A 122,593-nucleotide genomic window follows, 5' to 3' on the forward strand; every position below is an offset into this window, starting at 1 on the left:
TGGGATTTTTAGGTTCTATAAAAATAGATAGTTTCTTTCACACAATGAATCTAGGAAGAACTAATATGTAAATCCATTGTCATACATTGCAATAGTTGATGATTGATATTGATCCTTTTACCATAAAATACATGCGAGTTACATTCTCGGGGCAATGTAAGCAATATTTGTGGATAGATTAGGAAGTGGTTCTTCTCATAACATTTAATCAATACTATATCTTTCATTGATAGGCTAAGATATAGAGAGGAGGTTTTGAATGCATCCCCATAGAAGTAGTCAATATGGAATAAATATGATATTTGTTGGCATAAATAGATACCATATTTGAATAGGATGGATTGATACAAAAGGTGGGTTGATAAATACAGGTCAACCTCATCTAGATCTATGGGTATAGATGTGATCAAGTGAATATAAGAACTATGCTTTCTAAGAGTCTAATTACATTCATTTGCATAAGCAAACTCTAATTATGCTGGTTGAAAATCAATATCCCATACATGATGCATTGTGTTGAATAAGGAATGTGTAAATATGCAAAATGAACAACTATCCCTGCATATGATTTATGTTTTTAGTATAGTAAGATAATTATGCATGCTAGTTATGAATGTTTGCTGAATCATACAACCCTTTAAAATTTGGATCTCAATTAAAATCCCCTTTTTGTAGATTTTAAAGCATGTTCCTAAGATTATGTGAAAAGGTCGTACAATTGATAACTTACATTAAGTATATTAGGGATACATATTTTATGGTTGATATTTAGACCCAATTACGATATGTCTCATATCCAAACTAAATTCATGCCAAATTGTATTTAGCATGACCCTTGGATTATGAACCTAGATTCTATGTATTTATGTTACTAAACTTCATATAGTTGACATAGACCCTAAGTTTTCTTCATGTTGGATTATGTTAGGCTCAAGATTTAACTCTATTATTAGGCTACTGCTTAAGTCACATCAGATGTGAATTTTATTTGCATAAAATTGAGGGCTCAAATCGAATTTTGCCATGACCTATGTACTATTCACCAGATTTTGCCATAAATATTTATTTATTCATATTAGTTAAATAATCAAACCAAATTATACCATGATCTATGAATTATGTGGCAAGTCTCATGATGAATTATTAATTTATTCATATCCAATCTGAGAACTCAAACCAAATTATGCCATAAGTTATGAATTATGCACCATGGTCCCATGATAAATACATTCCTTTATTCATTAAATATTTGAAAGATGTGCAATTTTTGTTTGACCTAACCAAATTCAAGATTACTTCATATTGGATTCAATAGTTAGGCTAAGTGCATTTCCTAATTTCACATAGCACAATCCCTAGTTATAAATTAGGATTCTATGAATTAAAATATACATTTTCGTATCCAGTTTGAATATACGTTAACATTAAACCTACCAAACTTCATGTTAGATTAGGTCAATTCTATTCTGATCTCAATTCAATTCCAATTCAAGTCTCAATCTAGACTTAGTTCCAATTTTTATGACCCTTGGATTATGTCCAGGGTTTTATAATAAATTGTTCATTTAGTAAATGTTTCATAGATGTGCTTTTGACTTGAACATTAGGTTAGCATTTAAACCTAATATAGTTTATCTTTAATCTTAATCTAATCATGCCAGCATATATGGAGGAACGTGCAATATAAAATTTGGGAACTGATTTAATATAAAATCAAGATTTATGATGAATTATTTATTTATTAAGTATTTCATGTGGGTATCTTATATTTAACTTGAATGTAAGTTTGGTATTATTAAACCTAGTATAGTTTGAGTCAAACTCAAGTTCACGTCTGATCCTAGATTTATGTTGACACCAATTTCAAATTTAACATGAGTCGCACATTACAAACTCAGATATTATGAATTAAAAATACAAACTTTTATGTTTGATTTAAATATAGGTTAAGATTAAACATGTTATATTTCACTTCAGACTTAAACTTAATCTAGGTCAAACTTGAGCCTCAAGTTAAACTTGATTCCATTTCTATAGGTCACAATTCTTTGATTACGCACCAAGGTCCTGTATGTAGGGAAATGAACTGCCTCTCAATCACAGCACCTAGGGCGTCCCCTTGTTGACTGAGGCGTGGATCACTAGTTTTTTGATGGTGAAGAAGAACAAGAGCCAAGCAGAGATAGACTCTTCTTACTTATGGTCGAACACCAGTCCTAATCATGTTAGGACTTCTCCCTTTATGTCGTGCGGCTGATGGGTGGTTCAAGTCCTTGGATGTGAAGGACTTCTCCTTTGATGGCTGTGTGCCCTAGGGTTCATGGAGATGGCGGTTTACGTGCATAAGAGGAAGAGAAGAAAAATAGAATTGTTAGGAAGAAAGGAGTATCATCTGATTTCATTCCACTATACACAAAATACATGAGTGTATATATACATAGTCAATCATGACTCAAATCCAAAAAAACTCTCCTAGGCTAAACCACATGAGAAAGCACTCAATCCAAGCCCATGTACACCTATGACTTGTATGCTCTCTCTTCCTTTGAGCCTAAACCTAGATCAATGATGGTTAGCCCCCTCAAGACCCAAATTAACTAAGCCTCAAGCAAGTGGAAGACCAATTCTTGTCTCCATCTAAAACTGGCGCAGGCCTCGGGTCGACCCTATAATAGCATGAGTCGATTCCAACTCTGCAGTTGTCGACCCCTAATTTGCAAGGGTCGACCCTTGATCTGCAGGGGTCGACTCCAGATCTGCAGGGGTCGACTCTTCTACTATTTTCACGGCTGTTCCTTGCATTTCCTACTTTGGATGCGCCACATTTGTGTCCGTACTGCAATTAGTTATTTATTAAATATTTGAGAAAATTATAGTTTCACCCTCTCAAATTTGGGTGGTTCCTACACACACTAACTCAACTTAAAAAATTTCAAAGGATCCTTCAAGTTTCCAAAGTGGTCCTGCCTTTTATCTCGATTAACAGAATGATGGCACAGGACATCACATGATAGCATAAAGTTATTGTTTGGCCAAAATACCCTCAGTTGTTTTACTCAGGCATCATCCATGCCTAGTACTATCAATTAATTAATGATAATCAACAAAAGTCATTCGTACATTAATTAATTATATTATCTATTAGTAATTAATTAGTTCGACTCATCAGTTCCTCTAGCTCGAATCCCCAACTTCACCCCTCAAAGAATTCCATCTTCTCCTCCTTTCACTCCCTATTTTTCCTTCTCCTACTTCTTTGTTTCTTTTCACTGTCTCATCCTTTTTCCCCCATTCCCGTCTACTTTGTTTTATTCTCTCTTATCATCGATGAAGGAGCACCACTGTTACTGTCAACACCGCACTGGCGGCAAGCACCACTACCATCCATCTCCAAGTTTCCCAAGTTTCCCTCTACTATTCTCATGATCCACCCCTCCTACCATCCAAGTTTGGATCACTCCTCACCATCGGTTTTAAGAAATGCCAAGTTATAGGATTGCCGCAAAGGTCAAGATCAATTCTTGATGGAAGAGGATGGAGGGAAGGAGGAGAAGTGCCCTAGAATCTCCTCGATGAAGTGGTTGTGAGAGACACTGAGATCCGAGAGGCCAGCAATGTCGGCTAGAGATATCTGTGATATTGCCAGTTGGGAGGTTGTTCTCAAGATAGAGGGTGAGGAGGCCAGGGAAGCGAAGGCTGATATCAGGCTAGATGCTGCTGGAGAGGAGGTTGTAAGTAAGGTCAAGGCTCATTATCATATGTTTCTGTTCTTTCAGATTCAGATGCATAGATGCCTGATTGTTCAGGACTTAGGGAGTGCGCTAGATTTTCTGTTGATTTCTTCAGTTATTGGCATTTTAGATAGACTAGTTAGAGTATTTGATTTATGTTGACATTTGGTATTTTAAAACTTTGGAAGATTGCTTTGAATAATATAATGATTGAAAAAAATCAAAAATTTGTCATTGTTTTGATGTGATCTGCAGTCTTGCATGCATGTATGGTCCGCCATGCAGGCGTGCAGCGTTTGTCGTGCTTCGGGCTCAGAGCGAGACAAATTTGATGGTATCAGAGCTTAGGTTTAAGATTATTAGAGATCGTAGTTGAAATAGTCATATGGACATTAACTTTTAGGATCCTTAGGATTCGTCAGAAAGTTTTTAGAGATGGGTAGACATTAGGCAATGAGACGAAGGTCTTTATTTGATTTTGTTATTAATAAATTCGTATTATCGTATCTGAATTTTTTAAGATGCTTATTGAAATCAGAATGTTAGCTAACTGTGCTCGTAGCCAATGTATGAATAAACTTGTTGCCCAGATATGCAACCCAAGAGGGGGGTGAATTGGATTTTTAAATTTTTTCTACCTAGAATGCAGCGGATAAACTATAATGTCAACTTGAAAGTATAGTGTGCTTTAAGCAATGAATGAATAATGGCAGAGATTAAGGTGCAATAGTGAAAAGGAAAAAAGCACACACATAGACATGAAGATTTTATAGTGGTTCAGTATAACCCACACCTACATTCACTCTCCAAGACACTTGAAAATTTTACTATAACCACCCAGATTACAATATGGTTGTTTTTCGAGCTCACAATCCAACTCGTTGTTTTCTCGAGATCACAACGAACTCATTCGATTTTCACAGGATCACCAACCACAACTTTAACCCGTTTGTTTTTCGGATTCACAAACAACTCAGTCGGTTTTTACTGGCTCACCAATCAAAATCTTACACTATTGTTTTTTGGGTTCCCAAACAACCTAGTCGGTTTTCATAGGCTCACTAACCAAAACCTTTCAACCTTGTTAAATCTCCTGATTCAACAACTTCCAATTAAGGTTTTGGAAGAACCTTTCACAGTTTCAGAGCAAATATAACTGTTACAACAGAAATAAAGCTATGTGACAAATGCTACAACAAGGTAATAGAGCTTCAAAATAAATGTAACAATAAAAGTAGAATTGAAGCTTTAATGTTGGTCGTTGGCTGCAGCTGAAGGTCTTGAATGAACAGTAGCAACTTCTTTGTTGAATACTTCAACTAGTTTTCCCACAATGTAGTTTTTCCTAGAAGGCTCTTATGTGAGGATTTTTTTTTTGAAGCTTGGATTTTGGGTGATATGATATTCTCACTTGATTCTCTCCTTCATCTTCTTTTTCTCTTGGTGTTACTTTGAATTTATAGACTGTAAGCTTCTCAGAAAATACTGAATACCCGCACACCAAGAAACTATATGTTGTTCACCCAGAAGAAATACTGTTGAAAATAGCCGTTGGAGTTGTCAGGATGCCATGGGTCGACTCACCAAATTTAGAGGTCGTCCCGCGTACAAAGGGAGGCGGCTCACTAAGTATAGGAGTCGGTTCTTTCTTTTAATCCATACAATGTTCCTGCGTTTGCCTCTATGTATATGTATTCTCAGCATGGCTATGATCTGTTCTGTTTTGTTCTGGCCCCGCCAATGGGGATTATACGTTGGACCTATCGACTTGTAATCTGTGAGGAACCGGTTTCGACACCACGCCACCGGTGATTAGAATAGTGGTTTCTGGACACCGTTTCCACCGGTGACTAACAATAATGGTTTCTGGCACTCTGTGCAACCCATGCCACTAGGTTACGTGGCCGTAGCCTATCATGTTGAGATTCTGGTATCATAGTTTTTGGAAAAATGATAATAAATTTTGAAAACAGTAAAATGATGTTATTTATGATTTATTTCAGTCATTATCCTGTGTTTTGAACTGACATACTCTGACCCCACTTTGGGGTATTTTGTTGCTTACTGGGCTAGTGTAGCTCATTATTTTATTTTCTCTATTTTTCAGATCCAGAAGCTTGATCGCACGGGATTGGGGAGTGCTTTAGTTTTTTCGATGATTTTTCAATTATTGGCATTTTAGTTAGATTAGTTTGGACATTTTGAATTATGTTACCAAATGTTATTTTGGAACTCTGTAAGACTGCTTTTGACCAACTTAAATAATTATGTCATCTTTAAATATGTGTGATTGCTTTGATATGATCTGCTGCCTTGCACGCCTGTGCAGTCCGCCGTATGGGCGTGTGGCGTCTGCCGCGCCTCGGGCTCGGGGCATGACAGATTTGGTGGTATCAGAGCTCAGGTTTCAGATTCCTAGGAATTGTATTTGACGACTCGTCAATGTCGGAAGTTGATTCATGTAAATATTGGGTCGGCTCTTCAAACGCAAGAGTCGCCTCATTCCTTTAGTGCTCATAAGTTACTTGTGCTCTCCCAAAGGTCGACTCAATAATGTTGGGGGTCAGCTTATGTATAACTTGAGTCGCCTCCTCAAATATGAGAGTCGGCTCATGTAGTTGGTCTCAGGAGGTGATTCTTTTCTATTTTTCTTGAACTACACAAAGGTCGACTCAATTTCTGTATGAGTCGACTCATTAAGTTTTTCACAGATTTTTTAGAGAGCTTTGATTTTATTCTTCTTGCTTCTTGGAGGTTGTAAGTGCAATTTTTTGTCTTGAGATCTAACCCTTCACATTTAAGCCAACATCGTTAGGGTACACATTTAACTTAATTGCTTTTGTAATAATCAAAATCCATTATTTAGGATTAACAATCTTCCCCTTTTTAATGATGACAAAACTATTGAGTCTAAAAGAATTTAACAATTGTTTTTAGAGCATTTTTGCAATATAGTTCAGAGCAAAAAGGATATTTAGAAAGTTCAGAATATTCAATAAAATTTAGTATGAGATCACTTTTTACAATATAATTCAAAGCACAAAAATATTCAGAATATGTGCAGTAAAGATTCTTAAAACTTTCAATATATGAGTTCTGTATGTTTATGAGAAAATCTCCCCCTTTATATATGAAAGTTATTCCTAGGTTCTTCGGTGTTTAGCATGCTGATTTTTTTTTTTTTTTGAAAACCATGGCTGAACCTGATCGGGTTGCCTACGTACCCCATCACAAGGGGAATCAAGCCACACGTAGTTCTTTTAAAGTTTCAAAAATACAGCGAAAAATGAATCAAATAATTTAATTCATGCATGCTTACAAGATCAAATCTAGAAATCAACACATTAAGAACACATAGGATTATGCCGGAATCGTTTAAACAATTATGCTAAAACTTTTATGCATGATTAACTATTAGATCTGAAACTTAAGAACTCTATTCCAATTAAAAATCGACTTGGAATCATCTACTTGAATTGATAAGAAAATTAAGATTCAATTCATTTTGAATTATAGTACCTAGCGTATATGAGGGTTTTGAATGTATCCATTAACTCAAGGGTAACTCTAGATGGATGTGCTCGAGGTAAAAAAAAAAGGGAGACTATTACTAAAAGGATAAAATAGTTAATGAGTTTATAGTGTTTTGAATAGATTCTCTAAGTCCAGTAGATTTACAAGATTCTGAAATATTTGCAGTATTGCAAATGAAAATATTTTGCTTATTTGAGGAATTGATCTCAATGTAAAATCATAAAGCTTTTATCTTAGTAAAATTTTCTGTAAATCTTTAAAACAGATTATCAGATTTTTATGAAAAAATATTATAAATAAAGGCCATGAATTGATCATGAATTTTGTATCACCATAGGAGAAATGCTAGTGGAATTTCAAGAAAGGCCTCAATGAGTTTAATCTAGAAGATAAGATTCAAGAAGGTTGAATGTGCTCATGAGTAAGTTAATCTGGAATCTTTTAATTCATCAGAGCATACAATGAATATTTTTAAAAGCAAGATCAATATCAACTTGTATAATGGAATTGGCAAGAAAATCTAGAGTTGGCTTAGTTTGAATTGGATCTAGAATAAGATTACTTGATCATACAATGGTGCAAATATGGCAATTATCTTGAGGGTTAACCATGATCTAGTATGCTTGAAAAGTAAGAATAAAGTATTTGCTTGGATTTTATTATAAAAAAAGAGAAGAATATCTGGATCATTAAAGAATTTTGGAGAATATTGATCAGAGTTGTGCAGCAAAAGTATGGTGGACTGAGTCATTTTAAACTGGATAGAAATATTGATTGTGTTTTGTTATATGATGGAAGACTAGATTTTTCAATAAAGAAAGCTTTTGGTAATAAGAAAGGTGAATATATTGATTCTCAGGTTAATCATGATATGACTATGTTATTTTCTTCTATAGATTCTTCTATCATTGGCTATGCTAAGGAAAAAAAATAAAAAAAATGAACATATCATGACTAGGGTTAGTTAATTATTGACCAAATATGGTCTAATTTGTTAAGTATTTGAATAAACCATGCATTATTCGCTCCCACTTTATGATTTATGAGTTTAAGTTAAAAGCTTTGTGACATATTGAATCACGGTATCAATACTTTGCCTTCTCAGACTTGCTCTTGTGATTTGATGCTAATAATTTTTGAGATAGATCATTTCCGTCTAATGCATCATACATGTTTAATTTGTTAAACACATTCCTAGCAATATGATAATTTGACTATAATTAAGGTTGGTTATTACCTCTTATGGATCAACACCCTACCATAATAAGTGTATGAGATCTATTTCATTTCAAGTTCTACCCCAAATACAATTAATTTTATCGATCTTGTTGTGAATCGAGCCCAATCCGATCTTGAGTGAACCTGCATCAAGATGATGCTTTCAATATTAGATTTTAGTTAGTCACTTATCTAGTGCTAATCTTACTAGTTTATATAAAATTTTTGATAACTGATCCAAAGTTGTCTATCATACTGATTTTGATCAAGAAAAATGAGATCTTAGATTTATGTTACTCAATGGGTCGAGCATATATAAATTTGGAAGGCCTAGATCTCTTAAATTTCGAGAATGAAATTTTCTTAAGTGGGGAAGAATATAAGAAGAGACCCTAGTCTCTGACTTACCTTTAATTGAGTAAATCGAGACCTCCCCTGATGGTTGACCCCGAACCATATAGATTGAGCCCAAGACCAAGGATCAGACTAAGTCCAAACTCGAGCCAAGATTTTCTATCCTCCTCCTTTTTTTCTTTCTCTAGATAGGCTCACGGATCCTAGTATAAGCCCTATTCTTTTTTGTAACTCAAATCTAAGTTGACCCAGTTTGGAAATTCCGAACCACCTCGGTAGCCAAGCGGTAGGTCAGCCATTACTTCAGCCCCAGCTAGATTTGGCCACTTTCGATCTTCGCCTCTAACTTGTTGAATCCTTCTTGCTCAGACCGAACTGATCTGGGGCATGAGACCGTAGTATTTAATTTTGACTTCTGAAATTATGTTAAAATTAATAATATTTTAATAATATTAAACAGGTGTATATCACATGTTTGCCTGAAGTGGAATTTAAAGCGAAAAGAGGTAAGTAACTTAATACTTCACAAAGTGTATTTTCCAAAGTATATGGTAAAGTAATTATTAGTGAATTTAATTTTTGATATATGTTTTGTAATTAGTTAAAAGGGTTAGACATGTTAATAATCATTTAAAAATTATGTTATATGTTATGAAATCTGAAAAATATGACTAGATGAATTATGAAAAATCTATTTTGTATACATATATGTATTCTTAGCATGGCTATGATCTGGCCCCGCCAATGGAGATTATTCATTGGCCCTATCAACTTATAATAGTGAGGAACCAATTTCAACACCGCGCCACCGGTGATTAGAATAGTGATTTTTGGACACCGTTGCCACTAGTGGTAAATAATAGTAGTTTTAGCACTTTGTGCGACCAATGCCACTGGGTTACATGGTTGTAGCCTATTGATGTTGAGATTCTGATATAAGAGTTTTTTTTGAAAATATTTAATAAATTTAAAAAAATATATGTTTATTTGTGATTTATTTTTCAGCCATTAATTTGTGCTTTGATTAAAAATCTGGCATATTTTGACCCCATTCTTGGGTATTATGTTGCTTACTGGGCTAATGTAGCTCATTATCATATATTTTTGTTTTTTCATATCCAGATGCATAGACGTCTGATCGCTCGGAACTTGGAGAGTACACTAGATTTTCTAATGATTTCTTTGGTTATTGGTATTTTAAATAGACTAGTTGGAGTATTTGATTTATGTTGACATATAATATTTGAAACTTGAAAGATTGCTTTGAATAATTATTGATTAAAAAAAATCAGAAATTTGTCATTGCTTTAATATGATCTGCAGTCTTGCACGCAAGTATGGTCCGTCGTGCGGGCGTGCGGCGTCTATCGTGCTTCGAGCTTGGCGTATGACATAAGATGACTCGAAATACTTTAAATATCAATTAGCAAAACTAATAAGAAAAAGGAGAACTTGGATCGAAGGCGTACTAGGCACTATCCAAGAATGTTTTTGCCGCTCTTGTGCAAGGTAGATGGCTCTGATGCTTCTAAGATACAGTAGAATCCCGGCTCAACCCAGGTCCTTCCTGCACGGCAGAGCACACGGAGAGATTCGTCACTACAAAAAAAAGAAGCAAAGCCGACTCTTAAAATGCCGACGCTATGGAAAAGCGTCGGCAAAGTTGGCCTCCTCTTGTACTTTTGCCAACGCTTACTATAAGCGTCGGCAATTTATAGGAATTAACGATGCTTTTAAGCGTCATCGTAGTCCATATTTCCAACTCACGCTTGAAAGCGTGGGAACTGGTTATAGGGCGACGCTATTACGCGTCATTGTTCTTCCAGACCTACAACGACGGTTATAAGCGTCGGGAAAATACAACACTTTTAAGCGTCGACAATAAACGTCGCTTATAAGCGTCGTCGAATGCGAGCACACCACCCTAACCAGCGACCGAACCCGATCGAGCCCTTATTTCTCCTCTCCGGCGCTGCTCGAGCTTCCGTGTTGCTCCTCTCCGGCGCTGCCCTAGGTTCCATCTTGCTCCTCTCCGGTCCTATCATCACTTCCGTCTTGCTCCTCTCCGGTGCCGGCCGTCCGACTCCAACCCCTTCTCCTCCTCCCTCCTCTCCGGCGCCGACCGAACCGACCCCAACCCCTCCGCTCGAGGTATTTTCTCTTCCTCCCTCCACTCCCTTCTTCTCGCTTGTTCTCCTCCTTCTCCGCCTCTTTCTGCAAGGCTTCCGTGTTGCCGACCGACCGACCCCAACACCCCCTTGGGCCTATGAGAGGAAAACAAAGGGAAGCTGGTGAAGCGCCCCTGGATTCGGTTCTTCATACCATATCTAGAAAAAAAATTCCATAATGGAAAAGAAAGAAAAGAAAAGGGGATTCCTCTCTAGGGTTTCAAGTTGGGACCGGTAGCAGCCTTTAATTTTAGGGTTTTTTGGGCCACCGGTAAGGGTATCGTTTGCTCTCACTCCGCTGCTCCCCGCATTCCCATACCCAATCTCACCTCTTATTCTTTCACCCCTTCTTCCTCCCTTTCTTTCAATCTTCGCAGGGTTTTAGTGGATCGATCCAGAGGTGTCACCAGTGGCTCGATTCAAAGCTCGCGAGCCGTTGTCTTCTCTGATCTCAGGTATGCACTTCTTTCTTATAATTTTTGTCACGGTATCTATATAACCTGCAGCCTTCTAGCTCATCATTGCAGCACAAAAATCAATTTGACAGCACATATTTAATGCTTGAAACAAAACATTGGCAGGAAATTGAAGTGGTATGTCTCCGGGCATATGATACTTTCCATGCGCCTGAAATGAATACTCCACAATTTTTATCCTTATATACAAATGCTGAATTTGCTTCTGATTTCCATGCAGAAGTGCTTATAAATACTGTACTTCATATTTGTTTCTGATTTCCACATAGAAACAGAAATGTGAAGTTTTTGGAAGTGTGCAAAGGTTTTTTCCATATGGAATTTCCTGAAATAATTCCAGTTATAAAAGAGATATTATTGTGACTACATCAGTGAAAATGTGCTATTACTCTAAATTAGCAAATAGATCCATCATGTTTTCCCATTTACTGATACAAGCTCTTCCAGTTATTTTGACATATAGAACTATAAATCTATAGTTTTCCCCAGTTACTCTCATCTTCACTGCCTTAGTAAATATTGTACTTTTTCTTTGCCCATGGTGTTTTTTTTGAGAGGACAGTGTTTTGTACATTGACAGAATTATACCATATGCTTTCATATAGGTATTAAACCAGTTCTTGCACTTTGAGATATCATATGAGTCCTAATTTTGTTTATATTTTTTTTATAAACTGCAGTTCAATCGGTATTCTAATAGAATGGACAAAAGTTGGATAAAATAAGTTGAGATTCCAGTGCCGAATATTTGGATGGAGTTCAGAATTTCATTAAGTTTGCTTTGAGAAAACTAATATGAACGGGAAGATTTATTGTCCATGTCAAAAATGTGTAAACGGTTCTGCTCTTGATCCAAAAATTGTTGAAGAACATTTGGTGTGGAATGGTTTTTCTAAAGGGTTATACTGAATGGGTTCTTCATGGAGAGTTCATACCTTCATGTAACCAACCCTCCTATCTAGAACACCACCTTCAATTTTGGAACTAGTGACACGGAACAAAATTCTGTAGAAGAAGATGATATAAGGGGCTTACTTAGAGATGCCTCTTGGACATAGTATTTAGAACTGTAGGAAAAGATGAGCGTACAGTTAATGATCAGTCCATGCATTGTTGATGAATCTATACATTCTGATGGACACAGCTCGTTATGATAACTTGGTGAAAGATTGTGATAAAGAACTGTATTCGGGTTGTAAGAATGTTACGAAGATTTCTTTTCTTCTGCATTTCATTTCATTTGAAATTATTTGAATGGGTGGTCCAGCAAGTCTTTTACTATGCTTCTTCAATTATTTAAAAGGATGCATTTCCGGAAGGTGTTACTTTGCCAACATCTTCATATGAAGCCAAAAAACTAATAAAAGAGTTGGGACCTGGGTACGAGAAGATACACAGTTGTCCGAATGACTGCATTTTATATCGCGGGTAAATATCAACCAAGAGTCGTGCCGAATATGTGGAACTTCACGATGGAAAAAACATAAAGAAGATGAGAATGATTCGGTGACTGAAGTGGATGCTTCACCGATTAAGAAAAAACTGGCTAAAATTTTGAGGTATTTTTCTCTTATACCAAGATTGAAAAGGATGTTTGCATCACTGAAGATGGCTTCCTCGGATGAGATGGCATGACGAAGGCCGTACAAAGGATGGGAATGTTACGACACCCAGCGGATTTAGTCCGCATGGAAAGCATTTGATGATAGGCATCCCGAATTTGCTTCTGATGTTCGGAGTGTTAGGCTTGGTTTAGCTACTGATGGGTTTAATCCATTCCGAACGATGAGCTCAACATACAGCACTTGGCCGGTTGTTTTGAATTCCATATAATTTGCCGCCATGGATGCGTATGAAACAGTCCTCAGTAATTCTGTCAATGGTTATTCCAGGTGACAAGGGCCCAGGTAATGATATTGATGTTTTTCTACAGCCTCTAATAGAGAAATTTGAAACAAATATGGGAGGGTATTGATGCATTTGATGCTTTTGCTGGCCAAAATTTCAAATTGCGTGCAGCTCTTATTTGACTATCAATGATTTTCCTGCATATGCTAATTTATCTGGTTGGAGCACTAAGGGGCGTATTGCATGTCCTTCTTGTGAAGATTCAACCCATTCATTATTGGTTAAAACATGGAGAAAGTTCTGTTATATGGGCCATCGTCGGTGTTAGAAGCAAACCAACCCATTTTGATTTCAGAAAGACTTGTTTGATGGTACCATAGAGTTACGATCTGCCCCTATTCCACCAACTGGAACTGAAGTCTTCAGACAAATGCATGGCACCAATTATATACCGGGTAAGGTCTCCAAATGTTCAAAGAAGAGGGGAAGGAGCATGTTGGCAGCACAATGAATGAAGGATTAATAGCAGAGGTTGCTGAGGATGTTGACAACTTTTTTGAGAATGAAGACAACGTATATATTCAGGAAAATGATGATGACTCAATGGCAGCATCTACACAGAAACAACTATGGAAAAAAAAGAGCATTTTCTTTGATTTACCTTATTGGGAGTATAATCTCTTCGACATAACCTTGATGTGATGCATATAGAGAAGAACATTTGTGATAATTTGATTGGAACATTGCTAAATCTTGATGGAAAGACCAAAGATAACTTGAAAGCGCTTCTTGATTTGAAAGATATGGGCATAAGACAAGAGCTTCATCCGACAGAGCTTGCCAATGATAAATTATATACACCTCCTGCATGTTTACAATGTCTACTCAAGAAAAGATCTTTTTCTAACAGTTCTGAAAAATATGAAGGTTTCTGATGGGTACTCATCGAATATTTCATGATGCGTAAATCTCAAAGAGCATAAACTTTCAAATCTTAAAAAGTCACGATTGTCACATTTTGATGCAAGATATCTTTCCATTGGCTTTAAGATCGTCAACACTGAAACAAGTTTTCACAATTGTTTCTCAATTGTCATCATTCTTTAAGGCATTATGTTCCAAAGTTCTTGATCCTAAGGAGCTTGATCAATTGGAGTCTAATATTACACTTACACTATGCCATATGGAAAAGATCTTTCCTCCTGGATTTTTTACTATTATGGTTCATCTACTCATTCACTTAGCGGCGGAAGCTAAACTCGGTGGACCGGTTCACTACCGATGGATGTATCCTATTGAGAGGTGATTTTAATAAACTCTAATGGCCATATTTAATCAGTTTGATTGTGATATTTATTTTAAAAATTTATTGTTGCAGGTTTTTTATGCGCTTAAAAGATTATGTACGCAATCGAGCCTATCCCGAGGGATCGATTGCTGAAGGATATATTGCTGAGGAGTGTTAACATTTTGTTCGAGATATCTTAAAGGTGTTGAAACGGTTTTCAATCGACCTCCAAGAAAAATTGTGATATCATAGAGAATGCAGATGTTTACAAGTTCTCATCTGGTGGAAGAGTTTTGGAAAAAGTTGAAAGTGTTGTTCTTGACCAGAAATCGTTGGCACAGCACATCGCTATGTCTTACTTCATAGTGATATAATATCCGAGTCTCGTAGGTTAGTACAGTTAATTGAATCTAAATTTACTGTCATGTCAGGAGAATGTAATATTGGTATTTAATTAAAGATAACCTTGATCGTGCAGAGAATTTTTAATAGCTCAGCGAAGTCTCAACCATAACATTTCCTACACCAAGGATTGAGCAACGATGGTTGGTTGATTATTTCCAGAATGGCTTTTCAAACAGGTTAGATGTCTAATATATTAAGCTTTTTTTTAAAATTTTTATAGAGAAAATTAATCATTACTTCCATAATTTTTTTTAGGTACCAGTGATGATGGAGAGGAATTGTTCTGAGGAGTTAATAGTCATTGCTCGAGGTCCGAATAATATTGTCAACAGATATGATGGGTTCATTATAAATGGTTTTAAATTTCATACTAAAGAGCGTGAGAAATTTAGAAAAACCCAAAATAGTGGAGTTATGGTTGAGGCGGACGGAAAAAATTATTATGGTGCTCTAACATATTTATGAGCTGGATTATTATGGAAATTTTAAGGTAGTATTATTTCGATGTGATTGGGTGGATATAAACTCACCTAGAGGTTTGAGGCAAGACATAAATGGATTCACACTTGTAAATTTTTCAAGGTTGATACATACTGGTGTGTTATTGAAAGATGATCCATTTGTTTCATCTCAAGCTCGACAAGTATTTTTTGTGCAAGACTCAAAAGATAAAAATTGGTCTCTGTTATTAAAACGAAACCTAGGGACTTGTATGATATTGGAAAAAAGTTGGAAGAGGAGGACGATGATACTTATACTCAGTGTATGCCTTATAATGTTGTGCCAACTGATGAAGTAAATGCGCCAACGAGTTTGATTAGGATGGATGTTGAATGAGAATGTAGTTTCATAATGGTAAGTAAAATTTATGAAGCATATGTTAAATGAGTTATTATATTCTCTTTTATTAGCCCTTTATTTAGTATAAATTTATCATTTAACCAAATATTGATTCTTTTTTGTGCATACCAGGTAACAATATGCCCCGAGGGAGACGATTTAGAGATGTGGAGTTCCAGCATTCTCAGGTGGGATCTACTTCTGAGCAGTCCCTGCAGTCCCAGCAGCCATGTGAGCACCAGCAGCACGAGTCAGGATCTCAGCGCGAGCCTCCTGCTGATTGTCCGGAGGATGAGCTCCGGATCCAGGGTAATTCGATTTAAAGTTCATATTTTATGTTCATATTTGTCTTCAACTTTTTAAGACATTTTATTTAATTTGAATAGATGGACAAGGGACAGTGAGGACGAGACGGGGACCCACTCAAGCAAAGGATGTGTGGAAGCTTCCTCCGGTGAGAAGATCATCATCCGATGCAACGAATTGGGGCAGCCCATCAATAGAGCTGGAAGTCTACTATCAAGCTTTTTAGGATCGGTTGCACGCAAGGGTCAGCTGTGTCCGCTCAACTATACGAAGTGGAATGACATGCTTCCTTCGTATAAGGTTGAGCTTCTTAGACTTATACAGGTAATGAATTGAATTTTTCTTTTTAATTCGACACCTCCTGTATGTTAATTTGCTTAGTACCATAATTTTATTTTAGAGGTTTAATATTATTATAACATTCTGTATCTTGTTGTAGGGTAAGTTTGTACTCCCTCCAGAGAGCCATGATTGGGTGCTAAAGTCCCTCAACCGCAAATGGAAAGAATATAAAGCAAAATTGAAGACGGACTTCAAGCGCAGGGTATGACAGAGGAGGAGGTTGCTCGTGTGACTCCTCCTGATGTATACCCTCAGCAGTGGAGGGAGCTTGTTCACTACTGGTTTTCTGAAGAGGACAGGTCACGTATATTGTTTCAATATCTTTATTATCTTTATTATTAATATAGATTGCAAATATATACATTGAATCATATTATACTGTGTGCTTTTATTTTGGCAGACATATTCTAATATTGGTAGAGCTGCACGAGCATCTCAAGCAGTTCCTCATACTTCAGGCTCGAAGAGTTATGCGAGACGTAGAAATGAATTCGTAAGTTCTTTTGAAACTATTTGAAACTCTACTAACATATAGCACGTATCATGATATATAGTTTGTCAATATACTTTCCGTATGTGTAGATAGTAGAGCATGGAAGGGAGCCTGGTGAGGTAGAGTTTTATAAGATGACCCACACTCACCGAGATGGCAGCTTTGTCCGGGACGAGTCGAGAGATATAGTTGTATGTATTCATTTTTTATTTGATCATAATTTTTTTATTAATTTTACTTCTTTTAAATTATTAATGTGACTGTTTATTTTTTGAGAGAGATATAGGAAAGAGCTACAAATCTTATTTCAGAGCGCGTCGGGGAGTCATCATCATCCGACGCGGCCAGTCGCGTCGAGGCTCAGGTCTATGCGAATTGATGGGCCCAGAACGTTATGCGTGTGAGGTTACGGTATCGGAGTTACCCCCACTCAGCTGTCTGCAGTGAGCCGATATACCCAAGATGCCAGACAAGGTACTAGCACGGTAGAGGTTTGTAGTTTGAAGACAGAGATGGACACAGATAAAGCAGTCATATGAGACAAGGATAGAGGAGATGAGGCAGAGTCATATGACTGATATGGCGGAGTTGAAGCAGAGCCAAGAGTTGAAGATACAATCTTTGCAGGATCAGCTTGACCATATTTCATCTTTTTTGCCAGAGATTGCTCCTCCGGTACATAACTAAATATATTTGAATATTTTATATAATTATAATGGTATTCTTGTATGAGCGTGATGATTTTCGTATTTTTAGTTTTTAAAGTATTTTTTTTTCTTGTAACGTTGCTGATACTTCATCTACTCGTAGAGATGATGATGCCCGTCGACTCTTGATACATCGTAGATTGTGTACTTAGGAATTTGAGATGGATGTTTTAGAATGTTTTGAAGTACAATGTAATCAAATATGATAATATGAATATTTTGAAAGATACTTTCTTGATGATGATGTTGTTTGTTCAAAAGGATCTGACACCACTCTGGTCTTTAGATTTGAAGGGGATGGTGAATGGAGCAGTTGAGACGTGCAAAGAGAGCTTTCATAGGTTTGATACTTACCTCCAATTTCTCAAACCCAAAAATCTCTGAAATTTTATCCACAAGCTTGTGGATGGGCATTTGGGATGAACATCTTTGACTTGAAGGAATGGAAGAAGCGAAATATCACTGGAATATATCATTATGGCAAGACTTGGTAAGAAAAAAATGGTTGTTGTTATTTTCTGTTCGGTAGATTTCCTATATGACTTCTATATTGATTACAATAACAATTGCCTAAATCTATCACATGTTCAATTCTATATATAGTATACCAGATATTTTATCTTTGTATAATATCTATATGTGTATGTTCAATTCTATATATATTATAGCAATAGATGAACCCACTGCTTGGTTTCTGGGCAGAATTCAATTCCTCGGACTTTGTTTGCATGGTATTTGGGAAGTGAAATATATTCTGCTAGTTGATGGATGTGTTGCTAGGTGATGGGTCATGGGGATGAGTGCTGATTGTTATGAAGAAAGTTGTCATTTTTGTTAGCTACAGCACAGTGTTGGAAACACTGATTTGATGATTCATGAACTCCATGCTTTTTTTCCTGAGACTCTGTATTCTTTCTGGTGTGTCATATAGTTCCTTTTTTTCGGGGGTGTATGTGTGGGGGTTGTTGCACTACTACAAAAGTCCTCTTCAAAATTAGTTCATGTTTCAGAAGTTTAAAGCTTTGAGAGTCCGCAAGTCTGCTGTGTGAGTTGCATTGCAGGTGGTGGTAAGCAGGCATGACTACATGGCTACTCCTAGAAAGTTATCAGTGGAGTTTTTAATCTATTTGCAATCATGCTTTCTTGGCTGTATCACTCTTTCAAAATTCTCTACCATCATGTCTTGAACAAATGGCATGTTGGCTTTATTCATGCCGGGCATATGCTCATGCCTAAGGGCCTGTTTGTATGTGTGAAGAATTGTTCCTTGGAGAGGCATAAAAGAGAATCTGAAGGGGTTTGGGAAGTCTGTTGATCTCCATATATCATAAAGGGTGGGGGACGAGTCATGGAAGAAGTTGAAGGGATTTGGTGATTTCCGTTAAAATGGGAATTGGGGGATTGGTGGACTTCCTGACCCTTCCAGCTTATCTTCTATGCCTGTTCAGATACAGGTTCTCACTTGCAGTACATCTTGTCTCATTGTGTCTGTATTTACATGAGGAAATTTCTCGATCCAATATTTTTTCAAGCCCATAATTTTTTGCTTGTTCGGTTAACCTATACGCTGTCTAAATTACTGGATATTTGAGCAAGATTTCTGTTTGCCAGGAGGGTAGGAGAAGCTTCAGTGTGTGCATAAGAGCATTGTGAGGGTGAACTCTGAGAGGGTATTTGCCTCTCTGGTAGCCATGTTAGCAAAAGTTTGAACGGTCTCCAGCAATAAGAGTAGTAGAGAGTAGGTTCTTAACTGGTAGATTCTCTTGATGAAGGGTGGATGTGAAGCTGACAGCAAGGAATTCTGTGCATATAATCAATCAATTGCAGCTGTTCCTAGTCCCATTGCTTCATGTATGGGGTTTTGGTAGGTTTGATACTTAACGACGCTTTATTGCGTCGGTCAAGTAGCATACGCCGACGCTTTTAAGCGTCGGCATAGTCCAACCCAACCTACGGTGGGAAGCGTCGGTTCAAGTACGCCGACGCTTTTAAGCGTCGGGTTCCTATAACATGAACGTTTAAAAGCGTCGGCATAGATCGACGACGCTTTTTCGACACGTCGGGTTAAACCCGACCCACGCCCACCTGCCCGACGTCTGACCCATGCTTTGCGGTGCGTGGGCTGGAAATTCGCCGATGCTTAAAAGCGTCGGGAGAGACCATAAAAAGTGCCGGAAGATATCCTTTCTTTTGTAGTGCGTATAAAGTGCCTGGACCATGACTTTTATATAGATGTCGATTGCACAAAGCGCATCCAAGAACGGCCCAAAGGCCCACATATCCAACTAGATCTACTAGTTAAGGAAGTATTATACAACTTATATTGCATTGAATCTTCCAATATGGAGCTACATGTTTTAATTAACAAGTTCAAATACAAAGCTTTAATAGTTGAACTTTTCAAACAAAAATAAAGAATTCAAAATAAATATCATATAGCAATAACAATATTAAATTATAATATATCTAGAATGAAAATGAAAAAAATTGAATCGAAATGGTAGAGAAATCCAAAAACCTGGCAGCATGTTTGAGAAATAAAAGTTCCTACACTTGTCCAGGTGTTAGAGAGGGAAGGAGTTGGACGTGGGGTTTTGATTCCGCATGTCACAGGAGAAAGGGAAATCAATGAACTTTCTTTCACGTTTCATAAAGAAAGAAAGCTGTGACTTCAAGCATGGGTGAATCTGAAGCTGTTAAGAGACGGGAAGCAAATCTTATTCCTAATATGACGCTGTTTTTGGCTAAGGGACGTTTTCTTCATGAAATTGGTTTGAGTTTGAGAAGAAGACATAGATTGGAATTACGAGAGCAGGATATATAAATTTTTCATATAGACAAGGATATGAAGATTTCAAGTTCATGCAATGCAACTACGTACGTGTTACATATATATCCAGTTTAAGTTTACGTTGATCCTTCTGAACTTCTAATTTCATCATGGGATTATTTTAATCCATCATATATGCTTTATTTTTTGCATGCTTTCCGAAGATAAGAACATGTTTGGGAAAAGAAGGAGGGGGGGGGGGTATGTGTGGTGTTGGGGGTGAGGGATTTCCTCAGCCCAGTTGTAACGGGAGTTTTTGATGATGGGATCAGAGCACTAAAACTGAAAGCATGACATGGATGATGAGTGGGTAGCAGAAGAATTTCAATGGCCGAATGAGACCAGGATTGAGATTACTACATTCAGAAGCATTTTAAGAAAATGATGTAAGAAATCCAATGAGATTAAAACTCATGATGTGTTATGATGCACAGAAATGGAAGCATGAGTGGCTTAATGATTGATTTTTAAGATTTTGTTGAACTCTAGAATTTTGAACAAGCTTAGGCCTATCCAGATTGTACATAAATATTCTTGTTAGCCAAATGAAATTGCCTTGGAGCCTTGTTTTACGTGAAAAAAAGTGGGGGTAACGGCTCTTATGTTTGTTTAAGATTCTCCGGCAAGATGGAGTGCCATCCGAAGAGCTGAACAGACAAATCTTAGCTCGTATGGTTTGGAGTGTGACACATATTTTTCTTAGTCCAAACTTATCCTTGGGAAAATGTGGCCACTATTTAGTGATAAGAAGATGCAAAGTTGCTGAAAGTGAGTGAAGAAAACACTAGAAAGATTTGAAGCATATACTATACAAGTGGACGTAGACCAAGTTATGATTTGTACAGCAGAACACAGGGACCAATTCACATCAACATCTGGAAACAAAAGTTTTGGTGGGCATCAGCATTGGCCAGTGACTTCTTATCCTCCCCTTTTTTTTCTGTTGCTGAGCCAAGGATTCCAACTGTATCTGAAACCAAGCACGCCGGATCTAATATCATACCTATCCTCCAAACTTGCAATCGCTGTCCTCAGAAATGCCCACGTCAGTTCGGTTGCTCGGTCATTTACCTTCTCAATAGTCAGTCACAGAAACCCATGTCAAAAATTAGCATGATATATAAACCTTCAATAAAGCTATGGCCAAAAGCTCAAAATTTAGAAGAACAGCAGGCAGTCCCCAGCAACTAGTATCTGATGCCTCATATTACATTATGTATACATAATGGACTCCTCTACAATGGCAATTATTTAATTATTATTTTTTGTTAATATAACAGCCCTTATAATAAGAGAAATAGTGGCTAGATGATATGTAATATATTCACTGTTTGTCAGAAAAATATAATATTTTTTGAATTCAAATCTTCATAAAAGTTAAGAGCACTACAAAAAATTATGGTTTTGCCGACTCTTCCCCGCCGACGCTATCAAAAAGCGTCGGCGAAAACCGAGCAGAGTCGAAACTCGACGACGCTTTGTTTTAGCGTCGGGTGAAATTTAGATACGACGACGCTTTAAAGCGTCGTCGCAGGCCAAAAGGGGCCCAACTCCCCCGATCCCTCCTTCACCCAGCCGCTCCCCCGATCTTAGAGACGACGACGTTTTAAAGCGTCGTCGGAGGTCCCTCCTTCTTCACCCAGCCGCTCCCCCGATCCCTCCTTTTTCTGCCGCTCCATCCGCCCACCCCACCATCCGCCGTTCTTCTTTAATCCCACACCGGAGACCCCACCCGTTCTCCCCTAATTTCTTTTAATCCGCCGCCGCCTGGGCTTCGAAGCAGGGGCACTCGAGGGCTCCTCCGGATCGCCGTCTGAACCAGCCCAGCCACCACACGGCTCCATCGAGGGCTGATCACCCGGCTGTAGTTGAACCACTCGAGGAGGACTGCGAGAACGAAGACGACGATGAGCGCAAGGGCGTATATGCCGCCCCTATCGCCCGGCCAACCGGAGAAGAGGATCTGGGCGTTCTTGCCCCAGGAGAAAGTCATGTGCATGTCGTCCATCCCGTGTCCCATGTCGCCCATGCCTTGTCCCATATCGCCCATGGGCGCCATACCATGATGTCCCATGTCGCCCATGCCGTCGTCCATGGCGGAAGATTTTGCCAGGGCTATACGAGGAAGGGTTTCGCCGTCGTCCATGGCGGCCATGGCCTGGTTCCCCTCTTTCTGTTTTATTTTTTTTTTAAAAAAACAGGTTGCTAACGCCGACGCTTATATAAGCGTCGGTGTTGAGTATTTTCCCGACGCTTTCATTAGCGTCGGGAAAGTCCTGTTTTTGCCGACGCTAAGAGAAAGCGTCGGCAAAAACCGGACCCACGCCCACCTGCCCGACGTTTGACCCACGCTTTGCGAAGCATGGGCTGGAAATTCGCCGACGCTTATAAGCGTCGGTAGAGACAAAAAAGCGTCGGGAGTTCTTCCCTTCTTTTGTAGTGGAGTATTGCATATATATGACAAAGGGTGACATAATCAATAATGTTGTTTGCTTTTATTTAATGCACGTTATTTATTTATAGTGGATGAAATATCTGTCATAACGTCTATTATTTTCTTACCAAATAAATTCAGGTTAATACTGGTCTGGACAAAAAAATGGCTATTGTTTTCATTATTATGGTAAAGAACCACTCCAAGAGAGTGTTCCTTGTAGGAGGTACCTGCCTGATCCAGCTGCAGGTGGAGCGGCCACTCTTGGAAAAGAAAATATAGTGAAGAAAGGCCACATAATGATTGGCGGATTGTGGTAATTCCATTGGAGGGGATTGCATCAAAGATTTAAAACATGATATATGATGTTTTATAGGTGGTGATATCAAAGCTCTTGCTGGCCAACAGTTAGTAAACATCATCTTTAATATTTGAAACTTCTGTCCACTATAAAAAAAAGAATAATAATTGACCGCTTTTTAATACATAGTACCGCTCTTATAAGCATCCGCAATATAAACTTCGTAATTTTACGTTGCCGATGCCACCAAATTGCCGTTATGCTTTTAAGCTACTCCTACAGTTTATTATCTACCAACTATTATTTGGCGGGGCCGATTGAAAACAGATGCCGTTAATCGTGAAAGTTGTCATTTTGGTCCCTATACAACAAGTGATCTATCCTCTATTTCAGGTGATGAAGAGATGGATCAATGGATATTGACCTTTGTTGTCTTTCTCAGAGAACCCAAATTATTTCAGAGAATATAATGTATTCGCTAGCTCAGAAGCAGTTTATATATAATAAACATCTTACCCCTCACTAGTGGTAATGCAAGAATCTTAATGTCAATGCAAACTTTGCTTTTGCATATACTTTCCAGGGTCATAACAGAAGGAAGCTTAATTTACAGGTATCCTCTGCAGGATGCTTGCCATGGACGTTAGAGCTTAGTTTTCGCATATTGTCTTTTTGTTTTTCTATTTATTTCCTCCATTTTATTGCTTTCTCATCCCTTCTTGATTTTACCATATTGAGTTAGGCCAACTTAACTTATTTTTTCTGAAAAAAGAAAGAAATGAGCTCTGGATTTGAGTGAGTAGTCCAGTAAATCATGTCATCACAATGCCTCATTCACAGGGATCATTAGATTTGGATCCATGACTACCCTTTAGAAAATATAAGAGTAGCCTTGTTTTGGAATGTCAGAAGGCCTCTGAACTGTCTAGATACAAGAAAAAAAAATGAAATGAATTGAAAGAAAGGAATCAAGCATAATCCAAAGTTTTTGGGAGATTTGTCGGCATGAAGTTGATCGAGAGCCAGTGGTAGAGAATATTTGCTACCCCTAAGGTTCCTTGTTCCTGTCTCTTTTGAGAAAGTGCAGGTTCTAAACAGTCCAAAATAGTCGGTCAGGATCCAATCACTACCTTGTATTCTAATAGTATCGATAGACATGATTGGAAGATCGGAACTTTAGCGTTCATAGCCCAAACTAGAGAGAATCAGAACTTAAGTCGAAATGGAGAAGCATGTGGTGTTGCAAGGAGGGGGAAAGCAAGGAGATGCTGATATACGGGAACTCGATGGGTGAACATCTATGCCATGATATGTATAACTTGTGTTTGCAAAGTGCAAATAAGTATTCTTAAATTTATTATTGTATTTTTTTAACACAGAAATAATGCTATTTAAACGTAAAATAAACATAAAATATGTTGATAATTCATATGCTTACCATATGGCTTTCACTCATAATGTGGAAAAATAAAATAATAGCTTCATCAACTTGAATAAAGAAAAGTTGAGAATCTCTAAAGGGGAAAGACAAGTATTTACTCAAGTCAAGAATAAAAATGATAACTAAAGTGCTGGAGCATTCTCCTCAGGGAGTACACGGCATGGGTGTCACAATTTTTGGAGAAAGAAACAGCTTGTTTATAATATAATAACAACCCAAAACCTCATCCAAAATGGCTAATCGGAAGATATTATCTAGGTTCCTTGATCCTATATAAGTACTGATCAAGATCTACCCAGCGAATAATCAATGCGGGACTAAACACAAGCTCGCACGGATCTTCACATACTCCCTGTTCAAATTCATTTTAAATCTAATCATAAACACCACGATCGGCTCATAGTTTAAGCCCAATGGATCCGTGCTGCAGTGTTCCCCTAGTCCACAATAGATTAATGGATCGGGTTCGCTCTGATACATCCTCGTCAGACTAGGGTTCAAATCTATTTAATTCTAATCATAAACACCACGATTGGCCTGTGGTCAGCCCTAACGGATTCGTTGCTGCAGTGTTTCCTAGTCCACATGGTTATGGGCCAGGTCCGCTCTGATACCATTTGTAACAACCCAAGACCTCACCCAAAATAGCTAGCCGGAAGGTATTATCTGAGTTTTTTGATCCTGTATAAGTACTCAAGATTTATCCAGCGAATAATCGATGTGGGATTAAACACACACCTGCATAGTTCTCACAGTTCGCCCCGGACCGTAATAAGTCTGAATTCCTGATTTACTCTACTTTTATCTCTGTCGTCAATGCCACCAAAGTAAATTTAAGAAGCGGGTGGGGGTTCCCAAAGACTAGAATACTCAAGGTGCTACACAAAGGGTGGTTCTATATACACCCCCCCTATTGCTCAGGACACCCCCCAAAAATTAAAAAAAATTAAATACTCTCTACACCCCCCCATCTTGCTAAGGACACCCTAAAAAATTAAAAATTCCTAAATTACCCCCCACCCTCCCCACGCCCCTCACCCTAACTTGCTCTCTACAACCCCCAAACCCCCCCCCACCCCGCTCTTCCCCTCCAAAACAACCCGCCGGCTTCTCCCTTCCGCCCAAAAAACCTCGCCTCAAGCACCTCACCGGCGGCCAAACCCCTCCGTCTCCCTTTGAACTGTTCCGCCCAAAGCACCTCGCCAACGCCCAAAACCCCCCCGTTCCCCTTCTCCCTCTCGTTGCCGGCATTCTCCCGATCTCCGACCACCTCGTCGGCTTCTCCCGGAACCACCTCCCGGCCATCTCCCGAGCAACGAGCACCTCGCCGGCGCCTCCACGACCACCTCGAGGTAGCTCCCCCCCCCCCGCCTCCCCAAATCGTTCGGCACTGGTTCTTTGAACCAGTGCCTTCGGTTCGGCCCCATGGGGCCGACCCGCTGCAATTGGGTCGGCCCCATGGGGCCGACCAAAATACATTGGTTCGGCCCCATGGGGCCGACCCAATGTATCTTGGTCCCCATGGGGCCGAATCCAAATTTTTTTTTTTTCTGTTGCTAGACTAAGGATTATTTTTATTCCCAAATTTAGCCTAGATCACGTCCTTAGGGTGAATTGGATACCCAACATCAAGGACAAGTTTTTTATTACTAGATTAGATAGTAATTTGAGAAGTAGGGATAATTTAGAATCATTATCATATAGCATTAACATGGTGCATCCAAATATGATGATCTTGTTACCTTCATCGATGTCATTCTTGATCTTGGAATGATTATCTCATATCAAATGCTCTATCAAATAATAAAACCACAACATTAGTTAACGAACAAAAACTAAAAACAAAAACTAAGAACTGCGGCATAGTTTTAGGTAAAGTCTATTATTGAGTTATGTCTTGAGTTTACGAGTCGTATACCTTTTGAATTATCATTTATGTATGCAATTGAAGTAACATTGAATTATTTATCACAAAACCCAATCATGTAGATTCCAAGAAGTAACTTGTTTCTTTTTTGGCTTGTTTTATCATTTATCATTTATGTATGCAATTGAATTATTTTCTTTGATATAGCCTAACATTGAATTTCTATATTTTCAGACATGGATCCCGGTCCCTCCAGAGTTAGACCTACGGCGTCAGCTAGGAGACGTCGTGCTAGGATTGCTTCTCCCGAGCCTGCTCATATGCCATCGCCCTCTCCTGAGTCAGAGCATGATGATATGCCCGCTAGGGGCGAAGACGATGAGTCCGTTGGACCATGTCCAGGAGGTCCAGAGGATGAGTCCGTCCTGATCAGTTTCAGGACGCATATAGCAGCTTCCATCTGGAGGCAACAGGTATTGTTTATTTGTTATAGCATTATATTTTGTTTATTGATGTTTTATAAAGTAGTAGTAATTATACATTTATATTACAGGAACGGGCTCCACTAAAGTGCATGAACCATACTGCCAAGGTTGGTGAATGGAAGTGGTGGTCTTCAAACCAACCAAATACCAGGTTCAAAGCACTATTGAGGCAGTCGGGCCTCATAGAGTTAGTACAGTGCTCTTATCGATTCACCGATAAGATTCTGATTTCGGGCTTCGTAGAGAGATGGCAGCCCGAGACGAACACCTTCCATATACCATTTGGCGAGATCACTATCTGCACGTTGGATGATGTATCCGCCATTTTAGGGATTCCTGTCGCAGGTGCCTCAGTAGCAGTTTCTCCTGAGAGAATGAGTGATCGGGATGCTGAGGAGCTACTTGTGGAGTTGTTGGGGGTGTCAGCTGGAGACGCGCGTCAGGAGGTACTGTCATCGCGCGGTCAGTCTGTGAGGATGGAGTGGCTGAGGACTCAGTTTCACTCTGTATCTGATAGAGACAGCCAGCAGAGGATAGAGTGTGCAGCACGAGCCTATTTGTTATTTTTGTTAGGCTGCACACTCTTTGCTGATAAGAGTGGGACCAGGGTGCCTATAGCGTATCTGTGTTTACTGCGGGATCTGGATAGGGTGAGCACATATGCCTGGGGTACAGCTGCCTTAGCATATTTGTATCGGCAGTTGGGGATTGCGTCGAGGTCATCAGTGAGACAGATCAGTGGTTATATGACGCTTCTGCAGGCATGAATTTATGAGCATTTTCCAGCACTCAGTCCTCACCCGTCGCTTGAGTATACTGATGCCAGTCCCCGCGTGCACCGCTGGATGCCCGGTACTCCATCCCGTACCACGATGGACCATTTAGTGGTTCTACGTGAGTCATTGGACCTTTTGAGCATCGATGAGGTACGTATCATATTACCATTTGCTTGTGTTTGTCAGTACTTTTAATATGCGATATAGTATAAAACTGAAATGGACCTTTTGTTTTGCAGGTTATTTGGGATCCCCATCATCGGCTTCGGGGAGATCGCCCATATGTTGATATCGCATTTTTTAGTGGCTCCATCAAGTGCCTTGATATCGTAGAATCCTATCATCCAGAAAGGGTTCTTAGACAGTTTGGTCGTATTCAGACCATCCCTCGAGCGCCACTAGCCCCTACGCGAGCCAACAGAGGTTCCACAGCAGGCTCGTACCGGATACATTACTCCTATATGGATCAGCTTTGGGAGCGGTGGGAGGACCACGTGCTGAGCCAGGCGAGCAGGAGCCACCCAGTTACCCGGCCATCAGACAGCGTACCGGGATACATGGAGTGGTATCTCCGTATCACGCACGTTGCAGTTCAGCCTCCTCATCTGCGCTCGAGTACTCATTCTGGAGCTAGGGGAGGTCATGATGATGCTGACATGCACCGGCGGCGTATTGCAGATGCACTCGGTATCAGTACCGACATTGTACGGATGGGTCCCGCAGAGGCTACGTCACTAGGTGCCGGGCACCTATTTCATGCTATTTGTCAGATGCATCAGTTACTTCTGGGTGATGAGCCTGGCCCGAGTACAGCACCCTCTCATTCGGATCCAGCACCCTCTCATTCGGACGTACAGCAGTACACGCGTCGACGACGGCGTCATAGGGATTGATGATGGAGCCTTTATTTTGATTATGTAGCTTCGACTTTTTTTTTTTGTGTAATTTGAAACTGTTGATATTAATGAAAAATATATATTTTTGGTACATTTACGTGTAATCTTTGTAAAGCCTGGCCCGTTCTATTTTACACAAATATAACAGTGCACATAACAATCAATCTAACAATGCGAAGACAGATATTTTTTGATTTATATTGATGATGGAGTTTCACAGTACATGACTCTAAGAGCCCAAAAAAATTTACAACTTTCAAAAATTGTACATATATAAACAATCAATCTAACTCTACTGTCTCGCTAATTATAACATTAGGTAAGATGCTCTCTTTGAACTGTTGAATCCGGGCTTCATATGAATTTTCCCATCCGGTAGCACAAGGAAGATGATATTTTCGCCAGTTGGTCGCTACTGGCGGAACGGGATGTCCCGGCAACAAGAACACCTTCAAAATTAGACATAAGAAAATATTAATAGCTACAAAATTATAAATAAGCAAAATTAAATAAGCAAATTAAATATTCGCAAGTGTTGTGAACGTAGTACCTCAACAAAATGATTTCCATTTACGAATCCGATAGCGATATCTTTGCGGGATAGAAGAGGTACTGGCACAGAACGGAGAGGTAGGAAGGTCAGACATTGTTGCAACGAGAGATGGTATAGCGATATCTTCGCCTCCCAGCTTCACGACACCAATTACACAAGTCCTCTCTACTCTTGAAGATCTATACATTAAACAATTTATGTAAGTACACAGTTGTAAAAATAGCTCGCTAAACTAATACAAAATTGCACAATACATTATAATACCTCGTAAGTTGTAAATTCGCTTGTGTAATCCAGTACAAATTCTGATCCAATTATACTCGATTCGATTGTAGCATAGCCCTACATATAAAATAATTTATCACCAAGAATTAATGAATCAGAGGATCTGTTCGGCACAAAATTCAGCACGGTACGCGATTTGGCACCAGAAGCCTTCTGTTCGGCTGCACAGTGCCGAACAGAAGGCTTCTGTTCGGCTGCACAGAGCCGGACAGAACCCTTCTGTTCGGCTGAACAGTGCCGGACAAAAGTCTTCTGTTCGGCACTGTGCAGCCGAACAGAAGGCTTCTGTTCGGTTGAGGGTTGCCGAACAGAAGGCTTCTGTTCGGCTGAACCTTCTGTTCGGCATTGTTCAGCCGAACAGAAGCCTTTTGTTCGGCGATCCAGTGCCGAACGGAGCACGAACCGTGAAAAAAAAAAAATTTCGAAACAAGGTGGAACACGTACCTTTGCGGCCGATTCTTCGTCCCAAATCACTAGTTGCTTGTCCATGCTTCGAATGGGGCTTAAATCTCCTTCAAAGATCGCCTAAACGATGTAAATGGATCGAGGGTTTAAGGGGGGTTTGAGGGGTGTTTTTTTTTTTTTTCTTTTCAAAACGAAACGGAGGAGGAGGAAGGGGGGTGTACTGAGAAAATTTCAAGGGCAATATGGTAATTACACTAAAGGTTAGTTTGGGTTTTTTTTTTTTGGTTTTTGGGGGGTGTCCTTAGCAATAGGGGGGTGTATATAGAACCCCCCTACACAAACCAAGTGGAAGCTCGAGACGTCGCTGACCGATCGAGGCAACGATACAGCTGGTGTCTCACCGGATGTCGCACTTTATCAAACGCCCCTGCTGGCTCCGGTCGCTGTAGATTTTCCCCCTTTCAACGCCTTCTTCCCGTCCTACTCGGTCCTGCTCGCCGGTCCCACGCCCGCCCGCTTTGGATCCTCCATAGGATTGGTCCGTTCAAAGGAGTCTGGTTTGGACTTCGCAGTTAAAAAAACAGTGCGTGTGCGTGAGATCGATCCGGATACCGCGAAAGCCGGATCGAAGGCTTCTCAGACGGCGGCGATGATGTGCTCGCAGGTGCAGTGTTGCGTCTTATGGGGCACTCCGCTTACCAGAGCCATCCCAACTCTCCGGCGTCGCAGGTTACTCCTTCGAATTCTTGATACCTTTCATGTCTATTATATCTCGTCTTCGTCTATCTTATATGCGTCTTCTTTCTTTATTGCTTGCCTTTATTTTGTTTGGGTATTGTGAGGTCATTCGTTATCATAACTCTTTCTTCATTGCTTTCTTTCTCTTTCTATTTAGATTTTTTTTTTCTATGTTAGAAGTCTCCTGGGTTGTGTCTTTTTCTTTCTTTTTCTTTTTTGGATTTCAAATTTATTGATCTTACGAGGCCGTGCCATGGATTTTTCATCAATGTAAACACGGAAGGTGAATGTTTCATGGCAAACCTGAGCGCAGACTATGCGATTATTGAACTCGCAAACGCAGCATCTTTGATTCGAGGTGCAGAAAAATACAATGTGAAGGAAAAATGTCTCCAGTGATCGTTCAACTGCTAAATTTACATGCTCGGAATGAATTACCAGGAAATGAATCAATAGACAGAGATGAGGAAAGCTTGGAGGTGAGCTGATAAGACCTAGCTAACTTTACCCCACCAGAAATAAAGATAATATAGGAAAAAACCTCTTTCTTTCTACTTTTATAGTCAGAAGCCCGTGAAGCTTTGATCCAAGAATTCTGAGGTAGGGACTGAGAATGGTTGGCTGAGAGTTCTGAGAAAAGAAAGAATTCTTTCTTTCTTTTTTCTCTTTTTTTCCCCTTCCACCCACCCACCCCCCACTTTTCCCTCCAGGTTGATCCTCAAATAAAGCTTTGAGAGAGAGCTCCAGTTCCTGGACAGTGTCCTCCTCCTCCAGGTTGATCCTCAAATAAAGCTTTGAGAGAGAGATCCAGTGCCTGGACAGTGGCCTCCTCCACCTCTGTCCCACCGCGCCCTGCCCCCGCAAAAAAAAAAAAAAAGAAAAGAAAAAAAAGGGGTTCAAAAATCAGTTATAGTATTATGGTTGGTTGAACATGTAATTAATTGCTTTTGCTAGAGGAAGCTACATCTGGAAATGGGTGCCTCAAGTAATCAGGGATTATGTGAGGCCTGATTCCCAACATGTCTATCTAGTGTGGCTTCACTTGTTCTGATAAGAGCCTTCAACTTTTCACGGTGACTGCAATTTACTCTCTATTTCTTTGCAAGAGTTATTTTTGGTCCTCCAGATGATTGTGTCTTGCAATGGACTTTACTCCATTTGCAGCTCAAATTCTTCAGCTAATGCTGATCATTTGGCTGATCCAGCATCGTCAGCTTTAGTAATTCTGTTTGCTTCACTTGTCATATAATTGTAGACAAAATACAAGGAAGGAAGGACATCCTTGTCTACAACTTGCACACTTTACAACTTCATTGTTGGCATTAGTCTAGTATGAAACTCAATGACATGCTGCTTTCCATTCTTATATATTTCAGCAAGATAAATTGCAAAGAGATAATAAAAATCTAACCATTCTCAGTTTCCCTGTTATTCTTTAGCAGTCTGTAATGATCTTGTACGGGGTTATCCCCTACTCCATTGTGATTTTCTACCCTTGAATATGTCCTCTGAACCTTATCCTATAATTTCTTTTGTGGTAGAGGAAAGCTTCCATTGAATGTAATAGCCAGCTTACCTCAGTCAGACTTTTTTTTTTTTTTTTACTTTCCCGATATTCATGAGATGGTTGGGAATGGATGAAAATTATGGTACATACATCCATTTTATTATATAAATAAAAATTATAAGGTCCTTTCTAAAGTCGTAAATAGAGGGAATAAAGTTAATCTACTTAGTAGTTTGAAGGTTGACCACGTATGTTGTTGTCTATGCTTTGTGTCTAAGGGTAAGATAAAAAAATAAATTACAATATGCATAATGATATTCTTTGATTTGTTAGCAAGACATTATGGACTTGACATGTTCACTAGTATAAAGGGAAGCAATGGTAAACTCAGGCACCTAAAGCAATGCCCTTAACATCCTCTTAGTTGACACATGGACATAGTAGAGTTGATGGCAATAAAGGGTGCAGGTGTTCAGCCATTATATCAATGCTATTCAAATCCGAGGGGTTGCTATGTTAATTAGGATAATTGAGATGTTTATTAACTCTCTTATGGCTTGAATAGTTCCTGAATATCATGCAGGCTTTTATAGCATTATAAAGAACATTGCTAAGGCAACGCTGAATTTGAAAACTTATCTGAAAAATGAAACTAATGTTTTAAATGACTATTGTTGGTTGTTAAGGTGGCTTATAACTGTAGATAGTGGTTTATATATATATTTTATCCAAAGAATAATATCATATGATAATATTTTAAAACAACCACTACCACCAGTACTATTGCCTAAAGGCCATAATGCATATAAATTGTCATTTTTTGAAGCAGTTTCTGTATTCTAATGCAGGATGATGATGTTCTAGAACCATTGCCACAGTCGTATTAGTGTTATAATGGCCATCTATTGAGACCATGGTTATCAAATAATTACTCATGCATAGTATCCATATATGCCTTCCTACTTGTGCATATGCTAAATTATTGTTTGAAAATATATAATAGTTCCGTGCAAGGCCAGACATTTGCACCTCAGTGAAAAAGATGCTTGGCATTTAGACTCTAGTATACGAAAATTATGATTGAGCTCAACCATCTTGACTTGACCTATTTATATCCTAATGTCTCAGTTATAAAATATTAACTTTTTTATCTAGTGTGGATAAAGAATGTAACTCCTGCCTTATTAATTTGGTATTTCATTGACATGTCTTTTAGAATTAACTAGTAGAAGCTGTCTGTGAAATGATGTGCTTAGTATGACTGTTAGGAAGTCATATTTTTAGTAAGATTCTTTTTTAATTCATTGTTTTATAGTAATGAAGATAGAAATAGTGTAAGCAAGAAATTAGTTTGATGTAAGCATTAAATTGGTTTGCCTGATGCTTTTGATTTGAATAGTTCAACCATGAATGAGCTTTGACACTCCTTTTGTAATATTGATTTAACTATGATGTGGATAGTTAAAGATGCCAGTTCCCAGATTGGTCTAATTGTCAAATGATATTTGATTAACTAAAACTGATGAAATTTAGTAGCAGTGAGGGTCGATCTTAGTAAATATGCTAAATCAACATATTTCTACCCAATTCTGATTTCCTCTCATTCATTTTCACAAATTCAAAGATGTAGTTATTTAGTTTTTCTTCATCATGTGCATTATGGACATAATTCTTTTACAAGTCCCTTTTTTTCTTCTGTAGTAAAGTTTTTACGAGTCTTTACTGTACAAAGTTATCATCATGCGAAGGAGATATCCTCATGTCATTTGGATTTATGTGCCAGTTGGTCTGGCATGATACATACTGTTTGAACCCTTGTTGGCATACGCGCTGGTGTAATTCTGGTTGAATGCCAGTTCTTGGCATGTTGAGTGCTATAGTACCAACTACCGGCGGAGAATACATGGAATGGTATGTACCATGCCAATGGCAGGTCAGAATGCCACCAGCATGTGAAAGTATAATCGGTATCATGTTCTGTAAAGTTTAGTTAAGCCTGGCTACTTGATTTTGATGACTGGTATAGATTAGTTTTAGCAAAGCAATATCCTGAACCTGCTTTATGCCAGTTCTATAAATAATTTGAAAACAGGAACATGGAAGAAGAGTTAATGTTATGAGATAAGACTAGATTGAAAAAAGGAGCTCCATGTTTAAGTTCAATTCTAATAAGAATTTGTATAGATTACTACAGTAGCATGAGCAACATAAGATGATTGAATGAAATAAAAAATAACCAATCTAGTTCTATTTTGTTTCCTACTACTATATAATGTTGAAGGAGTCCTGCCCCATGCTGCACTCTGAAGCCTATGCTTCATGCAAAGCCTTGTTGTATTTTTTCTTTTTAAGTCCCAGAGGCTCTCATCATGGGAAATAAGATTTTCTACTGGGAAAGAGGACTCCCTTACTTTCTGTTGCCGCTTAATACCCTGCACGAAGATCTAGCATGCCAAATATTAGTGTGATATAATTAATGTTGAATCATGTTGGACACAAGGGTGAGCAGTCCAATCTCTGTTTAGTCACTTATTATTCATGTCTTCACAGTCTTGACTCAATTATGGTTGTCTTTGGTCATCGCTTTTAATGAAACTAACTCACTACTTTAAACTGGGGGGCAATTACTTATACTCTGTCTTGTTATAATTTCTGTTATGATTGTTATATATATATAAACACCCTCTCTTCACTATTACAATGCTTTTGGATAAGTTAGTTCTGTGGTGAAAACAGCTACTTTGTAATATTAATATTTAATCTTTCTTTGGAATTTATGCGAGTCATTTATGAATCTCTAAGAATAATGTGGTCTTCATGCTCAGGAGTTTTTCCCTTTCTGGTGTCGGTCTGTGCGGGTCTTAGCGCTAACTGCTCATTGTTTTTCGAGATATGATAGAGGTGTGCTCATAGCCTTCTTAACTGAAAAAAAGAATGACGAATTTGATATATTTTGCAAGGTTGCATTTTATAAGATAGCTTCTCAGACTATTTTCTTACCTTCAAGAGAAAGTAATCTCTTTCATATTTGATACCGAGTCATAATTTCTGACATTTGTATTTGAGATGTTAACTAGAAAGAAATCTTTTTTTTTTTTAATCTATGTTCTTTAAAACTTATGTAAGTTGTTAAGGGTGCTTCACTTGCAAGGTAACATGTTATAAAGAAACTAGTTACGATTATAATAAGCTATAGCAAGAAATGTTGTATTGCTCAAAATCTTACCTGAGGGCGGATCAGCATGATTCCGCCCCTCGGTTCAAGAAATCTAGCAAGGGAGGGGGGAAGAGGGAGAAGGAGAGAGAGGAAATAGAGAGATAGAGAGAGGAAGGGAGGGAGAGGGAGGGGGGCGAGAGAAACGCCGCAGGAGAGTGAGAGTGAGAGGGCTTTCGAGGCCCCTCTCCTCTGGTGTGGTGGGTAGAGCCCTTGTTTCAAAACAAAATAAGTGCTCCATCTCCTTTTTTTCAAAAATGTTTTAAGTGAAGTCGGCAATCACTTTTATTTTAAAAAATTTAAAAAATATTGCCAGTCGATAGTCGCTGCCCGACTTCAGTTTAAAAAGACCTCCCCAGAGAACTCCTATTTGTTTCAAAACAGGGGCTCCACCCTATTAAGCAGCAGCAGAGGAGAGGGGCTCAAAAGCCCTCTCTTCCTCTCTCAGCCTTTCTCTCTCCCTCTCTTTCCTCTCTTTCCCTCTCCCTCCCTCGCTCTCTATCTCTTTTCCTCTCTCTCCAAATGGAATAGGGGCTCCACCCTTGTTATGTAGTGCTGGAGGACAGGGGGCTTTGAAATCCCTCTCTCTCTCTCTTACTCTCTCAGTCTCTCTCTTGTCCCCTCCCTCTCCCTCTCTCTCCCAACATCTCTCTCACTTTTCCTCTGTCTCCTTCTCCTCCTCTGCTCCCTCTTTGGTTTCCCTTTGTTAGTAATGCAGCAGAACGAAAACCGGCTTATCGGCATGGGGTGCCGGTTCCGGTACTACAGACCTTGGCTATAGTCGTAGTCATCTAATAAGTTGGTTCATCAAATGACAATATAGACTTGCATAATGCAATAATATGGACTTCAATGTTCTTAATACTCCTGTCAAACTCGCTATGATCAAAGTTTGAGGACTTTGGTGGGTAGATATCAGTATGTAGTGGTAGGAGAGGACTTCTTTGAAGGAAGACCAAAAGAGAGCGAGGTTTATGATAGCCTACATTTAAGTGACAAAATAATTAAATTAAAATTATTGGACTAAGTGACAATCAATCTTGAGGAGCTTTATGCATGCAAAATTAGATTTGCTAGCAATCTGAGTAGTATTTTAGTTTTCTTATAGAACATTAGTAAATGGAAAACATGTCAAAGAGAGTGATTCCAAATGACTTGTAGTGTAGGATGAAGTATGGACCATACTTGGTCTAATCTCTTAGGAAGACATAGAAGGCAAAGGATAGAACCAAGGTATGTTGAACCGGTACCGGTAGGCATACCGGTCGCCTATCGGACCGGTTCGAGAGCGGTTCGAACCGGAATCGGCTCGGTACGAACCGGTTTTCTTGTTTTTTTTTCGATTCTCATCCGCGTGTGGACGTGGGTAAAAAAAGGCCACAGAGTTGCATTAAATACCACTCTATGGCATTTATGTTGCGTGGGCGGGGGAACCCGCGCCCGGGGGCGATTCCAGAGCGGGGAATCGGGCCCGCGTGTCGTGGAATCGCGCCGCGCATGGAAACGCGTGGGGGGGGACCATGCGCGGGCGCACGGCCCCGCGCTCTGCCCCGAGAGAGCGCGTGGCCCGAAACAACGCGTGCGTTGTGATTTAAAATCTATAGCGCACATGTTGTAGTTAAAAAAAATTGGTACCGGTGCGAACCGGCTGGTTCCAACTGGTACGGGCCGGTACGAGACTGGTACACAGCCGGTATGCATGTATACCGGTCGGTACCAGCTTGAAAACAGTTGGAACCAGCATCCACGCTGTCCGGATACCAGTTTCAGGCCGGACCGGTTCGACAGACCATGGATAGAACACTATTAATTTGGACACTAGCCCATTCTTATCAATGGAAACATGAAGCTTAACCAAGGAGACAAAAGAAAAACTGACTCGGTGTTAGTTCTCCAAACAAATCTAATGTCCGTCTGGGAAACAAGGTCACCTTATCATGCCATTATTCTTCTATTTTCAAAATGAAGGAATCTTTAGGTTGCTCATGTTTAGGATACATTTCCTTCTAAAGTTTTAACCCTTTTTCTACATCTAATTAATGCTGAAATTCAAATTTACATGTATATGTGAACTAGAGATCTTATACATTCCCGGTGGAACTATTAAGCCATCATCATTGAATGCCATTATTATTACTGTAAATGTCATGACTCAAATCCAGCAAGTAGATTAGGTGTATGTTGATTTGAAATTCCTCAAAACATATGCAAGATCTTAATCAATAATTATAAAGCTACAACCAGAAGGTAAGCAAGTTCTTTTATTAATTGAATTCCATGAATCCAAATTTATGAAATCTCGCAACTTAACCATCCATGCTAATCCCTTGTCATATTGTAAACAAAGATAAACATCAGCTATGCAAGTTCCAAATAAAGAATTGTTTTCGACCAAAAATAATAAATATTAAATCATTAAAAAAATCCAACTATGCCATGAAAAGTCTAGAAATTCAATCTAAAAGAAATAACTATAACCGAAACCCTTAGGTACCATCAATGCCTGATTCTTCTTGAGTTGCTAAGAGCCTTCCAAGCTAATCATCAGTATGGGTAGAAGTAGTGAGCTAGATAGCCTAGTAAGCAGTAATACATTCATATAGTCAGAGAAAAACCCATTGTCTAAAATACCTTTGGTGGAAAAGAAATATCATAAAACAAGTATGACAATTCTTTCAAAGAATCTTTTTACAATTACAATGGAATACAAATGCAGTATTTTATAGATAGTAAATAGATACAAAATTTAATATATCATTTTCAGTAATCAATATTAGTTTAATCTCATTTTAAAATTATATAATACACAATATATAGAAAGACTGATAAATATGCTTACAAGTCATTAAGTTATCACACAGTCAGTTTTTCAGTTCAATGTCACACAACAATGATCAAGTGCATCAGTTCTGTTACTAGGAATAAAGGACAACAACTTCATCCTTGTTGCTGGAACTCGATGTCCTCCATCATAGGCCCCAAATACAATTCTACGAGACTTAAATAATACATTGGTACCAAATGTCAGCAAATATGACTGGGTCCTGGATCATTCTTTAATAGCTCACATATCTAACAACTTACCCTTGATGGCCAGGGTAACTGCATCATGCCTTTATCAAAATCATGAAGGCCAAGACTTACCCATTGTTGCCATGTGACTGCATTGTTTCTCTATTGAGAAACGAAGACAAACACTTAGGCCCATTTGGCATTGGTCAGGGTTGGTAGAATTGTTGCGAATTGAGCGGTTTCGGCCATTCTGAGCCGTACTGGCAGCTTACCGGTACAGTTCTGGTACGGAAACGAAACCATTGCCGAGGTCGGAGAAGGAGAAGGAAAGAGAGAGTGAGCGGGGAGGAAGGGAGAGGGAGAGGGACGCTGCTGGAGGTGGCGGATGCTAGCGAAGGCCGACGTTCGAAATAGGGGAACTGGCGCGACTTAAAATTTTGCGATTTTTAAGTGAGTTGGCAAATGTTTGCCCGACTTGACTTAAAATCGCAAATTTTTAGGCTGCAGCCGAACTCTATTTCATTTAAATAGAAAAGCTGACGGAGGCCGCAAGAGTGAAACAGGGAAGCGATCGCAGCTCGCTCCTGCGGCCTCCGCCACCTCACCGGCCCCTTCTTCCCCCTTTTCTCTCTTTTCCTCTCTCACGGTCTGCGTGCCCTTTCTCTGTCGGTTGGGCAAACAGCCGGTGTGGGCTGTACGATCGTACCGTCGAAATTGGTACGGTGCCAGTACTGGGTTCCACGACCTTGGATTGCTTTTGGAGGGCCAAAATTGCTCACTTGGCTTTGCTTTCAGAGGGCAAAATTGCCATTGGCTTTGCTTTCAGAGGGCCAACCGCTCCATTTGGCATTGCTTTTGAGGGCAAAATGCTTCTTGGAGGGCCAAAGCTTTTTTGGGTGATTTTGAGTTTTGGTAATTTTGAACATCTTTGGTCCTATAACAATCAAGATCTGTAGGAAAGTTTTAGTTGGAGCTTTTGGGCCAAACTTTACTTGTGATGTGTTTGGAGTTGTTTTTGGAAAAGTCACCTAAGAGACTTAGGTTAATTCCATGCGATGGAATCTTTTAACATTATTTTAAAATATTGTTTTTATATATTATTAAGTTGGTGTTTTTTTTATGTGGGACATTATGCATTTTGTTTGGGCAACAAGTTAAACTTTTATCAAAGAACCATACCATGTGTAGGTGTACTATTCATATCGGTTGATATTGTTCACGTACGGGGGTGTCCAATCTCGGTATGTCGAATCGGCCCTCGTACGACGTACTGAATAGTGACAGAATTGACTGGTACGGGGCCTGCCGAGTGCTTACTTTGTTGTATTACTGCTAGATCAAGACCTTCTGTTTGACTGATGATATTCTTTTTTACTTTATATCTATAAAATATTATTATTTATATATTATGTAGATTAAACATAAAAATATATAATTACAATACTTTTAGTAATGGTTTTGATCAAAGTCGCCATACCAGTCCAGCGCGCTACCGGGGCGGCGGTGGTACGTATCGGTACGCAGTCGAACCGGCGATTTTTCAATGAAAAGCTGCCGGTATTGGATCCCAGCTGATCCAGTACGGTCCTTCGGACGGCTGGTACGGGCCGGTACGGTACCTTGGTTTTGATAGTTAATATCATAGCCTTATATATGATATTGTAAATAATAAATACTATATTATGTCATATGATTTTTTATAACTATAATATAATAATATAATAATATCATTATATCCATTAATATTATAATATAATACTATTATAATATTATATTAAAAATATAATATCTTGTTATTAAAGTGTAATATAATTGTAATATGATAATATGTTATATTTGCAATAATATAAAAAATATTATTTACTATATTATTTAGATAAGATATCAATTGAATATTCATAAATTAAGAATTTTTAATAGTATAAATAGTTAGATAATGCAATGTCATTTATTATCATTTACTGATACTAAGTACTTTTTGCTTAGTTACTAAATAGATGTTAAAGTTCTACACACTTCAGAATGTAGCTACAAACAACAGTAGTTTTTATTAAAGTTCATTAGCAAAGCTTTCCTGCCGAAAGCTCTACAGGAAAAAGCTCTATACCTACAACAATGCCAAGTATCTTACCTTATTGGTGGGTCACTTAATATATGACTGACTAGAAATTTTAAATAAGTGTCTGCCAAAAAATACACTTTTTATACAGCTTATTGAAATTAAGAGTTTCAGAATAGCGTAAGTAATTTTATGAAATCGTAATTGAAAGAATGAGTTGCATTATCATTGCCAAAAACACATTCAAAAAACACATAATTTGATTTCACAGAAATTAATACATTCAAGGTATTGATAACTGACAATAGATAGTTTCAGATTAGCTTTAAATTCAAACAAGTATGTTTTGTGTAACCACTTACCATTGTCATCTTCATTATCACAACCAAAACCAACAACCTTAAAAGTGTGATTTGATCTCAATCCAGATATCAGTGCACAGCCTTAACTTATCCAAAATGCTGAAAAGCTATCCTCTCATAGGTTAGTAAGCATTTACAAATTACAACATATCAAAATATAAACATGATAATTTTAATCTTAGCAAAGATTCATAGTTGTCTCCACAATACACTCTCTTGACGCTCAACAGTCTGTCACCCATGCAAAGCAAGCTTCCCTATCTCTCGGCTAAAGCGCAGTATATGAATCTGCAGGATCAGCACATATCTTAAAGTTCACACCACTTAACACATGGATATTAAAAGCACAATCTTAATGTAGCAGGAAACTACTCAACCAATACATTTATTCTTTCGTATTATTGAAATCCAAGCATGTTGTGACCAGGACATTTTGTTGCAACTGAATCTTGACTTGCAACCCAAGTTCATGGTGGTGACGCAATCTCATGCTTCAATATTTTTTTCCTCTCTAGTTTCACACCTATCTAATTAGATCCTAACACAATTGCATCCTACCAAATCTCAGCTTTAAGGCATCAAGTATCCTCATATAATTAGAATCTCATAGGGACATAAAGGTCACTTCTTGATCACCAAGCACAGCTAACAATAATTGTAACAACAGAGCACGAGCTAGAATTGTTAAACTAATGCCTAGTCGCAAACCAAGATTGATAAATAGTTAACCAAAACACATTTAATTAATTAATTAAGTACTTGTTATTTTTATATTTATATTACTACTGTAAAAAATAACAGGATATTATAATAAACCCTAGGACATCAGGTGATCTTCATCAAATGTTAAATCCTTCATGGGAGCTCCAGCGAGATAAACTTGTCGCTATATGCTAGTATATCCTAATTTGTTCAAAGCCTGTATTTTTGAAAGTTTGCCAGTCATAGCCTTGGAGCTTCTATCCATGATTTTGTTTTGTTATTGATTTTGCAAGTTTGCTGTCTTTTATTATCTTCAATCTTCATTTGTTTCATCTTTTAGTTTTGGCATTTAGTCTGCTCATGCAAGCTTCACTAGAGAAGCATGAGTGTGGCATTGAAATATTCCTTATTTTGCATATTTGGTTAGACCCACAATGGTGTTGAAGGATGCTCTCTATGTTAAGGTTTGAAAACTCTATCAATTTTGAATGTCAGTTTTTGGTTTGGTAGTTTCGGTACTTCCAGCTTTAGTTTCAGTCATTTTGGCATCACTGAGAAAATTCAAGAATAGAAAGAACTCAAAATCATATCAATGTGTAATGTATATTTTTTTGTTGGAGATCTTTGACTGTATATTGCCAGGTGATAAATGGTATATAAGTCTATACTGTTAGTATGACATGCATTCGTTTGTATATGTACATATGTGGGAAATCTGATGATGAAAAGGTCATGTAACTTGTTGGGCTAAGAGTGTAGCATTGAGATAGATTCTTGGGCTAAGTTATGCATTATGAGACTTTGATGGTTGAAAGTTAACACTCTGTAACTTCTTGTTTGAGCATGATGAAGCTACATTGTGATAATTAAAATGTCAATGGTTAGCAATTAATCTTGCTTTACATGAATCATTTCAGTATATCAAAGTTGCTTAGGTTTTATACTGGAGAACACGGAGCAAAAGAGAACTAGTTCTTACATAGATCTACAATGATAGTTAGCTGACATGTTCAAAAGACGTGAATGGAAGATTGTTAACTAAAGGACAGAACAAGAGTAGGTGCTACTATTCTGATGCACCATGTTGATGGGTGATTTTGATTTTAATCTTCAAATATATCAAACAAATAAACCTGTTGTAATATAGATTCATACAGTAGACATAATTTTTATATATATTACCTAATTCCTGTATTGTTATGTGCGTGCTTGCTTTTCAGATATAAAGGTATGGATACAAGCATATGATATCTCTTGTTTTAGTCTTTGAAGGTGTGGGCAAAATAATTGTAATTTTGGTTTCCTGGGCCTGTTTATTCTGTTGAGCCTTAACTATTTATTTTGGAACCAACTTATTTCCTGAATCTAAAATCAATCAAGTCCTTGCCAGCTGCCCTAGGGTTTTTACTCATGTTAACTACTGGCTATGATCTAGCCACCTGATAGAAAGGGCTGGGACCACTATTGAATTTTCTTCATCACCAATCACATGAGGATGGTTTATGGATGCATAGATGTATTGCATGTATGCATTGCATCTATGTATGCCTTCATTTTCTTCCTTTCTCCTCTCCAAAGGTCCTTCCCAAAGGTTTGATATGAAGCGCCGAACTTAGAAATAAGATGTGGTGAAAATTTTGCTGGTACTGTTATTTTCATGTTGATTTATGATTTGAGAAGTACTAATATGTTGAAATATGCATATTTATGGTGATATTTATCAGATTTAAATTGCTGATTTAAGAGTATTTATAATACATAATGTCATCATATATTCCAATTAGAATTATGTAATGGTTTAATGCTGTTATTTAATTATAAAATACAGAAAACACTCTAGATCTTATTATAGGTTCTCCAATCACATTGAAGTTTGCCTTTGGTTCATGATTTGATTGCTTTACAACTATGTTAGTCAACACATGCTGTTGCTTTGTAGTCACACTATGATCAAAAGAATTAATCTATACGAGCATGATACATGATGCTTTAAAGTTTGAGTATACTTATAATACGTTTCTCAATTACATAGGGCTCGAAAATCATGTTGGAAATTAATATCACAAAATGTCTTGAAGCTGTAGCTAAAAATAAGAAAGTTATCTTGCACCCCAGACATCTTATTATATTGTTTGTATGTGATGAAATTACTTCTTTCAGGGAAAATGGAAGGCCCTCACAGTAAAGAGATCAGACAATGTAGAGCTGCCTTATTCACATGTCATGGATGCTAGATCAGCTACTTCGGACTCAGTAGATAGTTCTAACAAGGTCATATCCTGTGAGACTGATAGGACAACATGAAATTGATTCCTAATTTCATCTTATTTGGTAACTCAAGGTTTAGTTGCATTTTGCTTTCCTCTTAGAATTTGATTTGTGTTTGTTTTCAATGTATACTTTGCTTCTGGTAAGAATTTGTTTTCACCATTTACTTAAAGGTAGCGTTTAAGTGTAAAATCAAGATGCTTACTACTTTTCCCCAGTCTGTCATGCCTTTTTTAAGTTTATTCATTTCTTCCCAATTTTAGATGATGAATTCAGGATTTCTTTATATAAAATTTAAAAGTTTTAAAGCTAGCAGAGAGACTACAAAGTCCACATTTGGGTTGGGAATCCACCTTCAAGCCCACAAGAAGATAATTTTATTCATAAATCAGAAATTGCGCAAAGTGCATTACTTGGTTTGTAGGTCTGACTTTCTTTAAATATAAACCACTAAAACAATTCTGAAACAAATTAAAATGTTTTTTCAACAAGTTACACAATAAGGAATTCCTCCTAGGATGCTTAACTTCACCCAACAGTCACTGGAAACTTTTCCTGCATGGACTTGAACTCCCCCTTAACCCTATTAAGAAATTTAGTCTAATATTTGGCGACCATAATGACCGTGCTAGAGAAAACTTGAAGTTTATAATTTGTAGGAATTAAAGTCAGCTCTAAAATGAGTATTAAGCCATAACAAATGAATATTTGTACTTGAAGTTATGTCTTGGGAATGGTAATTGTTCAAACCAGCCAAAAATTGTCGAAATGCTCTAAAAATCCTGAATCTCATAGGATTCCTAATAAAAGCTTTTATCCTCTAGTTTTTAACTATGACTAGTCTAAATTCAACTAAAAGTAAGTTATCCAAACAGCAAATCTGCTTATCACAGTCAAATGATTTAAATATGTTGGTTTCATGTATCCTAAACATCATATGGAATGATATACCACTAAAGGTTTAAATATTTACATGCATCACATAATGAAATCTCTTGTAGAGAATGTTAGGATGCTTCTAATATCACAATCAATTAATTCCTCATGAAGAATGCTGATAACAATCTTGTGTTCTTAAAACTCAGCAGTCATTGGTATTCAATTTGTGCTGACATCATGTTGTTTCTTTAAAAAGTCGTTTGATGTTCTTTTGAGCCCTCAAATTGTCTAGATGCTGGTTCTCACAAAGCAATGAAACATCATAAATCAAAGAATGTGGACATCAAGAATTATAAGATCATCATTGGCATTACCAGTATGATAAATCAGATTATTATCTTCATCTTTTGAGATAAATTATATGTAGCAGTGTTCTCTATGTTATTTATGTAATCACCACCCATCGAGAAATCCAGTGGCTTCTTATAAGAAACAAAGGAAATGTATAGAGCTTTCTAGTCATGTTGAAGCTCAATATTATCATAAGTTTTTTAACAGTCCAATATAGACCAAGTTGTCTATTGGATCAAATACTTTTTGAGTATGAGGTACATTTCCACGATCCACATTCATGAATAATTGTGGTAGAAGGGCTGTTCTATCAGTTTCTATTCCATAATATCCATATCAAGGTTCGTTGTATTGGTGCATAGTGCCCGTGCTGGGCATATCATACCATACTGGTATTGAGTTGAGACTTGGTATGGGGGCATACTGATTCTTGGTACAGCGAACTAACCTTGTAAGAGGTGCATCGACACTCTATCAGCATGGTACTTGTATGGGGCTGGTACCGAGACGATGAACCTTGATCCATATGAAGCAATGCCCACGATTGTATGAATAAACGAATGAGGTCTTTGATACTAAAATAATGCAATACAAAATGAGAAGAAAAAGAAAACACAGAAGAGGATGCACATCTAGGTCAGGAGGTTCATAACCTCAAGCTTTAACCCCAAGCAATGCAGAGGCTTCTTGACAAGCGGTGGTAGATTTGTCCAACAATTTTGATTAGCAAAATAGAAGTAAGAATCAACAGAGAGGAAATTTTAATTTAGGTTAAGAGAAGAAAATCTCCAATAGTAAAACTTGGAAGCATCACTGATGGCTTCATGCACCTTGATTTATGGATACACTAAGCAATTTATTAGCTAAACTGAAATTCAGTTGATATCATAGGCTCTAGATCTTCAAACAGTCTTAGAATCCTAGTCTTAGGCGCATGGTTTTAGATCCCTGTGGGATAAGGGGTGTCCTGTTCTTTCCATCCAATTCCTGTGAGAAAACGAGAAGTGAGAAGGGGGCAAGACCCTGAAACCCACCTATGCATGGCATACCTGCTCCCCCATCTTTGTCTTGTGTTTGACATCCATGGATCCACTATGTCTCGTGAATTACAAGTGTTGGAGACTCCCAATCCATGGAGGAAGGGCCCTAGGAAGAGAGAAAGAGAGAGAATTAGAGAAAGCGATGAAGGAAGAAAGGAAAGAAAGAAGTACAAAGGAAAGAAGGAAGAAATGAACGAAGTAAGAAAGGAAAGAAAGGAAATTAAGAAGAAAAGGAAAGAAAGGAAAAGAAGAAGGGAAAGAAAGAAGAAGAAAAGGGAAGAAACGAAGCAAGAAGAAAAGAAAGGAAGGAAGGAAAGAAGGAAGAAAGGAAGAAAGCGGAAGAAAAAGAAAAGAAATGAAGGAAGAAGAAAAAGAAAGAAAGGAAGGTATGAAAAAAGGAAGAAGGGAAAGAAATAAGACAAAAAAATGAAGACTAGAAAGAAAAGAAATATAAAAAAAGAAAGGAAAGAAGAAGGGGAGGGAGGTGGAGGGTACTTATCAAGATTCTTGACTGGGAGAGTCGCTAGGATGGGGCAGGATATGTGGCATCTCGTTCCATGAAGAAATTGGGACGTCCATGTCCCATGCGATTTAAAACCTGGCTTAGGTGTATATTAACCTCTAACTTGTTTTGGAACTCAATTTGAAACTGAAATATCAGAACAAAAGGTGAAGACTCTAAAAACTGTTATATACTTAGTTCTTGCTTTAATTGCAAATCTCTAATTTCTAACAAATCTTTTTCTGCTTCTTAGGAAAAGAAACCCATAACGTTTTTGTCTAATGCCCATATTTTAGTCATTCAAGTTCTTCTATGAATGTTGCTTGACGAGAGAATAAACAGTCCTTGCTTTTGCTCGAAATCAATTTTATATTTTCTTGGTGAATTATGTCCATAGATGTTGCTGTAGGGTTCATAATTATTAGTCATGGTCTGCCGTACCGATCGGTATGGGTCGGTACGGGCCGGTACGTACCGGTACCGGACGGAACCGGTACGGTACAGCTATATTTTTCGGTTCCGACTATTCGCAATCCGTACCGATTGGTACCGGCCGGTACCGGCCGGTACCGAACCTGTACCGGCTGTACCGATCCGATCCCGGCCCGTACCGAACCGGTATCGGCCCGTACCGACCTCAATTTTTTTGGCTTTTGCCCGAACCAGCCGAACCGGTACCGTACCGGTTCAGTTTGGTATGGTACCGGTATTGTACCGGTATTAGTGCCCACCGGTATGTCGGTATGGTCGGTACAACGGATCTTGATCATTACTATAGTACTTGATACAGGTGGCATTCGATTATGACTCTTTCTCTTTGGCTGTGTCTTGTGCTTCTTGGTTTGCTTCTTTTTCTAATAATGTTACTTTATTAATTTTAGTATAAAATAAAATGCTCAAAATTGATGTTTCCCTACCTTCAAAAGAATGGGGGCAAACTTTTTTTTTTTTGGCTTACGATAAATTTGGAATTAACTTACTGTTATCATTAAGTAGCTTGAGAAGATTTGGGTTAAAGAGTTTTGAGTCATCATCCTTAAAGAATAAGCAAATTTTTGTGGATCCTATTAAAAGCTTCTAACATGAGCAATATTTTGCTTGACACATATGCTTTACTTTTTCTGTTGGAGAGCCATATTTTATGTTTGTGATGCATTATGTCATTGGGGTAATGATATGTTTCCTTTTTCAGTGTTCTTGAGCATAGTATGTTAGCATTAGATAGCTTTGGCAAGTTTGTAAAATCTGAGGGTCTAGTTTCTTATTCTTGAAACTGGTCACATCTTGGAGTTAGTTACTGTGACTTGTGTTGACAATGGTGGAAGTATGATGGGCACACTCACAAATTCCTACAGGTGGATGGTGGAGTATATAAGTGAAGAAGACTGAGCTAAAATTCCTGCTCTGTATATACTTATTTTTCTGCTCCTATTCTTAGTACTATGCTTGTACTTCTATTCGTCAAAACAGCATGATAAAAAAATGGTCCTCAAGCACCAACACAAACTACATCACAGCCAATATGATGCAATGGAAATTTAATACCTTTTACATTTAAATTAGCAAAATATTTTTGTTTTGCCTGTAGATGTATTGTCTTTAGAAATCAAATATTTTTCCTGTTGATTACATTTTCTTGAGGAGAGTCATCCTGGTACTACAAAAGTTGCATGGAATACTCAAAGATCTCATATTCATATATATGCACAGTGTGCATTGCACACACTAATTCCACTATAACTTTAGGAATCCTAATGCTTAGATGTTTGAATAATTATTTGAAGAAGATATGCTTTTGTAAGCCAGCTTGTCAGTGAGCAGAAGCTACATCTTATATACTGTAAATCCGTACTATCCTTTTCTGACCTATAATATTGATATTGCAGGGGTTCCAAATAAGAATTTTCTTGCAATCCATGCAATTCTACTTCATATCCAGATTGGCATGCTTACATTGCATGCACTGGATGAAAACTCTTCAGACATTGCTATCATTTGGCGGTTCAAGTTTGCCATTTGCTTGTGTGTCCAACTCCGTCAATAAACCTGTTCCACTTCAGTTGGATGTATCTTTTCCATCATTTCAAGATATTAAATGGAGTATCTCTCGGTTTTATTATTTATTCAACATGCAGCTTGAACGAAATATTGGCACGTAAGTCTAGCGAATCTGCCTGTGACTGTATACTTTTTAGTATTTGCTAATGCATTATTAATTTTTAAATCATTAAGATCGTTTTACCTCATTTTGTTGCTTAACTGTCAATTACATAAATACTACCAGTTTCCTGTTCTTATACCACCTGACTGGAGTATACATACAGCAGGATGCGACAACAGATTCTGTTCAAATGGATTTACGATGAGTAAAACTTTTCCCATTTATGCTGGAATTATTTTAACTCACTCGGTTCTGAGCAAGCTAATAATTTTACCACTGAAAAGTAGTTGTATAATATTACCAGAATTGTTTTAACTTTGATGTGTTATTGCTGACTTGAATTTGGATGTTAATGATTAAACTCCTTCCTGCCATGTTTTGATTCAACTGTTTTTTTGTAATTTATTGTAAGCCTATACGTTGAATACTGTCATGCCCTCTCAAACCCTAGTGAAATTGGGAAAGGGTTGGTATTTGTCAGATCAGCATTGCCATGTTTTGATTCAACTGATTTTTTGTAATTTATTGTAAGCCTATACGTTGAATACTGTCGCCCTCTCAAACCCTAATGAAATTGGGAAAGGGGTTGGTATTTGTCAAATCAGCATTGCTGGAAGGTCAATAATCATGTAATTGGAAATTTAAACCTAATATTTTAGTCCTTATGGTCCAAAACATCTTTATACAATCCTTATACTGAAGCACCTAAATATTGATGAATCAATGAAATTCAGTAGACATATTGATTGAAGATTTTGTTTATCATCATGTGGCCATTGATTATGATGTCAAAAACTTGAGGATTAAGCATCAGAGTAATGTCACATAAGGGCGTTAGCCTTATATGTGTAGAGTGCATATAACCTATGCAGACTACAGTATATAAATAGGTGAATGTTTCAACACTTATATGTTATGCTGTACATATAAACATATAAGGAGTCAGAAGTTGAAATAGTCAAAGACCAACTAAACATCATCAAGCCAGACATTAAGCAAATAGAGCTTAGCTGAAAAATGTGGGCTACAGTTACTATTGTCATTGCAGTAATTTCTGTCACGCCCCGTACCCATCACCCGGGTCCGGCACATGACCGGCCGCATGAGCCCTAGAGCAGTGCCCTAAAGATCATGCAAGGCCTAAGATAAACAACAATTCAATAAATCCACAACTAATTAATTAATTCAAATTGACAAATCCGACATGTCCAAATAAACAATCGGTTCAATTACAAGATTTTCAAATGTTCATCAATAAAAGATAAGCTGCTTCTAACTATCTAGCAGTCTGATTCTAGATCGAGCTCACTTCTTGTCCCACTCGACAGATTCTACGAATCCAATACCTCTGAAAAAAATGTAAGTGTAGTATGAGCTTTTCCAGCCCAGTAAGAATCCCAACAGCCACACACAGTAATAATAATAAAATAATCAAAGCATCAAATAAATGTCATTTCATCTTTTCAAAGGCTCAACAAACAACAAATATATATAACCATTTCATATACATAAATCCTTTTTCACATTATGTGATCCATTCACGTAATACTCTGATTTCCAAGTTTTCAGATTTTTCACTTCTGGCTTTGGACTAATCAAGTTCATGTCCCAATCCAAGACTGCACAAATCCCACGCATAAGCTCGTGGCAGTTATTCCATGCGTAAGCCCGTGGATGCTATCCTACGCATAAGCTCGTAGAGGCTATCCCACACGTAAGCCCGTGGAGGCTGTCCCACGCATAAGCTCGTAGAGGCTATCCCATGCTTAAGCCCGTGGAGGCTATCCCACGCATCAGCTCGTGACAGCTATCCTACGCATAAGCTCGTAGAGGCTATCTCATGACAATGTTAGTCCAACCCATTTTACATGTCTAGTTTTACATGTTTAATCAAATTCCAATCACCTCACATATTTTCTTAAATTCTCAAAAATATGTTAATTCTTCCCAATTTAATTATTTCAATATTTTCATAACAAAATGCACATCTCATATGTGTCATACAAGCTCATAAAATTAATATCAACATACTGGTAAATTATAACCAACGATAAATTCCATACATGCATAAATAGAGATGTTCAGTTGTAGGAATTCTTACAGAAATTGTAGATTGACACAAGCACAAATCTATTTGAAGGACCTTTGAGGCGTTATAGGTATTGGTTCTCCTTTTCCTCTCCACGCCTCCTACCCTCTTCCCTTCTTCCTTTCCCACGGCAGCAAGAGGAGGCCCTCTTCTCTCCTCACGGCAGCAAGGTGAAAGGGTTCTTCTTCCTCCAAGTGTTGGAAAGAAAAGAATAAGAAGAAGCAAAGGAAGAAATCAAATCACGCTAAGGAAGAAGGTGTTCTTCCTCACGTCAGCCGCTTCTTCCTCTTCTCCTTCTCCAAGGCAGCAAGGGGTTCTCTTCATCCTCTTCTTCCACGGGTGCAAGGAAAGGAAGATCCACGGTTAAAGCTACATCTCTCATCTTCCTCCATCGCGAGCAAGGTTGAAGAAGAAAGGGTTCTTCTTCAAAGAGGTATGCTGCAGATTTTTTCCAATCTATTTGATAGTCATGGGAGGTCTTTGCAAGGAGCTAGCACTCTGGTAAGACCTTATCTCAGATGATTAGATCCTCGTGTGGATACCTGTAGAGGCCGGATACGTGTGTGGCTTAACCCGAATCTAGAAAGATCATCAGGCTGCGGTGTTCATAAAACCGCACAAGGTTTGAAGATGGGATCTTCAAATCATTATCTCTGAATTTTGTTTCTATTTACATGAATGTTAATCAACCTCCTTCAGATCCTAATCTCCCTCCCTCTTGAGTTCAAGGATCTTCTGGTTTTGGATCCAGAAAATTTTTTGAACTCTACGATTCTTGGCATGTTCATACGATGAACGACGCCCCGTGCGATGTTCCGCTGCGATTGTCGCATCGCGCGGGGCGTAACTCAGCAATACCTTCAGTGACGCCCTCCGAACTGGGCTTGAGGCGTCTTGTAGACCCCAAAACCAAGGAGGCTAGGCCGACCTCCGTGCTCCCCACATCAACCTCACCGCCATGACGCGCCGATCGAGGATCATATCCCTCCGCACCTGTCGAGGGCCAAATCTTGCCGCACTTATCAAGGGCCATATCTTGTTGTATCCGTCAAAGGTCATATCCCGCCGCACTTGTCGATATACGCCAACTTCAACTATTGGCCAGCTAGTCACTTCTCTGATAGAGACTCCAGGTAACAACCGCCATCCTGATCCCATAAAAAAAGGAGAGAGGGGAAGATCCGGGAGAGGGTCTCTTACAAGTCCTTACAAGCTTTCAGTAAGTCAGGATAGGCTATTTAGAGCTAGAAGAGACTAGAGAGGCACTTAGAAAGCTCCCCCCATAAAAGGCCCGGCTAAGTTAGCCATCGGAAGGCCTTTGCCGGAATTTCGAGCCAAGGCTTTGTGTAGGTACACTAGAGCCCAGGAGGTGGCACTTCTTCTCCATCCCAGCCGGGAGCTCCCAGACTCCTCTGACCGGTAGCTCCTCTGACTCCTCTGGCATGGTCACCCTCGGGCCAAATTTGAACCACAATATTTGGCGCTAGAGGAAGGGCCTGAGTCATGATCATGAGGTTAAGAAGTCAAGGAGCTTCAAATGTGTCGAGGCACCGGGTGCCAACTTCCGGCAACTCGCTCCAAAGTCCACCTCCTGTTCGCCCAACAAATTCAAATGCTCACCGTCCCTGTTCAAGACCTGCAGCAGGCGAGGGCCCAACCTGCACTCCCTCTACGCGGGCACGAATCCATAGGACTGCACTCGCGGCATCATTCTCTCGCCAAGCAACACACGGCGGCCGATGAAAGGGGTTATCACCACCACCGGAGCTCCTATCGAGTTCGATCCTTAATCCAGAAGGGCTTGTCGCGTAGCCCTCATCTTGAGAGCCCGCGCCGAAGTCTAATGCCCCAAGTTTTGGGCGCTCTACAGCACCGACCAAGAGCCGAAGAAGTTCCGTCGATTGCAGGCAACGACGCACCGGCCCGACCTCGGGAATAACCATCAGAGGCGGGGTCCGTTCCATGCCAAGCTGCAACAGGAGCCCCGCCTGCTGCCGAGCTCGACAGAAAAGTCCTGCTGCTGAGCTTGACAGCAAAGTCGAGGAGTTGGAGCGACAGATTCAAACGCTCCGAGATCAGACCCCAAAGCGGGATGCCGACCTCGACTTCACCACCAAATCTTCATTCCCTCGACGAATCGTGGACGAGCCCATCCCCCTGAGGTTCAAGATGCCGCAAACCGAGCTGTATGATGGCTCGTCTGACCCCCTGGATCATCTAGAGAGCTACAAGGCCCTCATGGTACTCTAAGAAGCCACAAACACCCTACTCTGCAGGGCCTTCCCGGCAACTCTTTGAAAGGCGGCTCATCTTTGGTTCTCCGGACTGAGGCCTAGCTCAGTTCTGTCTTTTGAGCAGCGGGGCAGACAGCTTGCCACCCACTTCGCTGCTAGCTAGCGGTAGCGCCGGACTTCAGATTCCCTCCTTGGCATCAAACAGCAGGAGGAAGAGTCCTTAAAAGACTGCATCGATTGTTTCACCTTGACTACATGGGAGGTTCGCGATCTTGACCAGTCCATCGCCATGTCGGCGTTGAAGACTGGAGCTCGGTCCTACAAGTTTCTCTTCTCCATCGAGAACTTCTCCGCCAATTTTGCGGAAATGTTAGCTCGAGCTCAAAAGTACGCCAAGGTTGAAGAAGCCATGATTTCGCGACGGGAGGCGGCCAATCGACCTCCCAAGATGCAAAAGAAGCGCCACGAGGAGCGCTCCTGACTAAGGAGCAGATCCCCCCGGCGTGAGAAATATCTTCGTCGGCATAGGAGCCCGGCTCGCCCAAAGCCTCCTCCCCAGAAGTTCGGAAAATACACTCCCCTCCAGAGGTTCGGTCAGTACACTCCTGTCACATCTACTCGAGCGGAGATCCTCATGGAGAGCAAGGGTCGGGGCTATCTCCGACCACCACCGAAGATGTGACCGGCGGAGGTGTGGAGGCGCTCGGACAAGTACTGCCGCTTCCACAGAGATTACAGCCATGACATGAAAGGCTGCTACCAACTCCGTGATGAGATCGAGTCACTCATCCGCCGAGGTCGGTTGGCCTGGTTCGTCCGTGATCGGGCCGAAAGGAGGGAGCCCGAGGAATAGAACCCAGAGCCGCCCGAGCAGCGGAATGACAAACGACCTGTTGCAGGCATTATCCACACCATCGGGGGGGGGGGAAGCCGGGACATCTGAAGCACCGAGCCAAGGAGAAGGAGCTTCCTCAAAGCGTTCGCGCATTACGGAAGTTATCTCCTTTTCCGATGAAGACTTTAAGAGTGTTGAGACCCTCCATGATGACGTTGTTGTTATCTTCCTCACCATTGCAAACTTTGATGTAAAAAGAGTTTTGGTGGATAATGGAAGTTTTGCAGACATCTTATTTTATGATGCCTTCCAAAGGATGGGAATGACGGTAGAGCAACTTGAAAAAATGAGCACTCCTATCATAAAGTGTTTGTGAGCTGATATGCTATCTTCATGGAAAATAGTTTATCCTTGATAGAGGCAATGGGAGAAAAATTAAGCTTGAAGAGAAAGTTTCTGAAGAGCAACGAGCCATTGTGTCTATAGATCCTATTCATATTGAGCCAGTACATGTAGTACCTCCTCCATCTCATAAATCTAGTAGAATCTTCCGTCCTCTTGAAAGATACTTAGGTATGCTTACAGAAGATGTAGAGGAACTGTTCCTAATGAAAGATAGTGATGAAAATAAGGATCCCAGCACCTACAACGAGGCGATGTTAGACATCGATTCTAAGAGATGACTGGAAGCAATGAAGTCAGAGATGGACTTCATGCATTCCAACCAAGTCTGGACCTTAGTAGATCCACCAGAAGGTATAGTACCTATTGGGTGTAAATGGATCTACAAGAGGAAATTAAGTTTGGATGGCTAGGTAGAGACCTATAAGACAAGGCCAGTGGCAAAAAGTTATACTCAACGCGATGGCACTGATTATTAGGATACCTTTTCACCTGTAGCCATGCTGAAGTCCATTCGAATATTGCTTGCTATCGCAGCATAATATGATTATGAGATATTGTGATGGTGATCACAAGGTTTGTAAGCTGCAAAGGTCCATCTATGGACTAAAGCAAGCATTTCGGAGTTGGAACACTCGTTTCAACGATGTAATCAAATCGTTTGATTTCATCAAGAATGAAGAGAAACCATGTGTTTATAAGAAAGTTAGCTGAAGGGCTATTATATTCCTCGTATTGTACGTGGATGATATCCTTCTAATTGGGAATGATATTTCCATGCTAACTTAGGTCAAGGTATGGTTGTCTAAGAAATTCTTCATGAAAGACCTTGGAAAAGCATCTTATATTTTGGAAATTAAGATCTATAATATTTTGAAAATTAAGATCTATAGAGATAGATTTAAGAGGATGTTTGTCCTGTCACAGAATATGTATATAGAGAAAGTGCTGAAGAGGTTCGGCATGGAAATCTCTAAAAAGGGATTATTACCCTTTAGGCATGGGATAAATCTCTCCAAGAAGATGTGCCTCAACACATTTGAAGAGATTCAGCAGATGAGCAAGATCCCTTATGCTTCGACTATAGAGAGTCTCATGTGTGCCATGCTATGTACACGACCTGATATAACACATGCTGTGAGTATCACGAGCATATATCAATCAAATCTAGGCGAGGAGCACTGGATAGCTATGAAGAACAGTCTTAAGTACTTAAGAAGAACTAAGGACATGCTCTTGGTCTTTAGGAAAAGATCAGAGTTGAAGATAGAAGGATAGACACATATTGATGATAGAAAGTCTACATCAGAATATGTGTAATGGTGGTTCAGTAAATTGGAAGAGTTTCAAACAACCGATCATTGTAGATTCTACTTGGAAGCTGAATGTATCGCCGCCTCTAAGGGTGCAGTGGAAACCTTCTGGTTCAAGAAGTTTATTGCAGAGTTAGGTGTAATGTCATCAGATGCCATAACATTCTGCTGCGATAACAATGGCACCATAGCACTAGCTAAGAAGCCAAAGTCTCATCAAAAGTCTAAGCACATAGCGCGGCGGTTTAACCTGGTACGCGATTGTCTCAAAAAGAATGACGTAGAGGAACAAAGAGTAGACTCCACAGAAAATGTGGTAGACCCATTCACTAAGCAGCTAAGTCAGCAAAATACTGGAGCACATCTTGAGAAGATGGGGTTTAGATTTATGGCTGATTGGCTTTAGTACAAGTGGAAGATTGTTAGAAGTATGCCCTAGAAACCAATGTGGCTGACGCATGATTTTGTTCTGAGACATAAATTTGTACTTGATCTAATTATGAATTTATTAAGTTGGGCATTCTTTTCATTCATGTTCTTATGTGTTCATGAATCGTCCAAGGAATTAATAAAATAACGCATATTCTCAAGAGTTGAAAATTTGAGGCATGTGTTATTGGTGATTAATTCTTGAATTGCTTCTGATTAATGGATCATCACGAGGATGGTGATCGATCTGCTGAGATTAGTGCACATATTACTTTCTTTGATGGACAAATCTTGAGTCAATAGTGTGGGGACACTGGAGTAATTGTGCAAGTGCTTGTTGGAGAACAAGGATACTGAGCGTGACCATAGCAAGTAGTCACTTGGATGTCTATTCACTCGTCAGTGACTTACTTGATGCTGCAGTTTATGACTGGTCCTTTGACCTGCGATGCCTCGGCTATTCACAGTGAGGTTGCTGTAGTTTGCTGAGCACACAAACATGGGTTCTATCCATTTGAGTCCTTGTGGTGCAGATTGGCTGCAGTAGGTTCATTGTAGGAGTAGGGGTGCATCTAGATGGAATCTATCGACCTTGATAGATTAGGAGAGATCCTATGTGATTTATGAGACTAAGTTCCTAAATCCTTGGCCAAGGTAGTTTTTGGAAAAAGAGTTTTCCAATTTTGAACTAGGGTCGAATAAATTTTACATATGACAGATGATGGGATTTGACGAGTTATCCATGACCTTCATCCTGTTGGGATCCACGATAGAGGGACTGTATCATACGCTAACTGCACCTAGAGGTTCATTTATTCCATTCTGATGGGTTGCCACTGCATGCTGCTAGGTGTTACTGGTGGATTGTGAGACTCAAAGGCATTCACTTGATGATCAGTGAACTCGAATGAGAAGAGTTGGAATTGTTGCAACCCATTGAAAGGAGTTTCAATAATATTGTGATAGAGATCACAATATATCTCACTACCGGACAGAATAGAACTTATAGGGTCACACACAATAGAAGATCTGATTGATCTAATGGTTGGATTGTGATTTGGAATTACAATAATTTGTAATTGTCAATTTGATTGATAATTGGTTTAACCCACTAAGAGTGAGTGAGTTGAAGAAAGAATTAATTACAATTGGATTGCAATTTGATTGAATTAATTGAACTTAATTAATTGGGCTCGATCTTATATGTTAAGGTTCATGAGTCCTACTCCAAGTAGGACTCCTAGAGTTCTAATTGGATTAGGACTTCAAATTTTTAGAGTCCTACTTGGAGTAGGATTCCTAAAGTCTTAATTGGATTAGGGCTAAAATTATATGAGTTCTAATTGGATTAGGACTAAAATTATATGAGTTCTAATTGGATTTGGACTCCTAGAGTCCTAATTAATTTTGGTCTAATAGATGAAGATGACTCCTAATTGGATTAGGATTGAAGAGTTCAATTGAGTCATGATCCAATTGGGTCCAAATTAGATTAGGACTATCATGGACAAGCTTTGGAGGCCACCTAATCCTCTTTGGAAGAGGACTAGAAACCCAAATAAAATCAGCCCACGTCCTCCTTTATTCTCCTCTTGGGCGTGCGCAAGGGAAAAGAAAAGGAGGGGCGTGTGCCCCTCTTAGTTTGATTCCTAAGGGCTGATGGCGTGGCCCTTCCTAGTTTTTAGGAAGAGCAACGCCTAGGGCAAGGCTATAAAAAAGGGGGGCCGGCCCTAGACTTGTTTCATGGGTTTTTGGTTCAAGGGTGGCGGCCTTCTTCTCTTCTCTTCTTGGGTTCCAACGCAAGGAGAAAGAGAAATGGCAGCAAAGGCTTGGCGGCCTTCATCCCTCCCCTCTCTTCCTTCTTCCATCCGCAAGGGAAAAGAAGGGCACCAAGCAAGGAGTCTTCTTCCTCCTCTTCACCAGCCGCATGGAAGAAAGCAAAGAGAGAGTTGTTCCTGTCTTCCCTCCTTCTTCTTCCATAGTAAAGAAAAGGAGAAAGTATTTCTCCTTCTCCTTCTTCCTCCTCTTGGAAGCAATCAAGAGTTGATTGCTTAGAGGAGTTCCAACCATCAAAAGGGATCTCTGCAAGGGAGCTAGCACTCCGGTGAGATCGCAACCTTGATCAATCCAGATCTTCGTGTGGATACCCGTAGAGGCCGGACATTTATGTGGCTTCAAACGAATCCGATTTCCACGATCATCAGACATCGGTGAAGTTCTACCTGCTCAAAAGTAAAGATTTGATCTTTACAATTTTAATAGTAAATCTGAAATTAATCAAGTAATTAATTTTAATTTTTCCTTAGATTTTATAATTTTCTGAGTTAGAGAACTCAGAATTTTTTTGAAATCTATGTTTTCTAGGACGTTCATGCGATGAACGACTCCGCGCGTGTATTTCCGCTGCGATCGTCGCAACGCGTGCGGGGGTAACCCGACAAGAAGAAGAGAGGAGTTGGGCATGAGACATGAGAGTGTCATGGGGCTAGATTTTTTTTTTTTTAATTCGTAGAGAGTTGTCACTGGGCTACATAGAACCATGCCTAACCCATATATTAGATGTCGTAATAACACTTACGTCAAGAATTTGTTATTGCTTGAAGTTCTCCACACATTTTCTTGATGCCTGCCAGATGTAAGAATCATGAAAAGGGAAAGTGATTCTCATTCCTGACCCTCTTCCTGCCAAAGAAAGATAGCCTCATGATATTTTCTAGGGAATGGAGAGGAATGAAGATAAAAATGAATAATAATATCTTCATTCATAACAGACTGACTAAAATATTAAATCTTAAAAACAGAATACTGATAAGATGAATTCTCTTTTCCTCCTTGGACTCAAAAGCATCACTAACCATCTCTTTCAGATATTGGATGATACACATTTTTGTTTTCTCATTGCTAAAAATTAAATGATACGAACACTCTTTAAATACTAGACCACATTTTGAACTTTGACATTGATGTTTACATAATTTGATTTGAATGATGAGGTTTAATAAGGTCTGGATTTCATAGCTGAAACTGTCACTAATTTGTTATTTCACGCTAACTGTATTAAATAAAAATGGTTCACTATAGTAAAAAGAAGTTTCCTGTATTTTTTAAGATACTCTCATGGTCTTAGCAGGGTCATTCTTTTATTGAACTATACATTTCCAGAAATTTATCATTTATTTGAGTCAATTTCTAAATGTTTTCTTTTCCCATATATGTAATTTGTAGTTCTCGACTTTATGACTGGTAAAATTAATCTACCAGGTTCATAAAGGTTGGGGATAATGCTTTCTTTCTATGATTATAGCCATCTTTATGCAATTCTGATGATATTTTTCCATGATTGTAGGATTTTTGTTGCGTTATTGGTGGCATGTTTCTCATTTGTCGTAGTTGGAGGTTTCCTATTTTACAAATTAAGGTAACCAACTGCATTTTGCATTTCTCTAATGATATATATTTTTTTCCTAATAGGATTCTCTCAGAATATTGATTCTCTTTTTAATGCATAATGGATTTTTTTCATTATGCTTGCTTTATTTGTACATTTTGGCACTATAGTACATTATGATCCTCAATCTTTAACATTTGAGGATTTCTATTTTAGATGTGCATGTATGATGCTTTTCGTTTTGTAGTATCTTTTAATGAAAAATGTTTATCATCACACATACTTCTTGGTAGAGAAGGATTAATTGTCAATAGTTGTCACTCCTTGACCTAATGACAGGTCGGGAGAAGTGGCAATCCACCACGCATGCATAGAGCTTGGCCCCACGAGCATGCAAGGTGGCCACCTGCTAACAATGAAATATCCCACTTCTAACAACTAACCAACGAAAGCATGTTTCAAATTTTCTAACTTCAATAATTTGAATTGGCCACAGACCAATCCCATAAAACAACTTCAAGAAACCATCAAAACAAATCCACATACTTAACCGACATAACAAATCCTCAAATGCACCAAGTTTATACAAGTTCTACAAGACCACAATATCAAGGGGTTTTTAAAAATAAAAAGTTAAAAACTGTAGTAGTAAGGCTAGGTTCAACTAGGTCTAGGACCTTGCTCTAAACTCTCACCCCGGTCACCGTGCTTCACCTCCTAAGCCTTGGACTCGCAAAAGGGAGAAAGATTAGGCATAAGTTGAAAGCCAAGTAAACAACCAACAGTCCCAACTAAGGGGATCAAGCAAGTATAGGAAAAGAGGATCAAGCAAGTATAGGAAAAGTATCTTGCACAATTTATGGATGCACGATATATGATAATTTATTTAACAAAGGTAGGATTTCCATAATCAGAATTTTACATATAACTGCAAGGTGTTATATGCAAATCATTTTTCCAAATCAGTGCTCCACATATAATATTCCAAAGAATATTTTATACGCCCTCTTCTGAGACCAAAGTTATATATGCAAATTTTGAATAAACAATTTATGATCAATTTCTCATAGCAGTTTCTCAACTACAAAACTACGACAATATTATCCTTGTGATAGGGCCCGAAATACTACTATTTAACTCATGTGGTATAGATCCATAGTACTACATTTAACCCTTGTGGAATAGGTCCAAAATATTTCATTTAAACATTGTAGACTTGGTTTGAAGATTGTATTTAACACGCACAGAGTAGGTCCAAAGTAATTAAGTTCTGGAATGATAAAAATAGCAACGTATAACCGCCACTGGTGGGATCCAAAACATTACCAGGTCGAGAGTCCAAGCAAACGCACAAGATCCAATTATTTTACCAATACAATTTCCTCTTGTTTTCCAAATTAAATGATTGCTCAAATTTTTTGTGAACCCTCAAATCATATATAAGTATCAAATGAGTTTCGAGTATTTGACAAACATGCATGCAGGGTTGGCAGAACCGTCTTGAACCGGGCAGTTCTGGCCGTTCCGAGCCGTATCGGTGGTTCTCTTGTTTCGAACGAAATAGAGGTCCGACCGCGGCTTAAAAAATTTCAAAATTTTTAAGTGAAGTCGGTTAATCGCTTCCCGATTTCACTTAAAAATTTCGAACTTAAAAACTTGCCGACTTCACTTAAAAAAATCTGAAATTTTTTAATTTTGGGCCGGACCCCTATTTCATTTGAAATAGGAGAACCGACCACGGCCTCGCCTGCCACATCCTTCGCCACTCCCCACGACCCTCCGTCGGCGTTTGCCACCCTCCGCCGGCGTCTCTCCCTATCTCCCCCTTCTCTCTCTTTTTTTTTTCTCTCCCACGATACCGCGGAATCGTCGGTACAGGCCCGACATGGCCCGTACTGACTTGTACCGCTGTAAAACCAGTACGATGCCCGATACTAGTTCTTCCGACCTTGCATGCATGGTTTCAACTTTCAAGGAAGTATTTCAAGAACTTCTAGAAATATAAGGTTCGAGGTAATGGTTTACAATATTTCTACTATTTTCTTGTAAGCCTAACAATAGTCCATAATTTGCCGACTTCACTTATAAATTGTGAAATTTTTTAAGGCCGCGGCCGAACGCCTGTTTCGAATAAGGCCGCGGCCGGACCTCTGTTTTGTTCGAAATAGGGGAGTAGCCGCAACCTCACTTCTTGTGGCCGAGGCCGGGCTCTGCGGGCGTTCGCTGGCCCTCCGCCGGGCTCCCTCCCTCTCTTCCCCTTCTCTCTCTCTTTTCCTCTCTCCCACGGTCTGCGTGCCATATCCTCCATCGGTACAGGGCTGACACTGCCTGGACTGACTTGTGCTGTCCGAAAACCGGTACAATGCCCGTTATTGGTTCTGCCGACCTTGAGTGATGATGATTATGACTATGATAACTTGAGTATTTAGACATTGCAGTTCTTTTGGTTATATTTTTTTGATCCATTTAGGTTGGTGACTTCTAATGCTTTTCAGGATATACACATGTTTGTATTTATTTCTAATAGGAGTTTACACAAAAATATACACATATGTGATGGTTGTATTTTGTTATATCATAGTTTTGTATTTATGCCTAAACGGAGTTGTGCCTATACACTAACTTGGTGATTACATTTTGTGAGTTATGACTATGACATTAAACTTATTTGTATATTTGATTATGTGACTCTATGTTTAAGTTATATGATAATTTTGACTTTTGTCTTTTGGAGATACATATTGTTTTAATGGCTCAAGTCTTTTATAAGTTATGATTATACAACAGAATGACAACATTGAGTCATTATGTCTATATGACATAAGTTCTACACTTAAACTTGTTAGAGGTGTTCTAGACTTGTACTCCCAACTGGCTTCTGGCCACCACTATAACCAATTGAGCTACAGCCTGCAGGACTTTAGAATTTAAAATTTAATGTGCACCATAGTTATTTAGATGACAATTCTCATATTCTATATTTTTTTCTGATATTTCTATATTTTATATTTCTTCATATTTTGAGAAAAAAATGAGGAAAATCTTACAATCTATCCAATCCAACACTATCCCCTCTATGATTTATAATTTGATCTCGATCTTAACAACATTTGTTGAGTGTGAGTTAATTGAGGTTGCTTATGTTCTTGATGAGGTTGCTGGTGATGGGGATTTGCAGGAGTTTGAGGATGACAAGACTAGAGTAAATATCATGAGGTGTATACTTGCCACATGTGAGGGTGAGAATGATTGGAGATGTACCTCAATTTTTTATACCTACATCAAATATGGTGATCAAAGTTGCAAGGTAGTCGCTGATAGTGGTGGTTGCATGAATATTGTCTCCAAGAATGCTCTGGAGATGATGAAGTTGAAACAAGAGCCACATCTTCATCTTTGCAAAGTGTCTCAAGTGCATAAAACCACTATGCCTATTAGCCACCATTGCTTAGTCCCTATTCAATGTCATATATTGGAACCAAGCATGGTGCAATGTGCTTCCCATGGACGGAAGATCCAATGCCTAGTAATGGATATGGCTGATCACACAGAGAGTCTCACCAGAGTATGTTGGGAGCTAGACAAGTTAGAGGAAGGTAGGAAAGGAATATTAATGAGATGCCCGGAAGATGACAAAGAATGCATAGTAGTACAACCTAGTGAAAAATGCATGGGGTAATGAAAGAGGCCTGTACCTTAAATTATGACTTAACATTTTGTCTCACTTACAGTGACTTTTAGGACCTCCATGGAGGTCATGAAGGAGGCCTATATCTTCTTGATCATCAAAATTTCAGCTATATTTAGTAACAAAGAAGCCTAGTTTTGTAGCACTTCCATTTGGGACATTTCATCATTTCTATCTAAACATATTCTTTTTCCTTCATGTCTAAATATGATCAAAAACTTTTAAATGTCATGCGAGTTTACAGATCACCAAATAACTATGTATCATCCAAGGTTCGCAGAACCGATTGTACCGGCGTACCGGTGAGCACCGGCACCGGTACGGTTCCGGTTCGGTACCGGCTTGAAGAGAGGACCATGAGACCTCAATGAAAGCACCAAATTAATGGGGACTCACGGTCCAGAACCCCTCACCAAGCCCTTTTTCCTTGCGCTCCTCGCGTGCGCGTCCAAAGTACGTTGATGATGGACAGATTGTAGGTAACGCCGGTGGAATAACTCAATAAAAGAGATCAATCAATGAAAGCAAACTTGATTTATATTCCACTAACTTGAACAACGAAGAACAATAATAAAGAGAGCAAAAAGAAATCTAGAAAGAAATTGAAGAGATCCCTTCCTAGCCCAATCTAGTGGAGATTGATTTATCAACCACTAGCCCAAGTCCTAGAACAAAAGATCTAAGGACCGAAATCTATTGAAGGCCTAACCCCCCCAATAGCCCAAGCCTTACGGCCGACTCTCTCACAAGAGAAACAAGACTCAACTCATTGATCATTGGATGCCCTACAATGGCCCCTCACAATCTTATTTATAGGCTAAGCCTTAGACAAAACTAAGTAACCTTCTTTTGATAAATCTTGGCATATTGTCATCTCATGGATCCAAGGCCTTTCCACCATTGATTGACATGAGATCTATGGCTCAAAATCACCCAAGAAGAGGTCCTCCCGCAGCTGGTTGGGTTTGATCCTTGGCCGTTGAAGGGTGGACAATGGAGGGCCGAGATCGCACGGGACTCGCTGACCGGACGCACGGGACGCGTGTCCCGGATGGCCGGGACGCGTGTCCCGGATGGCCGGGACGCGTGTCCCGGTTGGGGCTGGCAGAGTCCCAGTCCGGGAGGGACTGGGACGGGGCGCGCAGGCTGGGCGCACGGGGCGCGTGTCCCGGTTGGCCGGGTCGTGCGTCCCGGCTGGCAGAGTCCCAGTCTGACTGGGACTGGGGCTGGGCGCTCGGCAGGTCGGGCGGGCGCGCGGGCGGGAGCGGGCGCGCGGGCGGGAGCGGGCGCGCGGGCGGGCCTGGGCGCGCGGGCGCTGCTGCGCGCAGGGCTGGGCGCGCGCGGGCCTGGGCGTGCTGGCACTGTGCGCGCGGGCACTGTAGCAGGCGAGGTTCGGCTAGCCGAACCTCGCCGCACTGTAGCAGTCTGGCTTGCGTGCTGGCTCTGCGCGGTCACTGTAGCTGGCGAGGTTCTTGCCCAAGAACCTCGCCGCACTGTAGCAGGCGTGGTCACTGTAGCTGGCGAGGTTCTTGCAGCCGAACCTCGCCGCACTGTAGCATGCTGGCTGACCACGGCTAGTCCTGGCTGCGGCATGGCTTTGGCGGGACTGCGCATGCGGTGGGCTTGGCCATGGTTGGGCATGCTCGGCCGAGGCTTGGGCACGCATGGGCGTGTAGTTGGCTTGGCCGAGGTTGGGCGCATTCAGCCGAGGCTTGGCATGCATGGGCGCGGTGCGTGCGGCTCGGGCATGGTCTCGGCCGACCATGGGCGTGCTTGGCCGAATGAAGGGGCTCGGCCAAGGCTTTTCTCGGCAAAGTGGTTGGCCTTGGCTTGACCCTCCATTGGCCCCTTCATGGCCTGATGTCTTCTTTGGTTGGCGCGGCCACTTTGGTCTTCGATTGGCACATGGTCCTCTCTTGGCATGACGATGTTTTTGGTGTTGCTTGCATGGGTCCTCAACAAACCCCTTCCCTTGAAAAATATCCTTGCCCCCAAGGATATGCTCTGAATGTCGCCGAACTCCTTCTTCATGGGCTTCTTGTGTAGCTTCTTCTTTAGGCTTTCGGCCGTATAGTGTCTCCAACATCTTGGCCTCCCCAAGCCTCATGTCATTGTTGCCCCAATCGATTAATCGTTTCCAAGTCTTCAACCCTTCCTCATAGGAAGAGTGCTTTGTTCGAGTGTGAAGGCACCTCGGATGTCCGTGCACTTGGCTGTTGTGGAAGAACGCAGATATGTCCCTGTAGAAGTTAGGAATTATGGGTATATGGACATACCGCATGTAGAAGGTCAGCCCTTCCCGGTCATGGTCTTCTCGTGTAGTTGATGCCTTTGGTGCGTTGCTCCAATGGAATATCATCTGCCACATCTTCAATCTTCCCCAATAGGAGAAGTGCTTTGCTATGCTTTGAAGCCATCTCGGATGTCCACATTCGTTGATGTTGTGGAAGTGCCCGGTCATGTTCCTGCTGAAGTTAGGACTCATATGCGTATGAACATACCGACTGTAGAAGATCCGCCCTCTATGGTCATGGTAGTAAATCTGCAACTTGTTGTCGGTAAGGGTTGTATCAACATGATCTTCTATAGTCCTCCCGTGTTGATTGGCTTCATAGCTTGCTGCTGCAAGTTCTATTGCAGCATTCTTCTCTTTGTTGTAATCATCCGGCAAGAAAGCTTGGCCGGTCTTTTGAGGCTCTGATTTGTTGTTGCGGCCATTTGCATCTTCGGAGTTGCCTAGTGTCACATCAATAGGTTCTGTTGTGGCCACCTGCAGATCTGAATTTGTGGATGCAGTTGGCTTGGTTTGCTTGGCCGTTCCTTCATGGTTGGTTGCTGCAAATTCAGTTGTAGCACCCAGTTTATTGCAGCAATTTGCTTTAGTATCCCCCACTTTGCTACAGTTGGTTCCAGCATCAAGTTCTTTGTTGTTGCTCCCGCATAGGAGTTCTTGAATACCCTCTACAGGAGCTGATTTGCTGCTGTCGTCTTTTGGAGTTGCTGCCGTACTTTCGGCCTCTTCCTTGCTTGCTGGAATTTCTGCAAGTGTTTGTTCAGCAGCCATGGTTTGGGAGGTTACCTTGGAGCGGTTGGCTGCGGTAGGAGTTGCAGAAATTTCTGTCACAGAAATTTCAGGGGTGGCTGAAACTTCTGCAGTTGCTGGGGCAAGCTCTACATCATGCTGGGCCGCAAGGTGTTTGGCTATTGTTGCGGCCTCGGAATGCTGAAGTTGGGCCTCCTTTGCTGCTGTAGTTGGTGTCTTAGCATCTGATTTTGCCCGGTTGAACCTTGGGGTGGCAGAATTTTCAGCGGGCACTGAAATTTCTGCTGCTGCAGATTTCTTTGGTAGAGAATCAGGATCACTCCCGAGCCTCTCTTGCTGTTCATCTTCCTCGGAAAATTCAGACACCATGATTTGGATTGGGGTTGCAGAATTTTGGGCAGCTGCTGGAATTTCTGCGGTTGCAGAAATTTCTGGTTCGCTGTTGGATTTCCTGCTGCTGCTTGCTGCTGCACCAATAGGATTTCCGGTGGTGACTTCGGCCTCCTGCAGTTCTGCAATCTGAAGATCAACAGCCTTGGTTTGATGAGGGACATTAGCTCGGTGGGCTGCTGCAATGGTTGCAGAAATTTCAGTTGTTGCTGGAATTTCTGCAGCTATAGGACTTGCCGATGCAGAATTGGGTTTCTCCGCAGTCATCCGTTGTTGGTTATCTTCTTCCAAGGTTGCTGCTGTTTCCTTAGTTGTTGCAGCTAGTTGTTGTGGCTTTGGGGCTGCACGATTGGCTTTGAACTTAAGTTTGAAATCAAGTTCAGGGCCGTCGGTCAATTTGGTATTGGTGCTGGACCTTGGAAAGTTAAGTCGAGGTTCTTTTGGCCCCCTCTCTTGAAGCCTTCGATCCCCAGTAGCACTCATATCATAGACATCACCAATCAGCCCCCTCCTCCTTCTATCCATGTGTTCTCTCTGGCCTTTAAGCCTTCGAGCATGGAAAGCCTCCTCTTCGGACTCCGTCTCACCATCTGCATACCATCTTTTTACCACAACTCCTTGGCCTTCTAGTCTTCCTCCTTTTTTCCTTTCTACAACACTTCTTCTTCGGCTCATGTTCTCCCTCTTATTTTTTTCTATGTTTAGCCTCGTGTTATGCCAAAGGTCATCATCATCATCACTCTCGCTCTCTTACCATACTCGGTTTTGCCATGGAGCATGCGACCTAGGCACTTCTCTATAAGTTTTCCTTTGTTCCTTCTCTCTTTCCCATCTACCTATTCTCTTTTCTAATCTCTTCATCTTCTCCCTTCTTTCCCTCCTTATTTCATCCATGTTCATTGCCATTGTTTTAGACAAGTTTTCCAATGACCGGTTAAGGTTGGCTGAACTATCTTCTAGGGCTTTCAACCTCCTATCTTGGTTGTTATAATGGGGGGACTCCATCTCCTTTTAACCCTCTATTTTAGGACTCTAAAACCTTGAGACAACAGTCCCTCAAACTCCCAAAAATCAGAACTCAACAATCTCCAAAACTTGCTGCACAAAAATTTCTGGGTTGCTGAAAATTTCTGCGGCAGTCCACAAACTTCAGCAGCCAGTTTCTCCTTCAAGGCAGACTCAAATCACCCCACGAAGAGGCCTATGACAGTAACTAATAACCTCAGATACTCTCCACAAAAAATCAGAATTAAAGCTTCAGAAAAACCCTTCTCTTAGAAACCCAACAAACACCTTGTTGCAGAATTTTTCTGCAACACAGAGGCTTCTTAAACCAGTCCCCAAACCTCCTGCGGTTGTCACCCAATGGATGAACCAACCCACCTGACGTGTACACCACTCAATCAACCTCCGACAGGGGTTTCCCAAGGATGAAAAAATAGAAAATTAAATCTCCCAATCTAATATAAGTTCAAGCCCAATATAAAATGCAGAATTTTTATGAACTTCAGACTAAGATATATGGGCTGCAGAAATTTTAATCTCCCTCGGACCAACCAATATGGGTTTCAGAAAGTTAAAACAGCAATGGATCAAATATATTTAACACCCAATTCCAATCTTCCAACACTCCAATTCAGATCTGAAAATTTCTGCAGGGTCCTCAAACATCAAGATATATGTATTGCAGAATTTCAGATCAAGGATATGGGGTTGCAGAATTTTTAAAACAACTCCAGATCCTAATATGCTCCAAAAATCTATTCCCCAAACACCAAAAATCAGATCTGGAATTTTCTGTAGATGAGAACGTTACCTCCTTGAAGAATATATCTCTCAATGAAAGCACCAAATTGATGGGGGCTCACGGTCCAAAGCCCCTCACCAAGCCTCTTTTCCTTGCGCTCCTTGCGTGCGCCTCCAAGGTGTGTGGATGGTGGACCGATTGTAGGTAACGCCGGTGGATTAACTCAATGAAGGAGATCAATAATGAAAGCAAACTTGATTTGTATTCCACTAACTTGAAGAACAACGAAGAACAACGAAGAACAATAATAAAGAAAGCAAAAGAAATCTAGAAAGAGATTGAAGAGATCCCTTCCTAGCCCAATCTAGTGCACCATTCCATTGGTTGTTGTAGTTTCTTTGTAGAAGTTTGGTGCTGCAGCCTGGTCTGTAGGGCTCCTGAATCACTCTCACTGTCGTGCCTTGCCGGGCCTTGCCGTAAGGCATATGACCAAGGGCTCTCACCATGAGACCATGAGACCATGAGACCATGGTCTGGGCGCGCGGAAATTAAAAAAAAAAACAACAAAACGTGTCCGCGCGCATCTGGGACGCGCGCGGACGCTTCAAATGCCACAGAGGCATTTAATGCCCCCACGCGGGCTGCCAGCCCGCGTGGGCACGGTGCCCCGCGCGGGGAACCGCGCTCGGGCGCGATTCCCTGCTGGGAATCGCGCGCGGGCACGTTTCCTACGCGGGGAAACGCGTGCGGGCGCGCGCTCCGCTCGCGCGCGTTTCCCAATTAAAAAAAAAACGCGTCCGCGCGCGTCCGCGGACGCGTCAAATGCCACAGAGTGGCATTTAATGCCACTCTGTGGCATTTAATGCCCCCACGCGGGCTGCCAGCCCGCGTGGGCACGGTGCCCCGCAGGGAATCGCGCGCGGGCGCGCGTTCTCCGCTCGCGTTTTTCAAAAAAAAGAAAAAACAAATGCCACAGAGTGGCTTTAAATGCCACTCTGTGGCATTAAGAGGCCCACGCGGGCTCCAGCCGCGTGGGCGCTCTTCCCCGTGCGTGGGGCGCGCTGCCTCGCGCGCGGGCACTCTTCCCCGCGCACCCCCGCGCGGGAAAAGTGTGGCTTGGACCGGTGCGGTTCGCACCGGTACCGGCTTGTACCGGCGCGAACCGGGCCGGTTCGCACCGGTCCCGGTACAGAACCAATCGATTCTGACCCAGTTTGGGTCGGAACCGTTTTATACCCCTGTACCGGACCGTGCCAGTCGGCACCGGTCCGGTACGGGCTGAACCGACCGGTACAGGTCGGTTCAGCAGACCTTGGTATCATCCTTATTTGGATAAACAAAGTAAGAGCCAGTTTATGCTTTTACACAGTGATTTTTGGACTTCTCACATTTCTTTTATTGCTGTTTTTTAAATATTTTTTTAAAATCGTAGTTTTCTGGCTGGTTGCTATATCTTTGTTTCTGAGTAGTTGTTGTTTCTGAATAGCAAACTTCTTTTGTATTTATATATGGAGAATCACCATAAACCCCCAGAGAAAATAAATATGTTGAATAATTGGTCTTTAATTTCTTTCAGACCACGAGGTGAGTATTGGCCCTATAGTTATATTAGGGCATCTAACTCCTCCTATAAGGTTTGTTTCTGCTATTTAGTATGTTACTGCACTAAATGCCTGAAAGTACTTTCATTAAAATTAGAATATCCCTAGTTGTTTAATTAAATATTTGCACTTCATGTCATCTTTTTGATCATCTTGTTGCTTATCAGGAAGGTAAGCAGCTTGTTTGTTTTATTAATATTATGACTCTATCATCGCCCTGTATTATATAGTGGATATTATCTTCATATAAAATGCCTAATGCTTTGTCAATTCAGGAAAAAGCAGCAATCTTTAGAGGACTGCTTTTGGGAGGCTTGGGCATGCCTTTGTTCATCTTCTACTCACTTGAAAGTATGAAATACCCTTAAATTACTATTTTTTAGGTTTATGCACCAAAGGGCATGTTTGGTACTGCTTTAAAAAAAGCATTAATGTTCAAAGCAAAGAAGTTCTTCTTGGAAGAAATAAATGTTTGATAACAATATCTGAAGTACTTCTAAAAAAATATGCATGAGGCTCCTGCAGTGAGTTTTTGGAGTACATAGCCTTACCCATGTGCAGAGAGGCTGTTTTTTTGTTTCGGAGCTATAACACTGAGGTCACAATGAAGCAACCTTACCATTGCATGGAGGCTTTCCCTCATCTAAAACATACTTCTATAAGAAGTTAAATAAGTGATTTTAGGTGGAGCTGGAATATCTAGCTTCTGGCTTCTGCTTTTGTGCGAAGAAATTTCTAAAAAGAGAAGCAACACCAAACATGTCCTAAGTTACCATTAATAAATTTCATGTTTTTAATATATTTTAGTGAGACATTGCTCTTAATTCAAATGCTATGCTTGTGTGACAGCAAAAAACACGTGTTGAACGTGTTATTGGTCTTGTCCTTGCTATCTGGGGGATATTATTTTATTCCCGCTTATTAAGTACAATGACTGAGCAATTCAGAGTAAGTTTTTGTTTCTTAAATTATTGGAAACTGGAAAGTAACGAATTGTTGTCTCTCATTCGTGCTAAGAATCGGTATCTTAATTAGCTACATTCTGGCAGAATAACATGCAGAAGATCAGAGAAGGAGCCCAATTACAAGTTCTGGAGAGTGATCATATTATCATCTGTGGAGTAAACAGTCATCTGATGTTTATACTGAAGCAGTTAAATAAGTTTCATGAGTCTGCAATCCGCTTAGGTACTGCTACAGCAAGGTATTTTTTCCCCTTATTTTTTTGTAAGTTCTGTTTTAGATAAGTATTATGTATTAAGGCCAGTTTACTAAGTACTAAGATATCCGGTTTCTCTTCGCATTAATAAATCTGAAGGAAGCAGAGGGTTCTTCTTCTGTCAGATCTTCCTAGAAAGCATATTGAGAAGCTTGGAGATAGTATGACCAAGGATTTGCACCATATTGATGTCCTTACCAAGAGGTAACAATAAGTCTGGTCCATACTTGCAGAAACTCATTCCTGCATCTGCCCTCTTTTAAAATTACGACATGTCATTTTTTTTTCTTATTTACTTATGTAGTGCGTGCCTAATGATATGTCTTCGTTTTGTCCAAGTCCTAGTTTATCCATGAATGTACCAGTTCATGCCTTTAAGGGCCCCAATCTTTAGCAAGGAACTCAACATGCCAAGCAAAAAAATTATAAGCAAAAACAAAGTTGTCATTTTTCCCTCTAACAGGGAAGGGGCTCCTAGTTTTCGGGGTTGCAAATTTATCACAGGGCCACAAAGTCAGAAGGGTTCTTCAGAGCTGTGGAAAGCTCATGTAATTGCTTGTAGTTACACTCAGATGTTTAATGTCACATATGACTATCAAAGTTCCTTGGTAGCAAGATGATGCCTCTTTTTCTTTGATGACCAAGGGACGCTTCTTGGCTGGATACTCCATTAGTTGGACATGGATGGTGCTTTTTCTTATATGAGAAAGAAAGCCCATCAAGGGGCTGTTTGGTTTCAAATTTTATAAAAAACTCAAAAAAGTGTTTATATTGGATCGAAGATAATTATATTTAGGAAAATCAATCCTTAAATTACATTTTGGGAAAACTGCCAACTTACAAGAACTGAAATATGAATTTTGTAATATGGGACTTTTTTTCTCATAAAGAGTATGTGATTAATGAAATCATATTTTACTATTTTTCTTTTTAATAAACTCATTGAGAACCAAATGATTTGTAAAAGTGGTTGAATTGCGGTCGGTTTGTAATTCCCATCCTTCTCTCTTGTTATTTGTGGACTTAAGCAGGCTTCTTATTTAGCTTAGTCATCTTTGTAGTCCATATATGATGCTGACTTTATAAGAATTTTCATTAGAATGCTTTCTTCATCCTGCCTCTCAATGCATCAGAGTCCTCTAGATAAAACATGGTGGTATTATCTGAGTTAATAATATGATGGCAATCCCATTATAGCTTATTTAAGCATCATGTTCTGCATTATTCAATTTATTGGGCCTTTGTTGCCTTTGCTTCATATTAAGTGTTTGAGCTTAACCTCTGCCTTTAAGACACTTTTTGTGGTGGTAGAATACACCTCTAATTTCATTAGTTTTGTTTTATAATAGATGCACTTCTATTATCTGTAGTTCCATTTCGATCCACTTGCATGGGCAATCCTCTCTACGTTCCTGTATGCTACTTGCCATTTGCAGCTTTTGTATATTTCATGATTTCTAGTGAGCAAGTCTGCTACCATCATTTGCTAGGTCTGTTCTGGGTTCTGCTTTTTGCGTGCTTACAATGAATATTGCCTCTTTAAAATTTTTTAAAGTGTTGAAAGGACCTCTTTTACTTGATTCATGTACTTTGCCTATATATTGATTCTTGTACTTTGCCTATATCATAGTATTAGCTTTACCAGACCTATCATCAATATAATATCTTTATATGATAGTCTTCCAAGTGCATAATGTCCTTCATATGTTGTTTATATGATTTCTTCCCTAGTTGTACATCCATTTTTTTTCATTTGATTGAGCATCTTAACAATTGAAAGCTCATCTACTTTGTAAATTTGAGGTTAGCTTTTCTGCTTGTGTTGTGTCTTAGAAATACAAACCTTAGACAAGTTCATTATTTGGATCTCATGATGTCCACCATTTAGCTCAGAATTCATCTTGCTACCAGTGAGCCTCTCAATGGCCTACTTGCTACTATCATCTATTAGGTAACCTGGTTTGTCTCACTCAAGATTTCCTAAAGTAACATTGGGACCTGTACTTGTAAGCTACCAATCTAGAACAGTAACACTTGGTATTGTACCATATCAACACGTTATGCATAAGTGTACCAATATGGTACTGATCAATTTAAAAACATTTTTTTTTGTTTTCAATTTTTTTGGTTTCTTAATTTGTGTTAAGATGCGATAACTCAAATTAAGGGTTTTTATGGGTTTTTGTGTGTTATTTTAATATGTTTTATTTTTTTTTTCTACAGTGGTTTCGGGATATCACATATGGTGCACATTGTGCAAACTTGATAAATTAAAAGAGATAGGTTAATAAACTAGCTTGAATCGACCTACAAAATAGATGTCTATCCCTTTATGGAGTGTCTATGCTAAGGTTTGCTATGTCGACAACGAAAACCGTATTGGTTATCCGGCAGTACGATATAGTATGCAACCATGCTGTTCCATTTTGGGCTTGTACTGACACAGTAAAGCCGGTAAGGAAAGGGGAGAGGGAGAAGAAAAAAGAGAAAAAGAGAGAGAGAGAAGGAGGGGGAGAGAGGGAGAGGGAGTGGGAGAGAGAGGTGGAGGGAGGCGGAGTTGGAGAAGGAAAGAGAGGAAAAGAGAAAGAGAGGAAGGAAGAGGGAGGGCAAGAGAGAGGCTGAGAGGAGAGAGGGGGTCTTTCGAGCCCCCATCTCCTTAGTGCACGCAAATAGGGAAGGAGCCCATGTTTCTTAATGAAAGAAGGGACACAATATAAGGTCGTCGGGGAGATCTTGATGGAGCGGCGACCAAATATTTTTTGGACCCCATATGCTGCACATTGTTTTGACCTCATGTTGATGGACATTGCGAAGATTCGTCGGGTGCAATAGACAGTGAAGACGTCCAAACCATCACCAAGTATATTTATTACTATACGTAGATCCTTTCACTGATGAGGAGCTATGCAGGGAGAGAGATCTTGAGACCAGGTGTGACATGGTTTGCTAACAACTGTGTTGCACTTGATAGGTTTTTTAAGAAAAAAGCAATCCTACATCAGATGTGTCTGTGTTGAGTCGCAGAAAAATAGATTTGTGAGGGCTGGCACTGAGAAAAGTATTGTGGAGGACTTGGTGACAAGACGGACATTTTGGCAATGGGCCGAGAAGATAGTGAAAGCTATCAAGCCATTTTATGAAGTGCTTTAGGTCGTGGACAACGAGAGGTACCCCTAGTAGGCTTCTTGTATCATATGATGGAGAGGACAGAATTAGATTAGAAAGGCAGATTTGATGCATGTCTAGGAGTACATCGACATTATTGAGCGGCGGTGGGGCTACCAAATGGGTAGAGACTTGCATCTAGCAAGTAAGCAAGAACATTGAAAATTAGACTACTCCTGTACTTGAGCAATTTTATTATAATGATTACAAACTCTATCTGCAGCTTACTATCTAAATCTGAGGTTCTAGTATACCATACCTAGAATCTATATGGACGAACTTCTGGCTACTTGCTTAATGTGATTTACAAGATAGAGCCTGATCTAAAAATCGTGGCCCTATGTCTAGAAGAGGTAAGTTAACTTAAGTAACAAATGTAAGTTAATTGTTATCTTCAATTATTAACATATTACAATACGGTTCTTTTTCACAAACCCAAATATTTAGAGAGGGCACTGATGGCTTTAGAGTCTCGGCAGCTGTCGTAAGAAAGAAAAGTATGAATTCTGGTATATGATACATAACGATAACTATTATCTGGCATTAGATGGTTGCTAATATGATACTATCTTATATATAATTTTTGTTATGTTTTGGCCGCTGAATGGTGGATTCATTTTGGTTTGTTTACGAGAAATATTAAGTGGCTAGCCATGGTATATTGTACTGGCCCGAATCGGACGATACGAGGCATACTAGTTCGATATTGGCACCCGGTACGGATGACATATCGATACTCAGTACGCTAAAAAAACTCCGTACTTTACCGTACCAATACTGTGCTAGCGTGGCACCGATACGGGGTTCGGTACCTTACCGTACCAACACTGTGCTAGCGTGGCACCGGTACGAGGTTCGGTATGGGGTTCAGTATCTAGATAGCGTGGTTAGCTATCTAGATCCTCTTCCAACCAGTCTTCTCGAGCGGCTGTGAACGTAATTGGTCCATCTTCGTCCTTATCCACAACAAGCAGAGAAACCGTCTGACAAGAAGCACCTTAACGACCTTGTATATGTTTACTAGAATCTGAAGTTAAGACTGAAGTGCATTCAAAAGAAAGTAGCGCTAATGTACGTAGATCCGATCTGTAATGCTTTCATTGATAATGAGGATGATCGTATAATCAGATGGCTTGTGGGCCAGCAGCAAGAGCTGGAGCTTGATGAGCAAGAATTGCCTCCACGACTAGCTAGTTTTGTAGTTAGCAAGGCTAGAGTGGATGCAGGGGAATGGGCAGATCGTAACATTCCATGGATCCTTCCTGTTGATCAGTCACAGCCACGGGGGTTATTGGAAAACTGGTCATCACATGACTTCTTGTTTGAGAAATTTTCTCAAAGATATGATCGAGATTTGTTTAGATGAGGCCAACATGCTATCCGGTCGACTCAGTCAGGAGGGCGACATTCATTCTGCCCGCATAACGTGGCAGAGGGGCACGAAGGATAAGCAGGCGGCTGCTCAGTGCACCAAAAAAAAGACACCTACAACCTCCATGGAGAGTGTGGAGTAGCAGTTCACTTAGATTCGGAGACTATGAATAGTAGCATTGATAGTTTTAGTGGTCATAGATCTGCTAGCCAGAAAGAGAATGGAGGACATGAGACCATGGAATGCCGTATCGGTCCGGTCCTAGACCGGTACCGGAACCTCCGGTTTTCTTGGCGAACCGCCCGGTACGGGCCCGTACCGCCCGGTACCGGAGCGAACCGGCCGGTTCGCACCGGTACGAATTTTTTTTTATGAACCACAGCGCGAGGCGCTGTGGTTTTTGGCTTGCGGTACCGGCCGGTACTGTACCGATATCGGCCGGTACGTACCGGACCGGCCCGGCACCGGTACGCCGACCGGTACCGGTACGGCGGACCTTGCATGAGACCATTTATGAGACAGCCGCAGGGTGGTCTTTCATTCATCGATAAGTTTTAATTTATGCGTGCTATACAGGTTAGGGACCATGATGCACGATTTGGTAGAGTTTGCAAGGATACGATTACATATAGAAGATGGGCTTCTTGAGGTCATTCAAGAGGACATGATGCAGCTGCAGATGACCTCGCATGTGGAATAGGATTCATAGACGTATCAGATTGTGAGTTGTATACTAGATCTTATTATTCGCAACCACAGGCGGCCTATGATCCATATGGATACGGATATGAATGTGGTACATCTGAGGCATTATTTCATGGTGGCTACTATCGTTCGCTCTCTGGAGGATCTTACGGGTTGAATTTTGCTATCGGCATATTCGGATGGCCTCCTGCACAGTCCTATTATTAATCAGAGGATACTTCTCGGAGCCAGAGCTTCAGCAAGAAATTCGAGTGTGCTTATAACCCAATGCATGTTTCTTATCGGATGAATATACAGGACTACAATGCTGCTTGGTTAGAGGAGCGGGCTGATGTATCTCCTGACGTGCTAATGATCTAGATATCTACGAGAGTCATTGCCAATCGATGAGATTTTAGATATCAGTATGTATGTTGTACTTTAAATATATGTAATTGATTGTATTATTTTATATTTTTATCTCATTAGTTGATTTTAGGATATTTCATATTGCTTCTTGTAGTATGCAATATCTTACTAATCATTTTATATTTTGTATCACTTTAGAACAACAAGATTCATCATGTAGGTTATACCGGGATCATAAAAATAGCAAAAAACATCAAAAAATATAAAATTATACTTAAAATCATTAAAAAGTTGAAAAAATTGATTACCAAATAATCAACCTTGAAAAGCTTAAAAAAATTTGGGCGTGCAGGTTTGGAATCAGCACGCCCAAGCATACCGTGTGTCAATACGGTATGGAACCGGTTCCTTACTGACCCGCCTGCTGACCGGTATGGGTCCCGATATTGGTTCGGCGGATATTGGCTGCCACTATTGCATCAGAAGCTTGTGCATCTTGTTGTGTGAGAATAAACCCTTTTAGGGTCCAAGATTTAAAACTTCTACCCTTGTTTTGTTCAGCTATCTGAGTAGACTGATTCTCCTTCCTTTACAGATATTTTGCTATTTTGTGGCCCTTTTGACCATAGCCAAAACATGCACCAATGTTCCAACGACAATCATTTACAACATGATTCCACCACATCTAGAGCATTTTGTGGCCCTTCTGACCATTTATTGCTATTTTGAACTCCCGATGTTTCTATTGCTTTATCCTTAAAATTCATTTGACCTATTTCTTTTCTTTTGTTTCTTTTCCTTTTTAGCATGAGCTTCACTAACTTCCCTTTCAATTATTAATGCTTTGTTCACTGTAGCTGCATAGGCAGTCAACTCATAAGGTACCACTGGTTTTCTAATTTCAGTCTTTAATCGCATCTCAAATTTATGCCCTCGATCTTGCTCATCCTCTATCAACCTTGAACAAATTTGGCTTGCTTTGTTAATTTAACTTCATATTATGCAATTGTCATATTTCTTTATTTTAGGTGAATAAATTCCTGCTCTATGTCCTCACGCTCTGAGGGAAGTACTTGTCATAAAATACTCGGAATCTTTTCCAAGTGAGTGGTTCCTTATCTCGTTCATATTTGCATTCCAACATCCGCCACTAGTTGAACGTCTCACCTTGCAACATGTAGGATGCATAAAAGATCTTTTCATCATTGCAGCACCTCTAAATAGCGAAGACTTTCTCCATCTCCATAAGCCAATTTTCAACTTCGAAAGATTCTGTATTCCACTTGAAAGCCGGTGGAGCTGGCTTCTTAAACTTTGCAATTATACTTCGCTACTCTTGCTCCTCCCCACGTCCTTGTTGTGGTTATGTTTGCATCTGTTGTTGCATTTGCCGTTGTTGCTGCGACTGTTGCTGTAATTGCTGCTGCGTTTGCATCAAATCCAACTAATGTCTGCATTAGTTGGGCCATATTAGGTTCTGGTTGCTTTGTCAGGATCAATGAATCCCTCTTGTTGAGGAGTGCCACCAACCTACCAATTTGATATCACTCCAGCAGTATTTCTGATCGCCCTTTTCATCCTACGTGGAGGCATCTTAATTTATATCAATCAGATAGCAGCAAACCCTTAATATACTTATCGATCAATTATAAATTTTCAAGATAACTTATGTCACAATCATCATAAATTAACGTCCTAATGTCCCTAGTGTCTACCCATCACTCATCCTATATTTGATTCTATGACTTATGATTTATCCAGTTATGTTTTGATACCATTATTATACTCACATTAATCTTAGTTCTTTGGATGAGACTGTAGTCTATTAATGGGCATGATTGCAGCTGCCATCCTAGGTATATTATATACAGATTGCATGTTTTTAATCATCACATCTTTTGTTTGGATTGTATTAGGACTTGGCTACCAAAGAAAGGATCCCTAATGAATCCCTCCCAGCATGCTCTCTCTAATAAAGAGAGACTTGAAAACAAAGTTTTAAGTACTGGTGGGATAACAAGGCATCCCACCATCTTGATCATAAGGGTGGGATGATTCGGGAAATGGATCAGGATAACACAGGATATCCATTGTCCCTAATCCTTAGTTTGTGGGGCTTCCTATTCCGTGGAAACATAGAGACGACCACATCCTATGATACTCAAAACCTTTCTTAGAAACCCAAGAGTCTCTTGTTATGAGTTATAACTTCTAAAAATGCATGCTGGAATTATGCGCTATAACTTCCAAGAATGCAAAGAGACATGATGGAGTAATGTGCTATAACTTCTAGGAATGCAAAGAGAAATGCTGAAATATTTTTAAGAGCATCGGCCAAAAGAAGCCATCACTTCTATCATAATGTATGGGTTTTCCTATGCTTGATACGAAAATAATTTTATTGGAGAATCAAGGAGCATCATGTGTGAACTTAGGACAACTTTGTACTCGTTGAATCTTGTGAGATGACCCCATCCTTCTATTGATTGAATCCATGTTGATCATGTGGATGATCCTTAGGACAATAAGAAATCTGGTTTATTGAACATAATTTGGTTTACACAAATTTTAAGTTGAAGGTCCACATATATCCTTATCAATGAATTCAAATAATACCGCTAATAAACCATTTGTCTAGGGATTCATCCACTTGTAATTTAGAATTATGCTTCATTTTTAGATTGAAAAGAAATTCATAAATGCTAAAGCAATTATTAAGAAGCTCTAAATTCACATATTAAAGAGATTTCACACATACCAAATTCAAAGTCCAAAACACATGAATATGAGTTCAGAGATATTAAGATGAAAGTTTATGATTTCAGAATTTCTAGTTAGAAACTGAGAATGAATTGAAACAAATATATTATTACAATCTGTGTTTGGAGCTGGACGCTCACATCCAGCTCCAAAAATCTGACAGATACATATCCTACTTGCATATGTATTATTCGCTTGGATATTTCTGAAGTTCTTAGGTTGTCACATCTTAAAGATTTGGCAGCAAGGTTCGTTGTCCCGGTGCATACCGGCCCATACCAGGCTTATTGTACCATATCAATATGGAACTGTTACACGATATAGGAGGCATATTGAGTGTCGTTAAGCTGAACCGACCGATACAGAGACTGTACCATCATGGTACTTGTACGAGTATTGAAACTGGTATTGCAAACCTTGATTAGCAGAGAGTTGAACTCCTCGAACAATGTGTTGGACCCTCCATTTTGGTGCTAGGCTTATGTAGTCTTTTTAGAGATTGGTCAAGGATGTAGGTGTTGAAGTAACTTGCACAATGCTTATTTTCTTATATCTTGAATGGCAACATGTATATTAAAATACCTTAACAAATAATACCTTTTTATTATTTTCTTTTTAATGATTAAATAAAGAATATTTAAACGGATAGATATACAATTAAGTTAAAAAATTATATTTTATCCTATGCATCTTTGTATATGTCTTTTCTCTTCTTTCTGAGTTAGATACTTGAATTTGTTACCTGATCCAATTCTTGTAATGTGTCCATGCAACATTGATCATAATATGTCAAAACTCAAAACCATTGCAGGTAATCGGAGGTTTCAAAATAGGGAAACAACTAAAACATGAAGCTGATTATGAACTTTAATTTTAGAAATCACCTTAAAGTCAAGGACACTAAATTGATATATAAACTTGAAACTGATTACGACAACACAAAAAAACCCTTATATTTTGGAAACAGGGGCTTAGAATTTTGAAGTAGTGGCAAGGTTCAAGAGACAATGGTAGTTCAATGTAGCTTGAACACAAAATGCATGGTAAAGTTCGCTACAAATGAACTAATGATTTTCAAAAATATCAGAATTTTGAGACATTCTATGCGCTTAAGATAGTACATAGAATAAGGAATTTCTCTCTATTTGAACTCAATAAGAAAAACATTTTAAAGTTCATTTTCATTAAGAATAAGAAGTTGTATTTCCCGCATTAACACAGACCCATATTTTCGTGTGCAGCCAAAATTGTGACCTTTAGCTCAGAGGTGTTTCTGAAATATTATGATATCATAAATTTTGTTATATCCAAATATTGCTGAAAGCAAAATTTTTTTTAAGAAAAGTCATATTCATTACATAAGGTTCCAAAGCATTTCATCTGAGTGGTTCAGTACAACACTTGCTCATTTTTAACAGATTGATAATAGTTTAGCTGTTATATCCACTCATAAATGCATATATACTTTCCTTCATATATTTTGGGTTATTACATGCTGAGTCAAATTATCTGAATCCCTTGTTATGTTTGTGAAATTCCTCCTGTTTACACATTATTTGACATTTTTGAAGGATTAATTTTTAATTTTTTCTTATTTCTTTTCTTTGAGTGCCTTGAAACTCAAAAGGCTGTTCTTAAAATCATTTGTATAGTGGTCCTTCTGATCAATGCTTTATTACAAACTAATACATATTTCTCAGCTTAGAAAAAATTGAATAACAGTGTCATAATGTTTGGATTGACTGACTTCTCACTTGGGTTTTGCCTATTGTTGCTCCTTTCCTTTCCATGTATTCTATAACTAAAGCATTATTTAAGTGGCCTATAATCAAGTTTTCCTTTTAATATAGTGGATTTATTTTTGTGTTATAGTCAATCTGGTCAGTGATTCACCACATTCTTAATAACTTTTTCCATATTTCATTTGCATACTACATGCTAAATTGTTATAGGTGAAATTCTGGATGCTTTTATTCGATGTTAAGTTGTTAGTGTTGTGTCTCTTTGCTGTATTATCATACAAAACATATTTTGATAATTGCAGCTGCAGCCTTAGTTTGACAAAATCTTTTGAAAGAGCAGCGGCAAACAAAGCACGTTCCATCATTATTTTGCCTGCAAAGAATGATAGGTTCGTATAAAGTTGTTATATTTTATTAAAGGTTTTCAAGATCTAATAGATGTGAGTGCTGTAGGAAATCATATAATCAAAAAGATTAGCTTCCATATTTCCATAACCATGTACTTGAGTTACTAGTTAATCTATCGTCTTTGCTTCTTTTCATAACTTGTCATAGAGTATGGGAGACATTGTAAATAATAATTTAGGTGCAACAAAAACTTCTTTCTAGAGTATGAGAATGAAAGAAGAGAGAGATATGTGGTACCTTGTATGCCACTACTTCAGTAATAAATCAACAGTGGACTGGTGAAATATTCTTAGCACTGTTTTTCTAGGATGTGCAACAAAAGATGGATGCTACATTCTTGAATATAAAATTCTTTACGTCATGGTATGCCTGTACCGAACTGAATGGTATGGGGCATATTGTACTATACCAATTTGGTATCGGTACACGGTACAAGAGGCATACGACACCGGTATTCTAAACCAGCCCCGTATTGGGCATTATCGACACCGCGACAGGGTGGCACTAGTAGGGGCCCGGTACTGAGACGGTGTACCTTCACATATTTGCTAGCAACTATATTGCAAGAAAGGTTTAAGAATTTTGAAGGCTTGAAAAGTAGATGGCATAACATATTAATCTAGGTTGTAGGGAGCAGCAACTTGCATGCTTTCTTTTCTGGCTTATTAGTCTTTTAGTAGAAAGCATTTACATCGTCTAGAAAAGGATTCAAAGGAATGATAATCTAGCAAGTATTAAACAAGAGAGATTGTCCAATAGCTTGCATTGTTGCCACCATATGTACCCTCGCCATTTTATTCTTGAGTATACGGTCCCATTTTCCAATACATTTCTTACATGATAATATTTTTTGTGTTCTAATTAATCTTATCAGGTATGAAGTTGATACAGATGCATTTCTCTCATTGTTAGCTCTGCAACCTCTTCCTAAAATGTCGTCTATCCCAACTATTATAGAGGTATATAACTTGCATTCATATACTTGAAAGCATAGATTCATTTATTTTGAATTTTATAGGGTCATATGAAAGTTTCACAATAAATTTTGACAATGGAAAGCTTGCATAAATATATTACCAAAGCTCTGGTGTAGGTTTAAAATGAATAAGATTATTAATTGTAATACTAAATTGCTCGTGCTTGAAAACTTTGTACTTGTAGTCTCAATGCAACTCCTATCAAAATTAGACTTTTCACAGTTACTCTCACAATAAGTTTTTTAAGTCATCTAACTATTTCTGGTCCTTTAACGAGATTTGAGCATCTTTCCTCTGATACTAACTTTGGTCTTGCTTACAACCATCCTAATGACTCGTGAAGTGTATATTTTAATTTATTCTTGTTCTACCATAGCTGTACCTTTACATTTTTCTTTATATAAAAATCATATTATTATATTTTTTTTAAAAAAAGTTATCATGTAGTTTGTACAAGGAAATTATGGTACCATATAGTGCATAATCAGAAAACTAGCACTTAGCAAGTACTTAACTAGAATTGCAATATAAGCATTAAACTTAGTAGCTGGAATTTTGAACCTGCTCCCACTTTTTAAGAGTCTTGTTAGTATAAGTGTTTCTTAAATATCCGTTTCCCAATTCTGGCAACTATGGTATCAAATAATAAAATTATTTATATATGCATAAATAACAAGTTTAAAAATGTCCTGGAAAAGTTTAGTTAAAAAAGGTAAATTAAGAAAACAGATAGACATCTGTTTAAGGACTTTTATCAATGTAACGTGACAAGCTACTAAATTTTTGGACTTTTTCTAAAAAACAATATTTGTATTAAGCATGGTCGGTGGAAACATTCTGAACAGCCCAGATTGGGGCGTACGGAGCTATACCGGCGGCGGACTGGGATGATTCCGGCAACCAAAATGAGAAATCGATGATGGAGGGGGAGAAGAAGAGAGAAAAAGAGAGAGCGAGGGAGGGAGAGGGAGAGGAAGAAAGAGAGAGGGAGATGGAGGCCAGCCGACCGGGGAGCCGTCAAGGGGTTTGTTGTCTTCATTTAAAATCTTGAAAATAAAAAGGGGCCCCCTCCGAGATTCTTGTTTCAAACAAAATAGGAAAATCGGAGGTGGATCCCCTCCTCTGCCTCTTCGAGCAGCTCGCTGGCCTTCGTTGGCCTTTGCCACCCTCCCTCTCTTCCCCTTCTCTTTTTTCTTCTTCCATTCTCTCTCTCCCCCGCCCTCTCTGCTATGTCTGTACGGGCTCGGCATAGAATGGCATGGAGGCTTATCGACCCATGCCACCGGACAACCGGTCTGGGCATTGGTTCTAGCATAGCTGTCCTTGGTATTAACTATCGTCCATTTAATTCCTAACTTCTTACAACAAACATTTTTCATTCATGCACTTCTTTCTTTTAGTGTATTTGACATGTTCTTCGCTAGTGTACTCCGAGTTCTTTGAAACTTATCAAGGGTTTCTTTTTGAACTCATTTCATGTGGAGGATTAAGTTCATCTTTCTTTTAAAGCATGTACAATTTTATCTAGGATTCATAATTTGGATTTGGAAGTTCGTTTATATGTCCCATCGTAGTCGACATATTTTATGGATTAAGGAGCTAACTTGAGTAATATTTGGCTTTCCTCTACAACTGAGAGCAATGTCTGCAGTATCGGTACCGGGCCCCGTACCGATTGCCTTGCAGCACAGGTCGGTATGGTTTTGTGTTGTGTCGTGCTGGCCCAATACCGATACAGTAGAGGCAAGGGAGAGGGAGAATGGAAGAGAAGAAAAGAGAGGAGGCGGAGGCCAGGGAGACGCGGAGGTGGGGCTCCGCCTTCGGTCTCCTATTTCGTTAGAAATAGGAGTTTGGAGGGGGCTCTTTTTATTTTTGCGGATTTTTTGCCGACTTCAACTTAAAATCTACAAAAATAAAAGGGGCACCTTCCGGGCCCCTGTTTCGAAGGAAATAGGAGAATGGAGGTGGAGCCCCACTTCCGCATCTCCTTGTCCTTTGCCTCATCTCCTTTGTCTTTAAGGAAATGTATTTTATTGTGTTGCATATTATTCTTTATACTTTGTTGTGACAAGTTTTATAGACTGAAACTGGAGAAAGGTCCATCCAAATCTTGAATTGGATTATATTGAGCCTAGGGATAGGTTCGGTGGTGATTTTGATTGATTGCCAACAAAAAATCAACTAGGTTGATTGTGAGCCCGGCTAAAACAATCAGACTGTAATTCTGAAAAGGTTATAGTAAAAAATTTTCTAGAAGAGTGTCCTGAGGAGTGGATATAGATGCAAGATTGGCACCGAGCCACTATAAATTTACTGTGTTTGTGGTGCATGCAGGGGCGGCCCAATACATTTGGGGGCCTAAGGCGAATCCAATGAACGAGGCCTCTTTTTTTTCAATAATAATTTTTTTAATAAATATAAAATACTTAAAAAAATGATATGGAAATAGATAGCTATCAAGTACGCTATTTCCACAAAGATACATGAATCTAACAAAGATAGACAAGAAGCCTTTTCAATTTAATATAATTCTTGAATGGAAGCACATAAAAGTAATTACTCTAAATGAAAGGCCATGAAACTGATTAAATAACTGAGATAATGCTTGGCAATACTGTTTACCATGTCAAGCAAGAGCCGAATAGGAAAAGGTCATCCCATGGCACTTCATGGTCAAGGTAAAGAAAAGAATTTGTCCATAAAGGAACCTCTCTATAAGAGAAAGTGGGGTCATTATGGGAAATTCACTCCATCTAATTAATAAAAGTCCCATCCCACCATCTCCCCTTCAAGTGAGTACCCAAGCAGCAACTGCAAAATCACAGCACAGCAGCCATTCAACCCCCTCCCTCCTTTTCTCTCTCTACCACCCAAGAGGGGAGAAGAAACCGAGAGGAGAAAACTAAAAGAATCTCCACCCTCCAAGAAGTCCATCTCCAATCCCCCTATCTTTCTTCCCGATGGCCCAGCTGGATCAGGAGTAATGTGAGGGAAGGAAAACCAAGACCAAAACCAAAAAAGAGAAGGGATGAAAGATAAGAGTGGCTTCAGGCGTGTATCAAGCCAACCAAATCCCTCCTCTCTCTCTCTACCCAAAACAAAACTACTGTCCCCAACTTCCCAAATTGCCCCTCTGCAGGCCAGGAAACTCTCCACCTCCCTTCCATCAAGGGGGAAGACTCGTAGCCAGCTCTTGTTCCCGTTTTATATGGGGCCTTTGCTTCCTTTTGGTCATGGTCAGACACAGAAACCTCCCTCTCTCCCTCTCTCAATCTCTTTGCTCCCTTCGCCTCCCGGAGGCCTTCCGGCGATCGCCTAAGGCTCGGGCCGGCCCTGGGTGCATGTATTGTTTGTATTGATCTTTTGTATATTTACTTTTGTTAATTACTTGTTGCAACTCACAAACACTCATCGAGTTTTATTTCGCTGCATTTTACTTAATATCTTTGAAAAGCCCAATTCACCCCACTCTTGGGCTGCATAACTTGAGTAATGTTTGGCTTCCTTCTTTGTTCCAAACCGGTACACCATTTTTTTAATACTTTTTAGGTTTGATTTATTGGTAATCATTTTTTTTAACTTTTTCAACAATTTTAAGTATATTTTGATGTTTCTTAATGTCTTTTGTTGTTTCTTAATGTTTTTTGTTGTTTCTATGATCCCGATATAACCTAAATGATGCATTTTGTTGTTTTAAAGTGATACAGAACATAGAATAATTAGTGAGATGTTGCGTGCTATAAGAAGCAACATGAAATATCCTAAAATTCATGGACTAGAGACTCGAAGGAGGAAGGATATGTCAGCGCAACCTATTATGGTGAGGTAGAAACCCCACAACGGCACGTATGACACAAGGCGATGGTTGGAAGAGTAGGGAGGATTTGTAGAACATCAACTGTGAAACAAATTGGGATAATAATGCTGATGTTTTAGAATTGGGTGGCTTATCTAAAGAATTTGTAGCTCCAAAAGAAATCATTCTATTCTCATTAATGGATAAGGATGTTTTGCTAAGGAACAAAGATGATCTAGCAGATTCTATCTAGATGGAAGTAGAGCTCAGGAGGTTATCCTTTCTAAAGAACACTCTCTCAGGGAAGTCTTGTAACATAATAGGTGGAAGTGAAAATACTATTTCGTCGAGCATAAAGAAGCTCAGCAGGAAGCACAAGGACTTCTACGACAAGAATGTCGGCCTAGTTCGAGTCAAGATTCAAGATTGTATAGATGTTTGGTGGCTCCGCTGCACCTACAAGCTGAGGGTGGATTATGAAAAGACCTAATTGCTTTGGATAATCAATGCCACTGTCAATAATTAGCTCTTCTTCAAGGTAGACAAGCACTCCTTCACCTTGGTCTCCGTGGGTACCAGTTTCAACTATAGCTTTGATTCTATAGCCAAGTACTTGCAACTTATTGGCAACCCAAACTTCTCTGTTGTTATTATGCTCACAAACTTCTCTTCCACAGCATCAATAGCTATACCTAACTGGCATATAACAAGGATAATGCTGCTGTATTGGAGACCCACCGCTACCTTTGATCGTCAACTCCAAGTTACTCCCTTTCATGGTCCTAAAGCGCATCAATGATAATGCCTACAAAATTGAATTTTTTGGAGACTATGGAGTATCTGCAACATTCAACGTAGCAGAAATATCGCCTTACTATGAAGACTAGGAAGACCAAGAATATCTAGACTCGATAGCGAGTCTTCTTCAATCGAGGGAGTATCACGCCGGAGCATTAGGTCACGAGTCCCGGCTGCACGAGTCATGAGTCCTGTATGTAAGGGTGTCGGGACAACTTGTTTTTGGTGACTTGTTATTCTTTTATCTCAAGAAAGTTTGATGTTAGTGGCCTAAACTCGATGTTGGGGGAGTACGACATTGGAGCACCAGGTCACGAGTCCCGGCCTCCTAGGTTGCGAGTTTCGGCCGTACGGGTCGCAGGTCCCATATGCATGGGTCTCGGGACACGACTAGTTTTTGGTGACTAGTTATTCTTTTGTTTCAGTTAGGAAAATTCGATGTTAGTTCTAGGGAGTTTTGATTTTTGTGAACTTTCTTTTTGAGAACTTTTGATGTTGTTAGGAAAGTTAATAGTTAGGGTTCTTTAAGTTTAGAATAGGACTTGAAATCCCGCATTAGAAAGTTGAAAAAATGAGTCCTCTTGTACTACTTATAAATACCCCTATTATGGCTCTTCTTGTAATCATCCTTTGAGATACTTGAGTTATTGATCAGCGGAGATTCTATTGTAGGAACTATTCTTCTCCTGCCTTTTTTCTATTCTTCTCTCCACTCTTTTGGTAGATTTTTAGGATTTGCAAGTGAGCTATATCCTTGGACTTGCATGTCAAGACGGTATTTTTGGCCTTGGAAGAGAGTGATCCATCCCTGCTCCTCTTCCATCTACCATCCGTCCCTATGTTGTACGTGCCGTAGTAGGATTTCTTTCTTGCTGCAATTGGTTGTGCCAATATATCTTTCCTCCTTCGAGTTTCCAGCCCAAAGTTCAACACCTCTCCAGCATCATTTTGTTTTGTAGTGGTCACGAGAGGCTGTATACCATGTGCTTTATGCAAAGTTAATAAATTAAAAAAGATAACGCGTAAACTTTAGCTTGAAAATATATTTCTATATTACATAAATTTATATTACATAATAAATACCAATATCTAGTCCCTTATGGAGTGTTTTTATTGCTTGTGGATGCCACATTCATGTTCATAATTTGTGCTTGAGACTTGACCCCGACCTAGATAATTTGCCCATCCCTGCATTTGATGACATGTTGGACTTGGATAGCCACCTTGATTTTGATCCTCTGTCTAATACCAGGCTCATAGGAACAATTGGTGATTCATAGTCTAGTTAAGGCTATGGAAGTTGGTAGCCAACTTGAATATGAGGCCTCAGATGAAGAATACATATATAAATCGTATACTAGCTGTTCAAAGTAGGATCCAAGGTACCACAATAATCTGGAATATCTGTTGATCATGGTCAGGGTCGACGGAACTGTCCTGAACCGGGCGGTTCCAACCGTCCTGAATTGTACCTATCATTGGTATGGTTCCGGCAGCAGAAATAGAACCTGTTATCGGAGCCGGAGAAGAAAAAAGAGAGCTAGCGGGGAGGGAGAGAGAGAAGGCAGGACGCCAGCGGAGTTCGGCGGAGGTCGGCCTCGGTTGTGAGAAGTGAGGTCGCAGTTGCTGACCCTATGTCGAACGAAACAGGGGCCGGCCGCGACCTTAAAAAAATTTGCAATTTAGGGGAAGCGGCCACGACCTTGCTTTCCGTTGCTGAGGCCAGCCTCCGCGGGCCTCCGATGGCTTCCTCCAGCCTTCGACGGCCTCCTTCGACCTCCGTCGACACTCCACCGGCATCCGCCACCCTCCTCCGGCCCTCCCTCCCCCGCTCGATCTCTCTCTCGATATGGTCCCTCTCTCGATACAGGTCCGACATGGCCCATACCGAGTCGTCCTGCTGGAGAACTGGTGTCAGTTTCTTCGACCTTAATCATGGTACATCCAGTGTTTCTACCTAGTGAAAGTTTATCCTAGGTTCTTCGGTGTTAAGCATGCTGATTTTTTTTTTTTTTTAAACCATGGCTGAACCTGATCGGGTTGCCTACGTACCCCTTCATAAGGGGGATCAAGCCATACGTAGTTCTTTTTAAGTTTTAAAACGCAGCGGAAAAATCGAATCAAACAATTTAATTCATGCATGCTTACAAGATCAAATCTAGAATTCAGCACCTTAAGAACACATAGGATTATGCCAGAATCGTTTAAACAATTATGCTAAAACTTTCATGCATGATTAACTATCAGATCTGAAACTTAAGAACTCTATTCCGATTAATCTCCGAATATCTATTGAATGGATTCTGGAGATATCTCTGTGAGGAGCCCCAAAAGAGGGTAAAACCTTGGAGAATCAGACCTAGATCTTGACACCATAATAAAAGATTAATGTAGGATTAATACTTTTTATGATGGATGAAACTTGTGGATCTGATCCTCGACTTCGCAGCCACGCACACGAATGGCCTCTACGAGAAGTCCACGCGAAGTTCCTGAAGAGATCCAATCCTGCGGAAGTGCTAGCTTGCGCAGAATTTCTTGAGGCTGAAATTTGATCTTCCAAACGCTATCAACTTTTGATCCGCCTTCTTGGAAGAACTTGGAGGAAAGGTTTAAAGGGATTGAAGACGACTTAGATCTGATCTAAAGACTCTTATCAGGGACCCCTAACACTAATGGCGCGATGGACTTAGAGGAGGAAGAAGTCAGCTAGATTGAATGCAGAATTTTTCCATGCATGAACTAGGGTTCCTCTCTTTTCTTTTCCCTTTTTTCTTCTTCTTTTTCTCTCTTTTTTTCTTGAATTCGACCACCAGATGATGGAGGTCCTTTTAATGTTGCTCTCCTACCTAACTTCATGCCAACCATCCCATATTTGTGGAGGATTTTGTGGGGTTTTGAATTCTGAATTCAAAATTCAAATTCATGTGCCATTACATGATGAAGCTTGATCTAATCTAAACCATTCATCATGTTGCCACTTTCCTCTTTCAATTTCGAAATTCCCATGCCCCCAAACAGATTAGAGGGTCACGTGGTGATTTTGTGGTGATTAAATTCGAAATTTAACCTTAATTAGAAGTGAGATAAAGATAAGGATGACATATGTCATGAAGAGAGAGAATTTGATCTTATCCAATTCTTTTCATGAATTTATCTCTCCATTTCGACCCATCTAATGATGAAAGAGGTCCCTGATGTTGCCAAGTGTCCCATGGCACCATTAAATAAATTAAATTAATTATTAATCATATTAAAAATTAATTTATGGCGCCTTGCATGGATATGTGACAAGTGGATTTCAAGATCCGAACAGTTTCAGATCAAACCCATTTAATTTAATTAAATCCTAACAATTAGAATGATCCAATTACCATGGGTTGAACCTAATCCAATTAGGTCAATCCCTAATTAAGCACAAATTTAATCTAATTTAATTTGGTCAACCTAAGTCCTCTTGATTCAGACCTAATCCAATCAGGTCAAAAAAACTGATTGAGCCCAGAATTGAATCTAATTCAATTTGGCTCATCCTTAGTCTAATTACTCAATCCAATTGAGTTCATTAGCAATCTAATTACTAATCAATCCTCCGATAATTACTTTAATTATTTTATAAGATAATTTGCCAATCGAATTGACCAAATTACCCCTGAATGATTCTTAATCATTCATCAGCCTTCTTGATCAATCAGGAATCTTCTATGCGTGTGACCTCATAGGTTCGAACCTAAGCCGGTAGTATAGGAACGACTTCCTACACTAATCGATGTGACCATCTAGCAATGGTACCCGACGTCCGGATAGGCCGAATATATGCGAAGCAAATATTCTGGAATCTTGAACTATGGTTACTGTATAATTCAATCCCTTTGACTCCTAATGCCAGGATGACTTAGAGCTCACTGTCAACCCTATAATTAGTACATCCATTATGTGATTAACTTTAGATATCCCGTGACTCCTCACTGGGATTACCCTGGCCAAGGTTTTGCTAAATTAATCACAAGACATTATCTCCTGTTTCCAGGAGGAGTCAATTCCATCTCGACTCACAACTGACTACGCAAGTACTTGACTGCACCCAGTGACCTTCCGTCACTGAATTAGAAATTCAGGTAGTCCGGTACCAAAGTACAATGAGTTGCTTGCTAGTCACAAGTTGCGGTCTCAGGTCAGAGGGCCAAACTTATACCCATATCCACTCGGAACATCTCTTGACAGTAGAGCGTTCCGGAATTGGTCACGTTCAGTGAAATATACTCCTACACTTCACCTGTGTGGCATACCAGTGTCTCCACACTCCTTGGTTAAGAGGACAACCAACATATATGTCACACAACGACCTAATCTTGATAATGATGTCGTCCTTGTAACAACATATCATTTGGTCGCGAACTAGTTTAAGGACTCGAAGATAAATCCTCCTTTATCATTAATAAGTCCTAAGGACTTCATCATATAAGAGTTCATTTGAAGATGTAAAATGATGAATAATGCCAAAAAATACTTTATTGATTTGTCAATTCATTTAATCATCAACATGCTGACGATTGACATTTAGGATACAATTTCCAACACCTAGCGTGGCACATCATCAGCTGTATCAATGCCACATCCTAATCTTCTTAAAAGGCCTATCTGCGGTATGCTATTGTAATGCTTTATATCATACAATGGCATGCGTCTAGTGAGACTTGTCAGTTAGTAGGCTCACACCCTATGGCGAGTCGTGTGCATCCCTGCCGTGTCCAATATTATCATCCTGAATACCAAATGCATTATTTCTTAGATTGTACCATCATTGTTGCTCCTATTGCGAGATGATCTAGGCAATCGATCCTTTGAGGGCTAAATAATCTTGAAATCAGGGTCTGTCGAATTGGGCCGAACTGCCTGGTTCAGGCAATATTCCGCCGCTTTTTCTTCCTAAAAAAATCCACAAACAATACCGATTCAGGCTATTAGAAGGAAGATATAAGGCTAAATAAGGTGTGTTTTCTCTTTGTTATCTCCTTCTCTCTTTTTTTGGGGGGGCTTGAAAAAATAGCTCAAAAATTGCAAAATAAGGGGCAATAAAAAAAACATCAAATTAGACTTAAATTCATTGAAACAGTTCAAAAGGAGTGATTACCAATTAATTTTTGTAAAAACTCCAAAAAAAAGGGCGTGCCTGTCCGTGAATCGATATGTCCTATCGGTTCGGTACAACACCGAATCGGTATCAAACCGTACCAAGCGCCGATCGGTACAGGTTCTGGTACTGGTTCGGCGGACTTTGCTTGAATTTTTTGTGATGTGGCTCCTTATCAACTCTCTCTCATGGATCTACAATTGCCATTCCTTTTTTTTTTCTAGTTACTCCGAGAAATCGCCTTCTTTCCCCAACTGGCCATGCATGATTGGCTTTACTAGGTGGCTCGATTAAGCCATCATGCTGACTAGCCTTGCCTTCTTGACTAGCCCATGTACCATGGGTGACGGGTCCATGGTAATCTTTCCCCAGAACCAGTTCTCTCTTGACCTTTGTGGTTGTTGCTCCAGGCATCATATGGCTGTGAGTGGTTGTTACTCTGCTATGATGTTGGTTGATTTAGAAGGTGATCCTAGCTCATCAAGCTTTGGTTGGCTCTCCTCTGATGTCCATCGAGTAGAGTGTAGTGCATGTCTACCAAGTTACTTAATCTCTTGTGGCTCTGGTAGTTCCTTTGCTTGCTGCCTATTAATAAGAAAATCGACAAGTTATGATCACAACCAATGTGGGAGACCATCTGCAAGAGGATTTGGATTGGCCTCCTTTCGAAGTTTTTGGATATCTGACTAAAATGGATCCACCACTCAGTTGTAAATACAATCATGGACATGGCATGCTAGTCCCTACTGATCATAAAATTTAGTTGAATTAGACTTGGTGTCCAGAAATACTAGATTCATATCTTCGTTGCTTGCCACAACTACATTCTTACAAAGCTATGAAAGCTCTTCCTAAATGCTTTTGTCTGTAGTACACACCATTTATGGTATTATTTTGCATCTTTCTGATGATAGTATTTTTCCTACAGCGGTATCCCTTTAAATTCAATATACATCTTCTACGCATCGAGCAATAAATGGTGGGACCAGGCTTCATGTTACAAATCATATTCAGTAGCAAAGCTGAAAGTTCTTCATCCAAGTCTATTATTGAAACTGTGTATTGAAACTTTGGATTGTTTAAGCTGCCAAGTTATGTATTTGATTCAATTAGCAGTCTAAAGATTGCACAGAAATACTTATAATTACAGAAACATGAAGGTAGGCAAGGTTTGCATTCAGATTATCTGCTTAATGGAACTCATTACGAATCTGGGTATCACCTCTCCTTAATGATGCTGATGTAATCTTCAGCATGTCTTGGATCGGCTTGCTTGATCTCAGTCTTGATAATTAGTATCACATGGTAAAGGAAGCCCATTTTTGGGTACCTCTTGCTATCAACGGCCCTTACCACTTGATACAATGGCGCAAGTGCCTTAACTAGTTCCCCGACATATTTTTAAAACTGGGAGCCTATTGCTAATGCCTCCACATGGCTTCACTCCATGCCATTCTATCATGCCACTGCACTTATGAACGTAGGCCGTATCACAACCTTCTTTTCAATGAGGCTACTGAATGCAATCTAGTGCAATTTAGTGCATGACTATATGTGCATTCATCTTTTCTGCTGTTTTGCGAGAAGCGTTGCCGATATAACTTAGCATTAGAAGATTGACTTTTGTTCCTCTAACTATAGTACTTTCTGCTCTTGGGTTGACATAGACTTTTCTGCTAGATGCATTTATCATGGTCATTTCTCTATTTGGGATGTAAGGATTTTGGGGCTCTGACTTTTGGATCATCTACTAGTGCTGTTTCCCAACTCTCAGATCTGAGGTCTACACAACAGCAAACACCTTGCATCTCTGTTTAAAATATAATAAACTTAACTATCTGAGGGTTGTTCTATCACTTAATTTCCAATTAGTCCATATTTTTCATGGGTATCCTGTTGTAGATTCTATAAACTGAGTCAACATTGCTCCTGTGAAACAAAATAGTTGGCAAATTCTTCTTGACTTCAGCACTTGATAGTTATGTACACCAACTGTTTAAGCCCTTGACATTTGTTTTATTTTGTTCTGTATGTAGGCATCTAACTCTAGCACCTGCGAACTTCTGAAATCAATCACAGGCTTGAATGTGCAGCCAGTGGAGATGGTAGCTTCTAAACTATTTGTTCAGTGTTCTCGGCAAAAGGGTCTTCTCAAAATCTACAGACACCTGCTTAATTATCGAAGTACTATCCTCACCCTATTGCAAGAAGTATGAAAATAAAAAATTCAATGTTTTTCTGTTTACTAGTTTCTAGTTTGATCTAATGACGACCTAGAATATATAAATTTACATTTGATAGATTTTGCAGAAAAAGCTGCTCATTTAGTTCCCTACAAGATTTTTTTTTTCTTTTGGTCTATATACTGAAATTTGAGTTTATGAAGGTGGAAGTATTGGAGTCTTACAAGAATGAAATGCTTCTACCGAAAGAACTATGTATCGTTGAGTATTGACTATATTTCCACCTTCATCTTTCCATTTACTATTTACTAGTGGTTGTTCCCCAAGACTATGATTTGGAATAATTTCACTCATAATTATAATGTCAAAGTCAGCATTATCTCTTACATATTGTATGTTTACCTGGCTTTTCTTGGCCAACATAAGTTTTACCTCATAATAAGCTATTCCTTTTCATTATGATTTGGAATCCTAGGCAGTAAAGGCTTCTAGTTGGTACTTTTGGAGAATGATTTAGAAAAAATCTTGATAACTTTGCTCTTAAAACTGTGTAAAATTTTCACATTCATCTGTTGAACAAAAACATTTTCTGTGTTTGAGCGGAGTACTAGATATATGTTGAGGTGACAGTTATATGAAACTCTTATAGAAACATATAATCAATATTTCTAAACGCTCGTGTGCTCAGCAGTGGCAAATTTCTTTGTGTTGAGTAATACTAATTATAGGGCCTCTCTCTTTTCATGAATATTGAGCTCCTTGTCTAACTGAATTCTTAACTTGAATATGTGAATCTCCTTTAGAGCTACTACCTCCATCCAATAATTGATAGAACAGAGTCTGACCTGTACAGGTAGCTTATGGAGGTATGATATATTGACAGAGCCTCAATCAAGTTATCTAGTGAGTCAATGGCACGTCAGTAACTAATGTTCTGACAATTTTCTCAATGACCGGGATGTTCTGCCTCTGTATGTAGTTAATAGATTGGCAGGATGGAGATGCATAAACAAAAAGGAGCTATAGCTTTCATTTTCTCTTTTGTTTTTCTTGTTAGGGTGTACCAGTTTCTTTTGTCCTGGAACCATGGAGGGATGAATTATTTCTGTCTTCATTTCGTATTAACATTATAGGAAGCTAGTGCATTTCTCTTTAAAAATGTTTTACTACTTCTGCCGCTACTGTGTTGTTATTGTTGTTTTTGTTGTTGTTATATTATTCTTTATGCCTTCATTTTATGCTAAGATTTAACAATGAAGCCAGTGCATTGCTCTTTAAATAAATTTTTACTACTACTACTACTACTTTTATTGTTATTGTTGTTGTTACGTTATCAGGGTTCTTCTTCTACTGCTGCTGGTGCTGCTACTGTTGTTGTTGTTGTTGTTGTTATGTTTTTTATCAGGGTTTGCCTAATGTTTGGACTTTGGACAGTTGGTTAATAGTTGTATATGATTTACCAGAATATGTAGTTCCCTAACATCTGTTAGTTTATTGCTTACAGAAAATGTGTTCAACCTTTGTAGCTTTCCAAATCTGGTAGGATTGAAGTACAAGCATGTGAGGCGTGGAATCCTGGAGGTAGAATTGCTTGTAAATTTATATTTTCTTTCTTAAAAATGTTTTCATATCTGATGACGTTTCTCTACCTTTTTTTTTCAGGCAGTAGTATGTGGTATCTTTAGATCTGGAAAAGTATATTTCCACCCAAGTGATGATGAAGAGATTAGACAGACAGACCAAGTATGGAACTGTTCTGATGCCACCAATAATAGTTATCAAAATTTAATTTTAATATTGAAACAATAGTTATAGCTGTTATACTCAAAAGCTTAGTGGGATATCAAACATTTCAAAACTCAGTTTGAGATATGATTCTTGATGTTCTTAGAAACTTCCATATTCACATTATGGAAATCTTGGAATGTGGAACTTTACTGATGTGCATGTATGTGTATTAGAGGCTTAGAATAGAAGGTACAGTGTAGCTTTAGGCGGATATAAATGATGTAATCTTGCCTTTTGTATTAAATGAAGCAAAGATTATTATATTTCTAATGCTTGTTAAACTTGCCACACAATTCGATTATAGTATGGACAAATGTGTTTCTATGTAAACTTAGGGTTGACATTGTGGAAGGTTATAATTCTTTTTATAGCATAGAGCCGATGTTGTCAAGGTTAAGGTCTGAACCGGTACCGGTCGGCGGATGGGTCGGCCTTTTTTGGTTTTTTTTGAGTTTTTCAAGTTCAATTAATTGGTAATCAATATTGTTCAACTTTTTTTCATAATTTTAAGTTTAATTTAATATTATTTTGACATTTTTTTGATGTTTTTTGATGTTTCTATCATTTCGGTTTAACCTAAATGATGCATTTTGTTGTTTTAAAGTAATACAAAACATAAAATGATTAGTGAGATATTACATGCTACAAGAAGCAATATGAAATATTCTCAAAACAAGTAGTGAGGTGAAAATATAAAATAATACAATTAATTACATATATTTAAAGTACAACATATATACTGATATCTAAAATCTCGAGTGGCGATGCCTCTCGTAGATATTCGAATCATTAGCATAGTCAGGAGGCAGATTAGTCCACCTTTCTAACAAAACGGTGTTGTAGTCTTTTATGTTCATCTCATAATGAATGCGCTCTGGGTTATAAATACTCTCGGATCTTTCGTTGAAACTCTCGTTTTGAGTGATGTCCTATAGCTGATAAAACAGCTGTGAAGGAGCCCATCTAAATAAACCGGCAGCAAAATCTAATCTATAAGATGCTTCGGGCTGTATAGGGTAGTAGCCACCAGAAGATGCCTCAGACGTACCATATCTGTAGCTGTATCCATATGGGTCATAGGCTGCTTGTGGCTGCGGGTAATAAAATTCAATATACAACTCGAAATCTGATACATCTATGGATCCTACTTCATGTGCGTGGTTATTTGCAATTGCATTGTGTCCTTGTGAATGACCTCAAGAAATTCGTCTTCTATATGTAATTGTATCATCGCAGACTCCACTAGATCGTGCACCGTGGTCCCTATCCTGTGTAGCATGTGTATACTGGGACTCATCGGTGAATCGAAGACCACCCTGCGGCTGTGTCTCATAAACGGTAGTCTCATCTTCTCCAATCTCTCTCTGGCCAGCAGATCCATGATCATCAGAATTGATGCTCATGATCTCTGAATCTGAGTGAACTAGCTCCTCTTTTACTCTTTATTTTGGATGTAGGTGCCTTTTGTTTTTCTTTTTTGTTGTGCTGGGCAGTTGCCTGCTTACCCTTCATGCCACACTCTACCTCTTTATCCTTGGTGTCCCGCTTTATCTAGTTATGTTGGGAGAATGTATGTCGCCATCCTGACCAAGTCTACCGGATAGTGTAATGGCCTTATCTAAGCATCTCTCGATCATATTTCTTGAGAGGATGTCTCGGACAAGGATTCATGTGGTGACCGGCTCCCTTGTGTTTGTGGCTGATCAGCTGAAAGAATGCGTGGAATATTGTTCTCTGCCCATTACCCTATATCGCCTCTAACCTCGCTGGCTACGAAACTAGCAGATCGTGGAGGCTACGGAACCGGCCATTCAGAACCGGCCGTTCGGAACCGGCCGAAACCGTTTAGAACCGGCTGGTTCGCACCTGAAACCGTTCGGAACCGGCTGGTTCGCATCGAGTTCGAATGAAACCAGTCGATTTTGAACGGTTCCAGTTGGTCCGGTCCGGTTTTGGCCTTTTTTGGTCGGTTCAATCCGATTCTGGCCTTTTTCGGTCTGTTCCGGTCGGTTCGGGGCTGGAACCGAATTTAATAGACGAATCGACCTGGTTCTCCACTGGTTTGGCTCGGTATGGTTCGAACCGGGCGGTTCAGTCTGGTTCGGCCTACCTTGGTCAAGGTACTGTAAATGAGAAATTTCAGTGAGGGTTATATGTTATAGTGAGACACCAGAATAAGGGGTTTTATATTATTTATTCAAGGACATACCAAGTTACTTATGATTCATGTATAGATTCATATATTATGTGCAACATGTACATCTATGTGAACTTGGTGTCCAGATGGTGGAAAGACTCTTCAAGGCATAAAGCCAATTTTGTTATGGCAAATGTAGCTACGAGCAAAAATGTTATAAAGATGGCTTTGGTATGTGAGAAGTCAAGGGACCAGATGGTGCATTTGCATTATAGCTGCATATGCAGGCACATACAAAGCTAGTATTTTTAATATTTAAATGCAAATTTAATGAAATTGAATATAATAATAATAGCAATAATAATAATGATAGCATCTATCACTTAATTCATTTTTCTTTTGTAGAGTGAGAAAGGAAGGAGGACCCACCCTCTTTATAATTATCTAGGTTCCAATACTTGGGCACCCATGATTTGAGGCCAGAACCTTTGGTTGAGTAGTGGGGTATGACCACTATGATTAGTTCTTAGTTCTTAATAACATTAAGTATAGTATCATTAAACTTTTATGCACCTTTGAAATGCACATCCAATTCCGACAATCTGAAAGATGCATGGGTTTGCATGAGAATGTCTAGATATGTAGTCATAACGCTAAACAACACTAAGCATGCTTCATATACATCTGCATCATGCTAAGCAAACCATCTTTTCGGTCCATATGCATTATATTAGGAATATAGTGCAATTAAGGGACTGCACAATCATATGTGGCTGCCTATGGGTTCTCATTCACCGCATTTAAAAACACTGGCAAGTGAGACCCCAATATAAGGGTTATAGATCTCATTGAGTATAGTCGTTTATTTGTCCATGCACGGTGGTCTGCATAGTCCATGACAAAGTTTCAAAATCTTGCCGGTACTATACCATCTGAACCTCATGCCTACCTTTTGTATCCCATGTTGACTTTTATTTACCCTTTGTATCCTAGGGTTACTAGCATCTAATTGGGTCAGTTTTGCATACTGTGTGCTAGCATGGCGACCAACCAGGTACCTAACCTGCATGGCTCGGGATACATGTATTGCCATCATGGTCTGCCGTACGGGTCGGTACCGGCCGGTACATACCGGTATCGGACCCTACCGGTACGGTACAGCTACATATTTCGGTACCGGCCCGTACCGACGCGTACCGGCCCATACCGACGCGTACCGGCCCGTACCAACCGGTACCGGCCCATACCGATCGGTACCGGCCCGAACGGACCAGGCCGTATCGGCTCCAAATTTTTTTTGGCTTTTAGCCCCATCGGTACAGTACCGGTTCGGCTCGGTTTGGTTCGGTACCGTACTGGTACCGATGCCCACCGGTACGTTGGTACAGTCGGTACCGTGTACCTTGATTGCCATCCTTGTGTAAGGCCTCTCATGCTAATGCAAATAACATCTAGTTGTGAACAATCAAAGGATAACTGGTTCCCTAAATTTATTCTATATAAAATCATGGCTTGCTAAGGGCACCTAACAGCAAGTCGGCAAAACATCAAAACCTTCCTTTATTTACTGATGAATTGTTTTTTCCTATTTAATTTAGTTCATCTGATTTTTGCCAATCATTTTATTTTTAACTTGATAAAAGTTGCATGAAATAATTTTTGCACAAAACTTATATCATGTTTTATTTATTTGATTTTTGCTAATCTTCAGTTACATCAAGTTCCATACCGGTTTAAATTGCATTAATATCCTTTTGCTAGAAATGTTACAAGCAAGGATTTAGGACCAGTTGGTAGATCAAGCCAGTGTGGAATCAAGTCCAAGAATTCCCCTATAATCTAGTTCTTGCAAATGAAGTTCAACTTGGTAAATACCAGTCCCTACCAAACAAAACATGACTGACACCAGCTAGTTTTGCTTTGTACCAAGTTGTACCCATTCAAGAGGGGCTCTTGAATCCTTTTCTTTTGTGTTAGTTGCTTTTGAACTAGGAAAGAGGAAAAAGGGAAGAAAGAGGGAGAAGAGAGGAGAGAGCTCTGATCTGGCACCATTAGTAAAACATGGAAAAAATTGAAAAATAGCAAAAGGGTGTTGATGCGATATAAACTCCCTAAACGCAATCATGGGCCCTAAAACCTTACCTAAGCCTAATATAGGACTTACAAACCCTAAACAACCATGAAAAAAAAGCAAAAGTAAATAATAAATAAACAAAAAATTTGGATACCGGTATAGTACCAGGACACCATAGTGTACCATGTGTTAGCAGTCTGGCATACTAGTATCCTACCAACTAGGTCCGCAACCAATTCTAGCACTGGTATAATGGTGCCAACAAACTAAACCTTTCTTGTAACCTTCTTACTTCTGAGATTTGCCTTAGATTCTTCATAAACATAATGGGTTCTAAAGAAAAATATCATATCCTTGAGCAAAATATGTGGCTTCAAATATTTTTTTACTTTTCATTTATTAAAAATACCAGTAATATATTAATCTAATTGTTAGGTGTTTGTTTTACGGGCAACTTTATTCTTCTTCCTGCACCTAATTTTCACCCTTGAATTAAGTAAGCTTTTTTACTTGTACCTTATAATGAGCATGCTAGGTTCTCCGGTTCAATGAGTGTGTTTGTATAGTTTCTTGATTAAATGCCCGTTGCAACCATAACTCCTCTACTCAATGTCGTTGCGTCTCTCTACGTGTCATCTTGTTCAGAAGTACAAAAGACTTGAGCCTCCTTCCAATCCTTCCTCTTCTTCATAGCTTTTTGCCCTATCCTTCTAATACATTTGATCCTATCTTCACTTAAATCAGTGCTTGTCATCCATGTATAGGTCTTCTGAAAGATATCTCTTAGGCTGCCCTTTCATTGTTTTGTATCAGAAAAGGAGGAGCTCTATTTGGCTTAAAAGGATAAATTGACTTTGTGAACAGTTCATATGTCTTGTAGATTTCTATTCAATTTTCTTCTTTTTAGGAAAATAATATATGTTTCATAGTATTATGCATTGATTAGAGTCACTATATTTACGAAAATGGGTTTTTTTAATTATGTGATTGGAGATTTTGATAGGTTTGTATTCCAAATTTTTATGGTATGAAAACACTTGAATGTTTTCATTATTGAATACATTTTTATGACTTCCAACTTCTTTTTTTTTCCTAACATGCAGCTGCTTCTTATATCACCTGTTTTTGGGAAAAGAAAACCACAAGTTTTCCTCCCAGATGCATCAAAAGAGAATGCTTCATCTTTTCAACGTCTCAATGTTACTGAAAGTGCAGCTTCCTTGGATATGGCCATTGATTTGCTGAAAGTCCGACTTGAGAATATTGTGAAGCGTCCTTCAAAATCAGTTTCCAAGGCATAATTTGTTGAAGAACTGGTTTTATAACAAATCTCCTTATAAAAATATCTTATGGCTTCCTAATATCTGAATGACAATTATGCAGACTTGTGATTGGAATCTAGGACCAAGAGAGTGCATACTCATGATTGGATGGCGGCCAAAAGTTAGTGATATGATTCGAGAATATGATAATTACCTTGGACCTGGTAGTGTAATGGTATATCCACATCTCTTACTAGGTTACTTCACATGTCATATTGCTATTTTCTGTAATGAATTTATATTATGTCAAACTAAGTAGAAAACTATAGAAAATATCTTGTGTGAGAATATTTTTATTCATTTAAAGATCATATATGTATATTGTTAAGTGTTTTTAGTTCTTGGTTCTTAATTTGGACTCAACAATGTTGCCCAATTTGAAACATTGAGTTTCTCAAATATTTCCTCCTTATTGTTCATTGCAATTTAGCCAAAGTTAGGAATTAAGATTGTTTTAGTCAAAGTTAGGAATTAATAACTAGCAATTTTCAGACTTTATGATAATCCATGCTTGCATACATGTATGCTTATAAAATACTGTCATTGCTCGTTCGCCTAATTTAACTTTGTGGGGATTGTGGAATATGTAAGTTTGCATGCTCATACCGTAGATTAATTTAGACAAAACTTTGCATGTCAAGATTGGAATCACAGTATGGTGATTTAGGTGGTGGTGTGCCACTAGACTATGATGCAATTGCTAAAAGCCATTATCTCCCAGTCAGAAGAATATAGTAGGCTTTCAGTAAAATTAACGTTCTTTTTTCTCTTTTTTACAAACTTTGTGGAAGTGAAGGAGCATCCGGTTATGAGATTTTGCATAAAAGAGATGAGGACAATAAGCTGCTTATGTTCAGATTATGAAAGATATCGTTAGAATTGAGTAAAAAGAAGAATCCTACTTGCAGTTATAGATAGAATGTTAGAATTTTTTCTGATGGTTGTTATGCAAACAGTCATAATATGGATGAGTCATTTGTCCCAGTTTTGAACGTAGAACAGAACACTGCATTTTGCATATCTGAAAAATTAGTTGATAGTTACATCTGGGATAACTCCTAGAATTTTAATTATGTAAATTGTTGAAATCTCAAACCCAGTTTTAATAAGTTAGCATCATGAATTACATGAATTAGTGAATTATGAAATCCTTTATTTGTTTAGTAACATTAAGTCTGCACATCAAGTCTATGTTGTTATTGAAATAGGTATTGGATTTTGTTGTATGAACTACATTGACCCATATATTTTTTGTTACTAGAATACCAAAATAAAGCATTTATGTAGTTTCTGCTAAACTTTATTATACCAAGAAGATATAGATGTTGCAAGTGTGCAAATATGGATCATAGGGTAAATGGATATCATGAGTTTTAGCAACCTTTACTTTTATCTTGTATTATATTTTAATACATTTAAATACTTATAATATAACATGATCTAGTACAATATGGTACAGTTGCTTGCAACTTGAAACCAATGTACTCTTTTCACGCACAAAAAAAAATCCAGTAAACTACTTATCCTGGATCTGGTTTTGTTTCTTAAAATTTTCAACATTTTCAAATATTCTGAGCCTTTTAGTTTTAGGCATGGGTCACCATATCGGAGCATACTACCCCATATCGGGCATACTATGTGTACAGGTATTGAACCAAGACTTAGTGTAGAGGGCATATTGAGTCTCAATATCCTAAATCAATCCCTATACCAAGCATATCGACACAATACCAGCATGGTACAGGTATGGGGTCTGGTGCCAAGATCGCAAACTTTGCTTGTAGGAATTTAAATGTGCTGAACTTTCCTTCAAATTAAAATAGGTTGACAGTTAAAAGATTCAAGTGTTATAAGATGTCAGCTTGAAGCATCAATGCTTACTTTGAAATTCTAAAACATTATATAATATATAAGTATTATAATGACGCGCCATCATAAGTGTTGGCACTTCTTGTTTCAAAAATTTTTAGTATTAAAAGGATTATTTTTTTCTTGTTTGAAAAAACATTAAGAAATTAGTAGCTTTTGATGCATGCTCACGGGCTTAGAAAAGTATATGTAGTATCCATGGTGGGGTTCTACATGGATCTAAGCTCAAATTAATTTTCTAAAATTTTTATATTTAAAAATAATTTTTATTTTAGGAATTATTAAAAATATATAACTAATACAAGAATATGAAAAACTAGTACTATGTATTACATAATTCAAAAGTATTTTCTAGGGTAAAAAATATATTTTTTGAATTTATGATATTTCAAAATTATTTTTAAATATAAAAATTATTAAAATATATAGTTAAGAAAAAATTTGAAAAAATAGTACTATATTTAGACAAGTTAGAAGTATTTTCTAAAGTAGAAAATATATATTTTTTATGTTAACAAAATTTTACTATTTTTAAATAATTAATAAACTGATCTACTTGATTAACCTGCAGGAATGGATCTTCGAGTGTGATATTGGTTGGAACCATGGGTAAATGTTTTCTGGTTGGCACCATTAAAGGTATAACTGGTGCAACATAGTTCAAAAGAGAAGAGGTAACCAGGTAGAAGCACTTTGCTGATTTTAGAGCAACGAAGGAGAGGAGTGCTAAGGAAGAGGTGGATTGCCGAGCAGCAGTGCCACTTTTCTATCACTTCATTGAGTCATATGAAGTGTCTTTCAGATGATGAGGCACAGATTTAGGCTGCCATTCAGATGAGCTTGGATGACCAGTGGCAGTAGGATGAAGTGGCCGGGAATAGAATTTGATTTAAGCCCTCACACTACAGATTGGGCTCTGGTTCTGTAACTAGCAGGGCAGATCCAGCGTTCAAGAGGACCTCTTCAGTTAGGAAGGCCGTCAGTAGAGGCGTTGGCCATTTTACATCTATTCTAGAGACTTTTGGCAGTAGAAAAAAAGTCCTCTAGAGAGATTCCACTAGGAGGCACAATCTATGATTTATGTCTATATATCTTTCACAATAGAGATTCGAAGCAACAAAGAGTTGACACCATGCTAAAGAAGGATGAGAAGATGGATATATGACGAGCTATTAGATTCTGGTTCTACTTCAGTGATATTTTAGCGAATACGGCAGGCAACACGTACTATAGGTCTGCTATTTTCTCCATACAGACTGACGGTCCCGGTGCAGTTCCTCCAAGACCGAAAGACGTTAGTGAGCTTAATAGCGAAGAGCTATAGAAGTGGATTGCCTAATACTAGAGCAAGTGGTCTACATATGGATTGAGGGTGATGTGTGATGGTTGGACTAATTCTACCAGGCGGAACATCAACTTCTTGACATACTGTGATACGAATACTTTCTTTTAGAAGCGAATTGATGCTTCCGATTAGGTCCACAATTCATATACATTCTTAGATGAAGTGATTGATCAGGTAGGAGAGAAAAATGTCATGCAGGTCATCATTGATAATGGGTCATAACATAAAGCCGTTGGAGAGATCTTGGAGCAGCCATATATTTTCTGAACCCCATACGGTGCACATGGTATGGATCTAATGTTAGTAAAGTTTGAAAGATTTGTAGGGTGCAACAGATAGTAGAGACAACTTAAACTATCATCAAATTTATTTATAACCATACATGGGTTCTATCACTGATGAGGAGGCAAGGTCTACTGAACCGGTATCGGAATCCATACCGTTCGAATACCAGTTCGGTATGGTACCAGTTCGGGGGGGGGGGGTTGGCATGCCAGTTTCGAACTGACATGCTGATTTTTTTTTCAATCTCTTAAATTTGAATGAAAAATAATCAATTTTTTTAAATTTTTTGAATGATTTTAAATTTAATTTGATGTTGATGTTTTTTGATGTTTCTATCACTCCGATACATCTTAAATGATGCCTCTTGATGATTTAGATTGATACAAAACATAAAATAATTTTAAGTATAATTTCTATTTTTAAAAGATTTTTTTTGCATGTGTACCCTCCAAAATATACTAAATTATATGAATATCCTCCTAAATTTGCTGTTTGTATGTATACCCTCATAAAATACTTATTTTGTATTTATACTCTTATATGTATATATGTATCCATATAACTCAGAACTTGATATGTCTACGGATTCTTCTTCATGTGCGAGGTCATCTATAGCTGCATTGTATCCTCCTGAATGACCACGAGGAGTGCGTCTCTTATATGCCATCGTATCCTTGCAAGCTTTATTAGATCGTGCACCATGGTCCCTTTCCAGTGTAGCATGCGTAAATTGGGACTCACCTATGAATCGAAGACTACTTTGCGGCTGTCTTATTAACGATAGTTTAATGTCCTCCACTCTCTCCCTAGCCAGTGGATCCATGATTACCAGAACTGTCTATCGTTGCTGCTTCTGGTCTCCGAATATGAGTGAACTGGCTCCTCCAACTCTTCATGGGGGCTTCAAGTGCCTTTTTTTTTGGATGTGCTAAGCAGCTGCCTGCTTACCCTTCGTACCTCTTTCTTTTTCTTTTAATCCTTCGTGCCCCTTTCTGCCTGCTTACCCTTCGTGCCCCTCTTTGACTGGCATGTTGGGAGGATGGATGCCACCTTCCTACTGAGTCGACCGGGTAGCATAGTGGTTTCGTATAAGCATCTCTCGATCATATCTCTTAGAGGATATCTCGAACAATGAGTCATATGATGACCGGCTCCCTAGTGACCCCTGTGGTTATGGCTGATCAACTAGAAGGATGCGTTGAATATTGCGATCTGCCCATTGCCCTGCATCGATCCTAGCTTTGCTGGCTACAAAATTGGTCGGTCGTGGAGGTGATCCTCGCTCATCAAGCTCCGATTCCTGCTGCTGGTCCACAAGCCATCCGATCATAGGATCATCCTCATCATCAACGAAAATACTATGGGTCGGGTTTGTGTACATCAGCCTTAACCTCATATTGTAGTGAGCATATTTAAGATTGTTGAAGCACTTCTGTGTCAGTCGGTTTCTTTGCTTGTTGTGGATGAGGGCGAAGGTGAATCAGTTGCGCTTACAGCCACTCGAGAAGACCGTCTGGAAGAGGATCCAGATGGCTAGTCGCTTAAGATTTCTCGTGAATAAACCAAAATAAGTCCACCATTCGACTGCAAAAATATTGAAGAAAATTACCTATAAGATAGTATCATATTAGTACAACTAACGCCAAGTAAATGTCCTCCTAATGTGTAATATATCTGAATTTATACTTTTTTTACTTATGACAGCTATCGAAACTCGAAAGCTGTCAGTGCTCTCTCTAAATATTTTGGTTTGTGAAAAAAAACTGTATTGTAATATTTTAATAATTATAATATGTTAATAATTTAAAAATTATATATAATCTAAAAATTAAAATTTTTTATGTTATCGTGTAGATTTTCAACATATCATAAAATCAAGCCAAAATCAAAAATTTTGGCGTGATCTCTCCTTATTTTGCAAATTTTAAGATATTTTTTGGCATCTAAAAAAAGAGAGAATGAGATAGGAGAGATGAAGCATACCTTACTTAGGGTGTGAATAATGGATTTATTTTGGTTTGTTGGCGAAAAATCTTAAGCGGCTAACCATCCAGATTCTCTCCTAAACGGTCTCTTCAAGTGGCTGTGAGCGCAACTGGCCCCCATTCACCCTCATCCACAGTAAGCAGAGCACAAAGGCGCCTCAACGATCTCATATATGTTCACTACAATTTAAGATTGAAGTTGAAGTACATTCTGGAGGAAGTAGAGCTTAAGTACATAGATCCGATCCACAATCCTCTTATTGAGGATGAGGATGATCCTATGATTGGATGGCTTGTGGGCCAGCAGCAGGAGCCGAAGCTTGATAAGCTAAGATTGCCTCTAAAACTAGTCAGTTTCATTGCTAGTGAGGCAAGGGTGGATGGAAGAAAATGGGCATATCGTAACATTTCATGCATCTTTCCAGTTGATTAATCACAACCATAGGGGTCCTTATCATCACATGACTCCTTGTCTTTGACACCCTCCCAAAGATATGATCGAGAGTTACTTAGATGAGGCCTTCACACTACCCGGTTGACTCAATCAGAAGAGTGACATCTATCCTTTTAGCATAGCCAGGTAGAGAGGAGCACGAAGGGAAGCAGGCAACTGCTCAGCATAGCCTGAAAGAAAAATGAAAGACAATTGCAACCCCGATGGAGTGTGGACACAGTTCACTCAAATTTAGAGACTAGAAAGAGCAGCGATGATAGTTCTGGTGATAATGGATGTGGTGGCCAGGAAGGGAGTGGAGGTTATGAGAGGGAGTGGCTAGGGAGAGAGTGGAGGATATTAAACCACCATTTATAAGACAGTCATAGGGTGGTCTTCAATTCACCAATGAGTTTCAGTTTATGGATGCCATCCGAGATAGCGACTATAGTGCCCGAGTTGGTTGAGCCCATGAGGATACAATTGGATATAGGAGGTGGGCTTTTTGAGGTTATCTAAAAGGACACGATGTAGCTGCAGATGACTTTGCACGTAGAGTGAGATCCATAGATGTATTAGGTTTCGAATTGTTTGTTGGATCCTATTATCCATAGCCACAAGCTGCCTATGACCCATATCGATAGGGATATGATGCATTTGAGGCATGGTATGCTGAACCGGCCCGTGCCGGCCGATTCAGCACGTATCGGACCAGTCTGGTCACTGACAGATCCGGTACCATGGTGGAAAATGGTTCTGCCTGGAATCGAGAGGTATGAAGGTCGTACCGGTGTGAATCGCTCCCGCCTTGTACCGGTGCTAATCGGACCGGTTCGCATCGATACGTCTTTAGTTTGCCACAGCGTCGTGCGTTGTGGCATTTTTAACCACATGGTAGCTGAAACCTTGCTAAACCAGTGGTACCGGTTTGATACTGGTTCGTTATGGCCCGAACCAGACCGAACCGATCCGGTAGACCACCGGTATACCTACAAGTACTGGTTCGGCATACATTGATTTGAGGTATCATCTTCTAATGGCTACTATCCTACGCAGCCGAAGCAACTATGGATCAGATTTTGTTACCGTTATATATTCGGATGGGCTCCTCCATAGTCGTATTATCAATTAGAGACCTTTTAGAGCTAGAGCTTTAGTGAGAGATCTGGGACGTCTCATAACCCAAAGTGCGTTCTTTATGTAATGAGCATACAGGACTACAACGTTGTTTGGTTAGAGGGATGGGTTTTTGTACCTCCTGATATTTACGAGAGATATTATCACTTGACGAGATTCTAGATGTTGGTATGTTTGTTATATTGTAAATATACCTAATTGATTGTATCATTTTATGTTTTGTATCTCACTAATTGATTTTAGGATATTTCATGTTGCTTTTCTTAGCGTGCAAAATCAGGATCATTGGCTTTTTTCTTTATATTGAATTTGGCTGACGCTAATGCAAAAGCCTATGGGTAGGAAATCCAATGATATAAATTTGCTAGATTTTTGCCACCTTAAGGAGTATTATTTTAGAGAAATGCCACAATGGTGCGGAAATATCACTCCAAAACATCAAGAAGCATCATTTCAGATATACTGAGGTGATAGAAACATCAAAAAACATCAAACTATACTTAAAATCATTCAAAAAATTTGAAAAAAGTTGATCACTCATTGAATCTTTAAAAGAAATTGAAAAAAATAATGGCATGCTAGTGTCAGAACCGACACACGACACCGTACTATATGTCAGTACCATACCAAACTGGTATCGTACCAAACCCGTTGCTGATAGGTAGATTCTTGTTACTAGTTCAGCGAACCTTTAACACTACTATATACACCTAAAAGCACTTCTGACCTCTTAAGTTGCTTAAGCCAACAGATCTGTTACTTTAAATTATAATAAGTAATAAGTTAGTGGATGAGATGTGCAGCTTAGCTAGTAGCAAGGTTCGTCATACCAGCCCGAACCACCCTTTCGGTGCATAACGAACCATACCGAGGGCGAATTGGCATGGTTCTACCCGTCAGTTTGAAAAATTGGGCAAGGGAGGGGGAAACGGAGGAGAGAGATAAAAAGAGATAGAGGGAGGGAGGCCGAGAAAGGGGGGAGAGTGAGAGGGTTGAAAGTTCTCATCTTCTCCACCGTCCATAGGATGTTGCCCTTGTTTCGAAACAAAACAGGACCAGAGCCCTAAATTTATTTTTGTGATTCCTTAAGTGAAGTCAGCCCTAAATTTACTACTCGAGTGGTAATATTACTACTCTTTTCTTAATACTTTTATAGAAATTAATTAAAAAAAAATAAGTCCGTTGAGTTCTTAAAAATGAATTATCCATTCAAAACATGACTACAGCTGCATTAATTTAACTCGTTTATTCTAAAATAAAGGTGCCCACCAAAGAAACAAATCAAAATATGCAAGAAACGTTATACTGTAGAGTAGAGTATGTCAGACTCTTAACCAGTCAAAAAAAAAATGTTTATTCTTTTAGCACTGAATCTATAATTGAAACAAAAACTTCTGCAGTTTTTTGGGACTCAAAACTGAATCTATTGCTTGGAAGGCAAGTATCCTAATTGTTGGATTATAAATGATGCTTCAATGGCAAATTCCCCTAAAATTCTCATACTCTAATCATTATTTAATCTGGCTCATTCAATCATCTTGGCCTACAGATCCTTGTGGACCCAACTGTATTTGTAGTTCAGAATCACAGTCTGTTTTCTGGACTTTATGTCAAGCATGTTGAGACCCACTATTAAGACTTTGTGCAAGGCAAAACTTATTTTATGACTAGAGCCAGACATGGGATGCATGTGTCCATTGAATGCTGGTTCCTGTGCAGAGAGTTGTACTTTCTCTAGAGAAGTACTATACAGAAAAGGAAACATATATAATGGGCAACCACCTGATAAGGAAAAATAAATAGAAAAATGGGATTTTTGGTGCTCATAAAGGATAGGAAAGGAATTCATAAGAAAAGTGGAGCCACTCAGTGATGGAAAGAACTTTGCTGACAATTATAGATTTTTGTGTGGTTGGAATGAAAAAGACACCAGATGCCCTAGGATGCATATCATTCCTAAAACAATAGTAAAAACTGAGGTGCTTCAGCTTGCAGCAAGGTAGGTTTTCCTTTCTAAGAGCTACATCTGGCACCAGAACAAACCATTTATAATTTTCATTAGTTAGAAGATCTTAAGCATGGAGGATACCATGTCACCTTGTTCATGAGGAAATAATGCAAGTATATATTCATTTTTCAAATTCATTTCAAATTTAGTAAGATGGCATTTATTAGTATTTGCTTTTAAATTAGTTACACCCTGGGGATTATCTAGTTTTCAGGTTGTAAGGTACTTATTTTTCATTGCATTTCCTTTCAATTCAAGCTTTTAATTGTTTTATTGAAATTTTAACTGAAATAGTGTGGTTATTAGTGCTCAATTTTTAGAAATATTAACTTACATGATAGGAATGCCATTTAATGAATTTCTATAGAGAAATAGTTGCCATTCCCAAGGATTCAAGTTTGTACCTAGTACCTTTTATCATGCAGGGTATCATATCTTATGCTGTCATTTTTCTTTCAATGAGCATTGCAGGAAATCCTATCAGAAGCTTCTGTCGATGAAAGAAACAGCGTAGTCAACCCTGTTCTTCAGAGCCAATTGAAACATATTAAGGTTTCACACAGGGTATCTCTCTCTCTCTCTCTCTCTCTCTCTCTCTCTCTCTCTCTATCTATCTATCTATCTATCTATCTCTCTCTCTCTCTCTCTCTCTCTCTCTCTCTCTCTCTCTCTCTCTCTCTCTCTCTCTGTCTTTAATGGGCGGTGTGCACTATGATAAACATTGTAATGCAGGTGGGCAGTCCTGTGAATTATGAAACATTGAAGGAAGCAATATTAAACATTAGGAATTCTTTCAAGGATGCAAAAGATATACCACTATCAATTGTTGTGATATCTGATAGAGAGTGGCTCATTGGAGGTAATTTCCAACAAGAAGTCCATTATCTTTTTATAGTCCCTAACTCACATCCATCTTCCACAGATCCAACCCAGGCAGACAAGCATTCAGCTTATTCCCTTTTCCTTGCTGAAAGTATTTGCAAAAAGCATGGTATTAAGGTTAGTGAGGATAGCACTTGATTAGATATTCCAGCTTTATCTGCCAATTTTCTTAGCTTATTTCCTTCTTGTGGAAACTTTTGCGATAATGATTCAATTAGGTTAGTAATTATTAATTGGTAAGTATTATGAACTATAGCAGCAAGGTAATCTGCCAGCATAGATGGATTATGCACTGAAACATTTTTGTTTATTATCTTGAAACACCATTTTCCTTCGTTGCAGTAGCATGGTGCTGCCGGCTCCAATCAATACAACCAGTACTCAAAGTGTTAAGTCTTTGGGCCATGTCAAATTTGATCCTAATAAGGATGTCCACATCGAACCTTTCCAGAAGGTAAGATGAAGCCAATCCTCAGGGGATAGAGCTCATCTTTGGACTTGTTTGGGTTCTTGTAGGAGTAGAGCTCCACATTATAAAGAGGTGTAGAGCACCACCTGAAATTCATCCATCTATTATTCTCTCCCTCTCTCCCTCAATCTCTCTCAGGCTCCGATCCTGAGAACTAGATTTTAAAGGCATGGAAAACTTGGGGAAGTCTCTACCTGCCTCTTCTCAATGGTTATCTGGCGATGTTGAAGAACTCTAACAATGTGGCTAGTAAGGTGAGGAAGCGATTTAAGCTAAGGTTCCACATCTCCTCTTGTTTACATGGGTATGAGAACATTCTTCTCCTGGCATTCGCCCTTTTTCCTTGTCCTACTCATAGGATATAAAATCATTGCAAAAAAAAAAAAAACAAAGGAAAGAAAAGAAAGAAAATTCCATTACTGGATTCCTGCTCATTGGATTGCCAGTGAGGATACTGCTTGCATACTTGCGGGCGACTGGTAAACAACGTGCAGCGATAGTGGCTGGCAGCAGCAATGAATGGCCAGCCGCTAGCCTATAGGTGGAGGGGGCATGGATATGGTGGCAGCAGCCCTGTTGGCGAACAATGAAGAAGAAAGGGAAGGGAAGGAGCGAACATGGGGCTGGGGCAGATAAATTTCTAAATGGGTTCAAGATCATAAATTTTGGATCTGGCCCTTTTTTTATCTTAAGTTATAAGACCCATCTTCATATTAGATCTTAATCATGCAACCTATTAAATTGTTTTCTGTGCCAAATCACCAATTGAATTGACCAGTTTATTGTTCTTCAGGTTGAACCGATCCCATGTTTTATTAAACTAATCTGGTTCAACAGGCCTAAAGCTGTTTCTTTTCTGATTGGACATGATGGTAAATTATTGTTCATGAATCATGACTTCTTAATGAGGGTTGTGATAGATCTCCTTTTTCTAGAGGGCAGTTGGAGTGAACCAGAGTAATGTGGTTCGGGATTATATCATATTGGACTAATTTGATTTTATAAGCTGTTATAGAGACCTGTAATTGGTTTTCTGTTATACTCCAAGGCATGGTCTGCCGTACTGGCCGGTACGGGCCGGTATGTACCGGTCCGGCCTGGGACTGGTACCGGATTAGCGTGGAATCTGGTATTGGTAGCTTATCATTAGAGAACTGGTATGGGACCGGTACAGACCGGTATGAAATCGGTACGACGCCGGTATGTACCGGTCCAGGCCACCACCGGTACACCGACCGGTACCGGTATGGCGGACCTTGCTCGGAAGTCTATTTGTAATACTTTTTGTTTTATGTATTTACAAAAACAAGGGCCATTGGGGGCTTATTTTTGAAAGCATGTTATTTATTTTCTCTCTCACGTTTTATGTTTGTTTTTTTTGTGAGTTGAGCCATTTAAAAGCTTATGAAAAGGTGTTATCTGATATTTACTCATGCTCAAGTAGCCCTACTAAATCCTTCTATTCCCTATGTAATTTGTAAGGATTTTCTTGGATTTGTCCTCTTGATTTTGTTCATTAGTTGATTAAACATAGTATTCAAACCCACAAAACTGCGAGATGATTATTAGCTTTGTAGTGAAATTTTCGATCTCATGATGTGGGAAGGATATTGTTTGCTTGCTTCGCTGTACCGATCGTACCATACCAGTATTGTACCAGTACACAATCTCGTACCGTACTGACACTTGATATGCCTCATAGTCTCGTATCGTACCGTACACCGACATTGTAATAGGATGGTACCCGTATGGGGTCCGATACTAAGGCAGCGAATCTTGATTGTTTAATTAGACTTTTGGGACAAAATTATGTTTGCAGGTATCCTAATTAATGTGCATGCTACCTATAGTGAGAAGAGCATCTAAATACATGTATGTTTTGCAGGTTGAAAACTTGGTTGCTGAAATTGTTGACACAAGACTGGGGAAACAAGTAATTATTTGTCTGCCTATGTTAACTACTCTGAAACTTATGGAATCATGGGTACAATAACACTTTTACTTCATCCACAGATTTCAAGAATAAGACCTTCCCTTTCATTTATTGGCACAGAGGAAGTAATGAGCCTTGTAACAGCTCAAGGTTTTTCATCTTAAGCATATTTTTTTCAGTATTTTTCCAGATATTATATTCTGTATAGAAGACCTAGTTTAGACACTATACTCCTCTATTGGATGGCAGTGGCCGAAAGTGTTGAATTGAATGAAGTGTGGAAAGACATTCTTGATTCCGAGGGGGATGAGATATATGTGAAGGTAAATTGTTCTCTCTCAATTTTGCTAACAAGAACATTATAATGTATTCAACATTGTTTAATCCTTAGATCAAGCATTTTGTAGATCCAATATGCATATAAGTTCAAGCTCAAGCATACTCAATTTATATTCTGTAATAGGTATTTTGTTTGAATCTTTTGACAATGAAGGCTTGCTACAGATGAAAATATGGAGGTGGAATTATATTTTTTAATAATCACATTTGTCTCACATGCATTGTTGTGATTTAACTGCAGGAAATTGGTCTCTACATGAGGGAAGGTGAGAGCCCATCATTTTCTGAGCTCTCTGAAAGAGCAATTTTGCGTCGGGAAGTTGCTATTGGTTATGTAAAGGGAAACAAGCAGGTCCTTGATTATATCTCCCACGTTACCATTTAATTCCATTATTAGAAGGATTTAGATCTCACCATAGCCTTTTTCATATCATGGTAGATTATAAATCCAAGCAACAAGTCAGAGCCACTCTTTCTTGAAATGACAGATTCACTTATTGTCATATCTGAGCTTGAAGGTGAACAGCCAATCATTATCTAAAGCTTTCTTTATTCATTTAAAATAAAGGGCATACGCTTGCAATTGTACAAGTAGCTGGTTAACAGCAAGTTGAGAATCTCTGCTGTCTGCCCCTCGGGCCAAATCAGAAATTTCTCAAATATATCTGTACAGTACACTTCAGAATTTTGAATTGTTATGTCTCAGGCCTGATGAGCTGGTTCAAGCATTCCTGAATCTGTAATTGACTGTTCGAGTGTTTACAGTATAATCCTCAACAATTGTAGTGCAAACTCTTTTAAATTATAAAGTTTTGTTGTATATCCCACTTGGAAGTTTATATTTGTTGCAAAAATTTAATCCTTCACAGTGAAGTTTGTGCCCTTTGTCAAATTCATTGGCTTTTTGATGCTCCAGGTGACAGATCGCATTTTGTGTACTCTAAAATCTGTTATGTTGTAAACTTGGATAATATGTATGTATTTTTGCAAGGGTGAAACATGAACCCTTGTGCTAAGTAGTACTGGGACGAGTAGTATATTTTGGAGATAATGTATGAGACTTATACTGGACTTCTAGGTTTTTGCAATGATTGTGTAATAATAGAATTTATAAGATCTTCAGATTTAAGTTCCTTGGCATTTGAAGTTGAAATTTTGGCACAATACCAATAATTTGCAATTTGTAGTAAAATTAAAAAACAATTTTCTATTTCGAAGGAAGTTAAATATTTAGCATATGTTTAAGTAATATTTCATGTAAATTAGTATTGCTTCCCGTGCCCGATTGATATTTTTCCTTCTAACTCATCATGTTCACTGACTAAAATCATCCAGCAAATATTGTGATAACCTGTGGAATAAAAAAGACCACCCTGCTTATGCCTACAGCTAGGGGCGAGGAGAATCAGCTGAGTATGAATGAAATATGACTGGTTTTGAAAGTCTAATTGGACCCTTCTGAAGACATGAAATATTATGTGAAACATCTGTATTATTTCTATAAGTTATATATTTTGGTTTGCTTACAATATTTCTTTTTTTTGTTAGAGAACTTTAAATTTTTATACGCCAATATCATCGCATTTCATCGAATCTTCACATGGAGTTTTAGTTGCTTTCATGAGCTAAATCCTGCTTTCAGGTATAGGGTGTGACACAACCTTATGGCAAAAATTTAATTAGATGGTTGCCAAGACCTTGTCATTGAGAAAGATAAAGATGGAAAGTAGAGTTACACTTCCTTGTATCAGCCACCCCTCAAATTGGATTTTGTTGACCCAATAGATTGATTTTGATGGGTATAAAATGTTTGAGAATAATACTAATAATTTTGTATTCTTGAAAAAATTAAATTTATTTTATAAGAAGCTAAATGAGGTTGAAAGGTTAGAAAAGCCTAGAAGAATAATTGTCAAAGGTCGAGAAGTTTTTAAAAAATTCTAGGAGTTTTTGAAGGGGATGAGTTGACTCTAAAGAACTATGAGTCGACTTCTGTCAAGCTCGAGTTGACCCCAAACAAGTCGAGTTAACCCAAGAATGGCCGCAAGCAAAAAACAGAATGCAATCAAAAATAGTTCTTTCGCGAGTCGATCTTCGATGGTAACCAGTCGACCTTAGTGGCTAGTTGAGTCAATCTTACTATGACCACGAGCAAAAGACAGAGCGCAATAAAAACAACAGCTTTTTCAAGTCAATCTCTGAAAATTATGAATCGATCCCTAAAGAAGTCAAGTTGACCCGTCCAACAAAAATGGCTAGTTTTTTGGCAAAATCAATCCAGTAATTTTCACTCCCAACAGCTTTTTTAACCTATCCAACAGCTAGAAACATCTTATAACTGATTTTTGAGAATATAAATGCATGGGAACACATAAGAAAGAAAGTAGATGAAAAGAGAAGAAAAAAAATGAATTAATGAGGAGTGAAAACAAAAAGAGTGCATTAAGTGTGAGGCTCAAAGCTCATATCTTCTATATTCAAGAACATTTAGAGTAGAGCTTCAGAGCTTACTCAAGGCTAACCACTCCTTCAAAAACTCTATCAAGTCTCAATCAGGTTATTAAGGGGCTTTAGTTTCTTTTTATTGAAAAATCCTATTTTCTGTTGTAACAAGTTTTAAGAGCTGAAACTTAGGGAAATGTTCATCTCATCCAAATCTTGAATTGGATTGTTTTCAAGCCTAGGGGCTTAATTGAGAAGGTTTTGATTGATTAACTATGAAAATCAACTTGGTTGATTGTGAGCCTATCTAAAACAATTAAACTGCAATCTTTGAGAATGATTATAGTGGAATTCCAAGAATAGTCTATTGGGGAGTAGATGTAGATGCTAGGTTTGATATCGAACCACTATAAATTTGTGTCTTGTTGTTGATAGTATTATTTACTTTATATTTGCATGATCGTTTATCACTCACAACATCTTTATATCTGCATTCTCCCTCTACCGCCTCCACCCCTCTTGGGTTGTCATGGTGGGCAACAGATTTGCATTAAAGGGTATGGGAATTATTCTTCATTTCTTAATCGGAGATGGGGCAATGGAAAGGGTGACTCATTCTTACTGCCTAGGAGGACAAAGGTAAGGAACTGGAGTTGGTAAGTTGCAGGTAGTACTTGGTAACCCAATGGATCGACTGGGTCAACTTGCTCGACCTATCACCATGAGCACCAGCAGATCAGGTCACTTAAGGACTGGAAAAAATGATATACCTAGAGTTTTGGCTGAAACTCATGAACTATTGCAAAATTAACAATATCTTAATCGGTGACATAATATACGATCTTATTTCATTGTTATGTTTTATTATACTTATGAAATGTGTGTCATTAGATGAAACAATTTTAATAATATCTATTCATTCATTAAAAAAATTCTATACTTTCTCTTTCCTAGAAAATGAAAAAATGCATTCATTTAATATTTGGATATTTTTAAATTTTACTATTTATAAGTTTCACATATTTTCTTAAATTATATAAAAATTTTCTGACAAATTTCTTTCTAAATTTTAGATGATTGAATTATTACTGTAAACTTTCCAATTTTCGTATCTTTTTCTAGAATTTTAAATATTTTTCTATTATTGATATTTATTTTCTATTTTTGATGTCATGGGTCAATGGATCAAGAAAGCCAAGACTTTTTTACCTTGGAAATAAATTATAATATACCATTTTTAAAACAATGGGACAGGGCATGTCAAGCTTCACTTTAGAGTTGAGCTTCAGTGTGCAGTGTGTCTTAACATTTGCATTTTCAAAATATACCAAGTCATTTTTAAAGCAAGGTAAAGTTGTCTTTGTATATAACCAGATATTTGTGTCACGTCTCTAATCCAAAATCGCAAGCCAGAGGTCGTAGCAACTAGTGTACACTTATAGAAAACTCTTTTCACAGGTATACAAAGCATCTCAACATGATATCATAATCAAAAAAAGAAATAATTTTAAATAATTAATATTCAAACTTTAATTTAAATAACTAAATCAAAATTAAATATCTCACAAAACTAAATAATATTCTAAAGTCTTATTTCAACTCTAACAAAAACTTAATCTAAACAAAAATGTTAAAATTTTGTCTCTAGTCACTCTCCCATGATAAATTTTCAATTCAAGCTAGTTCTTTAATTCTATAAAAATAGTAAGAAATCGTATAATGAGCTATACAACCAAATAGGTAATGAACACTTTAGCTAGATAATCAAATAACAAAATATTAATATATCAAAATTAAACATGCAAAGTATATCAATTCAAAACCAAATCTAAACTAAATCTCAGCACTATCTAGTCATTTCAAAGTTCAAATTTCGTTCATAAATTAAATTTACAAAATATTAAGTTTATCTCAAGTCTCAACAGCTATGAACTATGACCACATCAAAGTACTACCGTATAACCCTCAATGGTAGGGTATCAATTATCAGTGTATAACCTCCACTGGCAGGGTATCAAAGTGCTAACTACAACCCTCGTTGGTAGGGCATTGAAGTGCTATTGTACAATCCCCATTGGTAGGATATCAAAGTGTCAATATACAATCTTACTAGCAAGGCATCGAAATGCCAACGTACAACCCTAGTAGGATATAAAAATATAATCTAGCTACGAGTCCAAACCCATTTTGAATCAAAACTTTTTTCCTCAAAAGCATGTTAAGTGTTCTAAATCGTAAGATACATAAAACATATAATATCAAAATCAATCGAGTATAATCCATATCGAAACTAATACGTTTGATTAAGAATCATACAATATTCCAGAAAAAGGCATATATAAAAATAAAACACAATGCATCAAGTTTGTAAATTAAGAATAATTTGATTTAGAAAATATTTATAATTTGCAGATAAATCTAAAAAAAGAGTTACATTATTTACCTTGCGAGCGTAATCCAATTAACAAAACCAATCAATTCCAAAAATCTCTCTTAAAGCCTAATATTCAAAAAATATATTTTCATTAAAATTTCATCATAATTATTCTAAAAATAAAAATTCTAAATTCCAACATCCTTGTAGTGCTAACCAAGCGAAAGTGCCTGATACATTAGTCGATCTAATCAAGTCGAAAATCATCTAATCATGTTTAGACTAGGGTATAGGTTGTTCAACAGAAACTGAGGATGACCAAATCTAATAATATCCTAGAAGGCCCAAGGTGGGGGAGGGCATTGCGGCCCGATGGCCATGGATCAAGACCTCCTTCACTAGGGTTGATCCAAAATCATCGAGAGAAGTTTGTACCGGATCTAACAACCCTAGAGAGAGAGTAAAGAGAGAAAGTCCAAGTAGAGAGAGAAACAAGAGAAAGAATGGAAAGAGAGAAAAAAAAGAAAGAACAAACTTCTCTCTCTATTGAAGGAAGAGGAAGAGAGAGATTGGTTGCGGGTGCTGCCTAAGGGTTAGGGGACCTACAGTCGGCGGCAATAAGCGGTTGACCTATGGTCGGCGGTAATAAGCGGTTGACGGTGCTACAACCGATCAAAAATAGGCGTTTCAACCCCTTAAATCATAAAACCGAGGCATCCAGATGGCCGGAACTCCGGCCAAGGCCATAAGCCATTGTAGGGAATCGAAGGGATCCCCGGTGACAGGCATCGATGGCAAAACATGCCAAAAGCAAGAAGAAAACATAGTTGGTCCACTAGAACAACGAAACTAGAGCATCCTCTTTTTCACTAAGTTCCGATGATTATCAGCCGGAATCGAGGCTCCAAGGAGTTCGGGAGAAGGGGAAGAAGGGTAGATCGAGAGGCCGGGTCCTCACCTGGTTTCTGACGGCATTTGGCTACAGCGACAGTATAAACGATAATTAGTATTTGAAGAGAAATTTGAGGAAATCTTCTGGCGGTGTGCTTTGATCGAGGCTAGATCTTCGGTAGGGTAGACAAAAGGATGGGAGGAGCTCTAAATAGAGCTCAGTTGCAACGGGAATCTATCCTAGAGTTGGATTTTTGTCGAACGAACTCAAGAGAAAGAAGACTTTTATTGAGAGTCCTATTCCCTCCTTGCGCATGCATGGCACATACGAATTTTTTTTCTTCTTCCCTATCTTTTGGGTCTTTGAGCCAGGTGGACTAGGCCCAAATACGGGGTGGTTCTATATACACCCCCCCTATTGCTAAGGACACCCCCCAAAAACCAAAAAAAAAATACCCAAACTAACCTTTAGTGTAATTACCATATTGCCCTTGAAATTTTCTCAGTACACCCCCCCTTCCTCCTCACTGCCGCCTCCTCCTCCTCCTCCTCCGCCTCACTGCCGCCACCTCCCCTCCCCCTCCTCCTCACTGCCGCCTCCTCCTCCTCCTCCGCCTCCCCCATCACCCCTCCTCCTCCTCTTCCTCCCCCCCTCCCCCCTGCGCCCGCTTCCTCCTCCTCCCCATCCCCCACCTCCCCGTCCTCCTCCTCCGCCTCCCCCCTCCTACCCCTCCTGATTCCCCGCCTCCCCCATCACCCCTCCCCCTCCTCCTCCTCCTCCCCATCCCCCACCTCCCCGTCCTCCTCCTCCGCCTCCTCCTCCTCCTCCTCCGCCTCCCCCATCACCCCTCCGCCTCGTCTTCCTCCCCCCCTCCCCCCTGCGCCCGCTTCCTCCTCCTCCCCATCCCCCACCTCCCCGTCCTCCTTCCTCCTCCTCCCCATCCCCCACCTCCCCCCCTCCTCCCCTCCACCTTCCCGTCCTCCCCCTCCACCTCCCCTCCACCTCCCCGTCCTCCTCCTCCGCCTCCCCCCTCCTCCTCCGCCACCTCCTCTCACTCCTCTTCCCCCACCTCCCCGTCCTCCTTCCTCCTCCTCCCCATCCCCCACCTCCCCCTCCGCCTCCCCCCGCCTCCCCGTCCTCCTCCTCCGCCTCCCCCCTCCTCCTCCGCCGGCGAGGTGCTCGTTGCTCGGGAGATGGCCGGGGAGGTGCTTGAGGCGAGGTTTTTTGGGCGGAAGGGAGAAGCCGGCGGGTGTTTTGGAGGGGAAGAGCGGGGTGGGGGGGGGGGGTTTGGGGGGTGTAGAGAGCAATTTAGGTGAGGGGGTGGGAAGGGTGGGGGGTAATTTAGGAATTTTTAATTTTTTAGGGGTGTCCTTAGCAAATGGGGGGGTGTAGAGAGTATTTAATTTTTTTTTAATTTTTGGGGGGTGTCCTGAGCAATAGGGGGGGTGTATATAGAACCACCCCCAAATACGAGATATTACAATTTGCTTCTGCCATTTAGATGATTACAAGAAGCCACAGGACGGAAATAGAAGAGTCACAGTAGTAGAGGGAAAGGAGTTGTGCTCCCTTTATAGAATATGGTGAATTTTTCTTTTCTTTTTTTTTTTGGAAAAGAAAGGTGGAATCCTACCATATATTATGTACATACATACATACGTATATTTTTGTCAGTATATATGGGTATATACTAGTTAGAATGAATGTGCGATTGCATATGACTACTACTACATATTTTATATAAAATAAATTTGAAAAAGTAATGTGGATTAGATACTAATAAACCTTTCTTATAAAGCAATTTAATTTATTTGTATATTAGAATTTTAAAGTAAACAAGATTGAATTTTGCTATTTCTATAAGCAATAAAATAATTAAAATTTAGATTTTAGATTTGGAACTCTTATTATCTATAAAATCATGGGAATGATGAAATCTTAATTTAATAAATGTTCCTTCTTTGGCCTTTTTCTCATAGTCTTGCACTGTAAATTGTTTTCCATCAATGTTAGGAAGGTTTAACAAATAAAAACCTAATATTTAACAGAGATATAATTAAGAGGTACATAATTATACAGGAATGTCACAGAAATTGAAAAATTAAGAAATTAAGCTAGATTTATATATTATTATGATTATATATATATATATATATATTAAATTATATAAATCAGATTAGACTCTGGTTTGATTTTGTGAACTAGCCCGGATTGGGAGTGGCAATTTATTATTTGATCTGTCAACTCTACCCATGGACGAGCCGTTTTAAGCAGGTTTGGGTTTGACATAGATAGATTTGGGTTTGACATAGATGGGTCAACTCATGTAGACCTA

General features: G+C 39.2%; 2 protein-coding genes across 3 annotated transcripts; one reads left to right on the top strand and one right to left on the bottom strand.

Annotated features, from left to right (window-relative positions):
* Nucleotides 1-22,248: 22,248 nt before the first annotated feature.
* LOC120111713 (copper transporter 6-like) lies at nucleotides 22,249-22,695 on the bottom strand. The gene has a single exon (XM_039129573.1). The coding sequence runs from the start codon at nucleotides 22,693-22,695 to the stop codon at nucleotides 22,249-22,251; it is 447 nt and encodes a 148-aa protein (XP_038985501.1).
* A 7,654-nt stretch (nucleotides 22,696-30,349) lies between these two features.
* Nucleotides 30,350-115,423, top strand: LOC103720510 (putative ion channel POLLUX-like 2). Of its 2 annotated transcripts, XM_008810241.3 has the most exons (25): nucleotides 30,352-30,712; nucleotides 35,054-35,129; nucleotides 43,739-43,848; nucleotides 48,504-48,772; nucleotides 59,427-59,498; nucleotides 70,213-70,288; nucleotides 70,787-70,885; nucleotides 70,987-71,141; nucleotides 71,256-71,360; nucleotides 81,551-81,637; nucleotides 82,531-82,615; nucleotides 94,398-94,545; nucleotides 96,049-96,125; nucleotides 96,207-96,287; nucleotides 101,647-101,838; nucleotides 101,927-102,040; nucleotides 111,399-111,491; nucleotides 111,660-111,786; nucleotides 111,850-111,926; nucleotides 114,164-114,211; nucleotides 114,292-114,361; nucleotides 114,461-114,534; nucleotides 114,792-114,902; nucleotides 114,990-115,068; nucleotides 115,257-115,423. In XM_008810241.3, exons 1-25 carry the CDS (start codon nucleotides 30,665-30,667, stop codon nucleotides 115,283-115,285), a joined length of 2,502 nt encoding a protein of 833 aa, XP_008808463.2. In that variant the 5' UTR covers nucleotides 30,352-30,664; the 3' UTR covers nucleotides 115,286-115,423. The 2 variants fall into 2 exon arrangements, with proteins under 2 accessions (XP_038984875.1, XP_008808463.2); XM_039128947.1 differs by lacking the exons at nucleotides 114,164-114,211; nucleotides 114,292-114,361; nucleotides 114,461-114,534; ... (1 more) ...; nucleotides 114,990-115,068; nucleotides 115,257-115,423 and adding an exon at nucleotides 112,152-112,263 and having other exon boundaries at nucleotides 30,350-30,712.
* Nucleotides 115,424-122,593: the final 7,170 nt, after the last annotated feature.

Source organism: Phoenix dactylifera, chromosome 8, assembly GCF_009389715.1.
Source record: "Phoenix dactylifera cultivar Barhee BC4 chromosome 8, palm_55x_up_171113_PBpolish2nd_filt_p, whole genome shotgun sequence".
NCBI classification, from domain to species: Eukaryota; Viridiplantae; Streptophyta; class Magnoliopsida; order Arecales; family Arecaceae; genus Phoenix; species Phoenix dactylifera.

Bases quoted from the DNA above. Each gene is read 5' to 3' on its own strand.
- LOC120111713 (XM_039129573.1), bottom strand. From the start codon at position 22,695: ATGGCCGCCATGGACGACGGCGAAACCCTTCCTCGTATAGCCCTGGCA.
- LOC103720510 (XM_008810241.3), top strand. From the start codon at position 30,665: ATGGGGCACTCCGCTTACCAGAGCCATCCCAACTCTCCGGCGTCGCAG. The intron at 111,492-111,659 runs GTATCTCTCTCT...ATTGTAATGCAG, and splicing joins ATATTAAGGTTTCACACAGG to GTGGGCAGTCCTGTGAATTA. The intron at 114,212-114,291 runs GTAATTATTTGT...CTTCATCCACAG, and splicing joins ACACAAGACTGGGGAAACAA to ATTTCAAGAATAAGACCTTC.